Below are 144,179 nucleotides of genomic sequence, written 5' to 3' on the forward strand. Positions count from 1 at the left end.
GAAGGAGGTGGCTAAATTGGATATACATCAGTCAAGTCATTGCTCTCTTGGAATTTTTCTTCTCTACCTCATCAATGTCTTCAATGGTCTGGTCTTCAATAAACTCTACATTATGGCTTCTTACAAGATTCTTTTCAACTGGATCATAAAGCCTGTCATCCAACTCATCCTAACCATAGCCAATAAAAATGCACTGCCTTGTCTTCACATCCAACTTGGACCTCTCGTCCTTTGGAATATGAACAAATGCTTTGTATACAAAGACTCTCAAGTGACCATACAAGACATCTTTGTTCGACCAAACATGATCTGGAACATCATAATCTTAAGAAATTGTAGAACTCAGATTAATCACATGAGCCACAGTAAGTAGCGCTTCACCCCAAAAGACTTTAAGTAGCTTAGCTTTAGTAAGCATAAACCTAACCTTTCAAGCAGTGTTCTATTCATCCTTTCTGCCAAATCGTTCAACTGAGGTATTTTAGGAGGTATCTTTTCATGCCTAATACCTTGCTGCTTGCAATACTCATCAAATGGTCCACGATACTCACCACCATTATTAGTGTGAACACATTTAAGCTTTTTACCTGTTTGCCTCTCAACCAAAGTTTGGAATTGTTTGAACTTTTCTAAAGCTTGGTTTTTTGTTTTCAAAGCATAAGTCCAAAACTTTCTTGAATGATCATCAATAAAAGTAATAAATAAACAACTCTACTAAAATATTGTATCTTCAAAGGACCACAAATATCGAAATGCACCAATTTCAAGAAGTCTAATTTTTTTGAAGATTGATGCTTCTTGAAGGATAATTTTCTTTGTTTACCAGCCATGCAATGAGAACATTTCTCCAATTCTGTATTCTTCAAACCGGAAAGAACATCTTTTTGAACCAAACAATTAAGTCCTTTTTCACTAATATGACCAAGTCTTATGTGCCACAAACTACAAACTTCTTTATATTCAACCGCATTTACACTATCTTTTGTAATCATGGCATGCATCACATACAAACTTGAAGTACCTTTTTCTCGAGCTACCACTAAGTTGCGTTTAGTAAGCTTTCATTGTTCAAAGCCGAAAGTGTTTACAAAGCCTTCATTATCGAGCCTTTTAACTGAAACCGAATTCAAGCGAACATCTGGAGCGTGTCTAACATCTTTGAGTAGCAACTTCATTCCCATATTAGTCTCAAGACAAATATCTCTTACACCAATAACCTTGGTCAAGCCATTATTACCCATCTTAAGCACTCCAAAATGCTTAGAGTATAAGAAGTGAAGAACTCCTTCTTCGGTATAACATGTATTGAGGAGCCACTATCAATTATCCAGCTGAACTCATCATCAGAAACAAAATTGACCTTGTACTCATAATCAACAATGTCAACAATGAAAAGATCATCTGAAATAGCAGATACACGATCATTACTTCCATCATCTTTCCTTTCTTGCTTACCTTTGTTCTCCTTTTTCTAAAAAAAAATAATATATTTTTACATGGCCTATTTTATGACAGTAATGACACTCAACATTCTTGTATCTTGACTTGGATTTACTCTTGCTTTTACCTCTACCTTTTTAACTTTTATTCTGATTTCTCCTCCTATTTTCAGTGACTAGCATTTCAAAGAGTGACAAAGAATTCTGCGTCTTCCTTCTCATCTCTTCATTTAAAATGCCATGTTTAATAAGTTGCGTGCTCACTTTACCATTCGGAGTAGAATTAGTAAGAGAGATATGAAGTGTCTCCCAAAAATTTGGTAGAATATTTAGCAAACATAATCCTTGAACCTCATCTTCAAGTGATCTAATACTTATAATTCTTCCTTGTATCTCAAATTTATCAATATATTCAACAAGTACAATTTATTATTGCTAGACTTAGAAGCATACAAAGATTCAATTTGATTCCACAAAGCCCTAGCATGAGTCTCATTAGTAATGTGATTGTAAATATTATCATCCACTCATTTCTTAATAAAGTCACAAACTTGTTGGTGTTCAAACTCCCATTCTTCATCTGCTTTTGATTCTAGATTTTGTGTAGAAAATACGAATAGATGTAGATTTTTGACAAACAACAAATTCTTCATTTTTTCCTTCCATAGATGGTAGTTAGTTCCATTCAAGCTTATCATCCTAGTAGAATTATTTGCCTCCATCTTTCAAGTAAGTTATAACCAAATCCCCAAAACTGAACTTTGATACCAAATGATAGGAATAAAACACACAACTTTTTTACTTGCAAGAATCAAAGGAGCAATATACCCACTCACAACAAGTAATAACAGTAACACAATAATACCTAATAGCAGCGAGAAAATCACACAAACCACAAAAAAAGAGGTAAGCTAACACACCAAAATTTTTAACGTCGAAAACCTCCTCAATGTGAGAAGTAAAAACCACGAGTCACCATGAATAGAAAATAGCTTCACTATGATAAAAAATAGAGTACAAGAGAGTCATAAATTACTGTACAAAACATGCATACAACAAACCAAACAACCCAAGTACCAAAGCTTACAAAACAAGAACAAGAAGATGAAGATACCACAAAAAATAGAGCTTTTGTGCATGGCCAATACCTCCATCTATAAACACCAAACTAAAGACACTACTAGAAAACTAGTTATTACAGACAGATATTTCTGACGGATTTTATCCTACGAAAATACAGAAGGAATTTCAGAGAGATTTTTTGTCGGAAAATTAAAAAAATGAATTAGCATAAATTACAGACGGAAAAGAGAATCCGTCGATAATTCCGTCGGAAAAATTAATTTTTTTTCCATGGAAAATGGTTACAGACGGAAAATCCGTCTGTAATTAAATAGACAAAACGCTGCGTTTTATTAAATTATTACAGACGAAAAATCCGTCTGTAATTTAAATTTTCCGTCAAAAATATTGAGGTAACCCTAATTTTATCACCACCCATTCACACTCCATTCACACTCATCCCTCGAACGTTTCCAGCAGCCCTCATCCCTCAAACTCTTCTCCTCTGGTAGAAGGTGGTGTCGCCGCCGGCGGGACAGACCGTGGGTGCCCTCGTCATCTGGGGAAGCTCTACTTGGCCCTCTTCGCATCGTTCCTCCTCTTCTCACTATCGCACGAAGTTCTGAGTTGAGCTCGTGGCGTCGCCGTCGCGAAGGGTTCCTCCCCTCCTCGCCGTCCATTGTTTCTGATTCTCTGCTCCTCGCCGGTTTGTGATTTTGTGATTTAATCTCTGCTCCTCGCCCTCGTTGTTTCTGATTTTGTGATTTCATTTCCGATTTTGTGATTTAATCTCTGCTTCCTTTAATTCTCAAAGGTGCTTGATCTGCGATTTTGCCTCTTATTTCCATTTCTCTCTCTCTCTCTCTCTCTCTCTCTCTCTCTCTCTCTCTCGTTTTCTTAGTAGCCAAACAACTTGTTCTTGTTCTTATTCAGGTAGTAGTTGCTGCGTGTATTGGCTTTGATGTTTGTGCAAAGGAGTTGAAGATTGACCAGCCTTGAAGTTTGGTAAATGTGGTGATTCATATCTTCAAAATTTGCTTCAGGTGCCACTCTTCACAGTTTTTCAGTTTTTCAAACCTAATTTCTCTGTTTATTCTTTTGTTAATTGTTATAATTACTTTTTTTATTTTTTATTCATATTAATTTCTTGTATTGTTTGCTTGATGGAGTATATTTTCTTCTACGATGATAAGCTTTTTTTCTTTTTTTCAACTTTTTTATTTTCCGATTTGATTTGATTTATTTTGGGGTTGATGGATGATGCTGCTAATCACTTAACTTTGCTTGATTCATGCATCCAGCCATATCCAGTGAGGGAAAGGTTTTGATGTTGTCATGATAGGTTTTAGTGAATTACATCATAATTTGATTTTATTACTAGCTACTTGGGTTTGTGATCATCCAAGATTATCCCTCTCCAGGTGAAAGAATAACTTCCTCACAAATGAGATTAGGAGAAGACTCTTCCATTAAAATGACAGCTTTTGTTCCAAATTGATATATTAAAATGACAAATTTCAGCATGAAAGTTAAATGCACCAGAGAATTGGCCAATTAATTTTAGATGCAAAGTGACCTAATCTCCTAACCTCATTTTATTGTGTTTTTTAGTAAAGTGTAGATCTAAAACACTTTGATATCAGAAAATACGCATTCAAACTTAAAGCCTAATAGTTTATTTCTAACACAGGTTGGAGAAGGTGGCACCCAACTTTCTGGAGGACAGAAGCAGAGAATTGCTATAGCTGATTGGGAGTAGCAAAGGTGGTTGAGAACGACATGTTTGTTTTGATGAACAAAGAACAAACATGTATGCTCTCTATGCTCCCATCCTTTTCATTCTCTCCTTCCCCTTTGTTTAATTTTGATTATTGCTTGTTCCCTACTGCAATTAAAAGGAAGCTAAGCTAAGCTAAGCTAAAATACTGTAAGTAATGCTTTATAATCTCTTTTTGACACTTTTTTTGTTGGCATTATGCTTTATTTATTTATATTTTTTTTGCTGTTGTAAAGATTAATTTTTTATTCAGAAATTGAATACTGCTGTCTGTACTTCACTTATGGATACTGCTTTGGTGTGGAGTTGACTATTGATAACATCATAGCTGAGTACTTCTGTGACAGATTCAATCTCAAGCTGCACACTGCTGGGATCATTGCTGCCGGTTTCGGATTGGCGAATCTTTTCTCCAGGCCCGGTGGAGGGTTCATATCTGATGCAGTTTCAAAGAGGTTTGGAATGAGGGGTAGGCTCTGGGCCTTGTGGCTTTGCCAAACATTCGCTGGTGTCCTCTGCATAATTCTTGGGCTTGTTGGATCTTTGAGTGTTTCTGTTGTTGTTATGATCATATTCTCTGTGTTTGTTCAAGCTACTTGTGGCATGACCTTTGGAATTGTTCCTTTTGTCTCAAGATGGTTTGTGTTCTTCTTCTTCTTTTATTCTCTTTAGAGTTATCTTTAGTTCCATTGAATTGCTTTCCATTTTCTCCAGAGTGTTCTTTTAGTCAAGTTCAGACTCATTGACACAAAGAGGACAAAAATAGAAGTAAAAGAAAAAGTGGAATAGGATAGGTTCTTTTTTCTTTTTGGAAGTCATTGATCATCCTTACCTATGTACTTGGTTGAGACATTGAATTTGATTCTCTGGCATATAGTACATGGTTCATGCATCATATTTAGATTTGGAGAAATATTGAAGCCATTCATGATTTTTTATTCATAAATTAAAGCCACTCATAATTCTTGCTTCTTTTTTATTTGATGAAGTGCGTGCATCAACAATCAACATGCTTCTCAGTTCAATCTTTTGATTACAATATAGGGGGTTAAAATATTTTAAGTTGACTTTTTGAAGCCATTTCTTTTCTCTCTTAAATAATACTTGCTTTGGACATAACTTCTTAGGTGATTTTACATATAATTGAAGAAGTTGAGAATGTATGAAGCTGAAAATCAGATTTATTGATCTTTTTAATTAGGATTGTTTTTGAAAATCAGATTTTTCTGGCAACATAAGCTGAAACAAGAACACTCTTAGTGGCAGTAGTTGTTGTTAGTAATAAAAAAGTAGTAGTTGTTGTTAATAATAAAAAATGTTTAATGTTTGATTATTTATTTCATCTCGAGAATGCAGTGCACTATGTTGGGACTTTGGAAGATGGAACCATGTTTGATTCCAGTAGAGGGATAAAGATCAACCTATAAAGTTCACTCTTGGTCAAGGTATTTATTAAAGCAAGTACTGCTTGTTTTTTGATGCCTTGTTTTTCTTGAACAATCAATACATGACTACATAAATTTTTGACATTGATCTTTGAAACCCAGGGGTATGGATCTTTTTTATTGCGGGATTTGCCCTTTGATATTAAGGAAGAAGGACCTAGTGCACTTTTAAAGGTATGGGTTTTTTGCTTTCTTGGACACACCAGCTTGAGTGGTAACTTTTAGCATGGTCCAAATTCTCACCAAATTATGAACTGTACCTTAACTGCTCAGAGCAGGTTCAGAAAGCTATTGCCAAAATTGGTTTGCTGATCAGCCAAAATTGGTTTGCTGATCAGCCAAAATTGAATGCTATGAACTTGAACTTGAAATACTCATTGTTCAGTAGGTAGTTTAGAGCAAAGTTTTACAATAAAAGGAGATAATTAACAGAAGAGACATACTCACACTGTAGAGAGACCTGCTATTAAGAACATTAAACTCATCTTATTTTTACTTATTGCGGTTAAGGGTGCTTTATTTTTTTTTTGCAGCAAAGTGTTAAGAATGATCACTATTGACTATGCAACATATATTCTGGATTTTGTGGTGTGAGTTGAGATTTTGTTCACTATTGACTATGCAACATATATTCTGGATTTTGTGCATTATTTACATCATGGTGTTACATTCTCGATCCTTTATTGGTCAACATCTAATTATTTTAATTTTTTCAGGTACTATTATTTCAGCACATGAATGATCTGGTCTTAGAGAATATTTGTGACCGTGTGAGAAAAGCTGGGATGATGAAGAAGAAGCACTAGCAGAAAGAGCAAGTGAAGTGAATTTTGCAGATGAGATAAGTGGAATTAATACAGGACCTCCTTCACCAACTTCATCTATTAATTATTAGAGCAGTGAAAATTGTTCAAATAAGTTAGGAAATTGAATAGGAGTTGCTTGCAATATAGGTCTTTTAATTTACTAGTATGAGGAAAATCATTTAGAGCCTTTTGGATACTCATTAACAACTTTTAATTTATTCAATAGACTTTGTTGATGTATGTTTGTTACTTATTATTATAGTTGATGTATCAATACACTTTGTTTATATTTTGAATTATATTGACTTGCTTGTTTATAGTAGTTTTTTTTTAGTTTCATAATACGATGAATTTGTTTATTTTTTGAAATATTATAAATATTTGAATACAAATTAGATAAAAATTTGTATTAAATTTATATTTATTTTGTATGAAAACAAGTTTATTTTGTAATTGGAAAAATAAAAAAAATTCTATTATACTTTACAGACGGATTTTCTGTCTGTAATCAGAGTGTGGGATGATTTTCCAAAGTTCAAATTACAGACGGAAAATCTGTCAAAAAATCTGTCTGTAATTACAGACGGAAAATCCGTCGAAAAGTTCGTCGCCTTCGGGAAATAGATAGAGAATTTACAGAGGGAAAATCCGTCGGTAACTGGTAAAAATCCGTCTGTAATTTTCTGACGGAAAAAAATCCGTCGGTAAATAATTTCCGATGGGACTTTTACAGAGGGACAAAATCCGTCGGTAATTTCGTCGGTAACCAAAAATCCGTCTGTAATAAAGACTAAATCTGTCTGTAAATCTGTCTGTATTAATCCATTTTCTAGTTGTGAGATCTGAATGGTAAAAATGAAGAACCAGGTGTCTAAAACACATTATCCAAATTTGAGCTCAATCCAATGGTGAAAAAAATTGCAATGACCAATTTACAGAGACAGCTTTGTATATGTGCAAAAATAACTTTCTCTATTCTCTTCTCTTTAGTGTTTGGTCGTGTTTGGTGCATGAATTGGGAACTCGCACAGCTTAACCGGTAAGTGCACGGTGTCATCCAAGTAATACCTCAGGTGAGTGAGGGTCGATCCCACGAGGATTGTCGAACTGAACAAACAATGGTTGTCTGGTTGGACTTAATTAGGAGAACAGAAAAGGGGTTTTGATGGTTGAAATCGCAAAAAATAATAAATAAGCAATTAAAGAAAGCAAATAAGGGTTTGGTGTGAAAACAGTATGAGAAAATAGTTAAGGCTTCCGGAAATATTTATCTTTCCGGATTAAAAGTTCTTACCAACTATTTTAACAATGCATGATTCATTCTATGGCAAACTGCAAATGTCTAAATCCTAATCTCTTAGTGATTTAGCCTCCTCTAACCTTCATTAACTGCTACTCTCGTGGTCACTTAATTCCGATTAGAGGGTTAAGTTCAGAAAACTAGTTTAACGCCACAAAAACCCTAATTGCCCAAAGCTAATAGGATTTTATATCACAAATCCCAATCAGCTCGTGTAATAGAAATTTATGAGGAATTGTTTTCAAGCTGTAGTTTAAGCGAGATAACTTTCTCGAAAATCACAAGAACTCAAGTAGAAAAGGGTCATACTCTCGCTCCACCCAATTCATAAGATTAAGAATGAAAATAATCCTTAGAATCGAATCAAAATATTAATTAAAATAGAAGAATAATAGTTCTAATCCATAGAAATAAACAGAGCTCGTAACCTTAACCAAGAGGTTTAGTTGCTCATGACATATAGAGAAACTAAGGTTCTGAGAATGTGTGGAAGGAAGGAGATTCGAATACTGAAGATCTTTTCCCTTTTATCTTAACCTAGTTTAATACGAGAGTAAAATTAAAATAATAAATTCTAAAAATAAAAGACATTGTATGTAAATAAAAATTACAAAAAGAAAATAAAATAAAACTAATAAATGCTAAATCCACTTGAGAAGCCCAAATGAGTGTAATTCGGACTGGCTGCTGGCGTTTAGTGCCAGATTGGGTGTTAAACGCCCAAAGGAGAGCGGCCTAATGCATGCTGAGGTCCCTTGCTGGCGCTAAACGCCAGTTTAGCACCTAGAGGGTGCTGCAAGTTTTCTTCCTTTTTGCTCCAAACTTCGCCAAATTGTTCTGAATTTTACCTGAAATCATAAAAACACCAAAACAACTCAAAGTAGCATTTAAAGGGAATTTTTGCACTAAAATCAAGTAAAACTAAATAAAATCTAACATAAGAAGGAGGCCCAAAACCCAATATTTGATAACATTATTTAACAAACATACATATCATAATTACCTATCCCTCTTACAAACTTAATAAAGATAAAGGCGAGGGAAAAATAATAGCTAAGATAATACAAAAATAACGAATAAACAGAAAAAGGAATATAACTCTTCCGAAGCTTCATCGCCCATATCCTGAAAAGGAAGAACCTGTAGGGGAGTGAGAACGTCGTCCTCGCTTGCTCTCACTATAGAGTTACAGAAATTGCTATAACAAGATACGTAAAATAAAGATTATTCTTAGAGTACAGTGATCATTGCTCGTCTTATGAGTCTTTCCAAAACCTTGGGTACACATTCAAAATCCATAAAATCCCTTTTTGAAGACTTGGTAAATTTCTCAAATAATTTCAAACAAAACTTTTTCCCTTCTTGTAAAATCTGAAAAGTTTGTCCTAGACAGTATGAATGACCAACATATCCCAAACATAGGTTCAATTAAGTCTATGCTGTAAGAGTTTGATTTTTCATACTTTTCTAGACCACAACCATGAAAGTAGTTACCTACGCAGTATAAATGACCATCCCGTTCCAAGCATAGATTCATTAAGTCTATGCTGAACCGGTCAGATACTTTATACAAAACTAGAACTCAATATACCAATCACGGCCTCAAGCCCATCCAATCCAACACGGCCCCCGGCCCAAACGACTCAATCATCAACCAATTCATCACAAGCCAACCAATCAAACACAATCACAAATAATGTAGTTCAAACATAATCAATAGCAATTACAACAAATATAGCAGTTAGCAATTAACATAAGTATTCACATAGGCAAACCAATTACAATATGCACACCCAAATAATGTCACATAAATGCAAATGATGAATGTCTGCCCTACTGGCTATGATATCACATTGTCGGTTCAACTGCCAACCCGACACATCTCCATGGAGATGTTGCCCTTCGGATTCATGGTGTGGGAACCCCCGAGATATAGTGCTCGGATCACTATCCAGGGTTTTGCGCCTGTACGCTCTGATGATCCGAAGGGATGCGAGCGGGATCTATTGCCACCGACCTCATATCTAAGTGCAAGCAGGACAAACCACCGCCCTTACGCCGCCACCGCTACCTCGACAGGCAGGATCTAACCACAGCCCCTGCCGGGCGCATAGCGTCTCATAAGTCTCAATATAAAACAGTAGTCCAGTGGTTTTTTAGAAAAACATTTTCAATACCTCAATCAGGTTCAATATCTTACTTCAAAATCCTTCTTAGCCCATTTACTTTTAAATAACAACCGTATTCAATTCACATCATGCCAATAATCACTTTTCAAAACGGAGCCACTTTCCACGTCTTTCCAACACTTCCAAACAATCTCAAAACCATGCCAAATTCAAAATCATCTTTCGAAAGACTCAAAATCATTCATTTCTAAATCAGGATTTGGTCATAAAATTCCTCAGCGGAGTCTCAAGACTTCAGGGGAGAACACTACAAGAAAAATATCCTATGGCCACTTTTTTTTGCCAGGCTTTTGTGAGGGTAGCGATTGCATAGAGATTTGGCCACGTTTTTTCTTGCCACGCTTCAAAAACATGGCAAAAAAGGTCAACGACCACGCTTTTGGAAGAGTAGCAGTTGATTGGAGATATGGCCACGCTTTTTTTTGCCACGCTTCAAAAGCGTGGCCAAAAGTGGTCAATGGCCACGCTTTTGTGAGGGTAGCGATTGCATAGAGATTTGGCCACATTTTTTCTTGCCACGCTTCAAAAACATAGCGAAAAAGGTCAACGGCCACGCTTTTGGAAGGGTAGCAGTTGATTGGAGATATGACCATGCTTTTTTTGTGCCACGTTTTAAAAGCGTGGCTAAAAGTGGTCAACTGCCACGCTTTTGTGGGGTGGCGATTGCATAGAGATTTGGCCACGTTTTTGGAAGGGTTGCAGTTGGTTGGAATGGCCACGCTTCAAAAGCGTGGCCATAGAGGGAACGGGGGACTCTTTTGGCACTCTTTAAAGCGTGGCCAAAAGGTTTTGGGAAAATAAAACCCTAAGTTACCCCAAAGCAAGCTTTGATCTGAAAACCCTTTTGTCACTCTCTCACTCTCAGCTCTTACTAAGTTACCATCGTCACTCAGCTCTCGACTCCATGGCAACCCTGGAAGAGCTCAGATCCCCACCGTCACCAGCACCGTCCTCGCTGTGCCATTAGCCTCTCCTACGCCTCGTCTCCTCCTCGTCACTAGCGTCGTCCTCCTCGCCGATCTCCTCTGCATCGTCGCCAGTGTCGTCTTCTCTGCTCTCCTGCTCTGGCCATCTTCCTGCTCTGGCCACCATGCCCTAACCCTCAACATTGCGCTGGCCACCGTCTTCTTTGTCACCCCCTCCACCGCGCCTCCGCCTCGCATCTGCTACATCCCTCGTTCGTGCTCCTCCTCGCCGATCTCCTCTGCATCGTCGCCAGTGTCATCTTCTCTGCTCTCCTTCCTTGTGGTTTCACCTTACTTTTGTCATCGCCTTCCTGCTCTGGCCATCTTCTTGCTTTGGCCACCATGCCCTAACCCTCAACATTGCACTGGCCACCGTCTTCTTTGTCATCCCCTCCACCGCGCCTCCACCTCACATCTGCTGATCCCTCGTTCGTGTTTGCCTCACCATTTTTGCTTTGGTCGATTTTCCCTGCTGGTGCGTTCGTCTCTGCCATTCCCTGCCTCACTGTTTTTGCTTCGCTTGATTCTCTGCTGAGGGTTTGTACATGTTATTTTACTCTATTCAATTTCTCGTTTACAATTTCTCGCGAATTGGGATGGATTACTGTTTATGATGAATTTGATGCTTCGGATTAGGTTTGGAGTATTTAACTAATTTTAGGGTCACATTAAACTTGTACTGTATGTGTACTAAGAAAAATAGAAAATAGACTTTTCATGTTGAATAACTTTTTAGTATGCTAATTCAACATATGAATGGGATATATAATACTGCTGCAATATTTGCGACATTCAGGATACTTAAAATGATCAATTGATTATCATCATTGTAGAAGTCAATACCAAATGTCTTTTATTACACCATTTTAATTATTAATATCCCGTGAATTATTTTTTAGAAAGATTATGACTGTGAATAATCTTAACTTGTCCAGGTTGTAATATTTAGAGATGGGACATATCTGACCTTAAAAGAAGTTTTTGAGAGTTTGGACTAGACTGGGTTAAATCTTATTCCTAAAGCAGGATAATCTCATTCAAGGTAACTCTTTTTTATGCTATAGAAAGAAAAAGCTGCTCAATTATGCTAATATAAATATCTCTTCGAATTTCGTGTGAATTTCCTAGAAATTATTGATTGATTGATTTTTGGTGATGTTTTTCAGGTATAGAGAGGGAAATTGGAGCATTACAATTGGAAGTATGTGAAGCAGTTATTCATTGATCACTGATTATTTCTTGCTGAACTTTGGGATTATCTCTAATGTTTTTCTTTCTTACTGTTTTTAGGAAAAGAAGCTTCTTGCTGAGATAAAGAGAACTGCTAAGACGGGAAACGAGGTATGATCCACGTTTTCTCATAGGTTTCTTATGCATAATTACTTGAGAAGCTGTCACGTTGATCTAAATATGTTCGAATTGGCTTACTTTTGGTTCAAAACATCTTATATAGTGAAAGAGCCTTCTATCAAAAGTTTTGAAAGTATTAAAAATTGTTATTTCTCTCTAGTCTTTAGATAATCTGTTGTGCCAAACATGCTAATATATTCTTCTTTTCCTGTGCAATATTCAGGCTGCAAAAGTTCTTGCTTGACAGTTGGTAAGGCTTACGCAGCAGATTGCTAACCTTCAAGGTAGTCAAGCTCAGATAAGAGGCATAGCAACTCACACACAGGCAAAGAACAAGCATTCAGAATAAGGAAAAGTTGTATGGACAAGTAAATTTAACTAGTTCTTGAACAAGTAAGGACAATTATGCTATTATAATTGTTTTATTTTGGCAAATGAACTTAAATACTTAATACTGAGGCAAGTTGAATGTTTAAATATGATTGTTCCATCCAATAGTTTGTAACTAGGTTATGTTAGAGCTAGAAGAAGTTTAAAAGAATGACTATACTTTTAGTATTCAATAGCACAAGATTAAACAAATACATGGGACAACTTGATTTTTTTGTACAACTTTATAAAGAACAAGCATTCAGAATAGGGGACCTGCTACCTATATGGATTATTTTCATATTGTATGTGTACAATTTTATAGTAGTAACATGGCAATTAAATAAGGAAATATAGATTGGAGGGAACCCTACCTATAGTCTATAGGCAACTCTTACCACTACTACTCTATGTATTATGTTTTCTCATTTAATTTCAACTTCTCTTTTTGTATTTAGCACTTATTGCAATAAAGAGACCTAGTAGATCTAGAAATTGTGCTATGTTTAACTATATATAGCATGCTGATAACTCTGATTCCGATCTTCTACTATGGAGATCTAAGATCTGGTTGAACTTGACTGATTTTATTTAATGTGCATAGCTTGTGTGTTTATTTTTTGTTTTTCTTGTTGTCTTGAATGCTCACCGGCCTTATTGTCTGATCTAATTTTTCTTCTGATCTGGTTGCTGGACGGCCTTTTGTTTGATAGAGTATCATATTATGGTGTAGATCATATTTTTCTTGGCCTCTATTTTTCTTTGAAAACTGTAGCTCATATGTAATTTATGGTGTAGTTTGTGTAATACTGCAGTCTATTGTTTCCATGTTCTCACCAATAATTGATTGATCATGCTCTCACCAATATTTCTGTTTGATTAATCTGGTTTAGCTCATTCTGTTTAGCTTGTTTAGTTCAACTAATTTAGTTTAGTTGAATTAGGTGGTTAATTAGAGAATCTGGACTGTTATATGAACTGCAATGATTTCAGTTTGTGAAACTGGTTAAGTCATATGAATTCTGTTTGCTGCTTGCTTGAACCTGGGAAACAGCTATTTACAGCTGCTGTTTAATAAGTGTTGCTGCTTCGTCCCATGTGTTAGAGACCTAGTAGATCTAGAAATTGTGCTATGTTTAACTGTATATAGCATGCTGATAACTCTGATTCTGATCTTCTACTGTGGAGATCTAAGGTCTAGTTGAACTTGACTGATTTTATTTAATGTGCATAGCTTGTGTGTTTATTTTTCGTTTTTCTTGTTGTCTTGATTGTTCGCTGGCCTTATTGTCTGATCTAATTTTTCTTCTGATCTGGTTACTGGACGGCCTTTTGTTTGATAGAGTATCATATTATGGTGTAGCTCATATTTTTCTTGGCCCCTATTTTTCTTTGAAAACTGTAGCTCATATGTAATTTATGGTGTAGTTTGTGTAATACTACAGTCTATTGTTTCCATGCTCTCACCAATAATCGATTGATCATGCTCTCACCAATATTTCTGTTTGATTAATCTGGTTTAGCTCATTCTGTTTAGCTTGTTTAGTTCAACTAATTTAGTTTAGTTGAATTAAGTGGCTAATTAGAGAATCTGGACTGTTATATGAACTGCAATGATTTCAGTTTGTGGAACTGGTTAAGTCATATGAATTCTGTTTGCTGTTTGCTTGAACCTGGGAAACAACTATTTACTGCTGCTGTTTAATAAGTGTTGCTGTTTCGTGCCATGTGTTAGCAACTCGTTTCCTCGTTGCGATTCTTTGTGCTTATTATGCATTCATGCTCATTACATCTTTAATCATTGGCTGCTGCTGATTTCTCAATTTGCATTTCCTCTTCTGCTTACTAATTAACAAAGTAATGTTATTATGCTTTATGTTTTGCAGTAACAACCACTAACAACACTGAAGCTATTGAGAGAGAAGAAGAACAAGTTTGAAGAGGTTCTGCTGTTTCCGCTTTGCTCCTTCATCCCTGCTGGTGCATTCGTCTCTGCCATTCCCTACTCAGTCTTCTCTGCCATTAGTCACTGAGTCTGCAGTTTATTAGTTAGTTTCAAGGTGTACTGTAGTTTCTATGTTTTTAAGTTTTATAAGGTTCAGAGTGTGACGAAATTAAAAGGTGTGGAACCTGGACCATAGTAGTATTTTGATTGTTGGATATTCCAGTTCAAAAAGCTTGATGACCATTTCTATATATGCTATGAATACATTATGCATATGGTTTGTTGTTCTCACCACTGGCCAATAATTGGGAATTGCGACAACTAGATTATAACTCTTTTTTTCAAGCCTTTTATTTGCGTTTGAGTTCTAAAAAAAGCTTTAGATAAAAATGGTTATCCCTTCACTTTTTTGTCTAAGAAAAAACAGATTTAAAAAAATAATATTTTAAAATTGGAAATGCTATTAAATGGGTCATATCAGTTAAAATAAGCCTTATTTAAATTTGAATTTGCTTTTTACTTATTCAAAATTTGAATTTAAATTTGCTTTTTTAAAAGGGGGTCCTAATGCATTTTTCCATCAGCAATCAGTAGCTCCCAACACTTGCTTCCATTTTCCCTTTTTTATTCCTTCACATTCACATCAACCCACTTTATACTTTGCATTAACTAGCAAATTGTATTAAAGTTTAAGAAAATTGAAAACAAAATTATGGGTTAGGACTTAGGAGTATAGAAGTATAAATGGCATAGCATGATGAGTGGATTTTAGTAGTAGTAGAAAGAACAAATGTATTGGCCCATTTAAGGACATTCTACTCTCGTGCTATTTTTAATTAGCAGTTTGGGTTTCAATGTAGCTTATTTTTGTTCAGGCTTTCGATAGTTATCTATCCACTACTGCTGCCACTTCTTTGTTCTGCTGCTCTTGTGGTAATATAATAGTCTGCTACTGCTGAATACCTGTTCGCTGCCGCTGCTACCTCTCTAATTCTGCTTCTGCTGTGCTACCACTTTGCTGCTGTTGTGGAATGGATTAGGACAGTAACTAAGGTTGGTTTATGAAAATTTAAATACATCTATTAATTTGTTATTGATGTTATGCATGCAACTTAGTGCTTTCTTGAGGTACTCATCACTTTAGGCCCTTCTTTAAGCATTGCTAAAATTCAATTTTCTCTGTTATTTTATGTCTAATGCCTTCAAAGTATTTTGGAGGCATGCACAACATTGTCTCTTAGTTAATTAGGAAGTTAGATTTGCAGTTAGTGAGACTAATAGTAAGGACTTCAATTTAGAAACTTAGCTATCTACGTGAAATATATAGGTTTTCGATGGATATGTCGAAAGACTGGATGGATACACCATGTCATGAGAAAGAATATCAAGTTGGTGTAGAAAGATTTTTACACTTTGCTTTCTCATCAAAGAGAGTTCCTCAAGGGGAAGAAATTCAATGCCCTTGTGCAAAGTGTTGTAATATATTTTGGTTAAAGAGAGATGACATATATGATCATCTAATATGCCACGGTTTTGTAAAAGGTTATAGGTGGTGGTTTAATCATGGGGAATCACTTTTTGCTATGGATATTGACAGTGACATAGGCGGTGAATATAACTGCAACGATAACATTGATGAGTTGTTACGTGATAGATTTCGAGATAATACACAAGTTGACGGACAAAACATGGGGCCTAACGAATGTGCAAAGGAATTTTATAAATTGGTAGACGAGGTAAGCCAAGAACTATACCCCGGGTGTAAAGGATTCACAAGATTATCCTTTACCATTCGTCTTTACTTGTTAAAATGCTTGTATGGTTGGAGTAATGCGTCATTTACTTCTCTCTTGGAATTATTGAAAGAAGCAATGCCATATTTGAATATTCCTATTTCTTTTGATAAAACCAAGAATATGGTGAAGAACTTGGGTCTTGACTACCAAAAGATCGATGCATGTCGCAATGACTGCATGTTGTATCGGAATGGGTATGAGAATGACTCATCTTGTTATGTCTGTGGAACATCCCGTTATATTGAGCATCATGAAGAAGAAGATGATGTTACCTCATCTAGAAAGCCTCGCAAAGTTGCTGCAAAAACTCTAAAGCATGTCCCTTTAATTCCCAGACTTCAACGGCTTTTTATGTGCACAAGAACTGTTGAAGCTATGTCTTGGCATCACAATGAACGTGTTAAAGACGGGTCTTTAAGGCATGCTGCCGATGGTGAATCTTGGAAAGCATTTAACAATCGACATGAAGATTTTGAAAAGGAGCCTCGTAATGTGAGACTTGGGTTAGCAAGTGACGGATTCTATCCATTCCGAACTTTGAGCAGTACACACAGTACATGGCCTGTTGTTCTGATGGTGTATAATCTACCCCCTTGGATGAGCATGAAGCCTAATTATTTTATGTTATCTTTACTCATTCTTGGACCACAATCACCGGGAAATGACATTGATGTCTATCTTCAACCGTTGATTGAAGAATTAAAAGAATTATGGGAGTCAGGTGTCGAAACATATAATTCGAAAGAAAACAAAACATTCAACATGAGAGCATGCCTTTTGTGGACAATTAATGACTTCCTTGTGTATGCTATGTTATCTGGGTGGAGTAAAAAGGAAAAATTGGCTTGTCCATGTTGTAATGATGAGACTTCTTCTATCTATCTGAAACATAGTCACAAGACTGTTTATATGGATCACCGAAGGTTTTTACCCATGAATCAACCATGGAGGCATAATAAAAGATCTTTCAATGGAAAAACTGAACTCAGCTCTCCACCGCAGTTGTTAGAAGGTTCAACTGTATTTGATATATTGCAAGAGGTAGATAATTCTTTTGGGAAGAAGCAAAAGAGATCAAAGAATGGCATATCAAATTGGAAAAAACGGTCAATATTTTTTTATTTACCATATTGAAAGTCCAACATGTTTAGACACAACCTTGATGTCACGCACATAGAGAATAATATAGTTGATAACATAATTGAAACTCTTTTAGATATTCTCGGAAAGACGAAAGATCATGTAGATGCTCGTTTTGACCTTAAAGATATGGGTATCAGGAAAAAACTTCAACCAAAAGATATGAAGGATGGAAAAAAACTAAGTTAGCAAAGGCATGCTTTTCAATGACTCCAGCAGAGAAAACAATCTTTTGTAGTGTGTTGAAAGCGGCAAAATTACCAGACGGTAGCGCTTCCAATATTGCTCGATGTGTGCATGAAACAGAAAAGAAGATTTTTGGTTACAAGACCCATGATGCTCATTTCATGTTGCATTACTTGTTGCAAGTACCAATCAAGAGCATACTTCCAATATTTGTCACATTGTTTGTGCTAACCATTGATATTCTAATGTGTTGTGTTGCATAGCAAAAGTTTATTCTTCCCATAAGTTCAAAGCCGTGGGTAATACGGGGATTTTGTGGTGCATGGAAAAAATATAAGAGAGAAATAAAAAAAGAGCATTTCGTGAAGTACAACACAAAGAAAGAAATGATAAAGAACCGACCATTAGAGATTCCCGAGGTTCAATTTCGCAAACTAATTCGGTATTGGAGTCTTCCGGCCATCAAGGTAATATTGCCTTTTATTTCTTCCTATACCATCAAGCATACTATCATTGATTCTTCATGTTCCTAAACTTAGGTGTTTTGAAGAAATTTGATTCTTCATTGATTCTTTATATTTAGGCTATTTCTGCTAAGAATACTGAAAATAAGTTGAAAAAAACATGTCCTCACCGAATGGGGTCCACAAATTTTGGAATAGTGCGTAAGCAGCTGGTAATATAACTTATTCTTTGTGATTTCTCTTTTATATGTATTCATGGTGTAGTTGCCTAGTTAGTATGCTTCATGTAAACTTTTCTCTATGTACTCTAGCGCGACTCTAAAGAGAACAGTGAAGAACCATCAAGGGCTGAAGTTTTCATAGCAACTCGCACAAGTAAAAAAGGAAAAAAAATTGATGCTAAAACACAAGCCACAATTGTGAGTTGTTTGTATTTGTATTTTGGATATGTACATTATGAATTCTGATGTGATTTCTATCTAAATTGAGTTAATGCGACTTTGAACCTTATTGATTGTTGCTTTTTGATAGACTGAACTTCAGAAACCGCTTAGAAGCAGGAGAAAATGAAGAGGATGCTTTTGTAGGAGTGTTAGGAAAGGACCAACCAGGTCGAGTTCGTTGTTATGGGGCTTCGATTACAAGAAGCTCTCTTAAAAAAGATGAGGAGATTCGCCATATAAAAGTTGAATATAACACTAAGGTCTCATCATTAGAGAAGAAGATAGATGGTGTATGTGGTTTATTAAAGGTATTGGTGCACCAACTCAACCCTGGAATGAGCGATGAAGAGGTAGCAGCCTTAGTTCAAGCTGCCCAAGTTTCTCCTTTGGATACCTCAAGTAGCAAAGCAAGAAATGCTCCTCGCTCCTCCGAATCAACTCACATTCCACACAAAGATGATGTAGGTAAAATTATAATATTTTTATTAATAAAAATGTTGGAATATAACCAAGTACTTCAATTTTGTTTGTTGTTGCTGAATTCGAACTTGGAAGGTTCTAATATGATTTTGAATAACTATGACTGGTGGAAATAGTTAAGTTTGTTAGAACTTGGAAGGTTCAAACTAGTTGCCATTGTTGTTCGTTTTGCATCTTCTTTTTCACTTGTTTCACTTATTGATTCCTTCTATCTGAAAATTCTGAATGCACGATTCAAATTTCATAGTGTGTTGTGAAATGTTAGAGAGATATTAATGGTATTGGATGATATCATCATATTGTGTAGGCGCATGATCAAAATTAAATTGCTGCCAGAGACCTTATGCCACATTCACATCTTTATTTTGTTAAAAATAAGTAATATATGTTTCAGTTTTAGTTTGTTAGGTTTAGGCTTGGCTCAACAATAGAATATCAAACATTGGCTGAGGGAACATGAATGTTGTATCACGTTTTCATTGATGCTATAAATCAGATTTATTTATTGAACAATAAGTTGTTTGTTAATAAGTTTGATATCAAATTTAAAGGAGATTTTGAGAATCCTTGTGCAGATTAGTGGATATATGTAGCAAAATTAAATCTGATTGTTAGAATGCTTTTTATGTTACAAAAATTAAGTTTGATGTCAAATCTAATTGTTAGAAAAATTAGTGGGCTGAAGTTTACTGCATCATCCATTTTTCATTTGTAGTTGTTCATTTGTGTTTTTTATTTTGCAGGGCACATGTCAAAACAATTTAGCTTGCAATGATACATGAAGTTTTTATATCTTGGCATGAAGTACAAGAAACTTTGATTAGGAATTCTAATTCATGTATTAGGAATTCATGAGTAGTTATGACTTTCACTTTTGGTATTTTGTTAGTGTATGTTGTTATGTGATCACACACTTATTTTGGTGACAATTTTATGAAAGTTGGATTACTTGATTATTGGTCATTGACTAAATTATAAAATTATCTATGAATTCATGTAAGGTTTTATTTATGAAGATTAAAAAGGAATTAGGTTACTGACCATCTTTTTTGCCACGCTTTAAAAACGTGGCCATATGGACATATCTCTGTCAATTGCCACGCTTAGAAAGCGTGGCCGTATCTAAGCTTTTTCGCCACGCTTTTAAAGCGTTGCCAGATCTCCTCTATTACCACGCTTTTAAACGCGTGGCCATACCTCCCCTTTTGCCACGCTTTAAAAGCGTGGCCGTATCTCCTCTTGTTGCCACGCTTTTCAAGCGTGGCCATACCTCCTCTATTACCACGCTTTACAAGCGTGGCCATATCTGCTCTTTTTGCCACGCTTTAAAAGCGTGTCCATACCTCCCCTTTTGCCACGCTTTAAAAGCGTGGCCATATCTCGTCTACTGCCACGCTTGTAAAAGCGTGGCCAGATCTGCCCTATCGCCACGCTTTAACAGCGTGGCCATATCTCTACCTATCGCCACGCTTTAAAAGCGTGGCCATATTTCCCACCTACAGCCATGCTTTTACAAGTGGCAGTTTGTAAAAAAGCGTGGCAATAGGCTAAAAAAAGCGTGGCGATAGAGCAATCGCCACCCTTTCATAGGTCACCCTTTCAAAAGCGTGGCGGTAGCTCAAAAAGCATAGCGAAAAGCTATCACCATGCTTTTTTCAGCTTTTCGCCACGCTTTAAAAGCGTGGCAATAGACATGTTTTCTTGTAGTGGAATAACCTAATTCATTTCTTAAATTCATTGAAAACCTCCGAAACCTTAACTTCTTGATTTAAATAAATAAAATTGAATTTAAACCAAAATCAAGTCATGTGTCCAAATATTCTGAACCAATTTCAAAACCAACTTACTTAGACCAAAACCAAGTCATTTAAACTGAAAACCAATTTTAGTTTCATTCTTAAATCTGTTTCCAAAGGCTCGGGAATTGTATCAGTTTTACTAAGTCAAAGATTCTAGTTAATACTTCAAACATTTTCCAAAATGTAATAAAGTGAAATAGATTAATTGGAAACCAGGTTTCTTCTAAATCCATTAAAATCCCTACAAATCTGTTTACTTAAATCAAATTCCAAAACATAAAAATTTTCATATTTAAATTGATTTTTAAGGCATAATTCCTTTCTTAATAATTACGTCCAAAATATAACAATTTTCTTAATAAGGCAAGTTCAAACATAATTTATTTCTCAAACATTTAATTCAAAGCATAATTCATTATTTTCAAAATAACGTTCTAATCAAAATCTCAGATTTTATAGAAATTTTGGTAGTATCTCCCCTAAAACTTGGACTTTGCCACACTTTTCGGGTCCCAACCAAACCAATCCTCAACTCTGTTTACAAGGGATTCAAGGCCAAATCAATTTCCAATAAGAGAAATTCATACTTTAATTACAAAAATTTTCAATTCAAAACAACCAGAAACCTCCATTTTGAACAAAATCATACATTATTTCAATCAAACCAGCAATCATATTCATCCAATCTAAATCAGACAATTCATAAGACTCACATAATCACCAGAAATGTATTTCGCACATCATATCTATTTATAACAATTCCAATTTAAAATAAATTAGTTTGTATAAAAAGCCCCTACCTCGACACGTTGAAATCATAACACAAACTCGCTAACTGACTCCTTCGTATCGACCCGAATCGACTGCAATCAAAACCTCAGCTCCAAACCGCTTTCTCAGCAACCACAATAACTCTAATCGCAACATATAATAACCGAGATTAACTCTCATAACAACGAATGCTACAACACCTCAACGTATAGCAGAGCAGTAACTAGAGGGCTTTCAGATCGAGACGCTTACCGAACGAAGAAGGAACGGCTGAACCGAAACAGTGGCGATCTCTGAACCGGTTCGGCGGCAGCCCGGCAGCCACCTCAAGCGGCAGCAGTGACCCGGAATCTGGCAATGGTGTCTGAAACCCACATCAGAGATGATAAAGCTTCCGGAATCTTAAACGAATGAAAACCAAATTCAACACCCTTACCGGCAGAGTTTTCCAGATATGGCAGAAACAGCCAGAAGCTTCGGCGGTGGTCCCGGAAGTCACAGAACCACTCCCGGCAGTCAGAGTCACGGTGACGTAGCTCCCTTCTCTAGCAGCGACACCTATGGCGGCCTGAACCCTTTCCTGACGGCAGCAGTTCCGACGGAGGCAGCGCCGACAATGCGAACGGCGGCTGGGCACGGTGGTTGGACTCCCAACTCAGCCTCAGATCTCTCTCTCGTCTGCTCTGCTCCCGAACTCTCTCCTGGCAGAACCCCTACTGACGACGACGGCGAAATGGTGGCGGTCAGTGGCGCGACGGCGGCGACTGGACGCAGCTCCTCCAGCTCGCGTCTTCTTCTCTCCCAGTGTCGCTCAGTCTCGGCCTTCCTCCTCGACGCAACGCGACAGTGACTGGGCGTAGCTCGTGGATCCAACGGCGACGGCGAGGTAGAACAGCAATCCAGTAGCGGCAGCTCTCCGTCGCAGATCTTGGCTCGCGCTCGCCTCTTCTCTCTTCTCCTTGGTTGGCGACGACAGTGACAACTAATGGTGACGCGACGAGGCATGAACGAGGACCCCAAGGCTGGCGATGGTGGCAGCAGCACGGCTCATCCCTTCCCCTGATTGGAGCTCCATTCTATCTCCCTCAGATCTCCCTTCTCCTCTGTTAGCAACGGCGGCGACGGTGGCAGTGACACCCACCGTGCCGCCTTTCCTCCTCCTCCCTCACTCTGCTTCCGTGGAACCCTTCCCCTGCTTCCTCCTTCTTTCTTTCCTTCGTTCAGTTTACAGCTGCTACTGCTGTAGGGTTAGGTGCACTAGTGTTGTACTAGGTCAGGGGAACTGGGTAATCGGGTAGGGTTTTTAGGGGTTAGAGTTGTGTGTGTTGAGTTTTAGGATTAAGGTAAAATTAGGTACAAGGGTAATTTTGTAATTTCAAATAAAAGTAGGGATAATATAGAAATTGAAACCCAATTTAAATCCAACACTATTTGTATATAGAAAATACTATTTGCTCATCAATTTTACAAATTATTTTCAATAAATGTCCAAATCAAATAATTAGAAATAATATAATTAAATCCTTTATTTTCCCAAAACAGTAGTATCAATATTTTAAAATATTAATTATTTAGTCCAAATCATATAAAAATCCTTATTATTTCACAACTACCAACTTTACAATTTAAATATATAAAATAACTCAATAATTGTAAAATTAGATAAAATCTTAATTTAAATAGCCCAAACTCATTATTTTTAGATTTCTAGAACTTTAAGTTGTAAATAGAAAAATAATCCATAATTATAGAGTTTGGATGAAAACCTTAATTTATTTCAAATTCATTTAATCAAAACTACCTTTAATTACCTTCAATAAGATAATTTATGAAATTAAAACTGTAAATAAATATATGGTTTGAGATTAGTTTAAAATAGGACTTTTCAAAAGTCTTGGGTCTTACACCCTACATACAAAATGCCTGGGAAAGCAACATTGATAGTACCTTGCAAAATGACTTCTTCAATCAAAATCTTCAGTTAAATGGAAGACAACTTGAGCTTGGATACTCGAAAGACAATGGCATCGCTTGGCCCATATTTTTCACCACCATGTGTAACGCTGCATGGAGGAAACGAATTGATTTTCAACCAAGAAAACATCCCCTACACTAGTCTTTCCTACTCATCTCATAATCTAAAAAAAACATGAAGAGGTGCTATCCCTAACAGAGTCCAGTAAGAAAACGCTCACCTCCACAAGGGTGAGTACATCGGATGGGAACCTTCGGAGGTAGGCGGCTTCAAGCTCAACATGAATGACTCGTTCTTCTCTACCTCCTAGATTGATACTTACAATGGGTTAATTCGAGACTCCCAAGGTCGATTTGTAGCTGGCTTCTGGATGAATATTAGGAGTACTTCCATAGCTAAAGCAGAGTTTTGAGGTCTCTACACAGGCCTGAAGCTTGCGACGGAACTCAACATCTAAAGCTTGGTGATTGAAACTGACTTGCTGTGCGCACTGCAACTCCTCCATAACTACCCTACTCAACAACCTCCCTTGTTCGAGAGATTAGGGCTCTATTGGCCAAGCCCGAAAATAGGGCTACACATGGATTGGATAATATCTGCATATCCGCGGTAATTATCCGCATCCGATCCAAATTTTGCGGATATTATCCGATCCGCAGAGCCATCGAATTGGATCGGATTACAGATTTGGCAGTGATATCCGCAGATCCGATCCACAAATTCGCATATCCGCATGTCTCATATAAATAGTATAGTTGTTGAGTTGATGTTTTAGTAGGATGAATTACTGATTTAGTGTGTTGTTTTACCAAGTGTTGTATTATGAATTTTAGTGTGTTGTTTTATGAATTTTATCATATCTTGTTATTAATTTTTTATGTTATACTTCAACTTAGAATAATTAAACTTAGATCTTGTGTTATTATTTTTTTTTAATTCAAGATAACTTTTATTGATATATTTTAGGAGTAAATAAGGTTAAACAGGTTAAAAGATGTATTTTCTGGACATTTTTTTTGTAAAAACAACCAAACAGGGCTTTACAACATTTTTTTTGAATTATGCGGATATACCCGATATCCGATCCGTAAGTATGCGGACAGGGGCAGAGCTATGTAGTAGAAAAGGGGGGCAATGGCCCCCTAATTTTAATTTTTACATGTAAATTATATGTAAATTTCGGATTTGGATCCTCTAAAGTTTGAATTTCACTTTAGAGAGTAAAGTGTGCTCTCTCACCATTTATTTCATAAGTGGGACCAAAAATAAATATGAAAGAGAAACCAATTAAAGGTAGAAGATCACACTTTACTCTCTAAAGTAAAATTCAAACTTTAGAGGATCCAAATCCGTAAATTTCAATTTAACCCCCTTAAAATTTTATTTTAGTCTTATTTTATTGTGTAAATATTTGTAGTCCCCTCTAATATTTCATCTAGCTCCGCCCCTGTATGTGGATCGGATCGGATCCAGCCTGAAAAAATGCGGATATCATATCCGATCCAATCCGATGAGTACAGTGCGAATCGGATAAAATTATAAGTTATATCCGATCCGATCCGATCTGTGTACAGCCGTACCTAAAAAATTTTGGACAAGATATATCTTCATGGAAGAAAATTTCCTAACAGGTGCTCATGCTTTGGCGAAGCATGTCCAAGGAAGTCCTCATGACTTCCATTGTTATGACTAAGTTTTAGTAAGTGTTCATTGTCAGATAGAAGAAGAATGACTTTTTTTAGAACCATCCTTGTGTAGTTTTTTTTTTTTTTTTTTTTTTGTTCTTTTGGACATGTGGCCTTGTTCTCTCAAAAAAAGATATATCGAAGTGTTTTGAGATATTTTTTAAGATTAATGATATATGAATTTAGAATTTTTATTTAAAAAAATTGTAAAATTGTAAATGTAATAATAAAAAAAAATTTGGGATTTAATTCACATTAAAGTTGAAATTAATTTTTGATATAATTAATTAAAAAATAATAAAAAACTAATTATGTTAATTAAATTAAAAAATGATTCATATCCTTCTATCAATAAGAATATTATTAAGTATATATTTTTGTTTATTATTTATGATATTTTGGTTACGTTATTCGGCTAATCACACCTGCCAAAGGATTAAAAAGAAAACATCATGTTGGCAATTACCCTTGTAACCGCACCAAACGTAAATGTAATGCATTTGCCAGAGTAAATCAGCATGCATTTTATTACATGGAAACACACATGTTTATTACTTTTAGAAGCTTTAGCCCTTCACAAATTACAATTATTAGGTGCTAACAACTATATTACAAATTCAATTCAAACTCGGAACTTTATATAGATATCTCATTGTTTGTCCTTTACCCTGGCATCAGTCAACATTAGTAATGCCAATGGTACGTACATTTAAATATGTTTTTTTTGGACGCTTACATTTAATTTTTGAATGTAAACAAGCCTATGTTACTTTCGCCTAGTTTATTTATGGGCTTTAGGGGACCCTAAAGCCATTAACCCATGTACCCTCTTCTAACAGCAGGTAGAATAGTGACCCAAACAGAAAGAACGGCATGTAGGGCTTCGGCCCCGGATTTTTACCAAAAACAAAAAAAGAAACAACAGCATGTAGAATGACTGAATGACAGAAAATTAAAAAAAATAAAAAATAATAACAATCAAACAGAAAAACATAATGAATAAATAGCATGTATGGAAGGCAAAATGGAACGTCCAAAGTCAAGTGAAATTTTTGAAAATTTTTTAAAATATTTTAATATTTAATTTAAATTAATATTATGTTTAATATTTAAAGAAAAAGTCTAGAGAACCATTTAAGATATCAGCCAACTATAATATAGGCCGTAACAAAAACCCCAATAACACAAAAAAATATCCCATAATATTATTCAAAGATTAAAGATTCAAAAGATTAGTTATCATTAATTCCTTCTAAAAATATAAAGATTTGGTTGTTAGAATTTATTTCTAGATTATATTTGAATTCTTGTTTTGATTTAAATTTAAAAGTAGGAAATTAGCTCTCTTATCTTTTCAAGAGATAAGATTAGGAGTAATTTTGAATTTAAATTCCAGAACTTAAGTTATAAATAAGTGAATCTTGTTACAGATAGGGCATCACCCATCTATGGGACACTTCTCTCATCACTAGGATTAGTTTCTTCATGAGTCACTAAACCTCCTCCGCTAAAGGTTAGGAGCTCTATTTGATTTTATGTAAGTATTTTCTTTATTTCAATTCATGCTTCTTTACTTTTTTAAGATTAAGTTTTGTTCTTCATCAATAAGAGTTAAAACTATTGGAAAATATATCTGTCTTGGATTCTAATTTTATATTTGAAAAAATTAATTTTGGAATTAGTTTAGAACTCATCTTATAATCTTCACTTATCTAGATCTAGTTCAAATACGTGACATATAGTTCGGTTAGTGATAGTTCTTGAAGGTTGTGAGGCTTAAAATTGAAACCGTTCTTTAACTCTTCTCTCGATTAATTCACCAAGGGATTGACGATTAATTGGGTTTAGAGAAATTAAATCACCAAGAAATTGGAGTTTAGTTATAAATATTTTGTTGAGAAAAGATTTTTACATGAATTAAATAAGAAAGCAAAAGCATTGTTCTTCTAAGAATCAAAAATCTCCAAACCTTCAATATTCTCATCTATTGATTTCTGTCAACTTCAAGCATTCTACCATTTCTCTTCTTCTGTTTCTTCTTTTCTACAAGATCCACAATCCAAAATCTAAGGTTTGATCGATGTAATTAGATATTTAATTAGACGTTGCTTGCCTCAATCCGTTAATTTTCGTGGAAACGATATCTGTAAGAACCGAGCTTAATTACTCGTTTACCCAAATCAAGTTCCGAAAGTTAGAGTGAGAATTTGAGGATTTAACTGTGATTTTTGGACTCAGTGGGTCTTTTTGAATAAGAAAAAGTGTTTTCTGCGAAAACCGTGAAAAATCGCGAACCGACAGTTGAACCGGTTGAACCGATTCAAGTCTGTCCGGTGCTGCGTGACAAAAAGTGAAAACAGCCAAAAACCTTAGAAAAACATTAGAAATAGAAAACCGGACGTTAATTTAAAGGTTTATCTCGAGGTTGGGACAAACGGGCTAAAAGCACTAATGGGTTAGACCGGGCCCAAGTTGGGCCCATGCCCAACATATATAAGGGTCCATTAATGAACCCAATCACTCATAACACACTTAAACACACACACACATTGCTGAAGAGAAGAAGAAGAAGAGAGACACCATTGATACTATTTACCTTCTTCTTCTCAAGCTCATATCTTGAGCTACAGAGCTCCGATCGCCGCACCGTTTGCGGCTACGCGTTCCTTGTGAAGAGCTCTACAAAGCCGATACAAGAAAGTAGTGAGGTAACCACGAAATATTTTCTATTCTTCTCTCCAAAATTTCGAGTTCTAGGATTTGTGATTAAGTGAGATTTGTGATTTTTGGGTGTTTAGGTTCACTCTAATCCTTGCTTAGCATTGGGTTTTGACATCCAAATCTGTTAGACAAGGTAAGAGGTTTTGAACTCTTGTGAAATTTCGATTTTTGTTGAGCCCTAGGTTGATTTGTGATGGTTTATGCATATATAGTTTGATTATTGTGAGTTTGGAGCTTGTTGGTGATTGTTGGAAGCTTGGATTGTGTTGGAAAGCTTGTTGGTGATCATTTTGGTGCTCATTTTGGGTTAAAGACAGATTGGAAATCGGCCAAGGTATGGTTTCAGTTTCCTCTATGTAGTATATAATATTCATGGACACTTAGACTAGTGACCCATAGGATAGGTTTGGATTTAAATGGTTGTTGAATTATTGAATGATGATATGTGATGATTTATGATGAATTGATGATTGTTGAGTTTGATTATGATGATTGATAATGATATGATGAGGATTAATGATTTGTGAAGTGGAGAAGAGAATTGTGTTGATATATGTAATGTTAATGTTGATGATTTGGTGATGTAATTGGAAATAAGTTAATGAGGTTTGATTATAATGTGATATATTGAGGTTGAGGTTGAGAATGAGGAAAGGTGAAGGAAAATGTGGTAAGTTGGGTGTAATATGACATATAGTGTTGATTGTGGTGAGAATTGGAGTTGGAATGGTTTGGTATGGTTTTGGTTGTGTTTTACAAGAAATTGTGAGTTGTCGTAAATGTTGGTTTTTGGTGAACTTTGTCTAATCATAACTTTCGCATCGGTTTTTAAAATTGGTTGAAATTCATTTAGAATTAAAGTTCATTGAAAACCCTTTTAATTGATATAAAGTTTGCAAAATTTGGAATTTTGTAGAGGAAGTTATGATCATTTAAAGTTGGTGTTAAAAATCTGAAATTCTACAAAGTTGCAGAATTTTATGATTTCTGTTATGTGCGCACGCACAACCTTGCGAAATTTTATTCTGTGCGGACGCACAGACAAGGAAGGGCGTGCTGTTTGCAGCGTTAGCACAGCTTGTGTGCACGCGTACCAACAAGAAATTGCAACCTGTGCGTACGCACAGCCCTGTGCGCATGCACAAGTCGGGGAGGGTCGTCTGTTGGGGGCGATAGCACAGCTTGTGTGAGTAAACATACTTGTGAATTTTCATACCTGTGCATACGCACACCCCTGTGGGTACGCACACTTTTAAAATCTTCTTGGGCATGCGTACGCACACCCCTGTGCGGACGCACACGCTCTGTTTCTCAAATTTTACGTTGTTTTCAACTATTTTACCTTCCCAACAAGGTTATAAGCTTCTGTAACACCATTTTAGGACTCTTGGGCCTAGTTTTGGATATTTAAAACATGGGAAAGAATTTAAGTGTTATGGATGATATTATTTGGAAAACTTAGAAAACAGAGGCCTAGGTTTCTGGTGTACTGAGAATGGCTCGATGGTATGTGATGAATGGTTGATGTATGAGACGAAAATTGAGGAATAACTGAGTTCGAAACTGAATTGTGAATGGACAATGGTTGAAAGAGTCGTGGACTCTGAATGGGATGATGGATCCATGTTGTACTGAAACTGTTTTCTGAAAACCACTGCACTACTGTTTTATATTAAGATTATGAGACGCTATGCGCCTAGCGGGGACGGCGGTTGGATCCCGCCTGTCAAGGTAGCGGAGGCGGCGTAAGGGCGGTGGTTCGTCCCACTTGCGTTAAGATGTTAGGTCCGTGGCAAGAGTATCCTGCTCGCATCCCTTCAGATCTATAGAGCGTGCAGGCGCAAAATCTTGGACAGTGATCCAAGCACACTATATCTCGGGGGTTCCCATATGATGATTCCGAAGGGCGACATCTCCATGGAGATGTGTCAGATTGGCAGTTGAACCGACAATGTGATATCACAGCCAATAGGACAGGCATTCATCATGTGCATTTTCTATCTGTTTGTCTGCTTTGCCGACTTGTAATTGTATGCCTATTTGTATAACATGTCTAATTGCTACTTGAGTTACTTGCCTTATATGCTTCTACTTGTGATTTACTTGCATTACTATTAATTGTGCTTTCTACTGGGATTGAGGAGGTTCGGAAGGCGGTGGCGATGGGATCGCACGGAGGTTAGGTTAGTGAAGGCTGTGGGACAGCGGTGATTAGTTAGAATAGAAATCCCCTTAAGATAGAATACCCCGTTTAGTTATGTTAAGATTTACCTAAATATGCTTGTTTGTTTTAGAATGCTTTAAGTTTGAATTATTGTGATGGATATGGAGTCTAGGATTGCCTTTGGAGTCCCGGGATTTTATATCCTACATCACTGGGCATTGTTACCATACTGAGAATCTCCGGTTCTCATACCATATTTCTGTTCTGTTTTTCATATGCAGGTCGCAACCCACCTCAGTGAGTTGTTTGGTTGGTGACAAAAGCAGAGGATCCGGATACCTTTTGAATCTCTTTTGATTTACTTTGTATATGTCTCTCACTTTTGTATTTTGCTTTGCCTAGAGGCTTGTATTTGAGAGAACAAAATTTGTATAAGCTGTTTTTATTATTAGGTCTCTGTTTGTCTGTATATATGACTAGCCGGCTTAAACTCCGCGAGCTGTGGCTAGATCCTTATAATGTTATACTATGATATTTTGGTATACTGTATCTATTCCTTGTGCTTTAAGTTAGTAGCTTCGATAGTACGTTTTGCGCTTCGTAAATCCTGATTTTTGAGCTATATCCTTCATCAGACTTCTAGATTATATTAAATTCTTTCTATATATTATATGTATGAGCTTAGAACTGTCGTAATCTCTGATTAACCTTTGCTTTAAGACGTGAGGTAAAGCTTAGGTTAATTAGGGTGTCACATTTAGTGGTATCAGAGCGGTTCATCCTCATGAGCCTGAGGGATGGACCGATTGTGCTTCATTGCATACTCTGTGTCTTTTCTTTGATGCTATTATGTTATCTATTTGATATTGCATAGCATGCTTGTTTGTGAGTGCCTGTTTGGGATAATTGAAGCACTAGACTTTTGATATTGAGACTGGTCACCTTGATATCGAATGTTTGGTGTAGACAGGAACCCCACATGGCCACTCGCGGATGAGGTCGAGCACGTTCACGAGAAAGTAGGAATGAGCGACCGGCTGATAACCATGCCGAATTCATGGCGGCCATGGCAAACCTTGCGAACACTATGGAAGCTAATGTTGCTGCGACTCTGCAAGCTGTGCAGAGGTTAGGCCAACTGGCCGAAAACAGAAATGGAAACGGGAATGGCGAAGGGAATGCCCATGATAATACTGAGGGAAACGGCGACAACACGGGAGGCGTTCCGATGACTTTGGCAACCTTCCTCAAGGTTCATCCACCAACTTTCCGAGGATCAACCAATCCTACTGAAGTGGACAACTTGCGCATGCGGGCCACTTGCGCGTATATGACCCCTCTTCTTCTGCCACCCATGCGCACGCGTGGGCGACGCTCGCGCGTCCCTATCCTTTTCTCCTTATCCACGCGTGCGCGTGGATGGCACGCATGCGTCGATTTCGCGACGCAACTTCAAACCAGTGCGCCTTATTTCACTCTTTTTTTCATTCTTCCTCTTCCATTCTTCTTCTTCCTCACTTCTTCTTCACCCACTCCTACCACCTTATCTCCGTCCACTACCACCGGTGACCACCACTCCCACTGATCCCATACTTTTCTCTCTTTCTTCCATTTATTTTCTTCTCTCTTCACTTGTATTCTACACCACTTTCTCCCCCCCTCTCAAGGTATTCTTCACCTTTCTTTTTTTTCTTTTTTTTTCAATTTTTTTCTCTTTAGTTGCATTTCTTTGCATTTCTTCTTAGTTAGATTCTCATTCATGCATTCTTGTTTATTTCCTTGCTTCTTTTTTTTTTTATTTTCCATGGGTATTGAGGGTGGAGTTATCTCTTGCATTAATGGGTTAATTTGCTATGTTTGATTTCTTTGTGATATGTGGTGCTATATGATGATTGGTAATGCATTTTGGGGGTGTTACATTGCTACATTTCCTCCACTTGCTTATTGCTTAAAAGTTGCACACCAAGTGTTTGTTGAAAGGCACCTATGAGTTCTTGTTTCAAATTTGACATGATGCCTTCAACTTAGTGCCCTTTCTCATTCACGTGCTTGTCCCTATGTGTATTGAGCCTACTACTTCTCATATTTCCCATTCATATGCTCCTTCCTTATGACTTACTTCTTGTTATTGATGCTTGAGCATATGCTTCTCATGCCTTTTACTTGCATACTTATATCACTCTTGCATCACATGCTAGTGACATGCCCATTGTTTTCATTGTTGTCTTGCTTACATGTTACCGCTGTCATGTTTTCAAGACACTTATTCTTTTGTGGCTTTCTTTCTCACTTGCATGTTACTATTGATGTGTGTTTCTTTGAGTTTAATGTCGCCCCTTTTCCTCTCTTTTTCTAGGATGGTCATCAAAAAGGGTAAGGAAAAGGCACCGAAGAAACCATCTACCAAACGGGCACCTCAAAGATCCACCAACAAGGCGCACCAAGCACCAAAAGCTAAGCCCCTCCCTAAGAGGGCGAGGAGCACCATTAATGTTGATGAACAGGAGAAGGACAACCTTGCGAGGGATCCAACTAGGTTTTCCAACCGATATTGTGAGCTCATATAACCCATGATGGTTGATAGGAATAATCATTCTGAGCCCCTTCTTGCACCTCCGGAGCATGTTGTTCAGTTTGTCATAACCCACATCGAGCGGCACCAATGGGGTTTCTCATGAGAAGACCGCAGGAGGATAACCTTTCTTAAGTGGTGGAGTTTTACTCCAACTACCACCCATCTTCTCTCGCGTCAGTTTTTGTGCGTCGGAAGCAAGTCCCCGTCTCGGAGGAAGCTATTCAAGGAGTGCTTAAGACCTTGCCATTGGCAGATGGGATAGACGCTTACCAAGAGGTCTTGTCGCAGCATTGTGAATATGGTTTCGATTGCGATGCTATTCTCCGGGTCATAGCCGAACCGGAAGCATTTTAGACCCGAGAGAGAATGCGACCCCGGCCCAAGGGCATTAACGCACGTTTTCTCACTGTAGAGGCTCGGGCGTGGGCCCAAATCTTATCTCATTATGTGCTTCCAAGCACCCACGAGTCATCTATCACCGCAGAGCTAGCCCTACTAGTTTGGTACATACTTACAGAAAAGCTGGTCAACATCCCCCTCCTTATCCGACAAGCCTTAGGTCGTGTCCACGCCAAGGGTAACCTACCCTTTCCAGCCCTGGTGATGGAGTTAGTTGCTGCAGCTGGTGTTCCCCGGGAGGCTAAGGACCAGAAGACAATGATTCCGGTAGAGGGCAATGTCGTCCTAACCGGAAAATATCTCAAGCCTCTGGCGGAAACCGAGAACCTTGACATAGCTATTCCCGTGAGCATCCCCACCACTTCATCCGCACCACCAAGATCGTCCCACCAACTGCTTGAGGATCTCCATAAGAAGATGGACTGATATGAACGGCGAAACCAATGCCGATTTGCTTATGTGAAGAAGCTTTTGAGTTTTGCGACCCCACCTTTGGAGGAACCGGAGATCTCCACATCCACCTCGAACTTAAGTGACAATAGGATCCATGAAGGGGATAGTGGAAGTTCCGGACCCGATCGCCCCTTGCGCCTCACCAATAGCACGGAGGACCATGCTAATTCTTAAGTGTGGGGAGGTCAATCGACCGATCTCCGTAGGTAATGATCCGTGAGCATCTTTCCTATCTTTTCCTAGTGAATTTGCATCTAAATTGTTGAATTTAATAAAGAATTAATTATATTTTAGCCACTATGGATGCTATTTTGAGTTTTGTGCAATACTGTTTATTTTAGGTAGCATTCGGCTGGATTTGATGGAGTTTCTGCAGAGAAAGAGAAGAAACCAAGGAGATGACCAGCGAATACCGACGCGGACGCATGGCTCACGCAACCGCGCGGAATGGAGGAGATCGCAATGACGCGATCGCGTGCTTGACGCGAACGCGTGGACTGGAATTTGCACAAATGACGCGAACACGTGGACGACACGGACGCGTCACATGCGCCACGTGTAGAAAATGTAGAAAAACGCTGGGGGCGATTTCTGGGCCGTTTTGACCCAGTTTTTAGCCCAGAAATCACAGATTAGAAGCTACAGAATGGACAAATCAAGTGGTCCCCACCCATCAGTTGAAGACTTGTTAATTAATTCGAATTTAAATTCAAATCTTAAATTAGGAAAAGATATTATTTTAAGTTTAATTTTAAATATTAGATTTTAAATTTATTAGGATTAGTTATAAAAAGGGATCTAATGCCATCAGATTGGAACTCTGTACATTTTTACCTGAATCCTTATTTTCTCTTTTCCATGAGCAACTAAACCTCCACTGTTAAGGTTAGGAGCTCTGTCTATTTCTATGGATTAATTTTATTGCTTTTACTATTTTAATTTATGTATGTATTTATAATTTAAGAATTGTTTTCGCTCTTTATTTTATGAATTTGGGTGGAACGAAAGTATGACCCTCTTTCTATTTGAATTCTTGTAAAACTTGGAAAAGCTCTTTACCTGAACAACAGCTTGAAAACTATTTCTCCTAAATTTTAATTATCTGAATTTAATAGGATACGTGACATATAATCCTTTTACCTCTTGGATAATTAGAGTTTTTGTGGCATATAAACTAGAAATTGATTATCACCCTCTAATTGGAATTAATTGACCAAGGAATTGGCAGTTAATGAATTTTAGAGTAGACTAGGAAGGTCTAAGGAATTAGGGTCTAGTCACATACAGTTTGCCATAAATTAAATCATGCATAATTAAATTAGTTAGTAAGAAAAGTTAATCCGGAAAAATAGATAACTCTAAAACCTTAACTATCTTCTCCATATTTTTTCCAAAGTATTTACTTGCCTTTCTTCAATATTTTTTATATTGTTTAATGTCTTTTATATTGCATCTCAACACCAATTTTTGTTTGTCTAACTAAGCCTATCAAACACTATTGTTGCTTAGTCCATCAATCCTCGTGGGATCGACCCTTACTCACGTAAGGTATTACTTGGTACGACCCGGTGCACTTGCCGGTAAGTTAGTGGGTTATAAATACCGCACCAGGTAACACCCAAATAAACTTTGATTTTCTTTTGTTAATTAGGATAGATTGCATGAGTAGTTTTTTCTTTTTAGTTGTCTCTTGATTAGGACTACTCAGTAAGGGTAATAATTTGTTTTCCAAGAAACTGTGTTTTTAGGACACCCTACCAATTTGAAAAATTTTTGGTGTTAAGCTTGCTTGAAGAATGTATTTTGGAACACGGTTTTGAGCTAAGAACCCAAGCTTGTGAGACTTGAGCCTAATTGTATGGTTACATCATATAACCACTTATCTTCCTTCTTGTGTGCATTGTTCTCCTCCTATAATTGTGATCCTTGATTTGTTTGACTCTATATGTCCATTATTGTGTGTATGAATGCATGTATGTGATTGATGCCATCATTTTACTTAGCCACTTGCCCAAATAGCCTCACCTTACAACAACCTTTGTTAGCCAACTTTGAGCCTACGATTAACCCACTTATTCTTAATTTTAGCACATTACAAGCCTAAAGCGGAAAATCATAAATGTCCTTATTTGAATCTTTGATTGGCTTAGGCTAGTGTGTGTATATCATTCAAGTGTGGGGAACTTTGGGACATCGATTGAGGTAAGAGTATGTTTTTATTTTTGTTGAAAATATTGGGAATTGGGTACATACTCATGTGTTAATCAAATGTGTAAACCATATGCATTGATACCTTTGTATATAAGTACATCAAAAAGAAAAAAAAAAAAAGAGAAAAACAAAAAAGAAAAGAAAAATGAATGATAAAAGGAAAAGAAAAAAATTGATGAAAGAAAAGAAAAAGAAAAAGAAAGAAATAAAAAGGGGATAAAATTCCCCAAGCAAGGCTCAATAACAATCAATGCATATGTGTAGTAATCAAAAGATAATGCATGAGTATGTGAAAAAGTAGAGAATGGGTAGTTAGGTTAGCATTTAATTGTATGGGTTGTTATATAGGTTAGGTGGGAAGCTTAGGTTAAACAAAGATTCGAATTGTAGTCCACTTAACCATATATATAACCCTACCTTGACCCTAACCCCATTACAACCTAAGAAAAGACCTCATGATATATGTATGCATGCATAGATTAATTGTTGATTGTTAGAGGAAGAACAAATTGTGGAAACCATGAAGTAGAGGAGAATTGAGTGGTCAACCCTACACACCGAGCGAATAGAGTGCAAACACTTCCGGTGAGGATTCGAGGCTCAATTCCTTGTTCCCGGCTCTCACGAGCGTTCTTCATGCAAGTTAAGCGCACTTCACTTTGATGTTTGAATTGGTAGAGTTCATGTATTGTCTTATCATTTTGCCCTACGTGCTCTCATATGTTCTTGGAAGATTGATTTACTTTTGACCAAGTAGATAGTAGCATTCATTTTAGTTGCATTCATATAGGTGGATTACATCTCATAAATCCCATTCTTTTGTGATTATTTGGTCTTTTGCTTTCTTTTAGCATGATGACATGCTTGGTTTAAGTGTGGGGAGGTTGATAAACCCCATTTTTAGGGTTTATCTTGTATGGATTTTGGGGGGTTTTATCAATGTTCTTCCACACCTATTCATATAAAATGCCTGATTTTGTGTTTCTTTCCCAATTTTGCTTCATGGTTGAAAACTTGCTTCTTTTACATTAAATATGTTATATTTTAAATCCTCTTCTATTACCATTCGATGCCGTGATCTGTTTGTTAAGTGATTTCAGAGTTTATAGGGCAAGAATGACCTAGAAGAGAGGAAGGAAGCATGCATAAATGGAAAGAGCATGGAAAAAATGGAGCTTTATAGCTTGAGCAGCGACGCGTGGATGTGCGCTGCTAGGATCGGCGCAACGAAGCCGGCGCATTCGCATGTCTGGGCAAGAACCTCATGGATGCGTACGCGTGCCTTGCGCGTACGCGTGGATCGCAAAAATCCAAGGACGCGCACGCGTATGCGTTGATGCTCGCACGTGATTTTTAAAGTGAAAACGTGACTGGCGATTTCAGAAGAGTTCCAGACCCAGTTTTGAGCAGAACTCTGGTGGGAAAAGGCATAAAGGACCAAGGATTGAAGGGGATTCACACATTACACACCATTAGATATTTTTAGTTAGTTTTTGGAAGTTACATTCTAGAGAGAGAAGCTCTCACTTCTCTCTAGGTTTTTGCTTTCTCAATTTCAATTCCTCTTGGACCCATTGGTGAGATCTATTGTCAATTCAATTCTACATTACTTCAATTTGTAGATCTAATTCTTCTACTCTCAATTTAGTGTTCTTGTTGCTCAAGTTACTTTGGATCTTAGATTTGGATCTTGTTACTTTGATTTCTATTAATGCATTGAGGAATTTCATGTTCATTGATGTTAATTGTTTGATTGTTGTTAATTGCTTGAATTAGATGGCTTGAATTCAAATTCTCTTTCCAACTTCACAATGTCTTTTCACTATTGCGCTCACCAAATGTTTGAGAAAATGTCAACTTTAGCTATGGAGTAGACTTTTCACTCTTGGCTTGGGATTGAGTTATTGGAGACACTTGAATTGTCAATGTCCTTTGTTGATTATCAATTGGAAATTGCTAATTGATTTGCATGTCACTAAAGCTAGACTTCCCTAGGGTTTGACTAAGACTTGTGAACTCAAATTGATTATCTTTACTTGACTTTTCTTCATAGTTAAAGGTTGACTAAGTGGAGCAATGACCAATTGTTGTCACAATTGATGGAGACTATGATGATAGAACTTCCAATTCTCACCCCTAGTCAAGGCTTTTACATTGATTGATTGTCATTCACTTTTATTAGCTTGATTCCTTGTACTAAACTCTAAAACAACAAGAGAATACCTAACCAATGATGTGTATCTTAGGGCAACTCCTAGGGAGAACGACTCGGGACTAATACTCTCGGTTATTGATTTTGAATATACACATTTTCTAAGTTTGATATGGGATTGCTTGTTGGTTTAGACTATACTCACGATTGGATTTATTGATAAATTCTATACCGGCATAAAATCTCTCATCAGTTCCAGGCTATGGAGCGTGCTTTACAGGCGCAGCATGTTCCAAATAACCAATATGTTGAGTTTGCCGCTTATCAGCTGGCAGGAGAGGCTCAGCACTGGTGGCAGGCAGAGTGCCACTTGCTACAGCTCCAGAACACAGATGTTCCTTGGGATGTGTTTCAGACAGCCTTTTACAAGAAGTACTTCCCTGAGTCTGCAAGGGAAGCGAAAGAGATGGAACTGATGCAGCTGAAGCAAGGTTCCTTGTCGGTGGCAGATTACACCAACAAGTTTGAGGAGCTTTGTAGGTTCTCTAGGGTGTGTCAGGGTGCCCCGAAGACTTACGAGAGCTGGAAGTGCATCAAGTACCAGAGTGGTTTGAAGGATAGCATTATGGCTACTGTGGCTCCTATAGAGATCCGTGTCTTCTCCGACTTGGTGAACAAAGCAAGGGTGGTTGAGGAGTATGCCAAGACAGTGGCTGCGTCCAAGGAAACTCATGGAGGACAAGGGATGTGGCAAGTATTTCCACCCGAGAGGTCAAAGCTTCAAGAGAGGAGGATATGCGCCTCAAGGGCAAGGAGGCTTCAGAAGGAACACTCATGATCAGTTTTAGCGTGGCAAGGGAAGAGAAAATCAGAGTAAGAATTCTCCGGATTTAGCTTGTGATCGTTGTGGATGTTTTCATCCATATGACTCTTGCAAGATTAGTTTAGGTGGGTGCTTCAACTGTGGATTGCCTGGCCACATTGTGAGAGATTGCACTCGTGGGAGGAACCCAAGTGCGGGTCAGAGTCAGCATCAGCGTCGAGTTTTTGCTGTGAATGCCAAGGATGCTTCCAAGGCGGATCCTTTGATGAGAGGTATTTATTTAATTGGTGGTAAGACCTTAATTGCATTATATGATACTGGAGCATCACATTCGTTTATTTTGTTTGCTAAAGTTGAGAAACTAGGCTTGAAAGTGTCAGAGTTACCCTTTGATTTGCATGTACATATTCCGCATCAGACGGTCATGACTAGGTCAGGTTGTAGGCAAGTAGGATTCAAACTTGAGGGTAGAGACTTTGTGTATGATTTGATCTGTTTACCAATGGTTAGGTTGGAGATGATTTTGGAGTTTGATTGGTTTTCGAAGAATCGAGTTTTGTTGGATTGCTTTGAACGGACAATTCGGTTTATGCCGAAAGGAGAAAGTGGGGTAGTGATAGCTAAAGGTTACTACCTGAACTCTGTAATGATGCACTGTAGTGGGGAAGAGTGTCAGGGTTACATCTTGTTAACTGCTAATACTTCGGGGGATGCCCAGAACTTAGATCAGATTCCGGTAGTTAGAGTTTCTACCTCAAAGGGAGATTGAGTTTGCGATTGAATTGGTGCCGGGAGCCGGACCAGTGTCAATTACGCTTTATAGGATGGCTCCGATAGAGCTGGCCGAGTTAAAGACTCAGTTGGAGGAGCTTCTGAACAAGAGGTTCATTCGACTGAGTGTATCACTGTGGGAGCGCCAGTTTTATTGGTGAAGAGAAGGATGGAGGAATGCGACTGTGTGTGGATTACCGACAATTGAACAAAGTGACTGTGAAGAATAAGTACCCGCTGCCAAGGATAGATGACTTGATGGATCAACTGCAAGGAGCTGGAGCATTTTCTAAGATTGATTTGAGATCCAGTTACCATCAGATAAGGGTGAAAGAGGATGATATCCCTAAGACTGCGTTTAGGACGCACTATGGATACTATGAGTTTACGGTGATGTCCTTTGGGTTAATGAATGTACCTGTTGTTTTCATGGATTACATGAATAGAGTGTTTTGTTCCTTTTTGGATAAATTCGTGGTGGTTTTCATAGACGACATCTTGGTTTACTCTAAGACTGCGAAAGAGCATGAGGAACACTTGAGGATTGTGGTGCAAAACTTAAAGGAGCAGAAATTGTATGCTAAGTTGTCGAAGTGCGAGTTCTGGAAAGAGGAAGTAAAGTTTCTAGGTCATGTGGTGAGTAAAGGAGGAATAGCTGTAGATCTTTCTAAAGTAGAAGCGGTAATGGAATGGGAAAGACCGACGACGGTAACGGAAGTTAGGAGCTTCTTGGGCTTAGCCGGATATTACCGGAGATTCATTGAAGGATTTTCCTGGATTGCACTACCGATGACCAAGTTGACAAGGAAGGAAGAGCCATTTGTATGGACGACATAGTGTGAAGAGAGCTTTTAGACTCTGAAGCAGAAGTTAACTTCAGCACCTATTTTAATCTTTCCAGAACCGCATGAACCGTTTGAAGTGTATTGTGACGTTTCTTTGAAGGGTTTAGGTTGCGTGTTAATGCAACACCAAAATGTAGTAGCTTACGCATCGCGTCAGCTGAGACCACATGAGGTAAATTACCCAACTCATGACTTGGAATTAGCGGCAATTGTGTTTGCGTTGAAGATTTGGAAACACTACTGGTATGGAGTGAAGTTTAGCGTATTTTCTGATCATAAGAGTCTCAAGTACATCTTTGATCAGAAAGAGCTAAATATGCATCAGAGGAGGTGGATGGAGTTGCTAAAGGATTATGATTTTGAACTGAGTTACCATCCTAAAAAGGCGAATGTGGTAGCAGACACATTGAGTCGGAAGTCCTTGATAGTTGCTTGGATGAGAATTAAGGAGGAGGAGTTAGTAGATAAGTTTGTGGATCTTAAGCTGGATATTGGTGAAGTTGCCGGGAGAGCTTGTTTGAATCAGTTGTAGATTTCAAGTACGTTTAAGACGGAGATTGAAAAGGCTCAGCGAGATGAACAGAAGCTTCAGCAATTGTTCCAACCAGTTGGTGAGAAGGGACTTGGAGAATTCACCAAGGATGATGAGAGATTGTGGAGATATAAGGGGAGAATTTGCATACCGGATGTAGGGAGTTTGAGGCAAGACTTGTTGTCAGAGGCTCACAAAAGTGGGTTTTCTATTCATCTCGGAAGCACGAAGATGTATTATGACTTAAAGAAGATGCTCTGGTGGCCTGGGATGAAAGGTGATGTAGCTTCAACGGTATCCAAGTGCCTGACGTGTCAGAAAGTAAAGATAGAGCATCAGAAGCCGTCGGGAATGTTACAGCCACTTGAAATTCCTCAGTGGAAGTGGGAAGGAATCGCAATGGATTTTGTGACCGGTTTACCGAGGACTAGGTCGGGATTTGATGCGGTTTGGGTGATCGTGGATCGCTTAACCAAATCCGCTCATTTTCTGCCTATTCGAGTAAACTGCTCTATGGAGGAGTTAGAAAGGTTGTATATAAAGGAAATAGTAAGGTTGCATGGTGTGCCATCGAGCATAGTATCAGACCGTGATCCCCGATTCACATCAAGGTTTTGGGGAGCTTTCCAAAGAGCTTTCGGTATGAAGCTATGTCTCAGTACCGCATATCATCCGCAAACTGATGGACAGTCGGAAAGGACTATTCAGATGTTGGAAGATATGCTGAGAGCATGTGTATTGGATCAACCGGGAAGTTGGGATCGTTACATGCCATTGGTGGAGTTTGCGTACAACAACAGCTTTCATGCGAGCATTGGGATGGCTCCGTATGAAGCCTTGTATGGACGGAAGTGCCAATCTCCACTTTGTTGGTATGAATCTGGTGAAGCAAGTGTTCTGGGTCCCTATTTGGTAGCAGAGACTACTAAGAACATTAAGAAGATTCGTGCAAGGATGTTAACTACTCAGAGTCGACAGAAGAGTTATGCAGACCAGAGAAGGAAACCGTTAGAATTTGAAGTGGGAGAACATGTATTCTTGAGAGTTACTCCAACAACTGGGATCGGAAGGGCGATCAAAACCAAGAAGTTGAATCCGAGGTATATAGGACCGTTTGAGATCCTGAGGCGATTCGGGCCGGTGGCGTACCAAGTTGCTTTGCCACCTCATCTGTCTAACTTACATGATGTATTCCACGTGTCACAACTCTGTAAGTACACGTCGGATGCGGATCATGTGTTAGAGCTTGAGTCAGTCGAGTTGAGAGAGAACTTGACTTTCCAAGTAACGCCAGTGAGAATTGATGACACTAGTGTGAAGAAGCTACGAGGAAAGGAAGTTTCATTGGTTAAGGTTGCTTGGAAGCGAGCAGGAGTTGAAGAGCATACTTGGAAATTGGAGTCCGAGATGCGAAAGGATTATCCTGAGCTATTCTCAGGTAATTCAAATTTTGAGGGCAAAATTTCTTATTTGGTGGGGAGAAAGTAAGAACCAAGCTTAATTACTCGTTTAATTGAGTGATTAATATTGCCCAAATCAAGTTCCAAAAGTTAGAGTGAGAATTTGAGGATTTAATTGTATTTTTGGACTCAGTGGGTCTTTCCGAGTCAGAAAAAGTGTTTTCTGCAAAAAACTGCGAACCGGCAATTGAACCGGTTCAATTCTTCCCGGTGCTGCGTGAGAAAAAGTGAAAATAGCCAAAAACCTTAGAAAAACATTAGAAATGGAAAATTGGGCATTAATTTTAAAGGTTTGGCCCGAGGTTGGGCCAAACGTGCTAAAAACACTAACGGATTGGACCGGGCCCAAGTTGGGCCCATGCCCAACATATATAAGGGTCCATTAATGAATCCAATCACTCATAACACACTTAAACACACACACACATTGCTGAAGAGAAGAAGAAGAAGAGAGACACCATTGACACTATTCACCCTCTTCTTCTCAAGCTCATATCTTGAGCTACAGAGCTCCGATCGCCGCACCATTTACGGCTACGCGTTTCTTGTGAAGAGCTCTACAAAACTCATACAAGAAAGTATTAAGGTAATCACGAAATCTTTTTTATTCTTCTCTCCAAATTTTTGAGTTCTAGGGTTTGTGATTAAGTGAGATTTGTGATTTTTGGGTGTTTAGGTTCACTCTAATCCTTGCTTAGCATTGGGTTTTGACATCAAAATCTGTTAGACAAGGTAAGAGGTTTTGAACTCTTGTGAAATTTTGATTTATGTTGAGCCCTAGGTTGATTTGTGATGGTTTATGCATATATAGTTTGATTATTGTGAGTTTGGAGCTTGTTAGTGATTGTTGGAAGCTTTGATTGTGTTGGAAATCTTGTTGGTGATCATTTTGGTGCTTATTTTGGGTTAAAGACATATTGGGAATCGGCCAAGGTATGGTTTCAATTTTCTCTATGTAGTATATAATATTCATGGACACTTAGGCTAGTGACCCATAGGATAGGTTTGGATTTAAATGGTTGTTGAGTTGTTGAATGATGATATGTGATGATTTATGATGAATTGATGATTGTTGAGTTTGATTATGATAATTGATAATGATATGATGAGAATTAATGATTTGTGAAGTGGAGAAGAGAATTGTGTTGATATATGTAATGTTAATGTTGATGATTTGGTGATGTAATTGGAAATAAGTTAATAAGGTTTGATTATAATGTGATATATTGAGGTTGAGGTTGAGAATGAAGAAAGGTGAAGAAAAATGTGGTAAGTTTGGTGTAATATGACATATAGTGTTGATTGTGGTGAGAATTGGAGTTAGAATGGTTTGGTATGGTTTTGGTTGTGTTTTACAAGAAATTGTGGGTTTTGGTAAAAGTTGATTTTTGGTGAACTTTGTCTGATCATAACCTTTGTCTCAGTTTTCAAAATCGGTTGAAATTTATTTAGAATTAAAGTTCATTGAAAACCCTTTTAATTGATATAAAGTTTGCAAAATTTGGAATATTATAGAGGAAGTTATGATCATTCAAAGTTGGTGTTAAAAATCTGAAATTCTGCAAAGTTGCAGAATTTTATGATTTCTGGTATGTGCGCACGCACAGCCTTGTGCGCACGCACAACCCTGCAAAAATTTTATTCTGTGCGTACGCATAGGCAGGGAAGGGCGTGCTGTTTGCAGCGTTAGCACAGCTTGTGCGCGCGCGTACCAACGAAAAATTGCAACCTGTGCGCACGCGTACAAGTCGGGGAGGGTCGTCTGTTGGGGCGATAGCACACCTTGTGAGAGTGAACAGACTTGTGAATTTTTGTACCTGTGCGTACGCACACTTTTAAAATCTTCCTGGGCGTGTGCGCGCACACCTCTGTGCGCACGCACACGCCCTGTTTCTCAAATTTTACATTGTTTTCAACTATTTTACCTTCCCAACAAGGTTGTAAGCTTTTGTAACACCATTTTAGGACTCTTGGGCCTAGTTTTGGATATTTAAAACATGAAAAAGAATTTAAGTGTTTTAGATGATATTATTTGGAAAACTTAGAAAACGGAGGCCTAGGTTTCTGGTGTACTGAGGATGGCTTGATGGTATGTGATGAATGGTTGAAGTATGAGATGAAAATTGAGGAATAATTGAGTTTGGAACTGAATTGTGAATGGACAGTGGTTGAAAAGAGTCGAGGACTCTGAATGGGATGATGGATCCATGTTGTACTGAAAATGTTTTCTGAAAACCACTGCACTACTGTTTTATATTGAGATTATGAGACGCTATGCGCCCGGCAGGGACGACGGTTGGATCCCACCTGTCGAGGTAGCTGCGGCGGCGTAAGGGCGGTGGTTCGTCCTGCTTATGTTGAGATGTGAGGTCCGTGGCAAGAGTATCTCGCTCGTATCCCTTCGGATCTATAGAGCGTGCAGGCGCAAAATCCTGGACAGTGATCCGAGCACTATATCTCGAGGGTTCCCATATGATGATTCCGAAGGGCGACATCTCCATGGAGATGTGTCGGGTTGGCAGTTGAACCGACAATGTGATATCACAGCCAATAGGACAGGCATTCATCATGTGCATTTTCTATCTATTTGTCTGCTTTGCCGACTTGTAATTGTATGCCTATTTATATAATATGTTTAATTGCTACTTGAGTTACTTACTTTATATGCTTCTACTTGTGATTTACTTGCATTACTATTAATTGTGCTTTCTACTGGGATTGAGGAGGTTCGGAAGGCGGTGGCGATCGGATCGCACGGAGGTTAGGTTGGTGAAGGCTGTGGAATAGCGGTGTTTAGTTAGAATAGAAATCTCCTTAAGATAGAATACCCTGTTTAGTTATGTTAAGATTTACCTAAATATGCTTGTTTGTTTTAGAATGCTTTAAGTTTGAATTATTGTGATGGATATGGAGTCTAGGATTGCCTTTAGCGTCCCGGGGTCTTATATCCTATATCCCTGGGCACTGTTACCATACTGAGAACCTCCGGTTCTCATACCATATTTCTGTTGTGTTTTTCAGATGCAGGTCGCAATCCACCTTGGTGAGTTATTTGGTTGGTGACAGAAGCGGAGGATCCGGATACCTTTTGAGTCTCTTTTGATTTACTTTGTATATGTATCTCACTTTTGTATTTTGCTTTGCCTAGAGGCTTGTATTTGAGAGAACAAAATTTGTATAAGCTGTTTTTACTATCAAGTCTCTGTTTGTCTGTATATATGACTAGCCGGCTTAAACTCCGTGAGCCGTGGCTAGATCCTTATAATGTTATACTATGATATTTTGGTATGATGTATCTATTCCTTGTGCTTTAAGTTAGTAGCTTCGATAGTATGTTTTGCGCTTCGTAAATCCTGATTTTTGAGCTATATCCTTCATCGGGCTTCTAGATTATATTAAATTCTTTCTACATATTATATGTATGAGCTTAGAACTGTCGTAATCTCTGATTAACCTTTGCTTTACGGCGCGAGGTAAAGCTTAGGTTAATTAGGGTGTTACAGTATCTACAAACTGTGGTATTACTTGAACGATCCGGTATACTTGGCGGTATCCGTGAGCTTTAATTTTCGCTCATCAATGACGCTAATCCTAATTATTTAAAATCTTACTTTTTTTTTATTTTAAAATTTTATCTTTTAGTGATTTTAAAATGTTGTTCAAATTGGTCAGTACCCTAATTGATTACTTAGCAGGAATGATATTTAAAATATGTCAATTTTATTATTTTCTTAAAAAAAATTAGTGAAAAGTAATATATTATTTTTTTTTCTAATATTATCCTTGTATCTATACAATATAATCGCATCATCCCATAGTCTTTCTTCCTCATTCTTGATTCTTCTCCACCAACCTACCTCCATTTTTAGGTAAAAAAAAGTCAAAGAGGACCAATTCTATGTGCAGTTAAGCTGTCAATTTTTTAAAAAGTTCAAATTTAAAAATTTAAAAAACTAATTTTACGCTAAAAAAAATACATCCTCCCAACTCACGTCACCTTTCTTCTCCTTTCTCTCTGTGTCTCTCTTCTTCTTCTTCTACTTCTTTTTTTCCGCATCTCTCCCTCTATGCCGCTTCTCCCTCCACGTTTCTTTTTCTTCTTTTTCTCCAAACCACTTTTAAAAGTTTTTGTACAATAATTTTAAATATTTTTTTGTTACGTTTCAGGTATTTTTTTATTAAGTTTTAAATATTCTGTTTAGAATATTTTTGTATGTTTCTTTTTATTTAGTTTTAAATATTTCTTTTATTATATTTTAGATGTTTTTTTTTGTTTTTGGATGTTTCTTTTTTTAAATCAAGAAATATTTAAAAAATAAAAAATAACATTCATCAACAAGAAATGTTTCTTTTTTTGTTTTGGATGTTTCTTTCTTTTCGATGATTATGTGTGAAGAAAGACGAGCACGACGAAGAGGTTGACTACATTGAGAAAGGCGCACAGAAGAAGGGCAACGACGCAGTAGAGGAAAGTAAAACCATGATAAAGAGAAGCGAACACATGACTAAGAGAAACAAGGGCATGGTGGAGAGAAGTACACACACAGCGAAAGGAAGCGTATGCATAATGGAAGAAAGTGCTATGAATAGAAGGTTTTTTTGGAGGGGGAGGGGGGGAGAGAAAGATGTAGAAGAGGAAAGTAAAGTGATAAAGATTTCAGATGGTTTCTATTTTCTAACTGTGGTAGTAAAATTGACTTGTTGAAGAAAATTACATGTTATTTTTGAAGTAATAAGGATTTTTTTTTTTGTAATCCAACTAATAATTAATTGTAGTTGACTAGTATCCTAATTAATTACTTAACAGGATTGAAAAAAATAATATAGATATATTTTTTATGGCCAAAAATGTTTAAGGAAAAGGTAAATTTAAAATACAGTTTTAATAGAGAAATATTATATACATTATTTATATATTTATATATATTTTTTTTTATATATCTTTTATTAAAAGTGATTGATAACAAATAAAAATATGATCATTTATACAGAGAAAAAAAATATTGAAAAAATATATAAATAAATAAAAATATTATGTGTATAATGAAAATCAATTATCGAACTCATTTATCATATATTTATATATAAATATATGAACTATTTAATTTATTTATTGTGTTTTATATTTTTACGGGTGATCGATAAAAAAAAATATGTAAACATCATCTTCTTTTGGGTATGAAGAACATAATTAAATTAAGAAAAGTCAAGCGTGAGTTAACAAGGCACATTTTAAAACTAACAAGCAAAATGTTCAGATTAGTTAGTTGAGATTCTTGAAGGTGAGTCTATTTTTTAAAATATATATATATTACTTTTACATTAATTTTGGCTCCTACATGTTTAATTTTCATTTTCACTTTTAATTATGCATGCTCTCAAATTCAATCTCTTTTAAGATTGATTCAATTAGAACAATCTGAAACCATATTCTATGAACGGTGTTCTGTTTAAAATCATTTAAGATAGAATCACGAACCAACATAACAAAAATAACTGGAAATAAGAAACATTCATTTTCAAACACGATTTAACTTCCGAGAGAAATGCATGTTTGCTTTACACAACAAACTACATATAAAATAACAGAAATGCTAAAACTGTAAAAGCTAATTAAGGCTGAGAGTTCAATCTTGATTATTAATGAAAGCAGCGATGCGTTTAAGCAAGCTCTTAGCATTATCAGAATCAGGGTTGAAGATGTGAAAGTCATGATCCTCTCCTTCTGCCTCATATAACTCAGCTTTTCCTTTCCAAGCGCTGTTATTGACCAGAGTCTTATGGTAAAGCTTCCCTCTCTCTTTCAATATATCTCTCTCTGCAACAATCACAAGCACGTTGTTGCAAACCACGCTTTCAAAACCAGGAGCTTCCTCCACAAACGGGTTGATCAACGGGTCATCGTTCCCTTTCTCAGAAGGGCACACCAATTCCCACCACTTATCCACCATCTTCTTCCTCTCTGGATCAGTAGCTTCCACACCAATGGGTTCCTTCCCCCAGAAATAAGGATGGATCATGATGAGGCCGGGGATCTTGAAGAATTTCATGTTGCTGCTACCCGAAGAATGATGCAACTTTATAGCCATGAAGTGTGCGATGTTGGCACCTGCGCTATCACCTGCCAAGAACACGCGGTCAAAGTCAACGTTTTCCTTGAGCCATGTTTCGTGGCCTTCGAAAGAATGAGAAGCAGCCCATTGGATGGCATCCCAAGAATCATGGTAGGCGGCGGGAAGTGGGTGCTCCGGCGCCAGCCTGTAGTTGACGGAGAGGGCGACCACGTTGGCTTCAGAGACTAGGCGGTTGAGGGAGTTGTGGTAGAGAGGATCTGCGGGTGAAGAGATGCAGAAGGCTCCGCCATGGAAGTAGATGAGTAAAGGGAGCTTGGTGTGATTGTGATTAGTGTTGTTGGGACGGTAAAGCCTGGCAGTGACGGAGGTTTGTGGTTGGATGAGGATGTCTTTGGAGAGAACGTTGGTTTCGAGATCGAGGCCTGGAGGGGCTACTTGTGTGCCGGCGAGTCTCTCAACTGTACCGTCACTGTGGATTCTTAGGTAAGGGGGCACCTCCATTGAGATTTCAGGGTTGCTCGGTGAATCCATTTCGAATCAGAACAGAGAAAGCAAAAACCTTTTTTTCTGTTGTGTGGCCACTGTTGACTATCCTGTCCACCTACACCTTCTTTTTGCTCAGAATTGAGGGTAGCCTTTTTGATATATTTTTAATTAAATTGTATACGTATTTATAATTTAGCTATTATTTTTAAATGAAATAAATAAAACAATTTAACTAAGTATTCTTTAAAAATTGTACAATATTCATCATTTTATTATAATAATTAAAAAAATAAAATAAACACATTTAAATAGATTTAGTATTTTTTTAAAATTGAATACACATCTAAAATACAAACTAAATAAAACTAAAATTTAAAATTTCTGTTTCAATTTTATTATTTTTAATTATTATAAATTATTATTTAAATACACTTTCAAAAATATAAATTCAGTAAAATTGAAGATTTTAATTCGTCTGCGCCGCCATTTTCTTCGGCGCCGCTGCGTCATTCCTGGCGCATCCCTGGCGCTGTTCCTCTGCAACGCCATTGTCCGCCTCGCTCATCATTGGCATCGCCTTCCTCCTCGCCGTTCAGCCTCGCTTCGTCCTACTCCTCGTCAAGTTAGTCCTCATCAGCGTTGCTAATCCTTTTTCATCGAAAGTAGACCTTAGGTATTTTGGATGTGTTTAAGAAAAAGTGATTCATAGTTAATGTATCTGGGTAGTTATTCAATCACATTGATTTTGCATGCCATGTACAATATCCTAATTTGCATTGGAGAATGGTTTAGGTAGAAGAACAATTTAAAAATCACAAACCTCAAATTGTCAACACTTTTATATTTGTAATTACAGCCTGCAAGAGTTTAAATTTTTTGTTTATAATTTTAAATGTGTTTTAGAAATATTTTGTGTATCACTTTATAATTTTAGATGTATTACAATTATTTTTTAATATTTAAATTTAAATTTTAGATTTATAATTTTGGATGTGTTTAAAAAATATTTTTTGTATAAATTAATAACTTTAAATGTGTTACAATTGAAAAAGAAATTATAGCCACTATAAAAAAGAAGCGGAGAACGAGATAAAAAAAAAAGAAAGAAAATTTTATTAGAAAAAAAATATAAAAAAAATAATAATTATGAGGTGGGTGACAAATTAAAAAAATGTAATTTTTAAATTTTAAATTAATTTTAATTATAAATATATATCTAAAAAATAAAAATATATTTTAATTAAAAAATAATTAAATAATATTAAAAGCTAACTAAATACCGAAATTTTATCGTACAAGGAATATTTTCCTGAAAAAAAGAATGCACCGATAAAGATTGTGTTTGAAATTTGTGGCCTTTTGCTGCACATGTGCTATAAAATAAGCCCCGAGTCTTATCACGGGCAAAAGTCGTTGAGGCGTGAACTGGTAGTCTGATTGTAGATATGTAAATAAATAAGAGAGGAAAGGAAATTTTGGTAAGGGAAAAGACTAAGTGGAAGTAAGAATAAATAACTCAACATTATTTATTAGGGCTGATTTTTTTTAATATGATTTAGTGTTGTGAGTAATGCTTCGTTATGATTATTTGGGGGAAATTACACTGTTATGACGGCATTATTTTAAGAAATTTGGGAGGAAGAAATTGGTGGGACCGGTTTTAAAGAGAGAAAAGAGGGAATACAAATCGGTCCTACCGATTTGTGAAAGAGACACGAAGAACACAAATCGATCCCACCGATTTGTGTAAGATGGAGATACCAAATCAGACCCACCGATTTGTAGGAGTCCTATTTTATAACATAGTAATCGGTCCCATCGATTTCGGGCGTGAAAAATGTTTTTTTTAATACGACAGTGCACCAATCGAAGCGAGCGATTTGTGTGGAATGCGGTCGGTGGGTCCGATTTGCCGTAACTGCTTAAATAAAATGAAGAAAACATCACAGAAGCTTCATTTCTTCGTCTCTGGTCTCCGTCTAAGCTGATGTTCTTCCTCCTCTCCTTTTATTCTTCTCCGTCATTCTTTCCGTCATTCTTGTAGAAAAAATTTAAATGAGTGTGAAAATAGGCAAGTATGTATACTGATATGGATGATAGAGTTGTGTTGAAGATTTATTGTTATGGGCAGATTTTGTTGCAAACATATGAAGGAGTTCAATTTGTGTGTGAAAATCCAGTAGATGTTGTTATTCCGTTCACGTTGTTGTTTGAGGAATTAAAAGGGGTGATTTGTGAGAAGATAGATTCTCAAAGATCTAGGAGAGTATCCTGTATTTTGTACAGGTATCCTTTATCTGTGTTTGGTGGGTTCATTCAATTTCAGACCAAGTACGTGACGGATGAAGCGAGTATGCATGAAATGTTTTCAATGTATATGGAAAATTGCCACCGAATGTCTTATATCGAGTTGTATGTTGAGTTTGAGCAATCTGAAGCGGACCGTAACATTGTGTTAGAAGATTATAATAGTGAAAGCGAGGATAAATTTGAAAGTAACTATGAGATCGTTGGTCCAGGTGAACACGAAGATGAAGCTGGCGGCGACATGAATGCAGATGTGGCGGCAGTTGCAGATGCACTAGCAAACCCGTATCCGTTTCAGGAGTCTTCTTTCATGCGGTCGTTGGATTTGGAGGCTATGCACGCACCGGAGTTTCCGCAATATATGAATCCAAGTGCGTAAAGCTAGATAGCTGTATGAAACTCTTAAGTAGCAGATCATTATGTCAGATAAGTAATATATGTGATATGTGGATAGTCATTTGTGAGCATAGTATTTGGTTTTTTTATTAATTAATAATTCTTTGTTATGAGTTATATTTAGATGTTCTTTACGTAGATAGAATAGCGACAAAGAAGACTATTATGATCTTACATGGTAAAGTGTGTTTATTAATTGAGTTGTAATAAATGATTTATTGCTAAGTACACAATAAAGGATTTATTATTTTTGATGTATGCAGTGCTTCCTGTTGTGGCGGATGGTGAGTTCACAGTGGAGATGGAATTCAGTTCAAGGGAGGCAGTAATCAAGGCAATGAAAGATTATACCATCCGGAGAGGTGTAGACTATCGGGTATATGAGTCGGAACCGACGACATTCTATGCCAAATGTACAGAATATGGTAATGGTTGTGACTGGTTGATCAGGGTTACCAAAATGCAGAAGAAGTACTGTTGGGAGATAAGGAGGTACAACGGAAGTCACACGTGTACAAGGTCTACTTTTTCTCAAGATCATTCGAAGCTGGATTCGAAGACAGTTGCAGAAGCAATTAAGCCATTAGTAGAGGCTGACCCGTCTATAAAGGTAAAATCAGTAATTGCTGAAGTCCAGTCAAAGTTTAACTACACCATCAGTTATCGCAAGGCTTGGTTAGCAATTCAACAGGCAGTGGAATCAATTTTCGGAGGTTGGGAGGCATCATATGAAGCTTTGCCCATATGGTTTGAGGCCATGTGTCACAAGGAGCCATCAGCAGTGGTTCACTTCGAAACAATGCCTGCTTACTAGGAGGATGATTTGGTTCCTGATATACGTGTACTGCATAGAGTCTTCTGGAGTTATTACCCTTGTATAAGGGCCTTCAGGCACTGCAAGCCAGTGGTGCAGGTGGACGGAACTCATTTGTATGAAAAATACAAGGGTTGTTTATTGGTTGCAGTCTCACAAGATGGTAATAACAACATCGTGCCTATTGCATTCGCCATAGTGGAGGGAGAGACTTCTGACGCATGGTACTTTTTCCTGAGTAACTTGCGTCAACATGTGGTGACACGTGATGGTGTGAGACTCATCTCTGATCGACACGATTCTATTAGGTCAGCTATTGAGAGAAGTAATGGGGCTTGGTCTCCTCCTAGAGCGTTCCATATGTTTTGTATCCGAACGGACCGTCCATCTTCTTGCAGTCGACACGAGTTGCCCTACACAATGATCTATACAAGTGTGCCAGACATGCCGAACCCCAACTAAACTGTATGATATGATTAAAAGTTACGGAGTAAAGGTAAAAATTTCCAATGAACAGCTGAACTCGCCTTATCTCCAAACATAACTGTCCCAAATAACAACATTATGTGACACTTTACATACATCTGAATATGCTCAACATCATTCAACACTATACGATCTCTCAAACCCCTAAACCATGTTAATTTTATAAAGCTCCCTCTACATTCCGTCTTCCTCGGTGCAACTCCAAATTGGTGCAAGCACTCGGCTTCCAATGCCTCAAAACAACTCATGGTCGGTCCTGTTACTGGAAGACTATTTGTCGGCAGACCGAGAATCATCGCCATATCCTCCAAGGTCACGGCACACTCACCAACTGAAAAGTGAAACGTGTGAGTTTCAGGCCGCCATCTCTCAATCAGAGCATTAATCATTGCTGACTGACATGGAATAAATCCAATTTGTGAAACATAATAAAATCATGTCTCGCGTAAGTGTGACTCAACAATTTGATTGTATGAATCCGGCGGCTTTAAATGTTCACACAGCAACATCCTTAAACCCTACAATATCACGTTTCCACTATAAGTCACAGTATAATATAACTATATTCTCAAAAACACAATTATCGTTACATGACCATTATAACTAATTCCAGCATAATTGCATTTCAAACATACGCAGTAAATCTGTTATACAAAAAATCTTTCAATCATATTCAGTACCTTAAAACAGCATACTAATTTATTATTGTTATTATTACTCATAAAACAGCATATTATTATTATTATTATTATTATTATTATTATTATTATTATTATTATTATTATTCATAACACAGCATTACAATTTTCTAATCTAAGTTTAGTTACTACTAAGTTATTCTCTAAATTTTAATGAATTAAAATTCATTTATTATTGATCATAAATAAAATAATTTATTAAATTTTAATTATTAATCATAATAAATTATTAAACTCAATTACTACTACTAATAATAACTACAATCTACTTTAGGGGAGCATGTACAGGATCTGATTTCATTAGTTCATTAACTAAAAAAAATTATTTACAGCTTACCATATCATACATACATACATACATACATACATACATACATACATACATGATTAATTTCGATTTTAATTTCTATTTCTAACCACCTAATCATACATGCATACATACATACATACATACATACATACATGATTAATTTCAATTTTAATTTCTATTTCTAACTACCTAATAATAAAATCATTAGTACATATATGATTTAATTAATTTCTACTTAATGCTATTACAATATGTATTTCTAATTAAATTTAATATTTATTACTATTATTATTATTAAATCAGATTATTAAAAAATAAAAACTTACATAATTTGGATCTCTAAGATAATTAACAATGTGAAGCTCTAGTTGATTTACTTCTTTAATTTTTGGTCTTCTTGGCATTTTCTTTGAATTCTTTTCAAAATCTGTTGTGGTCCAACAATGGTGTGCAGCAAGGATATAATGGGATTGAGGTGGGGTTGAGGGTGTTGAAGAGAGGGAGACGAAAGTGAAAGAGAGTGAAAGGGATACGGTTGAGGGTGCTGAAGAGAGGGAAACTAAAGTGAAAGAGAGTGAAAGAGAGTGAAAGGGATAGGATGAAGGGATTCTTTTGTGGCAAGGGGGTCACGGGCAACCGAGGGAACTGCATGCGTCACGCGTGGCCAAGGAACGCAAATCGGTGCCACCGATTTGTGCACCCTCCGCGACCTAAAATCGATGCCTCCAATTTCCTTGCAACCAATCGGTGCCACCGATTTCTGCTATCCAGCCGTCACAAATCCGTTAAACACCAATAATCACCATATTGCTGCATAACTCCATCAACGGCGTCATATCTAAATTAAAAAACTCTATTTATTAGCTCTTACTCAATGTTAAAAACAATTTTTTTTTTTTGCGAAAAATCTTGTGTTAAAATTTAAAAGTATATTTTATTTATTTATTTAGTTATATTTAAAAAAAAATTAAAATTAAATTTTATAATTCATCATCTAATAATAAAAAATTATATCTTTACATAAAAATAAGGTGGAAATTCAGATGCAGTCGACTTCACATGAAGTTGATAGCTGAGAGTTGTTAAATGAAAATTTAGTCAAATCAATCAAACCATCTAACGGCCATCAACTATCAATTTTACCTGAAGTAGACTATATTTAAATTTTCACCTAAAAATAATTATAAAATCTTTATAATAGCATCATTTTATTTATTTTAAAAATTAAATTCACCAATGATCATTGCCAACTGCCCAACTCTCATAATGCGTGGTGTGGTGCGAAAGTCATACATCATTTGTTGTTTATGACTTTATTTAGAGGAAATTAAAGATCTTCGATAATAATCGGAAAATAAAAAGGTTAAGGAAAAGTATGACATGGAGATTTGACGCTCCATAATACGAGAGTTTATTCCACATGAATAATGTTGAACTGGTTGCCACTATCTCACATGCAGTTCCTTGAAATAAGATGAAAGAAACAAGTTTATTAAAATTCAGGGTTTAATTTCTTATTATTGCTTGTTCTTAATTTACGGGATAACCATGACTCAGAAGGTGACTTGGGCAATGGCGGAAGCAACACAGCTCTACGGCACAGACCAAAAGGCCATCCCTCACAGTGACAAAACTCCTGAATCACCGAACGCCTCCAGAATTTTGACACGTCAACAACGTCCTTCAAGCTTGAACAACGAGAAAGGCTTGTCTTCACTGAATAGAACGCTTCTCCACCACTCATCACAGAACTCCCACCACAGCACGAGAAACAGCTCTTAACAGAAAAGAATTCTTCACTTTGTTTATACTGTTCTTGATTATCATCCCCCTCCACCACCATCACCACCCTTTCTTGTGATGGTGCTGCCATTTCCTGAGTCATATACTTCAGTTCATTTGTTACAGGAGTGTACACCCAAGAAAAGCTGTGTCTCAACAACACGTTCGGCTTCTGCTTCTGTTTTTCCATGACTCCACTTATAATTGCTGACATAACCACCTGAAGAAGCAGAATATATGTTAATAAAGAGTTAAAAGAACAAGAACAACCATAATGGATGATTATATATGAGTTTAAAGATAAAGATTTAACGTACTTCGAGTTCCTCTTCGATGTCGCTCATTGGATACTCTTCTTCAAGGCTTACATTTGAAAGTCTTCCACCAAAAGTCTGGCAAAGAGAAAACAATTCCTTCAGAGTTTCTACCACACATTTGCATCTCTTGGATTGGTGTTGCTGATTTGATTGTTGCTCTTCATTGTAGAAGACACCCATGTTTGAAATTCATTCATCAATTCAGAGAGGAGAGAGAGTGATTTATATTTGTGGTGCTATACTGCTATATTGGATTTGTGGATTCACATTAGTGCTTGTGATAGAATTTGACATGATTTATTATTGATAGTGGCTTTGCAGCGTACAGAAAGCACTTAAAAGAAAAGGCTTTCCGCCCTTTAAGGTAAAGACAAAGTAAAAATGTGCTCAAGACATTTTAACTAATGACTCAATTTAGGAGTCAAATGTTTGTTTGACTTCAATAAGTACTATGGTTTGAGGAAATTTTGTGTGTACTTGGGATTAAACATGAGGTTACTAATAAGACCGTGACATGGGACACCTTTGTTTTTCGGCGTATTATGTTACCTGTTGTGAGCATAATAAATGCCTAAATGGCTTCAACGGGTAACCTTCAACTACTTCGTTTAATTGTATGTGATGTAAGTGGTGGTGTCTAGTCAGAGTAAACACTTTAAGTTAAAGTCATGGGGTTAATACGACGTGCCACCGAATAAATGCTGCTATCGAACAGATTTGCTTAGATTGGTTACCCTTCAATTAAAGTTATACATATTGAATAAACAAGAATAGAAATGGACAAGACACTGAAAACATGTAGCATTAGGAAATGTTAGCCTAAATAATCTCTTATCCTGAAGCTGATTAAACATAGCAGTTAGGATTTTACATGAAAGAACGAACCTTCTGTCAACAATTTAATTCATTGCAATTGAATGCACAAACAAAGGCTCTAGATGTTTCTCTAGACTTGAGGTACCAGATTAACATGTGATAACTACCCAATTCTGAAAAATTCTACGTTTATATTGTGCAAGTTTAAGCCACCTATTTGACTTTAACTACATACTTCCTAACAGAGTTTTCCACACAAAAAGTTAAACTCCAATGGATCAACAAAGCACATCTTGAAGGATGCATAGATGTAAATAGAAAAGGAAGTTAGGGTGGAGATCCTCATCAACATGCTCAACATGAACAAGCATTATGCTATTAATAGGATTCCAAATCCCATGGAGAACAATCAATTATGTTACTTATCAGAGATAGCTTACAACAAACAACTCCCTCTTCTGTAAAAGTCACATTTCCTCAGTGTTAATGCTATCAAATAACTTACAACAAACAATCTCCTTGTCGGTTAAAGTCACATTCCCTAACTGTAAACTTAAACCGACCATGGTGAAAAAATCTTTGGCACTGAGATGTCTTCCTTTTGACCAAAACCAAGTCCTAAATGACCATGGAAAAATGGTTTGCGACCCAGTTCATTTCGTTATAAAAAAGGCACATGTTCGGGAAAAGTAGAAGAATCCAGCGGTGCAGCAGAGGCTTTGCCTGAACTAGCTTTGTGGTCTTATAGTATACAAGGCAGCATCTGGTTGAAGATGCAACTATAGTGTTGGTCATGTGCTTCATACACTAACAATTCCAGAGACCCATGGAACAACCACTGGTGCTGATGGGTGTGAGTTCCGATACCATTCGGGATATTTATCCTTAAAATTCAATCGAGGTTTCTCAGCCTGAATTCAGAAAATTGAATAAAGTAAATTAGCCGGCCAAAGGAAAAACACATGAGCAAGTGGGAAAATTTTAGATCAGACAATATATGCTATTATGTAACCTTTTATCCCTCCAGACCTTGGAGAATACAATTATCTAAAGATATGCAAATATATAGGGGGGAGTCAAACTATTGAACCATGGGATATGACTTACATATTTAAGCCAGCATTCCTGATGTTTGTGTTGATATCTATCTGGTGAATGACACCCAAACTCAGATGGGCAATAAACCCAAATATTGCATTTCTTTTGACCTTCTTTGGCATGTTTCGCATGATCCAAGCAAGCTTGACAGCAATCAGCTGCACTAGCCTTGTGGTGGGTGAGACCCCATCTTACTGCATCACCATCATAATCTGTGTGAAGTTCAGCATGGCACTCAGGTGGAAGGGACCTGCCAGGAAGAACCTCCTCCTCTGCAGAGAATAATATATGCTTTTGAATACAAAGAATAAATAACTTAAAGAGGAAAAAGCTTACGGGAATACTTCTTCCAAACTCTATCACACAATGTATGCAGGGTTAAGTGATTCTGGGAAACCAGTATAGTATAGAGAGGAATGTTTTATATACATTCATTGCATACCACAGGGTACCGAGGGAAGATTAAAAGTCTACAATCAGAATAATAAAATATTGACTGGAGATATGGATAATACCAAACCCCTCTGCACCCTCAGGTTTGTCTTCATGTTCTGTATTAACAACTTGAACAGGTATCCAAAGGCCAATCTCTTCACAAATTGCAGCCCAATCAGACTCCAATGCTCTTGCTAGCATACCTAGGAGATGGAAATAAACACTTAAGCAAAAGGTATAAAAGATTTGTAAAAAATTCATTGCTTGTTTGAACGAACATGCTGCATTATTTCAAAGTATCACACAATCAACTTTTATAAACATAGCAGAAAATGTTCATACCAGCCTCTTCATGGGGAATGGCTGAGTTGGAAGTCCTACTCACAAGAGCCAACTTAGCCTCTCTCAGTTTTTCCATTCGCCAATTTTCAACTGCTTCTGTATTTTTTAAAACGTAATATCACCAAATCGAGCAAGAATGGACAGAATTAAGCGAGGTAAGCCAGTAAAATGTTTTCCAAATTCTTTGAACATATAACAAGATAAGACCACCAAAGTTTAGAATCTAAAATAACATGATAGCAATCCACAAAACAAGGGGAATTACACCACCTATGCTTGAGATAAAACTGCATCAAACTTCACTAGAATGGTTTTTCTGCTTGATTGGTTGAAGATTCAGTCAATGTCTGCACTTTTTACCAATCATAAGACCCGCTTACTTATTATTCCTTATTTTTAAAACCCATCTCTTAACCAGGCAAGACACATCTATAGGAACACCACGGTGGTGCAATGTTGTGGAAGTAATTAAGTGATTCTATGACACACACAGCATGGTAAACTACAAAGATTTTCTAAGGTTGTTGAAAGTGCATTTCCATTGCCCTTAAGCAACCTGAAAGTTGCCAAAAAAGAAAAATGGAAGTGGAAGACAGTGCAAAGGTACAGCTGTCTATCTTACAACTTATAAATGATGCGATTGATCAAGTTGCAGAGAAACTGCAAGAAAAATAGTGCAAATTGCAAAACATATTCTGTGGTGAACTTGATGCACTTGTAATTAATAGTTAAATGCAAACAATATAATACACAAATTGCACAACAATGTTCTATTTATTTTAATGAAAAATAGATTCTCAGAAGCACAAGTTACAAGCAAAAAACCTCGTTCCTTAGCAATATCTGTGCGAGTAGAGTTCAAGTTGGTTAGTCTCTGCAGTATCTCATCAATTATTCTCTGTTTCAAAGGCGGAGGCAATTCAACCGCCGCAGTTTCGGTTGAAAACTCCCCTTCTAAATCCTTCACCTATTAGCACAAACAGCATTTTAATAATATTCACTCCAGTTAACTTCTGAGGAAGTGCTTACCCTACCCAGAAATATTAATAATAAGTGCTTAGTTACTTCTTACCAATTTAATTAACTCCTCCGGTTTAAACTCCTTTCGTATTCGGATAGATTCCTCCATTTTCCGAATCTGATCTGGGTTATACAATACACCTGAACACAATAAAAAAATAAAGAAAGAAAAAAAAAATCAATACAGAAAACGCAGAGAGAGAAGCAACGAAGTGTTATAAAAAAGAGAGGATGATAAAGTGAAAAAGTTGAATCGGAGATTAATGTTAAATTGTTAATAGTTACTTACTATTGCGTGAAACGTTACCGGAGTAGATGTATAAAGAAGCGTAGAGAGTGCGAAGAGCGTAGAGTAGAAGTGCGATGTTGAAGAAGCATAGCAAGAGTGTGATTTTCTTGTAGGAACTGTTGCTTCTCGCCATCTTCCTCTTTTCTGTTTTATCCTCATTCCACCATTGCACGCTTCTTCTTTTATCTCTGCGGCGCCTTTAATATTTTTCAAAACTAGATATTTTGGCTCCGATTATAGATCGATGAAACTGAAACGAGCTCAAATATAATTTGACTTAGTGAAGAAAGTAACAATGTTGAAGTAGAGAATGATGATTGGATCGATTATAGCTTAGGCCTTAGCTGAGCTTACAGAAACGGACATCGAAGTGATCGAACCCGGTTTGTTTGTTTCTATCTTTTGTGTCTTCTTTGGACTGAGCTGGTTTTTTTCCTCCGCCACTGGGGATGGCGGCCGTGCTAAATTGCGCTTGCCAGTCAGGCTAACGTGCGCCCCCTTTTTTGAAACTGATTTTGTAGCGAGAAATTAGCCACGGTACGTTCGTTCGCTGCGATGTCAAGTTGTCAACACTCAACACTGGCCTGGGCAGTGGGCACTCATTACTCACACATGACACATTCACACACCATTTTTAAGGTGTTTAATGTAAGGTGTTGGAGAGTACAAAAGTTGTTGATCCAAAATAAATTCAAAAACGAAAAATAAAAGGAAAAGGAAAATATGATTGCAAAAGTTCGCTTTTTAATTTTAGTGTTGTAGTTCAATGATATTTTTTAATAGTGTAAGAATTTGATATATTTTTTTTATACACTTGAAATATTTTAATATTATTTTAACTCACTTCTAAGTCAACCAATCACAACTCACTCTACACCCCCAAAATCTCCAAGGCTGGTTCATTTGCTCTTTGTGGTCGAAATTTTTAAGAGAGAAAAAGAGAGAAAAGTTCTTAGTTCTAAATCTTCAAAGCTTTATTTCTACTGAACTAAAACTCAAATCAAAATTTCAATCCGACCAAAATGATCCTCTCTTCTTTCTCTACATGATCATATGACTTATCAAGGCTGGAATCAAAGTGAGTTGGCTGCACCATCTCCCTTTTGCTTTGGTTTCAAGGAAACATGCTTAAACATGTGTTTTCTTAATGTTCTTCCTTAAGAATCATGCTTAACTTGACTTGAGGGCCAAGAAACATTAATTTCCAGCAAGTCTAAGGTGAGAAATTCCTTCTTAACATGCTGAGTAAGATTTGGTTAGTTGAGGATTTTTGGATTTAAAGTTGTTCTTGATGTGATTTAGGAGGAAAAAGTGCTTAAGGACCACCTAAGGATATAACCGAATTTGGAGCAGCAAAACCAGATAGGGTTTGATGAATTTCATCTTGATTGATTGTGTTTGAGTTGTGTGATTATGATATGGTTTGGCTGTGCTTGAAATTGATGATTTATATGAGTGATTCTTGTTGAAAATTTGATGAAAATTTGATGAAATTTGATAAAATTCAAGTTATGAATTTGTGTTCTTGAGTGCAGCTGGAAACCGAAATCCTAGGCCCTAAATTGGGGTTCAATTTGTGTTAAAATCATGTGAAAAAGATGTGGTTTTAGTGGCTGGGAATTTATTTTGAATTATGGTAAAAATCGGTTGCTGAAAAGATTGAAAAACGGGTAAAAACAAAGAAAGAATCTGAAGAATTTACGAAGAACACGAAGAACACTTTGAGTGTGGTGAAAAACAATGAAGAACAGGCTTTTGATCTTAAAAAGGGAAGGAAGTAAAAGTTTTGGTGTTTGGGGGTTATTTTATAATTTCTGAAAGTTAGGATGGTTAAAGTAGAAATATTAAAAGTTACGGGTGGTAAAAAGTAAATTTTAAAGGTTAAAAGTTAAAGTGGGGTAATTTTCAAAAATTTAATGATAAAATAATAAATAATAATAAAATATTAAATAATAATATTTAATTAAAAATAATATTTTAATAAAAATAATAAAATAATACGGAAAAGACAGTTTTTCGTAAAAACTTTAGAAAGACAACTTTAAGCGCAGAATCTCATAATTACCTTCATAAAATACTTAGGGAGTGGTAATAACATGTTAGTGAGGCAAAGATAAAGGAAATATAAAAAGTTAAAGAAAAGGTAAAAACCAAAGAAAAGTCTGTAGAGTTTTAATGACAGAAAAACAGACAGAGATTAGTGAACGAACTAGGGCAACATAGTTAGTCCTTGAGTTGCGGCTAGGGTTACGTATTATATGAAAAGTTAAACTGTTTCAGTATAGACTTAATGAACCTATACTTGGGACAGGTTAACTACTCATACCAAAATTTACATAAGCTTTAAATGCATACATTAAGCAGAGAAGTTAGAGCAGAGTAGACAAAACACGTAGAACAGAGTAACCAGAGTAAAGTAAAGAGACAAAGAGAAAAAGAGTAACATAGATACAGAGAAAAGAGTAATTAGAGAGGAGTAAAGAGATATAGAAAACAGAGTAACCAGAGCAGAGTAAAGAGATACAGAAAAAAGAGAAATCAGAACAGAGTCAAGAGATATAAAGAGAAAAGTAACATAAGAAAGATATATATATATATATATATATATATATATATATATATATATATATATATATATATATATATATATATATTAGTTGCTTAATGTAACCCAGAGCTTCTGTAGGAAAACTAAGTTACCTACAACCATTTTTCGCTTCCCCAGAACAGAGAAGAGTATATATATAATTTCCTGCAGTAAGCAGAGGCTGTCTCAAATGAGCGGCTAGTATTATATGCGCATTTATTTAAGAATGGAAAATCGTATCTGGGAAATCGGGATTACTCGTGACCGGATAAATGTCAGGGTTGCGGGCAGCCAACCGACACATGAGCTCATGGCCTGCGCTAGGACTAGACATGCATCATTCTTGTCTGTGCATCATTCTCTGTTGCATTTCTTTCTGTGTGTGATCTATTTCTTTATGTTTATTTGCTTGTATGCTATTTCTGTGTTTTATTTTCTTGCATTCTTTTGTTTGTGTTCTGCTTTCTGTTTTTCCTATTTTCTCTATCTATCTTTATCTTCTGTTTACTGCTACGCTATATTCTATCATCGTCATCGAATAAATGAATGTAACCAATAACCCTGACTCTACTAAGAACTCCCCAATTCTTACCCCTTCTCTCCCTTCATCCTCTTCAGATGGAGACGGACGTGATATTCTATGAGTTCGAGGACCCTTACGTCTACGAGGATCCAATATATCACAGTTACTTCATTATGGGATTGGAGCCTCGTATTAGACGATATGCGTTACTAAATCGAGCTCTTCAACATCCTCTGTCTAGCTCGCATTTTGACCTCGATGCTCTTTATGACTTTTTCTTATCCTGGTTACACATAAATTTTTTTTTTCATTTCTAAAAAAATTAGCCGCAAAAGTTTATATCTTTTTCCATTTAACTTTTTAGTTATGTCAATACCAATTTAAAATTACGACTAGAAATTAAAAAAAAAACATGTAGGTTTCTTAAGTTCTTAATATACAAAATGTATTTGAAACCTACAAAACATAGTGAAACTTGAGTCTGCTAGTGTTTGGCGTATTATCTCTAATTCGAACAGTTGGTGGTTGAAACTTAAAAGGATGCACGAAGAAAATTGATAGTAATAGTGTTTTTTCTGTTGAATTTTATATTATTTGGAGTCGTATAATTCTTATTTAGGAGTGTGATTTTAGGGAGGCTATTTTTAAAATAAATTATTTAGACGATTTTTTGATAGTGCATAAAAGAAGTCTTGATGCTAGTTTAGAATGGAATTTGGTGACTAAGATTCACCGTACCATAAAATTAGAATTGAAAGGCAAAGATATTAATTGGGATAAATACTAGATTGGTACTTGAAAGATTTTGATACCGACAAAATGGTATTTGACTAATATTATTGATAAAATAATCTCTGAAAGATTTTAAAATTTGACAAGCGTATTCTCGAACTCGCCGGAACACATCTCTAAGCACGATGCTGACGTGGCCACCGTATTTTGGTGACCTGGCAAAATCCTCCCTCCCCCAACCCTAATTCCTCCCTCTCCAATGCACTCCCCCCTCTCCCTCCCCATCGTACTCCTCTCTCATCAACACACTCTCCAAAAATTAACAATAACAAAAATTTACAAGAATTTTAATAAACTTTTGAGCAGAACTACAAAAGAAAATAAACAGAATAACACAAACCAAGCTAAGGCTCAGCATAAGAGAAGAGTCACAGAAGTGGAAGTAAAATGGAACAGAACAACAATGCGCAATGCAACGCAAGGCAGAGAGCCAAAAATAAAAGATGAGAGAGTATATGTTGTTAGGGTTTGGTTTGTAACTCAGAATAAATCCAAAAATACAATAAAATTAGAATAAATCAAGAATTGAGGATTGAAAATCATAAACCAAAATTGGAACAAAATAAAAAACTAAAAACCCAAAATAAATGTTATATCTGAGATATCTCTATCAGAATTACTGAAATTTGTTGGTCAGAGATGGAGACCAGCAATGAGGATGCAAGATGGAGACAAAAGGAGGCGACGAATCGGCGAGGAGAAGGCGACCACACTGAAATTGTGACGAGGAGAAAGACACGAGACTAGAGTCAAGGACATGTAAGATGGGGGTTGATAATAGAAACTATAGATACTAAGTGAGAACTGAGAAAAGAGGTCAACGATGGAAAGATTTGGGATCAAGAAAGGTACCTGCAGAAGAAGAGAAGGAGAATGCGGCTGGGAAGTAATGGACTGAGGTAGGAGTGAAAGCTGCATTGGAGAGGGAGAGGGGGTTGCATTGGGAGAGAAAGGGGGAAGTGCGTTGGGAAAAGAGGGATTAGGATTGGGGAGGGAGTTTTGTCAGGTCACCAAAACATGGTGGTCACATCAGTATCGTATTTATTGGAGATGTGTTCCGACGAGTTTGGGGACACGCTTGTCAAATTTTAAAATTTTTTAGGGATTATTTTGTCAATAACAAAAGTCAGATACCATTTTATCAATGTTAGAATCTTTCGAATACCGATTTGATATTTACCTCAATATTAATTCAAAGAGCAACCAATTGTAGAACTGATTTTATGGCTATAATTATAGCCTCGAACACAAAATAATATGTGAAATGGCTTCATTTGTGAAGTGATCTTAACCATCTTATTAGTTTAGATATAAGTCCCACAAATTAATTTTGGCCTGAATTATTTCTTCTTTTTCTTTAGTCTTTTTTTTTCATTTTTAGTCCAAAAAAAAAAAACTTGACAAGATTATATCATTTTTAAAATAAAAAAGAAAATATGCTTATTTGATAATCAACTTTATTTAGTGATTTTACATTTTTATAGTGCTTTAGCATTATCAAGATATTACTTATATTGACCTTTTAGAGAATTATCTCGTACTAACATTAATATATAAACAAATAAATTGTTCTTATATTAATTTATAGGCTATATATCGGTTTGGAGGATAACATGAAAAATTAAACATATAAATATAAACAAATAAATTTTTGTGGTACTAGAATTTACCATGGTATATCTCGCTCTGTTGAAAAATGTGTCTATTATTTTGTAAAAAGAAAATTACTTTGACGGTGTTAATATTGGGAATACACACAAATTGCATTCCAACACTTAATTTAATATAGGATAAAATCTCACCTACAGTTATATTTATGTAAAATTAATGGTTAAAAATTATTAGATAATAATTTAGTCAAATATATTAAATCACTTAATAATTCTTAATTATTAGTTTCATACGAAGATAACAGTATATGAGTCTTGATCTTAATATATGTATTTAGAATAGAGATAATGACTAAATCAGTACCTGAAAGATTTGAACGTTGACATTTTGGTTTGGTACCTGATGCTGACTATTGTTATTGACAAAATGATACCTGAATGATTTAAAAAATTGCCAAATGTGTCCTCGTGTTTGTCGGACCACAGCTCCGACGAGGACGATGCTAAGCTGGACACCGGTTTTTGCTGACAAGATAGGTTTTATTTGAGTTGGAATTTGTAATTAAATAAGTTATTAGCCTAGCTGGAAATAAACCTAATTGAAATTGATTTTGCCCCAAATCAAATAAATTTGCCGTAAGCCCTAATTAGCAACCGCTGTTACTAGTTACTGACTTACTGTGACTTAGTGTTTCACTACGAGTAAAATTGAAAGGTCACGTAGAGAAGGAGAGGCGTTGCTCTGAAAGCTTGGCGCAAAGAAGAACGAAACGGCGTGAGAAACATTGTCGAATTCGGAGCTTTAAGTGTAAGGGTTTGCAAGTGGCATCATCGCGTCTCTATTCTTCACTAAGAACAACCCTTTGAAGAGGTAGGTTCTGCTTCATTCCATCGTTTCGTTTACGTTGCCTTCGTGGACCACCTTATGATCATTTTGATTGTTTTAGTAGTGGGCCATTTTTGTTGTTTTTTTCTGTGCTTGTAACAATGCAACTTCTTGTTTATTCATTGTATCTTCCCTCTACTGTTTTTTAGATGGATCATCTAGTTACATTTGTGTATATCATTACATAGATTTCTTGAAAAGGGGTGGAGACGGTAATGTGATATACGACGGAGGTTTAGTGTCTGAGATACACAGGGTGAATGTGGAGACATGCAATTTATTTTTTGTTAAGGGCTTATTTCTAGACTTGGGTTAACCTGGATATAATGAAGTGTATTGGCTAGAACCTGGTTTAGACTTAGCTAAGGGTCTTAGAGTGCTCAGGACAGATGCTGAAGTGATGAGGATGTGTGAGAGTGCGATGAAGAATGACAACACTGTCCATCTTTATTTTGATCACTCTATTGATGCCAACCTTGAAATTATTGACAAAGATGTGGTGTCTGATGGTAGCGGTTAAAGTGTGGTTGAAATCAATTCACCTGGTCAAACTAATGAGAGGGAGAATGAAGTTGTGAATGAGGCCACTAATGAGGTTAATGAGTTGAATAAGGCTTTGAGTGTTGTTGTTAACGAGTTGAACAAAGGTGAGAGTGGTGTTATGAATGAAGATGTGAATGATGGGGATGGGGATAAAGACACTAAATGAGCATCAGCTCCAGAGAAGGGTGTTAAGAAGGTTAGAAAGAGGCATCCAAGACCACCACCAAGTAGTTTATCCGAAGAAAGAAGAGCTGCTAAAACTGGACAACCTGAGGGTGATCCTCGAGAAGCTGAAAGAGTAAATGAATCCACACATGAGACTAATGCTGATGATGCTAATAATGCCAATGAAGGTGCTAATTTTGGAACTCCAATTGTGGATAACTTGAAGCCAGAGGAAGTAGTTATAGAAAATGCTGCAGGTAAATCTTTTGTTTCTGTTTTGTTAGAGCATATCTGAATAAACATTGCATCATTGCTTACCTATCTTAACTAATTTTGTAATAGATAATGTTACACAAACAAATGAGAGGACAAATACAAGGAGAAATCATCCACGACCTCAACCGTCTAGGTAGAGAATTGTACCTGAAGAAGATGATGAAGCACCAAGGGTAGAGGTGCCTAACCCGAATAGAGAAGATAGAGACAGTGGACCTGAGAATTATGTCCATCACAAGCTCACCATTGAGGCATACAATAGGACTTACCAGTTTCACATTAACAGTATACCAAGTCAAGAGTATTGGGAGCATCATGAAGGGTTGTCATGTCTGCCTCCTCCATACAAGAGGCCTATTGGCAGACCCCTCAAAGAAGAGAAAAAAGGACAGTACTGAGCAATGTTCCGGGAGCCAATACAATGCCAAGAGAAGATATGGACAGATAACATGTCAAACCTACAAGAGAGTCAGTCAAACAAAATCTTTAATTAATATGTATTTACAAAATATGATTGAACTATTTCTGTATTTGATGAATGCTGATTTATTTTATTCATGGTCTCTATGCAAGGCTGGACATAATAGTAAAACTTGCCCTAAGAGACCAACTGGAACAGCAGCTGAAGATCAAGACATTGATGAGGAAGAAGCTAGAGAGCAAGAAGTTAACTGAGAGAAAACCATGGAGGCTGCACATGCTGCACATGTTGCAGATGAGGAGGACCTCACTCAAAACTATCCACAAAGTCATCCTGATCAGGTAAACAATGCAAATTAGCCTACTTTGTTGTTCCCCATGTGTTGGATCTGAACCTATAAAAGTTTTTTTTTAACTAATGGCCAAATTGATCCAGAACACTGCCAACAATGAAAATACTACAACAGATACTGCACCTCCTAATGCAGACAACAAACCTGCAGTATCCACCTTGGTTAGACCAACAACTAGCTTAGAACCAGCACCTCCAGTAACCACAAGGCCAACAGGACCAACACCAATAAGGAGAGGCATACCTACTTTTGTAAGGGGCAACCCCGTTCTACCAAGAAAAAAAGGTAACACCACTCGAAGAGGACTGACAGCCACCTCAACAACACCTCCAACTCCCACACAAAATGCAACAGCTGCACCACCACCCCTTGCTCAACCTAGTGTTGTCAGGCCTGTTGCTGGGTCTAAATCTCAAATTCCAACCTCAACATCTAGTGCTGCAGTGCCATGTAGTGGGTCTGGGTCAATGCCACAAGGTCCAACAGTTAGGCCCACTCTTCAAGCCCAACCTTCAGCTCCATTTAGGCCACCAACTGTGACTAGAAAAACCATAACAGCAGCAAGTCTAGCCACACAGAGTAGGTTCACAGGTTTCATGCCCACCCCATCCTTGAAGAGGAAAAAGCTATATGGACCACCACCATCAAAACCATCCACAAATGACAAGAAGTGATACGAGAATCTTGGATTTCAGTTTGTTGTTAGTTCTATTTTGGACCTGAATTAGTTACTATGCACCTAAGTGCCATGATGGCATGTAAGTGCTAACCAATTTTTTTGTGGTTTGTTAGTGTCATTTTGGGTCTGTAGTAGTTATTATGAACATAAGTGTCATTATGGCATCTTAGTGCTATTCTAGTTTTTTGTGGCTTGCTAGTGTTATTTTGAGTTTGAAGTATGTTATTCTGAATAGTTATGGATTATAATTTCATGTTATGCTACTGGTATATAATTCAGCTTCTGTTGCTACATCTATTTTTAAATGCTTACCTATCTTCTATATAGCTTGCTCACATCACAACAACAACAACTCAGTCACAGAACAAGAATAACATAGCATCCATTAAATCATCTCAATTACAATGAGGATAATATTACAAAGGAATAACGTGTCATTGTTAAATTCTTAAACTGTCCATTGTCTACCTACTTAACCAAATAAAATATACTCAAAGCCAAATTTAACCCAATCAATATACAAATAAAAATCAGGAACAATTCAACCCTCTTCAGATGATCCTTCACGTCATTCACCACAGATAGCACCATCATCATCCTATCGATTTCCAGGCCATCCCTACACTCGACATTGATTCTGCTTTTCTTTTTTGGTTTTGATTTGCCCACCATGTTACTATTCTCTGAAGAAACTTCTCCTTCCACACATTACTCTTGTATTTTATCCAACCATTGAAAATACCCGCAACGCATTTGTTGTTCTAGCACGACACAAAAATTTCATGTTTCAGAGAATGATTGAAAATTAAAATTGAATAAGCAGAGACGACAAACTAAGGAGGGCTATTGCATTACTTCATCATACATCCATCAACATTCCAAGCTTACCTTCCACATAGGGCAGCATAGAAACCATCTATCAGGGTTGCTACTTGTCTTCGACTTCAACGAAACCACTAGAAAGGGACAAAAGCAACGACCGTCATAGGTTTTGCTCACAATAACTGAACCACCATCCACGTCGAAGGCTTGCATCGATGACTGCTTTCTCACGGTTGTAGCTTTTCCACGAGCCCTAGCTGTATGCATCTTCCAATTTTGGTTCCTGTACTACGCATGAACGAAGAGAGCAATTTTAGAGCTTAGGGCAAATCCATTTGATTTGGGGCAAAATCAATTTCAATTAGGTTTATTTTCAGCTAGGCTAATAACTTATTTAATTACAAATTCCAACTCAAATAAAACCTATCTTGTCAGCAAAAACCGATGTCCAGCTCAGCATTATCCTCGCTGGAGCTGTGGTCCGGCAAGCACGAGGACACGTTTGGCAATTTTTTAAATCATTCAAGTACCATTTTGTCAATAACAATAGTCAGGTACCAAAATGTCGCGTTTGAATCTTTCGGGTATTGATTTGGTCATTACTTTATTTAGAATATTACTATAATTTACAATTTAAAAAATTATTTTTTTTGGAGTTTACCCATATTTTTAGGGATAAGTACTATTTTTATCTTTATAGTTTGGGGTAAAAATTAAAATTATCCTTAATATTTTTTCATAATTATCCTTAATATTAAAATTATTTTTAAAATTATTCTTTGGACAAAATTACTCTAGTGACAATGTTATTTGGTGTTTTTCGACCCTAACTTTATCATCTACTACCATCACCCTTACTCCCATTAAGTATCTGCCATCCCATCTCTTAACTATCTGTACGAGATGTCTCTGATACGGGTTGAAGGGTGGATCGGGAACCTGTGGATCAGGGCTGAAGCCGGATCGCTTGACTGGAGCAATGGGGGGGGAGGTACCTGCAAAGACACTCTGACGCTCAAGTCAGAATGGATCTGAGAGGTATAATGTGTATGTGGAATGAATGAATACCTGGAGGGATTTGGGTCCTCAATTTATATGTGTTGGTGAGCATCTTATCTTATCTTATCTTATCTGGCTAAGATAAGGGAGATGTTTGAATTCGAAAGTCGGTTAGGAGTTCCAGAAGGCCGGTTTTGGGCCTTCCAGGAGAGAGAGGCGAGTTAGACCCGAGGTGCCGGGTTCGGGCCCAACCTCAGGTCCGGGATCCATGGGCTGGATCCGTAACAGTTGCCCCCGCAACGGGAGAGCGAGCAAGGTCGGTCTGTCGCTGGAATGTGTGGTGTTGACCGCGGGCTAGGTCTTTAGTTTTTCTCGGGCGTTCGTTCGGTTCTTTGGAGGGAGATCGGTGTCTCGGCCTCGGCTTGCTTTGAAGGCTCGTCTGTCCGTTTTGGTTTGACGTGACTCTTCCGAGTCCACTACGTCCGTTGCGTTCTTCGAGGCGTACTTTATTAGCTTCTTTTTTCGAGGGGGCATTTAATGTGAGGGGGCATTTTCTTCTTTTGCCCCTACGAGCCTAACTTTGCTTAGGGTTAATTGTGTCTTTTCGCCCCGTTCTTTTTGTAACCGTTTTGGCCTTTTACTTGAGTTCCCTCGTTTATTTTATTTTCTTTTTCGTTCTTTCTTCTGAAAAATCTCCTCTCTTCTCTGTGATACTGTTCTCTTGGTGTTTGCTTGCTGCTTCTGCTTCTCAAGCTTTTCCAAGATCATCTTCTGCATTACCAGGTTGGCAAGCTTCGCTTTTCTTCTTTTTGTTTTGTGGTACTCCTGTCGTTCTGTATTTGTCATGTATTGCTTTGTCATTTCCTTTGTATTTTGTTTTGTCTCTGCTTAGTGTAGATTAGAATTGCTTTTTGGTGTATGATAGTATTGCATGGTGGTAGATAGTTCTGTTGGGGTAGTGGGTTTTGTAAGGGAGGCGAGCGCCACCGTGTAATTGGTGGTGTATAGTGGTGTCTGTTTGGTTTCATCCACCGTTTTCTGCCGTGAGGTTTGGCTGACGGTGGTGCTCGTCACTATTTTAGGTATGGCTCGTCGAAGGACTGAGGGTGTGAGGGCTCCGTTGGCCCCAGCGGGGGGTGTCCCCGATCTTTTCTCTTGGGTTACTAGTGATGTATGGGGGACGCCGTCGCGGATGACGGAGGCGGACCTCCAGCGGCTCTGTGATCAATGAGCTGTTTGTGGGGGTGGCGACGCCGAACGCCACTACGAGCTTTCTCTCCCTGGGGTTGACGAGAGGGTTTGCTATACCAACCTTGATTCCCCGACTGTGCCGGATTGGATGTGGGCGTATGAGGCGATGTTTACCCGGCTCGGTGTTTGGCTCCCTTTTTCCCCGTTTGTTCAACAGTTATTAAGCCGGTGCTCCATGGCGCCGTCCCAGCTACATCCGAATAGCTGGGCGGCGATACGGTCTTTCGAGCTCGTTTGTGAGTTTTTGGAGCTTCCTGCCTCGGTAAATGTTTTTCTTTTTCTCTTCTTGTGTACCCTTCCGACCAAGGAGGGGAAGCACAAGAAGGGGTATGTGTCTTTTAGAGCTCAGCCTCATCGTCGGGTCTTCGGGTTGTATGAAGATTCTTTTCATGGTTTTAAGAGTGGATATTTTAAGGTTCGTCCCGCAAGGGGGCATCATCCTTTTTGGTTGACATTGGAGGGTGAGCGGCGGTTTCCCACCTATTGGAACTTTAAGGCGGGGCCGTCGGTTTTCACTCGGGTCACGCAAGAGTTCCTGACTTCGGAGGAAAGGGATGTCGCTCTTGTTCTGTGGCAGTTGTTTGGGGAGCATCCTCTTAATCCTCGGGATGTGATGGGTGATCCGGTTGCTTGTCGGTCATATGTTGGTGTATGTCTGTCCTTGTTTGTCCTTTTCCTGGTTTTTATGTTTGTTTTCCCGTTTTTGTAACTTGGGATTTTCATTTTCTTTCAGTTGAGATGGCTGGTGGTTTGACTTCCTTGGCATGGCTGAAGGCAGCGATGGGCCGGGAGGAGGGGTCGTCGTCTCCGGCTACTCCTGTTTCTAATCCCGTAGTGGAATCTCAGGCTGTTTCGCAGGAGGTGATTTCTTCGGGTGTGCGCGCCAACGCTCAGGTTTCTCTTGGTCCTGCGAATCCACCTGAAGTTGTCGTGGTGATGGCTGCTGAGGCTTCTCGGAAGAGAAAAAGGCCTCAGGAGCCGAGCAGCGAGACTTTCGAGGAAGAGGGTCTGGTGCCTAGTGTTATGGACCGTCGTTTCGATGCCCCGGGGTTCATTGATCAACACTTGATGCCTGGTACAGAGCCGTTTTTTGATGGCTGCGATGTTTCGTTCCAGGCCGAGTCGGTGTATCGTGCCCTCCTTCGGTCTGCCGTCGTTGTTCGGAAAGCTGAGCCCGTGATGGCTCAGGTTGGTTTGTTGGATAAGAAACTCTGCCATTCTCAGGCTGAGATGGTTAAGCTGAAGGAGAAGCTTGAGGCTGCCGAGGTTACGAGGGAGAAGGCAGTGAAGTCTTCTGAGGAAGCTGGGGCGGAGATTCTCCGACTTTCCGAGGTTGAGACTTCACTTCTTTCCCAATTGGCTGAGGAGTGGCAGCGGGCTTCTGATGCGGGTTCTCAAGCTGCCGTGCTTCTCGATGAGTCGGAAGCTCTGAAGGCCGAGGTTGCTGCCTTGAAGAGGGAGAAGACGGAGTTGCTGGCTGATGCTAAGGGTGCGATTGCGGCTACTGAGGAGACAATGAGGGCTCAGGCTTTAGTGCTGGCTCCGGGTATGGATGTGTCCGTGATGGGAGCTTTAAAGACTGTTCGTGATGGCCAGATTGTCGACCTCGAGTAGCTTTCTATCTTTGTTATTTGAATTTTATTTGGAACTATTTTTTGGATGGCCATGAGCCGTGTAATTGCTACTTCGTAATGTCGGACATCGTTTAATGACGTTTTTCGGCCGTTCAAGCCTCCTTTGTATATTCTGTTTTATGGTATTTTTTGGCCGTTCGGGCCTTTTTGGTATATTTCATTTTAAGCTATTCCGTTTGTGTTTTATTTGTTCCCTCGGACCGCCGTTTGGTCGGGTTTATCGTGGATATCCGTGTGTTGGGCCTGGGGGGTGATCGGTCCCCCAGTCGTGGCCATGTCTTTGTTCCGTATTTGGGACATTTAGAAAGATAGAAATAGCTTTTAATGGAATTTTATTGAAGGTTGGGCCTCGTTAAAACCCTCCGTCTTGGCGGGAAAGAGTACCCGGGATTGATACTTAAGCAAAAATTAAAATTTAAGAGTCGTAAAATGGGAAGATAGGTAAAGAAGAGACATAAGCAATAAAGAGAAAAGGGGTGACCTAGTTAGGTCGGCCTAAGTGTAGTATCGCCGTAAGTTGGCGGCGTTCCATGTCCTTGGGACTTCATTGCCGTTAAGCCGTTCGAGTTTATATGCTCCCTTTCTGATTACCGCCTTGATTCTATATGGTCCTTCCCAGTTGGGAGTGAGTTTCCCTTCTCCTGGGGTTGGGAGACCGATGTCGTTTCGTCGTAGGACGAGGTCGTCGGTTGCGAATTCTCGTCGGACGACGCCGTGGTTGTATCTTAAGCTGATTCTTTGCTTTAGGGCTAGCTCTTTGATATGAGCTATGCTTCTTTCTTCGTCAATGAGGTCTCGTTCTGCTTCCTCATCGTTACCCCCGACCGTTTTTCTGGGACTTGGGTCTCCGATCTCTACCGGGATGACCGCCTCCACACCGTATGTTAATCGGAAAGGTGTTTCTCCCGTGGTCGTTTGAGGTGTGGTTCGGTATGACCATAGGACCGATCCGAGTTCGTCGGCCCATAGTCCTTTGGCTTCGTCGAGTCGCTTCTTGAGTCCTTTGACGATTATTTTGTTCGCGGATTCCACCTGTCCGTTTGTTTGGGGGTGTTCTACCGAGCTGAAACGGTGAGATACGCGTAGCCCTGCTAAAAATTCTCTGAACTTTTTGTCAGCAAATTGGGTTCTGTTGTCCGAGATAACGATCTCGGGAATCCCGAATCGGGTGATGATCTGTCGCCAGAGGAATTTTCGGTATTGGGTTGCCGTTATAGAGGCCAGGGGTTCGGCTTCGATCCATTTGGTATAGTAGTCTATGGTGACGATGAGATACCTGAGTTGACCGGGTGCTGTGGGGAAGGGCCCGACGAGGTCGATCCCCCAAGTGCTGAATGGCCGTTCTGCCGATATGATGCTGAGCTGGTGAGGGGCGGCTTGGTGGATATTGGCGTGCCTTTGGCATTTGTCGCAGTTTTTGACTATTTGTATGGAATCCCGGATAATCGTGGGCCAGAAGTAACCTGCCCTGATGACTTTTTGGGCTAATGTTTTACCTCTGACGTGGTGGCCGCAGCAACCCTCGTGGATTTCGTGGAGTATGTACTCCGTGTCCCCGGGTTCAATGCATTTGAGCAGGGGTTGCGAGAATCCACGTTTGTATAGTTGTCCTGCGACAACGGTATAGTTGGCGGCTTCCCTTTTTATCCGTTTTCCCTCTTTGGGGTCCGGCGGCAGTGTTCCGTCGAGGAGGTACCATAGGATAGGATAGGTCCAAGATCCCTAGTTTGAGAATGTCAGATGAGCGTTGGTTGTCGTTGACACGGAGGGCGACTTAACGACTTCCTGAATTAGCGATTTGTTACCGTGTCCTGGTTTGGTACTGGCTAGTTTGGAGAGTAGGTCGGCCCTGGCGTTTCGTTCCCTAGGAACGTGTTGTATGGTAACGTGCTTGAATCCTTTTTTCAGTTTGTTTACCTTGGCGAGGTATTGTTGGAGTAGGGGATCTTGTGTCTGGTAGTCTCCGTTAATTTGGGAACTGACTACCTGTGAATCGGTGTTTACCTCTAGGACCTTTGCTCCGACTTCCCGGGCTAGGGCTAGGCCTGCCAAGAGGGCCTCATATTCTGCTTGGTTGTTCGATACTGGAAATTCGTATCGTACTGATTGTTCGATTACGACTCCGTTCTGACTTTCAAGAATGACTCCGGCACCTCCAGAGGTGACGTTCGATGAGCCGTCAACATGTAGTTTCCACGATTCGGGGGTGGAGTTTCCTGGGGTCATCTCGGCGATAAAGTCGGCCATGGCCTGTGCTTTGATTACGTACCGGGGTTCGAACTTGATTTAGAATTGAGATAGTTCGATGGACCACGCTAGCATTCTTCCCGCTAGGTCGGGTTTTTGTAGTACTTGTTTGACCGCCTGGTCAGTTCGGACCGTCACGGGGTGGGCCTGGAAGTATTGTCGCAGGCGCCGGGAAGCCGTGAGGAGTGCGAAAGCTAATTTTTCTAGACGTGAGTAGCGAGTTTCCGCTTCTTGCAAGACTTTGCTTATGAAGTAGATAGGTTCTTGTTCCTTTCTCTTGCTTTCGCGGATGAGTGCTGCTGCGAGTGCCTCTTCCGTTATGGAGAGGTACAGGTAGAGTGTTTCCCCTGTCTGGGGTTTGGCGAGGATTGGTGATTCCGCTAGGACTCTCTTGAAATGTTGGAATGCTTCTTCACATTCCGTCTCGGATTTGAAAGGGGCTCCTTTTTTCATCAGTTTGAAGAAAGGGATCGCTTTTTGAGCCGATGTCCCGAGAAAGCGTGATAACGCCGTCAATCGGCCGGTGAGCTTTTGGATGTCTTTGAGGTTTTTTGGGCTCGTCATCTCGAAGACGGAGCGACATTTCTCTGGGTTTGCTTCAACTCCGCGTTGCGTGATCATAAAGTCGAGGAACTTCCCTGCCTCCATCCCGAAGGCACATTTTGCCGGGTTGAGTCGCATTTGGTGCTTTCGTAGGGTGTTCATTATGACCTTGAGGTCGTCGGTGAGTTGTTTGTCGGATTCAGTCTTAGCGAGCATGTCGTCTATGTAGACTTCTAGTTTTCTTCCGGACATGTTTTGAAATATCTTGTTGACAAGTCTTTGATAGGTGGCTCCCGCGTTTTTCAGGCCGAAGGGCATCACTGTGTAGCAGTATGTCCCGTTTGGGGTGATGAACGCTGTTTTTTCTTCGTCTGGTCGGTGCATCGGAATCTGGTTGTAGCCAGAATATGCGTCCATGAAGCTGAGATATCGGTGGCCGGATGCGACATCTACTAATCCGTCGATGTTTGGTAGGGAAAAGGCGTCCTTCGGGCATGCTTTGTTGAGGTCCGTGTAGTCGACGCACATTCGCCATTTCCTGTTAGATTTTTTCACTAGCACGACGTTGGCTAGCCAGGTCGTGTAGGGGAGTTCCCTGATGAAGTTGGCTTCGAGTAGGGCTTTGACTTGCTTTTTGACCTCGGCGGCTCGGTCTGGTGACATTTTTCGTCTTCTTTGTGCTACTGGTTTAGCTTTGGGGTCCACGGCTAGCCGGTGGGACACTAGGTCGGGGTTTATTCCCGGCATGTCGGCTGGTGTAAATGCGAACAAGTCTCTATTTTGTTTCAGGAGTTGGGAGAGTTCTTCTTTAAGATCATATGGGAGGTTCCTATTAATGAAGGTGTATTCCTCTTTGGTTGGCCCTATTTGTAGCTTTTCCATGTCTCCTTCTGGCTCTGGCCTGGGTTGGCCGTCTTGTCGAGCGTCCAGATCGGCCAGGAATACCTCGGCCGCGTCTCGGGATTTCTTTCTTAGAGCTAGGCTGGTGTTGTCGCATTCGGCTGCGACCTCTCGGTCCCCGTGGATGGTACCGACAGAGCCGTCGTCGGTTCTAAACTTCATGAGGAGGTATTTGGTAAAGATGACTGCGGAGAAGTCATTGATTGTTTTTCTTCCGAGAATCACGTTATAGGCTTTGGAGTCTTTTAGGACTACGAATTCAGATAGGATTGTCTTCTTCTGGTTGCTCGTTCCTATGGTGATGGGAAGGGTGATTGAGCCATCTGGTTTGAGAAAGTTGTCTCCAAGTCCCGTGACACCGTTGCGGTGTGTTTGGAGGTTGTCGTTGTGGAGCCCGAGTTTATCGAAGGCTCCTCGGAAGAGGATGTTCGAGTCTGTCCCGGTGTCCACCAGTATCCTTCGTACTAGTCCTGTTCCGATTCTAGCCGAGATGACAAAAGGGGCATCTTCGGCCGAGGTGCCGTGCTGGCAATCCTCTGGTAAGAAGGTTATCGTGTTGTCGGCTGTAGTGGTTGGAGTTTGGTTTCTGACAGCCATTACTTTGAGATCTTTTTTCATTGTTAGTTTTGACTTGCTCGATACGTCCTTGCCTGTGATGACGTTTACTATTATGGTCGGGTCTTCCTCTGGGCTTTCCCTGGGGGGTTGCTTTTGAGTTCTCGGGTTACGCCCTTCTCTTTCCGGTGACCTGTCTCTTTCCGCACGTCTTGGTTCTCTGATGATTTTGGCAAATTCTGGGAGTTTTCCGTCTCGTATGGCTTGTTCGAGGGCGTCTTTAAGGTCGAAACAATCTTGTGTTTTGTGACCGTAACCTCGGTGGTAGTCGCAGTAGAGGGTTTTGTTGCCTCCCGTCCTTTCTTTGAGTTGTCGGGCTTTTGGAATCATGCCTCGGTCCGCGATCTGGTGGTATATCTCGGTAATTGGTGCTGTCATGGGGTGTAATTAGAGAATTTACCGATTCTTGGTGGTCGGTTTGTGTTTGTCAGTTTGGGGTGGTCCCTTTGATTTTCCTTAGGTGGTGGGTTATGTCGGGGTGCCGAGTTGCCGTGTTGGGCGTTGCTGTGTTGCCGTTTATTGACGGCGACGACTTGGCTGACTTCCTCGTCATTGATATAATCTTTGGCGACGTTCTGGATCTCGTGCATGGTCCATACTGGTTTGGTGGTGAGGTGTTTGCGAAAGTCTTCGTTCATGAGCCCGTTGGTTAGGCAGAGGCTTGCGACGGAATCCGTGAGTCCGTCGACTGTTAAGCATTTGTCGTTGAAGCGGTCGAGGTATTTCCTTGTGGATTCTTCTTATTTTTGTGTGACCCCTAGTAGGCTGATGGGGTGTTTGGCTTTAGTGATTCTGGTCGTGAACTGGGCCATGAACTTTCGCGTTATGTCGTGAAAATTGGCTATGGATCCGTTTGGGAGGGCGTTGAACCATTTGATTGCCGGTCCAGCTAGGGTTACCGGAAAGGCCCTGCATCGGACCGCGTCGGCTGCTCCTTCTAAGTTCATTCTGGCCTCAAAGGCCGTTAGATGTTCCTGGGGATCTTTGGTTCCGTCGTACTTCATGTCGGTGGGTTGTCGAAACCTTTAGGGAGTTTTGCTCTTAAAATCTTCTCTGTGAAAGATGTGGCTCCCATTATTGTGTGGTCGTTTCTTGTGCGCTTGGTATCTCGGTGTCGCCAATCTTCGTCCGAGTCGTGCTGACGGCTCAGATCGCGGAAAGTGCTGCGGTTGTGCCTTTTGTTGTGTCGCTGTTCTGGCGATTTCTCTCGTCCGTGGTTGCGTGAGGTGCTGCGGCCGTTTCTTCTGTCGTGTCGCCGAGTTGGCGACCTGCCGTGGCAAGATTTTGATCGAAAAGTTGCATGGCTTCCGTGTTCGTTGTTGTGTTTTTTTTTATTGGTCAATTTGCCTTCGAGCTCCTGGACCCGGAGGCAGAGATCCTGGATGATCTGTGCCGCTTTGTCCCTAACTTTCTCAGGATGTCGTTGTTCCGTGACGACGTGGTCGTTCGTGTGGTGGATAGTACTTGCTATTCTTGCTTAGTTCGTGACCTCCTGGTGTTCTGGGGTTGGATGAAACGGTTGGGAGTCATCCTGGCTTGAGGGGGTTTCCTCCAGAACGTCCCCCATTCGGCTCGGCTGGCGCAAGGTTTCTCACAGATGGCGCCAATGTACGAGATGTCTCTGATACGGGTTGAAGGGTGGATCGGGAACCTGCGGATCAGGGCTGAAGCCGGATCGCTTGATTGGAGCAATGGGGGGAGGTACCTGCAAAGACACTCCGACGCTCAAGTCAGAATGGATCTGAGAGGTATAATGTGTATGTGGAATGAATGAATACCTGGAGGGATTTGGGTCCTCAATTTATAGGTGTTGGTGAGCATCTTATCTTATCTTATCTTATCTGGCTAAGATAAGGGAGATGTTTGAATTCGAAAGTCGGTTAGGAGTTTCAGAGGGCCAGTTTTGGGCCTTCTAGGAGAGAGAGGCGAGTCGGACCTGAGGTGCCGGGTTTGAGCCCAACCTCGGGTCCGGAATCCATGGGCTGGATCCGTAACACTATCCATTTCATTTATTATCATTGCAACCTAATCTTTTAAATTTAACAACAACAATAATAATAAATTCATATTTTTATAAAAGAAAAAAATAAAAAATAAAATAGATAGAATCGACTCCATGAGAGAGGAGAAGAAAAAGAAGAAATAAGAAGAAAAAAAAGAAGGACGAAGAAAAAGGAAAAATTAGGCAATGATAATGAAAAAATTTGTCGTCATTATTATTGGTTGAGTAGTCAGAAAAAAAGTTTGAAAAGTGGGAAAGAAGAGTTCTGTTTTTTCTCTATTTCTACTATTACTACTGTCAAAACTATCGCTATTAACCATTGTCGAAAAAAAGAATAAGCTATCTTTTTTTCTTTTCATCTCTCTCTTTACTAAAGAGGAAAAGGAAGAGAGAAGGGTTAGAGATAGATGAATATTGATAGAGATGAAAATGACGTTAAGGTTAAAAAGATAAATGTATAATCAATGAAATGAGAGTAAAACAATTTAAAATTTATTTATTTTAATAAAAATATAATTTTAAAAATAATTTTAATGTTAAGAATGATTTTGAAATAAAAGAATTAATAACGAGTTTAATTTTCACCCCAAACCATCAAAATTAAAATAGTACTCCGATGTTCTTATAATTATTTTACCATTGTTTAAATGAAGTAATTAGTATATAATTCATTTGTTGGATGCTGACTTTAATAATGGAATGACCATTTATATGTGGCTTAGTGTTAGTTTGAATTTATTTTTTTGAGTGAAAAAAAATAAATTTGTTTAAAAGTAAAATATTTTTGTTTAATTTAAACCTATTTAGATATATTTTTTAAAAATGTTTTATTAAAAAATAAATTATTTTTTTAAGTTAATAATATCTTATTTTAAAAAAATAGAAGTAAAAGATATTTTTAATACTTAATTTTTTTCAAAATCTATCCAAATATAAAATAGTTTTTATCTATTAATTTAAAAAAAATAAATATTTTTTCAAAAGCCAATTATTTAAATTGACTTTTATTCTTTAGGTATAAGTCTGAATTTTTATAAATAGACTACAAATATTTTAAAGAGTTAAGTACCATTTTGGTCCTTGAAATTGGTGAGTTATACTGATTTAGTTTCTAACTTCTCATCAATTGCTACAATTCGGTCTCTCAGATTTAAAAAAAGTACACTAATGTAGTTTCTCGTGTATTTTCCGTCGTCAGAGTTTAACATTGTTAGTGATGTGGCTCAAGACTTGCCACACTAGACATATTAAAATAACGTCATTTGAGAGTTTGAATAATTAGTATTATTCAAAAGGAAGGGGGTGTAACGTTTTAGTATTGTTCAAAAACCTCAAATAACGTCGTTTTAATATGTTCAGCGTGACAAGGTTTGAGCCATGTCACTAACAGCGTTGAGTTCCGATGACAAAAAATATATCACGGACTAAATTGATGCATTTTTTTTAAATCTATGAGACTAAAATATAGCAATTAAAAAGTTAAAGACTAAATTAGTGCAATATATCACTAACGGCGTTGAGTTTCAATGCGAAAAATATATCAAACATTACATTAGTGCATTTTTTTAAATTTAAGAGACTAAAATATAGTAATTAAAAAGTCAATAACTAAGTCAATGCAACTCATTAATTTTAGAAATTAAAATGGAGCTTAACTCGTATTTTATATTTTGCTGAAATTTATTAAACTATTTTGATTCTAAAACCCTAATTACTTGGTTTTTCCTGTTGTATTAGCCAACAAAAATCAAAGTGCGGTCCAAATACTACAAGAATTGAACCATCTCATGTATGATGTATCCACAAGTTAACATGAACAAAATTATTAAATAACCACAAAATAGTGAAAATACCAATGCAAGTAGGTCATACTCTACCAAATAATAATGAACGTGATGATGTTTTAGACACAAGGTATAGAATATGCTAAGTGTATAACTTTGCCTTAATATATGGAACTCTGAACAGAAAATCTTAATGTAATTGTGTCCTTTTTTCTTTGAGGGTAGATGGTTAGGATTAGTATCCATTCATTTGGATGTGTTCATACTTGATAGGATACACAAATTTGAGATGAAAGTCGATAGTTGGCTTGGCTATAGTAGAGCGATCATGTAACAGTTATTTATTAGGTTTTTTTAACAGGCTACTATTTATACAAAAATATTTTTATATAATTATGATAATTGAGTTATTAGATAATTCGATAGGTTTATTTTAAATATTTAACATAATATATATTGATATTTTAGTTATTATTTTTTCATAAAAATATTTTCATGTGACTAACTATTTCACTAACATATTCCTAAATTACAAATTATTTTTTTATATGTATCTAGAATTTAAATTCTTAATGTATTTGTTAAATAGTTATTAAAATAAAAAACTTAAAAAGATTTACTAATCATATTTCTAAAACACATATATTAACTAAATTTATTTATTTATTATTATTATAATAATATCTCGTAGTTAGCCTCTTAATTAACTTGATTGTTGTCATCATGGCCATTTTTATATTACGATTTCTTGATGAGATTGATGTTGCTATCTACTATCTACTAATAAGAAATGAAAAAGTTGAATCATTATTTTAATAAACAGATATTGGCCCGTTTGAAAATTCTAAAAGTAATTTTTTTTTACTTTTGACTTATGAAAAGTAGTAGTATTAATATTTGGTGTAATTTTTAAAATTAAATTGCAACTTTTTAGGAAGCTATTTAGGAGTTTATAGAAAAGTTAAAAAAAATGACTTCTCTCATAATACTTTTATTTTTCATCATATTTCTCTAAAATAAGTACTTTTAAAATTAAAAATTCAAACACAAAATAATTTATTTATAAATTATTTTTAACAAAGTCATTTATTATTTAAATTATTTTATTAAAAAGAGCTTAATTAAGTTAGTTACCCAAACTGACTAAAATCCTGAATTCCAGATATTAATGTTGCTTTACGCCAATTATTATCAATTAATAATTAATTAATAAAGGCTAAAACCTTCCGTGGAAAAGGTTCCAATCGAATGGACCTAGTTTGGTTGAGGATAAGGACAATAGATGCCACTCGATGCTATCGTTAACATCTTGATGCACATCATCTGCTTTACTCAGATCACGAAAACAAATATGACGACAAAATTAAGAAAATTATATATGTATATATAATAAAAAAAGGTTATTTTTCTTTTATATTAATTATTATAAAATAATTAGAAAATAAATATCATAAAAATTATTATAAATTATATAGAATAAAAGTTCTGTATCTCATAGGAGTAAAAAAAATGGAATATTTCAAAAATAATAAAAAAAAGGTTTAAAACAGAACAACCAGTATTTGCTACGGAGGTTTTGTCTGACTTTATGTATCGATCCCAAGTTTCATCACCACGAGTTGTGATCATCATCAGGATTCAGGACACACCCATCAAGAGGGGACTAAAAAACCAACCAAAAAACAAGGAAAAGAAAAGGGGATTAAAAAAGAAGAAAAAAGAAAGTGATAGTCAAAAACAAAATAATATGATAGGATTATTGACTTTTTCGGTGAAAGAATTTGTCATATATCACTGTAAAATTTATTTAAAAGAATAATAATATCATTTTATACATAATTTTTTGACGTTGTATGTTTGTATGGTGGTGCTTAGTTGAGACTAAGGGGTCATGGTCCCAAACTTTTGTTAAAAAAATTAGTAGTATTTTTTTAAAAAATAAAAAATAGTTCAGTTGGCTTAAATACTTTATTATGACTTAAAATACTAAAGTTTAATTTTTATCTCTATTCAATAAGTAATACTCCTTCTACTTTTGAGTTCAAATATAAAAAATTAGGTATTTTTTATTTATGTAATTTGATATTATTTTATATTTTACTGTTTATTTAATTTAATTTTTTATATGATAAAAAATATTAGAATATTCAATAAGTATTGATATTATTATATTTGTATAAATTGATAAAAAAATTCAATAAATATTATAAATTTTAATATTTGTTCTTCTAACTTTTTTTTTACATATTTTTCAGGATATATATTCAAATTTTTATATAAAATAATCGTGAAAAACTAAAGAATTGATGCAATTTTTTAAGAAGAAGGCTAATATTCAAAAAGGAAAATATATAACTTTTATAATATCAACACTTGTAGATAGTTCTTCTATTTTAATAAATCATGAAGAAAGTGAGATACAACCTTCAAAAGATTAAAGAGTTGCATCTGATGAGTTTGACCTTAATTTTTTGGAACGAGATCTTGAAAAACGGCTTTAAATTTGGCAATATCACCCAAATCAGAGAAATGAGGTTAGACAAATTTATCTTCAATAAGATTCATATCAAAAGCATCTTGACAATTATCTTCTATCTGGTCCCCAAAATTTTGTTTCAAGATACACTATTGTTTGTATGAATTAATAAAAAAGTAATATTATTAAAATAAGAGTGATTATATTCATTTTGAATTTATTATTATTATAGAGAATATTTTTTTAGTATATTTCTCGACTTATTACATATTGTAGACTTTGATAATGGATGCTGAAAGATGTAAAAAAAATGTATTATGATTAACTAGCTGTTATGAGACGAAATTTCAATCTAAGCTATTCTACTCGTTGAAATATTTATGGCCAGTTTAAAAATTATCTACGTTACTATGATAAGTTGATAATGCCAAGCATCCAAAAACGCATAGTTGCATCTGTCAATATCGAACCCATTTTAATAATTTCTCATTTATAATTGAAAATAGTTAAATAATAATGTAATTAAATATATTATATTATTTAATAATTTTTAATTATTAATTTTATATAAAAATAATTACATGTAAATGTTCACCTTATATAATTTACGTCTGATTAATAAAATTATTCAAATTCTAAACACCCTCCTCTAAAAAGAACTCCAAACTTCTCGTTTTTAACAACTTCTAACGGTTGAATTATATAATACACCCTACTATCTATAATATGAATTTATATTTACAGTAAACCAAAATTAATTTAAACTCAATTATATATATTCAATTAAAAAGTTAATTTTTTTGTTGAAATATTCACCAATTTTTTAAATATTATTTTAAATCTCAAATTTTAAATTTTAAAATTTAAATTTTAAATTTTAAAATTTAAAATTTAAATTTTAATATTTTAAAAAATTAAATTTTTTTATAATTAAAAAAATTTAACTAATATTAAGTAATTAAAAATTATTATTTTATTCGTAAAAAAAAAAATTGGATGGAGCCTATAAATAACCAATAAAAAATGGACAGGAAGGGTAACAGCGTTCGGGGAAGCAATCTGTGAAGGCGGAGCGCGAGTTGAGCTCGCTGAGACGCACCAAAACATCTCTCTCTCTCTCTCTCTCTCTCTCTCTCTCTCTCTCTCTCTGAATTTTGTAAAAACTCACCCGTGACACAGAGAATCGCAGAAAGCGACCGGTACTTATACTAAGACAAACTCTCATATTGAGTCTACTTTCTCTCCCTTGTATTTAAGTGTGAAGTTTTGTGATTTGTATTTCTGTGGCAAAAGTAGAAGAAGGAGGAGACGGGAAATGTGGGGATTTGGTGGCAGATGTTACTGGGGAAAGAAGGTAGCTGGCGACAAAGCAGATGGGATTGTTGTGGTGTTCGCATGGATGTCCAGCGATGACAAGCACTTAGACAAATATGTTGACCTCTATTCCTCTCTCCGATGGAATTCCCTCATCTGCCATTCTCAATTCCTCAATATGTCAGTTCTCCCTCTATCCTCATCTTCAATTCAATTCAATTCCCCTCTATATCATCAACTGTTTGATATAAGGTCTTCAATTCAAATCTATCTGTACTCTGTTTACCTATTTTCAGTTCAATTTTGAGTAGTGATTAGTGATAGTTATGAGGTACTACAACCCTTAAGGCGCTATTGTCTATTTGGGCTTAACTATTACAGATCCAACAACAAGATACATATTTATATCACAAGAGGAATGGGTCGTTACTCATTCCCGACTAAGCATTGATCCAAGATAAGAAAATTTACTTGTATAATTTTCAGTTTCATTCGAAGCCTGTGGTCACTGATGTGTACATTCTAGACCAAGATAATCCATCTTTTGTTTGCTGAAGGAACCATCCCCTGTTGTTTTATGAAGTGTAATCAGTAGTGGTTCCCCTGTCTTAGGATTCTCAGATAGACACACAATCTATTGTTTCTTGGTTAGCTCGAACTGTTAGAGTGTGAAGCCATAGTTTTATCCATATTTCTCAAGGTTGCCTTTAGCATCTAACCTTGCCTTGAATGGATCAATATGGTTGTCATGGCCGAAAAATGTGCCATTAGGTTAAATTTTTATCTCGATGATTTCTTTAGGAATAGAATTTCCATCCATTTTTTTTTTTTTATAAATTGCTATTTTCTAGCAGTAAAACAATTATTGTTGATTGTAAAAAGCCAAAAAGTCAAAGTTGAAAGTTTTCATTTTAGGTTTTACCTTTGGTTGGGTAATGATGTTTGGATTGATGATGTTACAACCAAGTGATTAATTTCAAATGTCAAACCTCTTATTCAAGGGGTTTATTTGGAGAATACTTTGGGTTCTTTGCATATCTCAATGTATTCTGGATGATGATTGAGACCCTGCTATTATTTGCAGGTTCTTTCCTGAGAAAGCCACAGCTCTTGCTGTTGATATTCTTAATGAACTTGTTGAGGTAAGTTTAGCTCTACTCTATTTTGTAGGTCTTTCAACCATGCATTAAGTCAATCAAAATTTTGCCCTATAAGTTCAAGCTTACAAATACTGTTTTTTAAGTTTTTATGCATCAATATGCAGGTGCTGAAAATTAGGCCTTGCCCCCTTGTGTTTGCATCATTTTCGGGTGGTTCAAAAGCTTGCATGCTCAAGATTCTTCAGGTACTCTGTTTTACGCGATGACTTTTCATTTTATTTATTTGTTTATGTTTCTTTTCATGCTATAAAACCTCTAGTCTAACATTTGACGACTCTATATTACTTCGATCCAGATAATCAATGGGACTTCTGAAGCACATAATATGGTATGTTTTCTTCCGGCAGCACTTTAGTGGAAGATTTAGTTTATGTTTTATAATTAGTTTACTCATCAGGTCCCACAATTTCTCAAATTCTTAGTGTGTCGTGGGAAATGAGATAAGTTCAGTCCCTAGCTTGCTACTCTATATTCCATAATTTAAGTGATCCTATTTTGTTTCTATAATATGATCATGTGTATATTTGGTGCTGATATTTTGTTATTGCAACTTTTCTGTTCACTGATAGTCTTATTCATGTGCTCACTGCTCTAAACTATTTTCTTGGTACAGGATGACTATCGGCTTGTTAAGGATTGTATATCTGGTTACATTTATGATTCCAGTCCGGTTGATTTTACCAGTGATTTGGGTGTTCGATTTCTTCTACAACCAACTGTTTTGAAAGTTTCCCATCCACCAAGATTTGCTTTGTGGGTTGCAAATAGCATAGCATCTGGTCTTGATTCTCTTTTCCTTAGCAGATTTGAAGCGCAGCGTGCAGAGTATTGGCGTACTCTATACTCAACCACTGTAAGTAAATGACAATACATGATTTATTGATATCTAATCATCAGCACCACCTCCCCCTTCTCCCATCTTTTCTCCTTTTTAAGTTATCTGCTTACGTAATATTATTGTGCAGAGTATGAAGGTCCCGTATCTCATTTTGTGTTCAGAAAATGATGATCTTGCTCCAGTTCAAGTTATTTCAAATTTTTCTGATAAACTTAAATACTTTGGAGGAGATGTCAAATTGTTAAAATGGAGTAATTCTCCTCATGTAGGTCAGTATCTTGATCAATTATACTTAATAGCAGATGGATGAGATAATAGATAATTCTTCAAGACAAACCGTTTCCTAATTCAATTATGAAGATCCTATTATGACCATGTAATTCTAAGATATACTAGCATATATCTAATCTTTATGATAATTTTCCTTGTCCATATGACTGTATGAGTATTCAGTGTGGAATATCTGTGTGATTAACTATAATTGCTTGCCTTCTCCATGCTACATTTGTCTTGTTCAATCTATTTCAGATGAATGTTTATTTATTATATATTAGCATTTTACATAAAATTAATGATTACTAGCATAGGCATGCAACTTGCATATCCTTTTCTTTCCCTGGCCTGTATTATGTTATCTAAGAAAATGGTATTAGTTTATGGAAAATGTAAAGTCTTGCCAATGAAGGAGAGCCTCGGAGCAACGGTTGAGTTGTCTCCGTGTGACCTCAAGGTCACGGGTTTAAGAAGTGGAAGCAGCCATTGATGTAATTATTAGGTTAGGCTGTGTACATTCCACTATTGTTTTTAATAGTCTTGGCAATGAACGGTTGTCTGCCTCCTTTCCCATAAGCTCTGCATTTAGATCCCAACTCAAGTTTGTATGCTAGTCTGATCAAATATTGCATGATTCCAAGCACTTGAGTCTGCAACGATGCAAATCATGAATAGGAATGATTTTTAGTTGCTTTACGTCCTGCCTAAAACTGAAATGAACATTATACCAGAGGTAAATGTATTGAACTTCACTATATTTTTCTCACAGGTCATTATCGGCATCATCCAGTGGATTACAAGGCTGCTATTTCTGAGATCCTTGGCAAGGCAGTTGCAATTTACCGTCGCAAAAATCAACGAACTGAAGATGAGGTCCTAGGCATAGAGGGAACTAGAGATGAGACCACAGATCCATTCTCTGAATTGAGGAAAGCAGCAGTGACCTCAACTAGTTTTCAGGGTTTTGCTGTTTCTCCAAGTGACAATCTGTCACCTGTTTCAATGGAGTACTACGATGGTAAAGATGTGGGCTCCATACCTGATGAACGCAAGGAAGGTTTTATTCATCTGCCAAGCCATGCAAGCATCAATGCGCATGGTGTTCTTGGCCAAATACTGTTTGATGTTTGTGTTCCAAGGAACGTTGACGATTGGGATATCAGGTCAAATTCCAAGAATGCAGTGTTACATGGTACAAGAAGGCATGCTCCATTTAATCCTATAAAATGTATTCGGCGCTCAAGATTGTAAGACTTGTGTGACAAAAGTTTCAGGTGAACTCTTGCAATCTTTGGAGGCATAAGGACTAATAAGCTCCTTCTTATGCTTCTTTAAGCACCAAGGAGTAGGCAATGTAAGCCTTGTTTAATATGGTAAATTGTACAGCTACCTCATCGGAGAAAAAACTATTATGGTTTTGACTGAGATCACTGTAACAAGAATAAAGAGGATGTTGTAAATGTAATGTAATAATATCCTTGTATTACGTGTAGAGATTCTGTTCGTACTGAAGAAACTTGTGCAAATAACTGCTCTAGAATTAGATACGCAGTGATCGCCAGATAAGTATATAGGCATAGAGTATTAGAGTTCACTATCTACCTCATTCCTTCATTCAAACTCAGAACAAGATAAGGATGTTTTACTCTTCGTAGATAGACTTCTGTTAGGTACACATTACACAATATATCTTAATACACATTATAAAATATTTTAATAATAATTTCCATTTTTAAAATAGCAAATGAACTACCGAATTTTTTATGCAAGAATTTTCTCTATTGTGATTTCTATCTTTCTTTTCCCTCTCAGTAGGTTTGATTTCATTCTTTTGAATTAAAATTTGAAGAAAATATACACTTTTGACTATTTGTTCAGAAAACAAAGCGTATCTTTACAATTTTAGAACTTTTATGAGTGGGGCTTGTTGATGTATCAGTGGTTCACAGATATGCTTAGACTAATTAATAAGATGGTTGGAGGTCAGTTTAAAAATTTTGAATTATGTTTTTGGATAAATGGTCAGGGATCAAAAATTACATTTACTTTAAATTTTGAAGTATGTTAAAATTTGTGCTAAGAATTAGAATTCACTCAAGAGTTGAATTCTTTTTTTTTTTTTTTTTTTGATGCAGTTAGCCCTTCAGATTCTGATGCAAATTCACATATATTTTGTGACTGAAATATTAAATTGTCAAATCTCTTGCTTTTTGGCTCCAACAGAGGCTTGTTGTGACTACTCTTGATATGTGTGTGCCTCCTCTTTATGTTCTTGCTCTATCGTTTCAATATATATTTCGGTGACACTTTATTTACTCGCTCAAAGCTTAACGCGCTCAGAGAGTGACAATACAATATCCCTCTTGACTCGAATAATAAGCACTGCCATTTAACTTCAGCTGCTACTTTATCGTATGTAACTGTAAACTTGTTGAATGTTGAGTTAGAAACTTATTCTACAACTTCATATACTATATAGCCTAAAGCGGAGTGCGTTGATCTTGTGATGCAATTCACCTTTTTTCTGAATTGTGCTTAGACTTTCCTAAACTTCTGGTGAGTATACACCTGTTAAAATGAGCTTCTATTGAGAATTTTGTTGTACACGGTATGACGGTATGAAAATCTGCAGTATCTGATTCTCTCTCTCTCTCTACTCTCTACTTCCTAGGCAATTATCGTACTGTTTGACAAATTGGATATGTGAGTTGTTCCGCATAATGAACTTGTTAAAAAAATCATGCATGCTCTCGCTCCTTTGTGTGCTTCTCATCTCGACCCAGAAGTGGTGATCAAAATAAACTGAAATCCATAAATGACGATCTTCGAAAAGTTATGCAAAAATGCCTAAATCAGAACTAAAATACACTGAAGAACATGCAATTTACACCTCTACTTCACAGGCAAAACACATAATGAAATTAACAGCATCACTTAAATCCTAATAAAAATAACATTACTTGAAAACCACTTGTTGTCTCCAATACCATACTTCATCAGAAAATCATTCCAATTCCTATCAAATGATTCTTTTGTAAGAGAGTTCCAAACAACATGACTCATCGTGTGTTCGATTTTTTCATGTCGCTTGTAGCCATTTGATTTACTTGGAATCTTATTCATGATGTGCCAAATACACCACCTGTAAATTGTTGTAGGCATACAAGTCTCAATAGTTCTTTGCATCGATGCGCATTGATCGGTAAGAATGCCTTTCGGAGCCCTTCCTCCCATGCGACGAAGCCAATATTCAAATAATCATTTGAATGATTGAATATCCTCGTTTTTTTTATCAAAGCACATCCCATAAGTGTTGACTGACCATGATGATTCACCTCGACAAAAGAACAAAAAATCAAATTATAGCTGAATACCACGACACAGAAACAACATCGTTAATCCACCAAAATAATATCTCTTTACACCGAAAATGGTACCAAATACACATAAACCAAAACAACATATTATCTATTTGTATTGTAAGTGGTATCGAATGAAATAACATCTCTAAAATACTCACAGGCAGCCTTACTTCTTGCGTCAGTCCAAAAAACAATCTTATTTGACTGATCAACCTCAAGTTCAAGCCTGAAAAAGAAATTTTGATTATTCTCTTTCATTCTTAACAAATATTTCCTAAATTCTTTTGCATCCTCTAGTTTTGAAATATTCTGCAGTTCTCTCGTGATGTAATTTTTCACATCTTTTTCAATAAAACTTAACCCACAATGACCCTCTGCTGTTGTGACAAATGATTGTTATATTTTGCTTGGCCTGATTCCAGCTTCCTTGTTATTCTCTATTATACTTCGTACGGACATACTTAGTTTCCTGTACTATTTAAGCATCTCTGCTTGATTTGCACAACAGGGATGTGAATGATGCAGCACAACCTTCGAAATGATCCAAATACCAATGTGCTTCAATATGTGTATATAAATTTTTGCAGGACAATTTAATCCAACTGAGGAATTTGTCTTCTCAATTGGAGATATTTTCGATTTCCATTTTCCCTCTCTGCTACATGTAATCAATTGGTTTTTAATTTCATTTTCCTTCTTATTTAGCGTCGAACTCTTGTAGAAAAATCTGTAACTTTTGAATAATCTTTGTAAAATTTTGCAGCATCTTTAAGCGTGTTAAAAGTCATCCCAACCTTCGGAACAAGGTGCTCATCAACATCGCACAGAAACTGCAAAATATACCGAAAATAGTGCACAATACACCATATTATCTAGATTCATAACTCATCATCAAACATAATAAAATCATATTCAGAACTCATCATCAAACAGAAACTAAAACAATTCAACTATAAAATCATAAACTACAAACAAACTACATTATCTAGATTCAAACCGCACCTTACTACTTGATTTGATTCAAAACAATAATACAATTCACCCTCGTTCAATTGAAAAGTTTGAACCTGTAAATACACCGAAAAGTCCCCATAATACACCAAAATAGTTCTGATATACACTGAAATGAAAAATATAATAGATTCATCAGAACTCCTAAAATACATTCAATTCAAACCATCTACAATGAACAACAATTTTCACAAGCAATTACACAACATTATTCACCTACAGAATCATAAACTACTTACGAAAATATTAACTACAATTGAACCACACATCAGCCACTTCATTAGATTCAAAACAATAATAGACTTTCCTCTAGTTTAATTGACAGTCTGAACTTGAATCATTCATTCATTTCAAAAACGAATGTAGATAACGAAGGAAATTGAGAAAAGCAAAGAAAAAGAACGCAGAGAAACGAAGGAAGAAAAATGCAGAGAACGTAGGGATGGAAGATCAAAGACGCTGATGAAATTTGAAAAAGAAAACAAAATCCTTTTGAAAAAGGCAGTTATATATTCGCGTGTTTGATTGAAAAATTAGTTAGATTAATGGCGCGTGAGATGAATTAGGTTTAAAAAAATGACTTGTATGTGAAAAATATTTGTAAAAAAATTCTTATTTACAATTAATAAAATAACTTTACCGATGATAAAATTATAATAAAAAAAATTAATTTATATAAAAGTTATTCTAAATTAACGAATTGAATTTTATTTTATTAATATATTATAGTCATTTTAAATTATAAACTTAAATTTTAAATAAAAGTAAATTCTTTTTTAAAAAAATAATTTTTTTCGTATTAAATGATTTCTAAACAAACTCTTAATAAAATCCATAATGTTGTAAAATAAAAAAATAAGAAAGAGAAAATAAATATAAAATAAAGAAGTATAAATAGAAGAATCTAATGTTAAAGTTTACCAATATTATTATCTAACTATAATAGAAGTAATTCATATATATTTACTAATATTATATATGTTATAGCTTATACTCACATAGAGATAAAGAAAGAGAGAGAGTTTATATATATATATATATATATATATATATATATATATATATATATATATAAAAGAAAATAGTATTTCGTTGTTGTTGGGTGTGTTGTCTCAAATGTTCGCTTTCTCTTTTATATACAAAAAAAATTCTTTTCCGTTGTAAAATAAATAAACAAAAAAGATATAATATAAAATAAAGAAGTATAAATAGAAGAGTGGATGGAGTATTGATATTTACTAATATTATAATATTAATAAAGATGACTAATATATATATATATATATATGAAAGATACAAATTTATTTGTTGCATATGAAAAAGAGAGAGAGATTAGTATTTCATATATTGACAATATAAAGAGAGAGAGAATTGTTGTTATTATTGGTTGTGTGTTCTGTCTCAACTACGCTATCCTATTTATATACATATAAGGGGTCACCTTTTTTAAACTTAATTAATTGTAATCTCTCTTGATATCCTGACCAACATTGAGAAATGGGCATCTATCTCATACTTATCATAACACTCCCTCTTGGATGAACATTTAGGATTATACCTCGTTAAAATCTTACTAAAGGAAAACCTAATGAAAAAAACTTTAGTGAAGGAAAAAGAGTACAATATCTTTTGTAATGGGGACTGCCTCATTAAAAACCTTGTCAAGAAAAACCCAATGGAAAAAAAACCTGACCAAGGAAAAAAGAGTACAGTCTTCCTCTCTTGTTGACATCATTTAACATCTTGAAATTGGCGCGTCCCAATCTGATGTACCAATTTTTCAAAGGAGGATTTTAGAAGTGACTTTGTATATAAGTTTGCCAAATTATCACTTGAGTGGATCTGTTGGACATCAATTCTTCCTTGATTTTAAAGATCATGAGTGAAGAAGAATTTGGAAAAAATATGCTTTGTTCTATCACCTTTAATGTATCTACCCTTAAGTTGAGTAATGGATGTTGTATTATCCTCAAATAGGACAGTTGGAGTTATCTTATGATCAATCAATCCACATGATGACAGAATATATTGGATCAAACTCTTGAGCTAAAAATACTCGCGACTTGCTTCATGTATCGCTAGTATTTCAGCATGATTAGAGGATGTTGCTACAATCGTCTGTTTCGCGGACCTCCATAATATAGCTGTACCACCATATGTAAACAGGTATCCTATTTGAGATCTCTTTTTGTGTAGATCAGACAGGTATCCCGGATCTGCATAGCCAACTAATTATGACTTGGATCCATATGGATAAAACAATCCCATATCTACCGTTCCATGAAGATATCGAAAGATTCATTTGATTTTATTCCAATGTCTTCTGGTTGGAGAGGAACTATACCTTGCTAATAAATTCAAAGCAAATGATATATCAGGTCGTGTATTATTAGCAAGATACATTAGCGCTCCAATGGCACTAAGATATGGTACTTCAGGACTAAGGATATCTTCATTTTCTTTTTTAGGACGTAATTGATCATTTTCTACATCCAAAGACCTTACGATCATTGGGGTACTTAATGGATGTGACTTATCCATATAAAATCTCTTCAAGATCTTTTCTGTGTATGTTGTTTGATGAATAAAGATCCTATTTTTTGTATGTTCGATCTGCAGGCCAAGACAAAATTTAGTCTTTCCAAGATCTTTAATCTCAAACTCTTCTTTTAGAGTTTTTATAATTGTTAGAATCTCTTCAGGAGTTCTAATGATATTTAAATCATCAACGTACACATCAATTATAATGAATCCAGATGCAGATTTCTTTATGAAAATACATGGGCAGATATCATCATTCATAAATCTATTTTTGGCAAAATACTCAGTAAGACAATTATACCACATTCGTCCAGATTGGTATAGACCATAAAAAGATCTTTGCAATTTGATTGAGTATAACCCCTGTGAATTTTTATTGGATGATTTAGATATCTTTAATTCTTTAGGGACTTTCATATAGATATCACGATCTAATGATCCGTATAAGTAGGCAGTTACCACACCCGTTAAATGCATATGTAGTTTATGATATGCAGATAAACTGACCAAATAATGCAATATTATTGTATCCACTATAGGGAAATAGGTTTCTTCATAATCTATACCGGGCCTTTGTGAAAAATCTTGTGCCACAAGTCGAGTTTTGTAGCATACAACTTCATTTTTCTCATTTTGTTTTCTCACAAATACCCATCTGTATCCAATGGATTTTACATCTTCTGGTGTACAGACTACAAGTCCAAAGACTTCATGTTTTGCAAGTGAGTCTAATTCAGCCTTCATAACTTCTTCCCATTTTAGTCAATCATTCCTTTGTCGACATTCTTCGACTATTCTGGCTCAAGATCCTTACTTTCATGCATGATATTTAATGCCACATTATATACAAATATTTCATTGATAATTGTTTTATTTTAGTCTCATTTTTCTCCTGTAAAGACATAATTTATCGAGATCTCGTCATTTTCACAATTTTTAGGTACCTGAACGTCTTCTAGCGTCAAAATTATATCCGAATTTTGGACAACTGCAGGTATCTTTACATGTCTTTTTCAACAGGAATAGTATTTACCTCTTTTTCTTTTTCGAGGATTATTGTCTTTGGAACCGACAGGTCTACCACGCTTCTGGCGTAAATTTATTTTAGTGGCCACTTGTCCAACTGGAACATCTATGTGAATTGGGACATTTTTAGCTGGTATATAGGATTTGGTTATCCTTTTCGGATAGAAAATGCATCGAGCAATTCGTTTGCTATTCTTTGCAAATGTATAATCTTTTGAACTTGTAGTTCACATTACCCTGATTGAGGATCTAAATGCATCAAGGATGATGCATTCCAATTAAGTTCATTCTCAAGAAGCTTATTCTCTCCCCCTAATGTTGAAAATTTTGATTCATCAAAATGACAATTCGCAAATCGGACTTTAAATACATCTCCAATTTGTATCTCAAGATACCTCACTATAGAGGAAGAATCATATCGAACATATATCTCCAATTTTCTTTGAGATCCCATTTTGGTGCAAAAAGATGGTGCAATTGGAACATATATCTCACACCCAAATATTCTTAAATGGGAAACACTTGGCTACTGGCCAAAAGTTAATTGCATAAGAGAGAACTGATAGTAACTTGTTGGCCTCACACGAATAAGTGGTGCAGCATGTAAAATAGCATGCCCCCAAACCGAGGTTGGAAGATTTGTTCTCATAAGTAAGGGTCTAGCAATTAATTGAAAGTGTTTAATAAGTGATTCTGCTAACCCATTTTGTGTGTGAACATGAGCTACTGGATTTTCAACACTTATTCCATTAGCCATATAATAAGCATCAAAGGCTTGGAAAGTAAATTCACCAGCATTATCAAGACGGGTTGCTTTGATTGAATTTTCTGGAAACTGTACTTTTAATCAAATAATTTGAGCAAGTAATCTCGCAAACGCTAGGTTGCGAGAAGACAATAAGCACACATGTGACCATATTTAAGATGTGTCTATTAGGACCATAAAATATCTAAAAGATCTACATGGTAGATGAATAGGTCCACATATATCGCCTTGAATCCTTTCTAGGAATTCAGGGGACTAAAATCCAATCTTTACTAGTGATGGCCTTAAAATTAGTTTTCCTTGAGAACATGTAGCACAACAAAATTAACTAGATTTAAAAATCTTCTGGTTCTCTAGTGAATGTCCATAGAAGTTTTCAATAATTCTCCGCATCCTGGTTGTTCCGGATGACCTAATCGATCATGCCAAGTGATGGTAATTAGTGGCTAAGAGAAGGGTGGGTTGAATCTTAGCCCCTTTTTGCTGAATATTAATTTCTGCCTTTTCAAAGAAACTTCAGGAGATATTTCTGCTTTTGTCTCCTAACAAGTTAAGAGAAATTTTCTTTTTGTCTCGTAACGGGTTAGGAGATATTTTTTTCTCTAACGCAACAGAAACAGAATAGGAGTAGAAGAGAAAGAGAGAATCACATCCAGATATATTCTGGTTCAACTGTTAAGTGTAATGCAACCTACATCCAGTCTCCATCACAACAGTGACGGAATTTCACTATAATCATCAGATTACATACACCAATTCTTCCCTAGGATCTACCCAATCCTATTTGGGACAAATCCATATTCTATCCCTAAATTTGAACTTGACTTGGACTCCTACCAATCTTTCAACCATAAAGTACTAACCCAACTTGCAAGAGAATCTCCACAGAATCATGAAACACAACATACACATGTACAAAGAAACTCTGAGACATTTATGCCTTTTTCTCTAGTATTAATCACAGCCTTTTTCCTCTCACTGGCTTTTTCTTATAAACTTCACCATGAGACCTAGACAGACAACGCTAAGAAAAAGAAAACAAAATGAACATCTTTGAAGGCGAAGAACTCAGGAAGCTTGGGTAACTGTGAGAACTCTGTGCTTTACACTTTCTCTCCTTGATCTCAACCCTTGGCCATTCACCCTTATTGTAGAAGGGGAAGCTTTCAAGGTTGAGACCGGTTCAACCAAGCCAGCAACAGCTTCTCCAACAAACAGCAGTGGTTCGGATAGAGAGAAGAGAGAGGGAAAACTGAAACAAAACCAACATGCATGTACCTCTCTCAATCCTTCTCATCAAGTTCCTTCACTCTGAGCCCTTGATCTTGACTTTGGCTCCAAGAAAGAACTTTGACCCTTGATGAACTTCTGATCCTTGACAACTCCACACTTTCTATTTTTGCTTCTTCTTATCCGTAGCTTCAGAGGCTAGCTTCCTTCTCTGATAAAAAAAAATGGAAGTGAACTCTTGCAACTGAGATATTCCTCTCTGACAGAAGCGGATCCTTTCTTTTCTTGGTATGGAAGATCTTGAGCCTCTTCTTTAAAATCTTGCCTTCAATAGCAAAGATCTAGCCATGCCTTGCTTCGGATCTTCTTTTTTCAAAATCCATCATCAACCTAGCCTTTTCTTCTTCCATAGCTTCACTATTACTTTCTCTAATAATTTCTACTTGCTTCTTTTCCCTGTTTGAAGTGACCGAATGGAAAGAGAGAGAGGAGAGAGAAGAGGCAAAACTTTCAATGCACAATTAAATGATATTGAATTGTGAGTTTCAGTTACCTATGCATGCATTTAACCAAATTGTAATTTGAGTCCCACTAACTAATGCATGCATTCAATTGAATTAAAATTTGAATTCCACTATCTAAAGAAAGTGGGTAACCGAGCCACTTCTCTTTCTATTCGGACCAAGACTTTGTTGGATTACAAAGAAGAATTGTCTTGGGTTGTGCACCAGTTTCTTGGCTCAATTTGTTTAACCATTTGATTCAAAATGGATTTGCATAAGGCTGGTCATTGTTGATCCAATTTGGGCTTCATTAATTTCTGACCCAATGCAAAATCTGTACACTAAACAAAATTCATCAACCAAACAATTGGAAGCAAATATTGAAATAATAATTTTTTAATTAATATTTTTAATAATGTTTGATCATCATAATAATTCAAGTTTTCTAAACTCAACACCAAGTTATGAATTCATTTGGGCTAGTAAATTTTTAGTTTACAATGGCATGTGATTTAATTGCATTAATTTTGGTATAATATAACCTAGATAAAAGTGAGGGTAACTTTTCTAATATAATCTTTTTATTTGAATCATGAGTTGTGATATATAAGTACTCATGATTTTTTTATTCATTGTTTCAATATGATATCCATTTCGGTGAATATCTTTAAAGCTCAATAAGTTTCTTAGAGACTTAATAAACAATAATGCATTATTTATTATGAATTTTGTTCCTCCGGAAAACAAAATTATAGCTCTTACGGAACCTTCTATCAAATTGTCTGAGCCAATAATAATATTAGCATATTCTTCTTTTGGCACAAGATGAGTAAAATATATATTACTTTTGAGAATGGTGTGCGAACTTGTACTATCCGCAAGGCAAACATCTTCACTATATGTCTTTGCCATTTTCTTTAAAGACAAATAATAATAGTAAAATGAGTAGAAGTATAAGCATAGTAAAATTATTTTTTTGATTATTTTTCTAAAAAATACTGTACATAGTATCATATACTAAAAATTTTATTATTATTTTAGGACTTGGCACATTAAATAATCTTGAAATTCATAAACATAAATATTTTATAAAATATTATTTATATACATTCAAATGTATAGAAAATAAAACTTAACAAGAAGTTTATTATTTATTTACATGAATACTTAACAATTTCACGTATTAAACTATTTCATCATTGATCAAATGACCAATATTTCCTTCAAGATTCTCAAAGAAATCAAATATTTCATAATGAGTGGTATAATTTTCAGCATCGTTTGAAATAAAATTCGTCTCCTTTCCATTATCGTCTTTTTTCAAAGATACTTGATAAAGATTGACTAGGTGCCTTGGGTTACGACAGGTACAAGACCAATGACCCTTTCCACCACAACGAAAATATTTATCCTCTGTTGATTTATTTTACCCATTATTTCTTTCTTTATCCCACTTCTAGTGAGATCCTTTCTTGTGACCATAATTTTTCTTCCTTCCATAATTTTTCTTGTTACCAAACCTTGTCATTTACCTCTTTTAGGATAATGATTTGTCGCATTTGCTCCAGGAAATGGGGCAGCGCCAACTGTGCGCGCTTCATGATTTTTTAAGAGCAACTCATTGTTGCGTTCAGCAACAAGAAGGCAAGAAATTAGTTCAGAATATTTTTTAAATTCTTTTTCTCGATGCTGCTGCTGCAGGAGCATATTTGAGGTATGGAAGGTCAAGAAAGTTTTCTCTAACATATTATTATCAGTTATCTTTTTTTTCACATAATTTCATTCGTGAGGTGATTCAAAACATTACTGAATTATATTCATTTATAGATTTAAAATCCTGTAGACGCAAGTGCATCCATTCATATCAGGCTTGAGGAAGTATCAATGTCCTTTGATGATTATACCTTTTTTCAAGGTCTTTCCACAGATCTGCAGGATCTTTTAGTGTGAGATATTCATTTGTCAATCTTTCGTCAAGATGACGACGAAGGAAGATCATGGCTTTAGCTTTATTCTTTTGAGATGCATTATTTTCAGCCTTAATGGTATCTCCAAGATCCATTGAATATAGATGGATTTCAGCATTTAGTATCCATGATAAATAGTTATTTTCAGATATATCAAGAGCATTAAATTTAAGATAAGAGAGTTTCGACATAATGAATTTTTTTTTTGCCAAAGATAGGAGACTCGAACCCGCAACCTCTTAATTGAGTATGGGGAGGCTATGCCATTTGAGCTATTACTCATTGGCTAAAAAATTTGGAAAGATATGTGACTCGAACCCGCAACCTCTTAATTGATTATGGGGAGTCTATGCCATTTGAGCTATAACTCATTGGCAAAAATTTGAAAAGATAGGAGACTCGAACCCGCAACCTCTTAATTGAGTATGAGGAGTCTATGCCATTTGAGCTATTACCCATTGGCACAAAAATTTGGAAGATAGGAGACTCGAACCTGCAACCTCTTAATTGAGTATGAGGAGTCTATGCCATTTGAGCTATTACCCATTGGCACAAAAATTTAGAAGATAGGAGACTCGAACCCGCAACCTCTTAATTGAGTATGGGGAGTCTATGCCATTTGAGTTATAACGCATTGGCTTAAAAATTTGGAAGATAGGAGACTCGAACCCGCAACCTCTTAATTGAGTATGGGGAGTCTATGCCATTTGAGTTATAACTCATTGCGGGTTCGAGTTTTCTATCTTTCCAAATTTTTACCAATGAGTTATAGCTCAAATGGCATAGACTCCCCATACTCAATTAAGAGGTCGCGGGTTCGAGTCACATATCTTTCCAAATTTTTAGCCAATGAATAATAGCTCAAATGGCACAGACTCCCCATACTCAATTAGTACAGATAACTTATTGTAAAATAAATAAATAAAAAAAAATATAATATAAAATAAAAAATATAAATAGAATAATAGAGTATTGATATTCACTAATATTATAATCTTAATAAAAATGACTAATATATATAAAAGATACGAATTTATTTGTTATATATATAAAAGAGAAAGAGATTAGTATTTCATATATTGACAATATAAAGAGAGAAAGAATTATTGTTATTATTGTTTTATATATATATATATATATATAAGGGGTCTATTTTTTTAAACTTAATTAATTATAATTTTTTTTGATATCTTGAACAACATTAAAAAATAGACATCTGTCTCATATTTATCACAACACTTTTAACCATTATTATTTTTTTTTTTTGGTGACAACCATTATTAAATTTATTCTCTCTTAATATCTTTAACCTTTAATATTGTAAAATATGAAATGGGAATTTATCATCCTTATCACAACACGTATAAGATTAATTAACTTAGGATTGAATTGAAGTCAACAAAAACCAATGAATGTTGACTTGGTGGTGGAGCCACAGAGAAACTTGAAAATTGAAATCGAAACGGAAACAGAATGAAGAAGATACTGGTGACAGGCGCATCTGGTTACCTCGGCGGGAGGCTCTGTTCTGCCCTCCTTCGACAAGGTTACTCCGTTAGGGTCCTCGTTAGGCCTACCAGCGACCTCTCCGCAATTCCCACACCTTCCGAAACTTTCTACGGCGACATCACCGACTACGCGTCCCTCCTCCCCGCATTCGCCGGTTGCTCCGTTGTCTTCCACGTCGCCGCTCTCGTCGAGCCCTGGCTTCCCGATCCCTCCAAATTCTTCTCCGTAAGCTTCAAGATTCCTTTCTCGTGTAATTCAGTTAGTTTTGTTCAATCCTTAACTGATTTCCCCCTTTCTTTTCTTTTGATCATTGCGTTAGGTTAACGTTGGAGGATTGAAGAATGTTTTAAGGGCGTTGAAGGAGACCAAGACAGTGGAGAAACTCATATATACGTCGTCGTTTTTCGCTCTTGGACCCACTGATGGAGCCATTGCCGATGAGAATCAGGTATAATAAGGAGTTTCATTGTGTTATGGAATCGTTCTTGTTCAAGATTAGGCGTTTGATTTCATTTCAGGATGTGTGACTAGTACTACTAATTGGAACTAGAAATTGCAGGTGCATCATGAGAAATTTTTCTGCACGGAATATGAGAAATCAAAGCTTGCAGCGGACAAGATTGCGAAGGAAGCTGCATCAGAGGGTGCACCAATGGTCCTCCTTTATCCAGGGGTAATCTACGGTCCTGGCAAGGTCACGGCAGGGAATGTTCTTGCACGAATGGTATTGTTACTGTTTCTTCACTCCAGTTATCTTTCTTGTGTTGATCTATCGTAGGATATAAAGGTGCATGTTATGGTAAAATTGAGGAAAAATGATGAAGAGACGAAAATCCTCTTTGATAGATGGTTGGTTGGGATATAAATTGTTTAAATTATGATACAGTTATACATGTTCATTTAGCTTAGAATTATAAATTTGCATTTGATCAGATAATAGAACGCTTTAATTGGAGACTACCTGGTTACATAGGCAAGGGAAACGATGGATTTTCGTTCAGCCATGTTGATGATGTTGTTGAAGGGCACATTGCGGCAATGGAAAAAGGAAAACCTGGGAGTAGATACCTACTAACGGGTGAGAATGCATCATTCAAACATGTTTTTGATCTGGCTGCTGCCATAACAGATACTAGGAAGCCAATACTTAGCATCCCTTTGTGGATGATTGAAGCATATGGCTGGCTCATGGTTTTGTTCTCTAGGATCACTGGAAAGCATCCCCTCATCAGTCCACCCGTAAGTTCTCTAGATTTAGCACTTGTTGAATGTGCTATAAGATTGTTATCGTAATGTAATGTAAGCTTTAATCTTTCTGATTTATGTTTTTACGTTCTTAATATTATCTCTGGGTTTTAATCTTTGGACCAGACTGTGCATGTTTTAAGACACAAGTGGGAGTATTCGTGCGCGAAAGCTGAGGAGGAGCTAGACTATAGGCCTAGAAGCCTGAAAGAAGGACTTGCTGAGGTGCTACTCTGGTTGAAGAATGAGTGCTTTATAACATATTAGTCACAACATTCCATGGCTCTCTACAGATTCAGTTGATAAATTTTAATGGCTAAATGAATAACAATGGGTACTTTTTATAGAGGAAAAAGACATTAACCAAAAAAAAAAGAAGGAATAAAAAATCCGGTGTGAAATAATTTTATTTTATTTTTGGGAATTTCTACGGTGCTGAGAAAAAATAAACATGGATGCTGTCCTTGTGTGTCAACTTGGGACAACGCATCTGCTGGTGAGCTCTGCTGCCTGGGTCAGGCTCTATGTTATGGCTGTCTAGGAGTTCTGTTTTCGTTCTTTGCAGTAAGATTAATTAGATATAATTATGTTGTTAATTATTGGGGCACGAAATTGTGATCTTAGGCAACGGCGCCAAAAACTCTGTACGCACGTCTTAATAAATCGTTTTTCATTCACAACTTCGATACAACTAACCAGCAAGTGCACTGGGTCGTCCAAGTAATAAACCTTACGTGAGTAAGGGTCGATCCCACGGAGATTGTCGGCTTGAAGCAAGCTATGGTCACCTTGTAAATCTCAGTCAGGCGGATATCAAATAGTTATGGAGTTTTCGAATAAACAGAAAATAAAGATAGAAATACTTATGTATATCATTGGTGAGAATTTCAGATAAAGGTATAGAGATGCTTTCGTTCCTCTGAACTTCTGCTTTCCTGCTGTCTTCATCCAATCAATCCTACTCCTTTCCATGGCTGGCTTTATGTAAGGACATCACCGTTGTCAATGGTTACTTTTCATCCTCTCTGGAAAATGGTCCGATGCGCTGTCACTGCATGGCTAATCATCTGGAGGCATCACCGTGGTCAATGGCTGCATCCTATCCTCTTGTGAAAATGGTCCAAATGCTCTGTCACAGCACGGCTAATCATCTGAGGTTCTCGATCATACTGGAATAGGATTCACCCTCCTTTTGCGTCTGTCACTACGCCCAGCACTCGCTAGTTTGAAGTTCGTCACAGTTATTCAATCCCAGAGTCCTACTCGGAATACCACAGACAAGATTTAGACTTTTCGGACTCCCATGAATGCCGCCATCAATCTAGCTTATACCACGAAGATTCTGATTAAGAGATCCAAGAGATACTCATTCAATCTAAGGTAGAACAGAAGTGGTTGTCAGGCACGCGTTCATAGGGAATGATGATGATTGTCACGTTCATCACATTCATGTTGAAGTGCGAATGAATATCTTAGAAGCGGGATAAGTTGAATTGAATAGAAAAACAGTAGTACTTTGCACAGCAGAGCTCCACACCTTAATCTATGGAGTGCAGAAACTCTACCGTTGAAAAATACATAAGTGAATATAGGGTAAGCATGGCCGAGTGGCCAGCCTCCCATGGAGGTCTAGAGATCTCAAAATGATCAAAAGATGTCTAATACGATAGTAAAAAGTCCTATTTATACTAAACTAGTTACTAGGGTTTACAGAAGTAAGTAATTGATGCATAAATCCACTTCCGGGGCCCACTTGGTGTGTGCTTGGGCTGAGCTTGAATGTTACACGTGCAGCAATAATTTTTTTGTGCAACCTAGGCTAGGGGCATGCCGGTCAGACATTATCACATCCGGACCTTACTAAGACGATAGGCGAGGACCTTGAATCAATCAAGCAATGACTTTCTTCGAGAAAGAAGAGGGTTTACATCAGTAGCTTCATTTTCAACCTCAACTCTATCACGGCCAGGCGCTAGGAAGTCTAACCATCTCCTCCGGTAGCGAGTTTCGGTAAGTTCAGTAAGTGAAGTGACGAGCGAAGGTGTACAAAGTCTATGACTCACGAATTTTGTGTTCTATATTGAGGATCGTCGAAATGAGCAAGGATAGTATTTCTACGAAAAATACCATTCACAGGTATTTCAATCATTGAATTGGGTCCATGAATCTAAGAAATAGCGAGCTTAAGCTGTTGTCCATCTAGGCTTGTAAGCCGGAATTAGTCACTTCAACACCGGTTATACGGGTATCCAAAAATACGAACGAGATGGATGTTTGTTGTCCCAACCATTCTTGTTAGTTCCGGCCTGTTCCAAGTGCTTTCCTTTCCAGCATTCCTTCCTCGCCGATCTTGAATTCCTTATCCTAAGGCTGTCACTCTGAACCTCATACACTATTGTATGAGTCACGGAGCTCTTTCTGGAGTTGAACGCCAGTTTGTAACGTATTTCTGGCGTTCAACTCTGGCTTGTAACGTGTTTCTGGCGTTTAACTCCAGACAACAGCGTAGAACTGGCGTTCAACGCCTTTTTACATTGTCTAAACTCGGTCAAAGTATGGACTATTATATATTGCTGGAAAGCCCTAGATGTCTACTTTCCAACGCAATTAGAAGCGCACTATTTTGAGTTCTGTAGCTCCAGAAAATCCACTTTGAGTGCAGGGAGGTCAGAATCCAACAAGATCAGCAGTCCTTCTTCTACCTCTGAATCTGATTTTTGCTCAAGTCTCTCAATTTTAGTCAGAAAATACCTGAAATCACAGAAAAACACACAAACTCATAGTAAAGTCCAGAAATGTGAATTTAAGATAAAAACTAATGAAAACATCCCTAAAAGTAACTAGATTCTACTAAAAACATACTAAAAATAATGCCAAAAAGCGTATAAATTATCCGCTCATCACAACACCAAACTTAAATTGTTGCTTGTCCCCAAGCAACTGAAAATCAAATAGGATAAAAAGAAGAAAATATACTATAAATTCCAAACTATCAATGAAACATAGCTCCAATCAGATGAGCGGGACTTGTAGCTTTTTGCCTCTTGAATAGTTTTGGCATCTCACTTTATCCATTGTGGTTCAGAATGATTGGCATCTATAGGAACTTAGAGTTCAGATAGTGTTATTGATTCTCCTAGTTCAGTATGATGATTCTTGAACACAACTACTTTATGAGTCTTGGCCGTGGCCCTAAGCACTTTGTTTTCCAGTATTACCACCGGATACATAAATGCCACAAACACATAATTGGGTGAACCTTTTCAGATTGTGACTCAGCTTTGCTAAAGTCCCCAATTAGAGGTGTCTAGGGTTCTTAAGCACACTCTTCTTTTGCTTTGGACCTTGACTTTAATTGCTCAGTCTCAAGTTTTCACTTGACACCTTCACGCCACAAGCACATGGTTAGGGACAGCTTGGTTTAGCCGCTTAGGCCAAGATTTTATTCCTTTAGGCCCTCCTATCCACTGATGCTCAAAGCATTGGGATCCTTTTTATTACCCTTGCCTTTTGGTTTTAAGGGTTATTGGCTTTTTGCTCTTGCCTCTTGGTTTTAAGAGCTTTTGGCTTTTTCTGCTTGCTTTTTCTCTTTTTTTTTTTCGCTATTTTTTCTGTAAGCTTTGTTCTTTGCTGCTTTTTCTTGCTTCAAGAATCATTTTTATGATTTTTCAGATTATCAAATAACATGTCTCCTTGTCATCATTCTTTCAAGAGCCAACATATTTAACATTTATAAACAGCAACTTCAAAAGACATATGCACTGTTCAAGCATTCATTCAGAAAACAAGAAGCATTGTCACCACATCAATATAATTAAACTAAGTTCAAGGATAAATTCGAAACTCATGTACTTCTTGTTCTTTTGAATTAAAACATTTTTCATTTAAGAGAGGTGATGGATTCATAGGACATTCATAACTTTAAGACAAAGTCACTAAATACTAATGATCATGTAATAAGACACAAACATGGATAAGCACTTAATCATAAAGAAAACGAAAAACAGAGAATTTAAGAACAAGGAATGAGTCCACCTTAGTGATGGTGGCGTTTTCTTCTTGAGGAACCAATGATGTCCTTAAGCTCTTCTATGTCTCTTCCTTGCCTTTGTGGCTTGATCCCTAGTGATTTTTGGTATTTCTATCCTCAGTTGCTTCCAATAATTGTGTGGAGGAAAATGTATCCCCTGAGGTATTTCAGGGATCTCTTGATTTGCAGCCACATATTCTACCACTGAGCTATAGACCCTTGAGATGAATCTTTTCATCTCCCATGACTTGGAGGTGGAAGCTTTTGTTTTCCCTTTTCTCTTCTCTCTCTCTCTTTTTTTTTTTTTTGAGGTTTCTCTGGCCTTAGGTGCCATCAATAGTTATGGAAAAGCAAAATAAGCAATGCTTTTACCACACCAAACTTAGAATGTTGCTCGCCCTCGAGCAAAAGAAGAAAGAATAGATGAAGAAGAAGATGTGGGAAAAAAAACTAGGATTATGAGGAGGGAAGGTGGGGATCCTGTGGGGTCCACAGATCCTGAGATGATCCTGTGAGGTCCACAGATCTTGAGGTGTCAAGGATTTACATCCCTGCACCAATTAGGCATGTAAAATGCCTTTGCATGCAATTCTGGCGTTTAAACGCCGGATTGATGCTTGTTCTGGGCATTCAGCGCCCAGATATAGCATATTTCTAGCGTTGAACGCCAGCCAGATGCTTGTTTCTGGCGTTCAGCGCCAGCTTTCCTCACTGTGCATTTCTGGCGTCTGAACGCCAGGATGCTGCTTGTTTCTGGCATTCAACGCCAGAAACATGCTCTGTTCTGGCGTTGAACGCCAGACAGATGCTCCTTACTGGCGTTTAAACGCTAGTAAGATCCTCCTCCAGGGTGTGATTTTTCTTCTGCTGTTTTTGATTCTGTTTCTGATTTTTCTATTTATTTTGTGACTCCACATGATCATGAACCTAATAAAACATGAAATAACAATAAAAATAAATTTAAATTAGATAAATAAAAATTGGGTTGCCTCCCAACAAGCGCTTCTTTAATGTCAATAGCTTGACAGTGGGCTCTCATGGAGCCTCACAGATGTTCAGAGCATTGTTGAGACTCCCAACACCAAACTTAGAGTTTGACTGTGGGGGCTCTGGTTGACTCTATTTTGAGAGAAGCTTACTGTGCCTCTTTTCCATGTTTACAGAAGGATGTCCTTGAGTTGTAAACACAAGGGAGTTCTCATTCAATTGAAGGACTAATTCACCTCTGTCAACATCAATCACAGCTCTTGCTGTGGCTAGGAAGGGTCTTCCAAGGATGATGGATTCATCCTCATCCTTCCCAGTATCCAGGATTATGAAATCAGCAGGGATGTAAAGGCCTTCAACCTTTACTAACACGTCCTCTACTTGTTCATAAGCCTCTTTTCTTGAATTGTCTGTCATCTCTAATGAGATTTTAGCAGCTTGCACCCCAAAGATTCTCAGTTTCTCTATTACAGAGAGGGGCATAAGGTTTATCCCTGAACCAAGGTCACACAGAGCCTTTTCAAAGATCATGGTGCCTATGGTACAAGTTATTAGGAACTTTCCAGGATCCTGTTTCTTCTGAGGCAATGTCAGTTGATCCAGATCACTTAGTTCATTGGTGAACAAGGGAAGTTCATCTTCTCAAGTCTCAATACCAAATAATTTGGCATTCAGCTTCATGATTGCACCAAGGTACTTGGTAACTTGCTCCTTAGTAACATCCTCATTCTCTTCAGAAGAGGAATACTCATCAGAGCTCAAGAATGGCATAAGGAGGTTCAATGGAATCTCTATGGTCTCTAGATGAGTCTCAGACTCTTTTGGTTCCTCAGAGGGAAGCTCCTTATTGATCACTGGACGTCCCAGGAGGTCTTCCTCCTTGGCATTCACGTCCTCCTCCTCTTTTGTGGTTTCGGCCATGATGGTCATTTCAATGGCCTTGCACTCTCCTTTTGGATTTTCTTCTGTATTGCTTGGGAGAGTACTATGAGGGATTTCAGTGACTCTTTTACTCAGCTGGCCCACTTGTGCTTCCAAATTTCTAATGGAGGATCTTGTTTCATTCATGAAACTCACAGTGGCCTTAGATAGATCAGAGACTAAGTTTGCTAAATTAGAAGTATTTTGTTCAGAGTTCTCTGTCTGTTGCTGAGTGGATGATGGAAAAGGCTTGCTATTGCTAAACCTGTTTCTTTCACCATTATTAAAGCCTTGTTGAGGCTTTTATTGATCCTTCCATGAGAGATTTGGGTGATTTCTCCATGAGGGATTATAGGTGTTTCCATATGGTTCACCTATGTAATTCACCTCTGCTATTGCAGGGTTTTCAGGATCATAAGCTTCTTCTTCAGAAGATGCTTCTTGAGTATTGTTGGATGCAGCTTGCATTTCATTCAGACTCTGAGAAATCATATTGACTTGCTGAGTCAATATTTTATTCCGAGCCAATATGGCATTCAGAGTATCAATTTCAAGAACTCCCTTCTTCTGAGGCGTCCCATTACTCACAGGATTCCTCTCAGAAGTGTACATGAACTGGTTATTAGCGACCATGTCAATGAGTTCTTGAGCTTCTGCAGGCGTTTTCTTTAGGTGAATGGATCCACCTGCAGAAGTATCCAATGACATCTTAGCTAATTCAGACAGACCATCATAGAATATATCCAGGATGGTCCATTCTAAAAGCATGTCAGAATGACACTTTTTGGTCAGTTGCTTGTATCTCTCCCAAGCTTCATAGAGGGATTCACCTTCTTTCTGTCTGAAGCTTTGAACATCCACTCTAAGCTTGCTCAGCTTTTGAGGAGGAAAGAACTTGGCTAAGAAAGCCGTGACCAGCTTATCCTAAGAGTTCAGGCTATCTTTGGGTTGAGAGTCCAACCATACTCTAGCTCTGTCTCTTACAGCAAAAGGGAAAAGCATGAGCCTGTAGACTTCAGGATCTACTCCATTAGTCTTAACAGTATCACAGATCTGCAAAAATTCAGTTAAGAACTGAAAAGGATCTTCAGATGAAAGTCCATGGAACTTGCAGTTCTGCTGCATTAGAGAAACTAATTGAGGTTTCAGCTCAAAATTGTTTGCTCCAATGGTAGGGATGGAGATGCTTCTTCCATGTAAATTGGAATTAGGTGCAGTAAAGTCACCAAGCATTCTCCTTGTATTATTATTATTTTCGGCTGCCAACTCCTCTTCCTGTTCAAAAATTTCTGAAAGGTGCTTGCTGGATTGTTGTAATTTAGCTTCTCTTAGTTTCCTCTTTAGAGTCCTTTCAGGTTCTGGATCTGCTTCAACAAGAATATTCTTGTCCTTGCTCCTGCTCATATGAAAAAGAGGGACAGAAAAATAATAATAATAGGGATCCTTTTTGCCCAAGTATAGAGGTTCCCTTATGTGAGTAGAAGAAAAGAAGAAGAGAAAATCTGAACTCAGAGAGAGAGAGAGAGAGAGAGAGTTCGGATTTTTTTGTGAGTGAGGAAGAGATGTTAATAATTAAATAAATAGAAGGAGATGAGAGAGAGAGAGAATTTTCAAAAATTATTTTTTTGAAAAAGAGTTAGTGATTTTCGAAAATTATTTTTGAAAAAGGTTAGTAATTTTCGAAAATTAAAATCAAAAATTAAAATAATTAGTTAATTAAAAAGAATTTTTGAAAAAGAGGGAGATATTTTCGAAAATTAGAGAGAGAGAGAGTTAGTTAGGTAGTTTTGAAAAAGATAAGAAACAAACAAAAAGTTAGTTAGTTAGTTGAAACAAATTTTGAAAATCAATTTTTGAAAAGATAAGAAGATAAGAAGTTAGAAAAGATATTTTAAAGTCAAATTTTTGAAAAAGATAAGATAAGAAGATATTTTTGAAAAGATATGATTGAAATTAGTTTTGAGAAAGAATTGATTTTTAAAATCATAATTAATGACTTGATTAACAAGAAATCACAAAATATGATTCTAGAACTTAAAGTTTGAATCTTTCTTAACAAGTAAGTAACAAACTTGAAATTTTTGAATCAAAACATTAATTAATGATGTTATTTTCGAAAATTATGTGATAAAGATAAAAAAAAGATTTTTGAAAAATATTTTTAAAATTTTCGAAAATAACTAAGAAAAATAAAAAATATTTGATTTTTGAAAAAGATTTTGAAAAAGATAAAATTTTTAAATTAAAAATTTGATTTGACTCATAAGAAACAACTAAATTTTAAAAAGTTTTGAAAAAGTCAAATCTAATTTTTGAAATTTTAAGAGAGAAAAAGGAAAAGATATTTTTTTATTTTTGAATTTTTAATGATGAGAGAGAAAAACATGAAAATGATGCAATGCATGAAGATTTTGGATCAAAACAATGAATGCATGCAAGAATGCTATGAATGTCAAGATGAACACCAAGAACACTTTGAAGATCATGATGAACATCAAGAACATATTTTTAAAAATTTTATATGCAAAGAAAACATGCAAGACACCAAACTTAGAAATCTTTAATTCTTAGACACTAAGAATGCAAAAATACATATGAAAAACAAGAAAAGACACAAAACAAGAAAACATCAAGATCAAACAAGAAGACTTACCAAGAACAACTTTAAGATCATGAAGAACACCATGAATGCATGATTTTTTTCGAAAAATGCAAGATGAACATGCAATTGACACCAAACTTAAAATTTGACTCATGACTCAAACAAGAAACATGAAATATTTTTTATTTTTATGATTTTTTTTAATTTTTTTTGGTATTTTTCGAAAATTATTTGAAAAAGAAAAATAAGGATTTTAAAATTTTTAATATGAATTCCAGGAATCTTGCTTTTTAGTCTAAAGCTCCAATCTGAGGGTTAGACATGGCTTAATAGCCAGTCAAGCTTTAGAAGATATTTATACTTTCCATGTATAGAGCAACTAAGTGTGTGAGAATTAACAAGCTCTTGTGATGATAAGTTGAAATCCCAGTCCAAAAGATTAGACATGGCTTACAGCCAGCTAGGATTCAACAAATCATCATGAAACACTAGAATTCATTCTTAAAAATTCTGAAGAAAAATATATTTTTGAAAAGAATTTTTATATATTTTTTTTTCAAAAATAAAGGAGAGATTTTTTTGAAATATTTTTGAAAAATTTTTGAAAATAAAACAAAAAGAAAATTACCTAATCTGAGCAACAAGATGAACCGTCAGTTGTCCAAACTCGAACAATCCCTGGCAACGGCGCCAAAAACTTGGTGCACAAAATTGTGATCTCAGGCAACGGCGCCAAAAATTCTGTACGCACGTCTTAATAAATCGTTTTTCATTCACAACTTCGATACAACTAACCAGCAAGTGCACTGGGTCGTCCAAGTAATAAACCTTACGTGAGTAAGGGTCGATCCCACGGAGATTGTCGGCTTGAAGCAAGCTATGGTCACCTTGTAAATCTCAGTCAGGCGGATATCAAATAGTTATGGAGTTTTTGAATAAACAGAAAATAAAGATAGAAATACTTATGTATATCATTGGTGAGAATTTCAGATAAAGGTATAGAGATGCTTTCGTCCCTCTGAACTTCTGCTTTCCTGCTGTCTTCATCCAATCAATCCTACTCCTTTCCATGGCTGGCTTTATGTAAGGACATCACCGTTGTCAATGGCTACTTTTCATCCTCTCTGAAAAATGGTCCGATGCGCTGTCACTGTATGGCTAATCGTCTGGAGGCATCACCGTGCAACGTCACCAGCAACCGTGGCAACGCGACCTGCCTCCGTTGCGACGCCCCCAGCCAACGTTGCAAAGCGCCCTGCCTCCGTTGCAACGTCACCAGCATCCGTTGCAACGCTCCCAGCCAACGTTGCAACGCGCCCTGCCTCCGTTGCAACGTCACCAGCATCCGTTGCAACGTCACCAGCATCCGTTGCAACGCGCCCTGCCTCCGTTGCAACGTCACCAGCAACCGTGGCAACGCGACCTGCCTCCGTTGCAACGCCCCTAGCCAACGTTGCAACGCGCCCATCCTCCGTTGCAACGTCACCAGCCAATGGCTGCATTCTATCCTCTTGTGAAAATGGTCCAAATGCTCTGTCACAGCACGACTAATCATCTGAGGTTCTCGATCATACTGGAATAGGATTCACCCTCCTTTTGCGTCTGTCACTACGCCCAGCACTCGCGAGTTTGAAGTTCGTCACAGTCATTCAATCCCAGAGTCCTACTCGGAATACCACATACAAGATTTAGACTTTCCGGACTCTCATGAATGCCGCCATCAATCTAGCTTATACCACGAAGATTCTGATTAAGAGATCTAAGAGATACTCATTCAATCTAAGGTAGAACAGAAGTAGTTGTCAGGCACGCGTTCATAGGGAATAATGATGATTGTCACGTTCATCACATTCATGTTGAAGTGCGAATGAATATCTTAGAAGCGGGATAAGTTGAATTGAATAGAAAAATAGTAGTACTTTGCATTAATTCATGAGGAACAGCAGAGCTCCACACCTTAATCTATGGAGTGCAGAAACTCTACCGTTGAAAAATACATAAGTGAATATAGCGTAAGCATGGCCGAGTGGCCAGCCTCCCATGGAGGTCTAGAGATCTCAAAATGATCAAAAGATGTCTAATACAATAGTAAAAAGTCCTATTTATACTAAACTAGTTACTAGGGTTTACAGAAGTAAGTAATTGATGCATAAATCCACTTCCGGGGCCCACTTGGTGTGTGCTTGGGCTGAGCTTGAATGTTACACATGCAGAGGCTCTTTCTGGAGTTGAACGCCAGTTTGTAACGTATTTCTGCCGTTCAACTCTGGCTTGTAACGTGTTTCTGACGTTTAACTCCAGACAGCAGCGTAGAACTGGCGTTCAATGCCCTTTTACGTTGTCTAAACTCGGCAAAAGTATAGACTATTATATATTGCTGGAAAGCCCTGGATGTCTACTTTTCAACGCAATTGGAAGCACACCATTTTGAGTTCTGTAGCACCAGAAAATCTACTTTGAGTGCAGGGAGGTCAGAATCCAACAGCATCAGCAGTCCTTCTTCTACCTCTGAATCTGATTTTTGCTCAAGTCCCTCAATTTCAGTCAGAAAATACCTGAAATCACAGAAAAACACACAAACTCATAGTAAAGTCCAGAAATGTGAATTTAACATAAAAACTAATGAAAATATCCCTAAAAGTAACTAGATTCTACTAAAAACATACTAAAAACAATGCCAAAAAATGTATAAATTATCCGCTCATCAATTATTAAACAGTTATGCTACACATACAAGTTTTTTTGGTTTATAAGTTTTACAAGTTAGGTCAAGTCTAACAAAAACTACTCTCATCCAAGTAAAGTGTGTTAAACACGTGCGTTACTCAACCGTTTCCAAAGAGCGCTACTCACCATTATGAACGACTCTGCTTCCTCCTCAATCAAAATCACAATCGTCGAGATTCAAGGCACATTTGAAAACTCTGAATAAACTTTCAAACTCCTCACCAACGGTCAACGAAATCAACAAGCAAACATCAAAATCTCCATAAAAAAACACCAAAAAGAAAGAAGAAACATTATTCAAGGTACTTTTTCACTAATGTTCTAGGTTTCTTAGATTTCTCTTTCTGATTTCGAAGGCGAAGCATTATATTGTTGTATTTCTCTTTTATTAAGTAGATTCATTATATGTTCTTGGTTTAAAGTAGATATTACCTTTATGGTGAAACTGTTCAAGTCGGTTATATTGTTTTCCTACTTTTAGTGAATGGTTTAACGTATTTTTCCATTTGTTTTTGTACATGTTTGCATGTTTGGAAGTGAGTTTGTATACATATAAACTTTGTATTGTATTTCAAGTGAATTCATATTTGGGTATATATAGTCGATTTTTTGGTGTATATCAATCGAATTCGAATGTGACTGGTGCTTCTAGTGACATTTTGAACTTAAATATCATTTTGAACTCATATAATGTCATGTAATAATAAAAAAAATACAAGTGTATGTGTTTGGTATATATTTTAAGAGTATTCAAGTGTAACTGGTATTGTTGTACTTGTGCTTGAGCTTGTAGTGTCATTGTATGCATGTTTGGTTGACTTGAATATCATTTTGAACTCATATAATGTCGTGTAATCGAAAAAATAATAAATGTATATGTGACTGGATTTGGGTGTATGTAGTTGGTATTTGAGTGTATCGCAGTTATTTGGGTGTATGTGACTGTAATTTGGCTGGTATTTTTATCTATTAACAATATTTTTTATTTCTTACAGTAAAAATGACAAGTAAGAGCCAAGGTGGAAAAACAATACAATGTAAGCACACACATACACTAAACCCTAAACCCTAAACCCTAATATAAAAATTTTTTTTCTTAGAACACACACACACATAGATATATATATATATATATATATATATATATATATATATATATATATATATATATATCTTAAAACAAGTCAATTTTTTCTAGTATAAATATAGCTTATTTGAATGACTCTTATTTTGCTTTGTTTACAGCAAACAGAGGATTTGAGATGCTCCACGCGACTATTGAATGAAAAGTTTCAAAAAATGAGCGAGCCAAAGAAGCCCATTGTTCAGAAACTAGGATTTGGTGTTCTGATGCACATCCCACCGATGAATGTGCCACACAAACTGTTGAAGGAGTTTGCTAATTCTTTTAATTTGGACAAAAACAAATTGGACACAAGGCACGGTTCGTTGAAAATTAAACCAAAAAAATAGGAGTTGCCCTTGGCCTCAATGCATCAGGTAATTCATTACATAAAACCTCTATACTTGCATTCTTTGTAATATATTATTTCTAATATATTATTCTGATCTCATGTAATCAAGAAATAAATTTAGGTGTATATGGCTGGTATTTGGGTGTATTTCAAGTGATTTGGAGTGTAATTGGTTTTTTTTTTTTATAGGAGACCTATTTCCCAAAAAAGTGAGTTTTAAAGAACTTTTTAAGGAGACAAAGAGATTTTTAGAAGGTTCCAGGGGAAAACATTAAAGAATCTGACCGATCAGATGATGGATATCGGTGTTGATAACGATCAAGATCGCCTAATGTTCAAGAGGATTTTCATTCTCTATATTTAAATGGAGTTCTTCTTGCCAACTACCATAAACAAAGTATCTCTTGTCCACTTGATTCAAATTTTTCAACTGGACAACATAACGGAGTGCAACTGGGGCAGTCATGTCTTCAATTTCATCATCAAAGGCATAACCAATCACCGTTTGAAAAAGAAAAAATCGATTGATAGCTGCCTCTATGCCTTGATGATAGTAAATTTTCATCTAACAAAACACAGACAAGAAAGGAGAAGCAATCCCTGGATTGCCCCAGGTTAGCCATTGGAATAGGGAGCTAATGGTTGCGAGGATTAGAGCAGAAATTGATGGTCATATGGTAATCTAATTTGGGTGTATTTTATTTATGTAGATGGTGTAAACTAACGTTTCAACTGTTTTGGGGAATCGTCAAGAGTAGAAGTGAAAAAGAAATTGAAGAAAATGAAAGAAAAAAGAAAAGAAAGAAAAAAAAAGAAAAAGACAAAGAAGATAAGTTCATCCGAGAGTGATTCATAGGAGTGTGAATTTGTTTTTTCCTCTAAATTTGAACAAGACTCAGAGAAACCAACAAAAAAACGAAACAACCCACCAGGACAGCTAAATAGTAAGTAATATTTTTTGGTGTATTTTGTCATTTTTAGGCATTTTTTGCTAATGATTGTTTGCTCTCCAGAATGGTATCCAGAAAAATGAAACAGATTGTTGAGGATTCCTCTTCAGAACGTGAAAGTGAATCCGATGATGAGTAAGATTCTGAAATTGTCATTGTATTACTTTCTTTTCTGTTTATTATCAAAATTTGATGTATTAACAGAGTATTTCTCATTTAATTTTAGAAGTGAAGAATCGTCACCAATAATAAAAAAAAATCAAAGAAAAAATTCAGACTCCATCCAAAAAGTATGCATCGTTTTTGGGAGTATTTTATTATCAGTTTTGTTGTGTTTGTCTGATTCATACTTTTTTTTATTTCCAAGACGCAATCCAAAAAAAGAAAGCACATTGTTGAGGATTCGTCTTCTTAAGAAAAAATAGAATTCTATGATGTGTAAGATACGTTGTACAGCTATCTTACCCTTTATCATCAAAATTTTATTTGTTAACATGTTCTTTTGCATGTACTATGAGAACTGATGTAAGAACTGAAGAAATAGAAGAATTCTTCAGAGAATCAAAACAGAAAAAAAACCAATGAAAAGGCTGCACAACGGTATGTTGAATTTGGGTGTATATTGCTGATTTTAAGGTGTTTTTGTTGCTAATAATTGTTTCTGCTTTCCCAAGATGAAGGAAGTTGGGTTTCCATCGACGGAAGGTTACTATGATTCATCCGAAACGTAAGATCCTTTATTTGATAGAATTTCGAGATCCTGATTTAATTAAATAGTATTTTACTGAATGATGTTTATTCTATGCTTAGAATGCCGGAGGTGAACTTAGGAAGCGAAAATGATCATGTGTTTCAAACACAAACGGATCAAAGCAGCGTAAACAAACCAACGAATAGCATGTAATTTCTGTTTTTAATACCATTTGCTAAATTTTGCTAGATTCTTTTGTTACCATTTGCTTCTAATGCTGTATATATTTTTTTTTTTGAAAAAGAAAAGCCCTTTAATATTTTATTCAAGAAACAAAAAGCAGAAAAAAAAGAAAAATCTGCAACTACATAAGTTCTCAAAAACAGAGCCTGTGTTTCTTTTCAATGTTTCAGGTGTATTTTGACATTATTTTCATGGATTTTAGGTTGGGTCTGGAAGAAGAATTTGTCAGTGACCCAACTCAACAGAAGATGATCATTGTTCGGATAGAGACACATTCACAATTTGAACCGCTTAATATGTGAGTTTTACAACTAAATTTTAACCTTCTAATCATCTATTTTAACGGAGTTTTTTAACTTTTTATTTGTTTTTTTTAGAGTTTCGATTCAAGTATCCATGCCTCCGTCGCAGACAACAGCAGCAAGCCCTATGCAAATTGAACCATCCCCCCCCCCAAAGTCTCCGAGCAAGAAAATTAACGAAGAAACAATTAAGCGGTAAGGAATAATATTCGGGTGTATTTGGTTATTATTTGAGTGTATTTTTTCTTATTTTGGTATATCACATCTGAATTGAGGTGAAATTAGTTTTTTTATAATTTAAATCATTTTCTCTAACCTTGCAACACTCCACAACCCCACCAACCTTCTGAAAGCACACCCACAATGCTACCAGCTCCTTCTAAAATGTAAGTTATATACAGTATAACTCTCTTTCGATATCATTCGTCTATTCTTATTTTTATAGTATCTTATATGTCAACACGCAGTAATACACCCGCTGAAGCCACTGCTGCATTGATGATAATCGCCAACACATCATCCTATGTACCAAAACAATTTTCGACGCCATCATTCAGCCTTGGTTTCACTGATTCAAGTCAGGAAGAAACGCAGACTCGGGAGGGGGGGAGCAGGATCTGAGAAGTGAAAAGTCTTGAGACACCAATACTAATTGAAGAATTAGAAGACCTGGTGGAGCGAATTACAAACACTGGGGTTGCGGCAGCATTAAATTTCGCAAAGGATAAAAGTTCACCGCTCGAAAAGCAGTCTGCCGACCAAATTTTTTAAAAGTTTGAAACTCCTGCAAGGAGGAAGGAATTGTCGGCCGACATGAAAGAAAAGTGCTACCTTTGGACCACACATATAAAGACCTATGAGGATGGAGGTACTAATGAGTATGAGGCAGTGTGCATCTTCAATGCCCAACAACCATTGCAATTGTCAAAAATTCACTTCGCGTCTTTAAAAACTAGTACATATATCGAAGCTGAGGTAATATTAGAATAAGATTAATGATTTTATTATGAGCTGTGACTGCAATGTTGATTGATGTAATTAATTTGGATTTTTTGTTTTTCTAGATTGTGGTATGGTGTATTGAACTCAATAGTAGGGAGAGATAGTAAATTTGTTTTTCAAATCTTCTAATATTTTGTTTGTTCAGAATCAGACACATAGCAGTGACAATCTAGAAAAATAAAAAATCTAAATTAATCACATCAATCAACATTGCAGTCACAGCTCATAATAAAATCATTGATCTTATTCTAATATTACCTCAGCTTTAATATATGTACTAGCTTTTAGAGACGCGAAGTGGATTTTTGACAATTGCAATGGTTGTTGGGCATTGAGGATGCACACTGGTTCATACTCATTAGTACCTCCATCTTCATAGATCTTTACATGTGTAGCCCAAAGGTAGCACTTTTCTTTCATGTTGGCCGACAATTCCTTCCTCCTTGCAGGAGTTTCAAACTTTTCAAAAATTTGGTCGGCAGGCTACTTTTCGAGCAGGGGACTTTTATCCTCTGCGAAATTTAATGCTGCCGCAACCCTAGTGTTTGCAATTTGATCCACCAGCTCCTCTAGTTCTTCAATTAGCATTGGTGTCTCAGGACTTTTTCCCTTCTCAGATTCTGGTCGCACCTCCTGAGTCAGCATTTTTTGATGGCGTTGAAAATTGTTTTGGTACATAGGATGTTGTGTTGGCAATCATCATCAATGTAGTAGTGGCTTCAGGGGGTGGATTATTGCGTGTTGACATATAAGATACTATAAGAATAAGAATAGATGAATGTTATCGAAAGAGAGTTATACTGTGTAGAACTTACATTTTAGAAGGAGTTGGTGGCACTGTGAGTATGCTTTCAGTAGGTTGCTGGGGTTGTGGAGTGCTGCAGGATTAGAGAAAAGGATTTAAATTATAAAAAAAACTAATTTCACCTCAATTCAAATGAGATACACCAAAATAAGAAAAAAATACACCCAAATAATAACAAAATACACCCGAATATTGTTCCTTACCCCTTAATTGTTTTTTCGCTAATTTTCTTGCTCAGAGACTTTGGGGGGATGGTTCAATTTGCATAGGGCTTGCTGCTGTTGTCTGCGGCGGAGGCATGCATACTTGAATCGAAACTCTAAAAAAGAAACAAATAAAAAGTTAAAAAACTCCGTTAAAATAGATGATTAGAAGATTAAAATTTAGTTGTAAAACTCACATATCAAGTGGTTCAGATTGAGAATGTGTCTCCATTCGAACAATGATCATCTTCTGTTGAGCTGGGTCAATGATTGATTCTTCTTCCAGACCCAACCAGAAATCCACCAAAATAATGTCAAAATATACCTGAAGCATTGAAAAGAAACACATGCTCTATTTTTTGAGAACATAGTTGCAGATTTTTCTTTTTTTTTTTTTTGCTGCCTTTTTTTCTTGAATAAAACATTAAAGGATTTTTTTCTAAAAAATATATAGACAAAATTAGAAGCAGATGGTAACAAAAGAAGTTAGCAAATGGTATTAGAAACAGAAATTACATGCTATTCGTGGGTTTGTTTACGCTGCTTTGATCCATTTGTGTTTGAAACATAGGATCATTTTTGCTTCTTAAGTTCACCTCCGGCATTCTAAGCATAGAATAAACATCATTCAGTAAAAATACTATTTAATTAAATCAGGATCTCGAAATTCTATCAAATAAAGGATCTTACGTTTCGGATGAATCATAGTGACCTTCCGTCGATGGGAACCCAGCTTCCTTCATCTTGGAAAAGCAGAAACAATTATTAGCAACAAAAAACACCTTAAAATCAGCAATATACACCCAAATTCAACATACCGCTGTGCAGCCTTTTCAATTATTTTTTTTCTTTTTTGATTCTCTGAAGAATTCTTCTATTTCTTCAGTTCTTACATTAGTTCTCATAGTACATGCAAAAGAACATGTTAACAAATAAAATTTTGATGATAAAGGGTAAGATAGGTTTACAACGTATCTTACACATCATAGAATTCAATTTTTCTTAAGAAGACGAATCCTCAACAATGTGCTTTCTTTTTTTGGATTGCGTCCTGGAAATAAAAAAATGTATGAATCAGACAAACACAACAAAACTGATAATAAAATACTCCCAAAAGCAATGCATACTTTTTGGATGGAGTCTGAATTTTTTCTTTGATTTTTGTTTTATTATTGGTGACGATTCTTCACTTCTAAAATTAAATGAGAAATACTCTGTTAATACATCAAATTTTGATAATAAACAGAAAAGAAAGCAATGCAATGAAAATTTCAGAATCTTACTCATCATTGGATTCACTTTCACTTTCTGAAGAGGAATCCTCCACAATCTGTTTCATTTTTTTGGATACCATTCTGGAAAACAAACAATCATTAGCAAAAAATACTATAAAAATGACAAAATACACCCAAAAATATTACTTACTTTTTAGCTGTTCTGGTGGATTATTTTCTTGTTTTTGTTGGTTCCTCTGAGTCTTGTTCAGACTCAGACTTAGAGAAAAAAACAAATTTACTCTTTGATGAATCACCCTCGGATGAACTTTCCTTTTTCTTTTTTGTCTTTTTCTTTTTTCTTTCTTTTGTTTCTCTTTCATTTTTTTTAATTTCTTTTTCACTTTTGCCTTCTTGACGATGCCCTGAAATAGTTGAAACATTAGTTTACACCATCTACATAAATAAAATACACCTAAATTAGAGAAAGTATTCTGTTCAGTTACCATATTACCATCAATTTCTACTCTGATCCTCGCAACCAGTAGCTCCCTATTCCAATGGCTAACCCAGGGTAGTCCAAGAATTGCTTCTCCTTTCTTGTCTGTGTATTTTGTTAGATGAAAATATACTATCATCAAGGCATAGAGGCAGCCATCAATCGACTTTTTTCTTTTTCAAACGGTAATTGGCTATGCCTTTGATGATGAAATTGAGGACATGGCTGTCCCAGTTGCACTCCGTTATGTTGTCCAGTTGAAAAATTGTAGCCAGGTAGATAGGAGATACTTTGTTTATGGTAGTTGGCAAGAAGAACGCCATTTGAATATAGAGGATAAAAATCCTCTTGAACATTAGGCAATCTTGATCATTGTCAACACCGATATCCATCATCTGATCGGTTAGATTCTTTAATATTTTTTTCTAGAACTTCCTAAAATCTCTTTGTTCTCCTCAGAAAGTTCTTTAAAACTCACTTTTTCGAAAAATAGGTCTCCTATAAAAAAGAAAACTATTTACACTCCAAATCACTTGAAATACACCCAAATATCAACCATATACACCTAAATTTATTTCTTGATTACATGAGGTCAGAATAATATAATAGAAAGAATAGATTGTAGAGAATGCAAGTATAGAGATTTTCTGTAATCAGTTACCTGATGCATTGAGGCTAAGGGCAGCTCCTATTTTTTTGGGTTTAATTTTCAACGAACCGTGTCTTGTGTTCAATTTGTTTTTGTCCAAATTAAAGGAATTAGCCAACTCCTTCAACAGTTTATGTGGCACATTCATCGGCGGGATGTGCACCAGACCACCAAATCCTAGTTCCTGAACAATAGTCTTCTTTGCTTCGCTCATTTTTTCAAACTTTTCATTCAATAGTCGCGTGGAGCATCTCAAATCCTTTGTTTACTGTAAACAAAGCAAAATGAGAGTCATTTGAATAAGCTATATTTATACTAAAAAAAATTGACTTGGTCTAAGATATATATATGTGCTTACATTGTATTTTTTTTTTCACCTTAGCTCTTTCTTGTCATTTTTACCGTAAGGAATAAGAAATATTGTTAATAGATAAAAATACCAGCCAAATCTCAGCCACATACACCCAAATACCAGCAACATACACCAAAATAACTGCCAGATACACCCAAATACCAGCTATATAAACCAAAATCCAGTCACATACACATTTATTATTTTTTCGATTACACGACATTATATGAGTTCAAAAGGATATTCAAGTCAACCAAGCATGCATATAATGACACTACAAGCTCAAGCACAAGTACAACAGTACCAGTTACATTTGAATACTATTGATATATATACCAAACACATACACCTGTATTTTTTTTTGGATTACATGACATTATATGAGTTCATAATGATATTTAAGTTCAAAATGTCACTAGGAGCACCAGTCACATTTGAATTCGATTGATATACACAAAAAAATCGGCCATATACACCCAAATATGAGTTCACTTGAAATACAGTACAAAATTTATATGTATACAAACTCACTTCCAAACATGCAAACATACACAAAAACAGATAAAAAAATACGTTAAACCATTCACTAAAAGTACGTAAAATAGTATAACCGACTTGAACAGTTTCACCAGAATCGTAATATCTATTTTAAACCAAGAACTTATAATGAATCTACTTAATAAAAGATAAATACGGGATATAATATTTCACCTTTGAAATCAGAAAGAGAAATCTAAAAAACCTAGAACATTAGTGAAACAGTACTTTAAATAATGTTTCTTCTTTCTTTTTGGTGTTTTTTAACGGAGATTTTGATGTTTTTTTGTTGATTTCGTCGACCGGTAGCGCGGAGTTTGAAAGTTTCTTCAGAGTTTTCGAATGTGCCTTGAATCTCGGCAGTTGTGATTTTGATCGAGGAAGAAGAAGAAGAGTCATAATAGTGAGTAGCGCGCTTTGGAAACGGTTGAATAACGCGCGTGTTTAACACGCTTGAGTTGGGTGAGAGTAATTTTTGTTGGGTTTAACCCAACTTATAAAATTGTAAGCCAAAAAAGACTTGTATGTATAGTATAACTGTAATATTTATCTAAAAGGATATATATAGATGGGTCTTGTGTGTGTCGGTTTCAGTTTTGATCTTTGTTTATATACTTCTTGGTGGCTTGAGACTCTGGGTATTTTTTTTAGTTCTGATTTCTTCTACTGGGATATGGCCAGAGTATCATCATGAGATTCCAATTTTTATTTTGGTTCCTGCTATATCATAAGTGCCGCTAATTTCCCCTCTTTTTTATATCAGGTTCAGAGGTTCTCTTGTGGTTGAAGTCCATCTTGGGGGTCGGTTTTGGTGCATTGTTAGGAACATTTAAGTAGGCTAGCTGACGTGTGATGTCTTAATTTCTGTTTGTATTTAGTAAAATACTATTATCCTCTCGGGGTCTACATGTGAACCCTCCTCCTTCTGCATATGATGGAGTTCCCTGAACATGAGCACGAGGCTTAATTGTACAATACATAATGGTTAATCATTTGATCTCTATATTCTTTGAAGAAAAAGAAGGTTCGGATCAAGTATGAGCAGGAGCATGATAAATTGCGTTCTATGTTGACTTTTTAAAGAAACACAGTAGGCCAAGGTCCTTGCAGAATGATGAGCATAAACCCCGGTGGCACATGGGGGCCATGGGCCAACACGTCAGGATCATGTGTTTTCCAATCCAAATCTTAGTATACTACAACTTTGGCAGATGTAATCATTAGTGAATTAATGTGTCTTTGACGAGATCACCCCCCTTGTAGTAATGCTGTGGTGGGCTTACGCGTATTTGAATTCATTATGAGATGGCAATGCTAAGCTTGTTTAGGACATGAGGGGTGTTTACAGCTTGCAAAAAGTAGAGCAACGCTTTGGTAGTTACCAGTTAGAGAATTTAGCATTTACTTTTAGTCACTAAACCGAAACTCTCATCATCATGAGCCATCAAAAGTTACTCATCATTATTTATATAGTTGATAATTGATGTGAATCATTCTCCGCTTCCTAATCATGCATTACCGAATCTTTTCACACGGACTTTGTTAGCAAAGGATTCGATAATCCAACAGCGTTGCACTATTAAATCATCCTAATAAAAAAATATATTTTTAAATTTTTTAATAATTATTAAATAATTTTTATTTAATTTTAATTATATATAAATTTTTATATTATTTAATTATAAAATTTGCAACAAAAAATTGCTCAACCGAAAAAAAAATTACTTTTAAGATCCAACAATGATATGAAAAGAGAGTACAAAAGATCTTTAATAATAAAGATGTTGATCGTAATATTGATAAAGATGAGTATTTGTTCATTATAACTATGAATTTATGATGATGTTTCATTAGTTAGTAACCATATTCTTTTTCATCATAATTTTTGGGTTCTTAGCCCAAGTAGTTAGATTTAACATAGCATTTTGGTATTGATTGTTCATTTTAGGTTCTACTTTATAATATTTATGTAAATTGGAGTGAATGTTGATAAAATAGAAGAAAATAAAGAGAGAAGTTTTTTTATTTTAAAAATAGAAGAGAGGTTTGTAAAAATAAAGGAGTTATATTCAAAAAAAGAAGGCTAAACATGGAGATTCACGGTGTAATATATAGTGCAGTAATTAATTTAATCGATTGTATTACACTTTTAATCAATTAAATAAGAAAAAAAATTTATATTTTTATGCAAAATTTAATGGTGTTATACCTCCAATCCATTGAATTCGAAAAAACCCATATTCTAGGCGCAGTTCAATCGATTATGTTACTCCCAATCGATTGAATAAAAAAATTTTATATTTTAGTGCGCAATTCAATCAATACTTCCAATCGATTTTTTTGACACCACTCATTTCTTACCAATTGATTGGTGTCAAATAAATCAATTGAATTAACAACAAACATGATTTCCCTAATTTTTACGGATGTAACGGATTAAAAAAAATTCGTTGATTCACATTACCAAAATATTTTATAGAGGTCACGATTAATGGAAGATCTATTTCATTGTTGTTTTTAATCGTTAATAAACATAAATGATGAATAATAAAATAATAATTTATAAAATAAAAGATAAATTTTATAATTAAATAATATATGAATGATTAATTTGTAATTAAAACTAAATAAAAACTATTTCACCATTATTAAAAAATTTAGAAAATATATTTTGTTACTGAAATGATTTAATAGTCCAAACATTATGATACTGTCAAATTTTTTACTGATTTTGTTTCATAATGAGAGTTACAATCATCTCTCTAATCCCTATTAGTTTGAAACTCTTGGGTCGGCAATATTTAGTATTTTTGGTTATTATTTTGATTAGTATAAATATTAAACTATTTTTAATAAATAAATTTTATTATGTAAATTTTAAAAAATATAGATATAAACTGTATTAATTTATGCGTATAAATTTTGATATATATATATATATATTATATTTTTTGTATATAAAATTTTTATAAATATAAGTATAAATTATTGTTGATTAAATATTGATAAAAAATAATAATATTTACTGATCACGATATAATATTGCTCTTATTAGTTTTCTATATATATATATGTTGTCACACATCAGCAACTTTTTTTTTATTCGGTGTAAGTAAGATTTTTTTTAATGAACAAAAAACATAAACATTTTAGGTTGTAAAATAATTTTTAATTATTTTAAAAAATGCTAGAAATACAATATTTTTATTAAAATATAAAGCAAATGCAAAAAAAAAATTAATTACTTAATATTTTTCTTAAAGCAAACGTGGCTCACTTATAAAATTATTTATTTTGTCGTATAATTAAATTATGTGTTTATAAAACTTTGAATGATATGTTTAAGCCTAGCAATGTCATTGATATCTGATTAAATATTTATTAAATAATTGTACATTGTCAACACAATACCAACTATTAAATTTAAAGAATTAAAATATTATTAAAATAATAACTAAATATTATTGGGTTAAAAGTTAATTATTTGTGTGATTTGTTTTGTTTAGTATACAAAAAATAATTTAATTACACCACGCCCAAAAGAAATGAACATAAGCTCAAAAATGGTTCAGCTTAAACAAAGTACTCATAATATTTCTCTTAATCCAAAGTTTGAGTGGCTGAACTATAAAAAAGAAGGGAAGGAAGCAAACTAGTCTAGATCCAAACACAAACCCAAATGGTAATCCACATCCAAACCCATTCATTCACTTATATGGTAACTAAGTGATTTAAGTTTCATTTCATTTGAACAAATCACTTCACACCACCGAAACTAAATTCTCCCTTCTTTCTCTTCCAACCGCACGTGATTTCTCAGAAGAAAAGAAAGAAAAAAAAAAAAAAAAAGCTCAATGCTAGGGCAAAATCAAGAGACCAAAAGTGGGTTACCAATTCAATCAAAGAAGAAGAAAGTCAAAGAGGTTAAGGGTAAAAGCAAACATTACTTTCGAAGCATTTAGAGACGTATTTTCGGATTTGTGCTTCATTGAAGCTCGACAAAGAAATCATCTCTTTGCATGTATAGAAGTAGAAAGTTAAAAATGTTGAAGATGATGAAGTTCTGCTATGAATCGATGCTCAAGAATTTGACTTGGAGCCAAAGCAAGAATGAAGGATTCAGATTCTACAAGTAAAATGAAAAAGGTTGAAAGAGAAGATTGAAGGTATAGTTGCATGTTTGATTCGATCACTGCTTCTACCCTCTCTCTCCTCTATCACGCCGCTGCAGCTTCTTATTTTTGGGAGAAGAAGACCAACAAAGTGCTGAAGTATGTTTCAAGCCCTTGAAGCTTCACTCCTCTATTAAAGGGGTGAACGGTCAAGGATTGGGGTAAGGAGTGAAAGCACAATGTTTGAATTCTCATAGCTCATTGAACTGTTTATTCTTCTCCTTTATGGTTTTCATTGAGTATCTCATTTTCTCTGTAAAATTCGGTCAAACCGTAATTAATTAAATAATAAATTAAATAGGAGCGAATATGGTTATAAAATTTAGCAATCGAAATTTTATAATTTAAATATGATATTTGGACTCAGTGAATTTTTCTGAGTCGAAAAACATAGTTTTCTGAATAAAAATGCGCACTGAAAATTTGACCGGCAGTACCGGCTGCGATCTGTCAGGTACTGTGATTGAGAAAATTAATTAGAAGTGAATAATTTTAAGAAATAAGAATTTATAATTTGGGAAGATAGAAATATTTAAAATACAATCTAAAACTCTAATCTTAAAGGTTTTAGCCCAAAATTGGGCCAACGGACTAAACCAAATGAACCAGACCCAAGTGGGCCCAAGACCCAACATATATAAATATTAGTTATGAGCATTTCATCTCATTTACCCTAAAGAAAGGGTGTGGGGCGGATAGAGTGAAGAGAGAAAGAAAACCTAACTTTCCAAAATTCAAATTACCATAACTTTCTCTCCGGAACTCCGATTGACGAGTCGTTTGCGGTCACGCGTCGCTCTTCTCATGCTCTACAATTCTATCTAAGTTTTGTGGTGAGTATTCCACTATCCTCTGTCCAGTTTTTGTTTTTCCCCTTAAATTCAAGTTTGGTTTTGGGTGTTGAGTAATTTTATGATTTTGGTTGTTTAGGAGTGCTCTAGTATGTGCCATTGGTGAGTTCCATCAACCAATTTCGTAGGTTAAGGTAACAAACCCACTAACCCTTGTGATGTATCAATTTCATGAATCCTAGGTTGATTATAAGTGTAAAAATTGATTATGTTAGAGTATTGGGTGATTTTGGTACACAATTGGAAGATTGATATTGCTTGTGGGGCCTTGGTGAGGCTTGGAGCTAAGGGTTGGTGGAGACTTCTAAGAAGAAACTCAATTATTTTGGCTACAAGAGGTATGGTTTAAGTTTCATTTAAGTACCGTGTGGTGTGATGAGAATTCCTAGGCTAGATGCCCCTAAGATTAAGTTTGGATTGTGTAAATAGTTGATATGGTATTTTGTTTGAACTTGATTTATTTGATTGAGATTGGTCAAAATGGTGGTTGGTGGATTATGAATTTAATGAGAATGTTGAAAATATGAGTTGAGGAGGCTTGAGGTTGATTTTGGTAAGTTTTGGTTGGTTTTGAAAAGGTTTGAAATTGGTTTGTGTTGAAAATTTAGGTTTTGTTGGTTTTTATATTTGTTGTGATTTTGGTCTAATTTGATGGAGCATAACTTGGTCTCTGGATCTCCGATTTGTATCAAACTTGTTTAGAAATAAAATTGGATATGAGATGTTTATGCCGTTCGAAGAACAGGTGGAAAATGATTTAAAACGAAAAAGTTATGCCCGTCGGAAGTTTGGGGTTTGCAAATGTAATCCTGCAGCTTTTTAAACTTAGTAAATTTTTTGGTAAAACGTACTCCGACGCGCACGCATAACCGACGCGCACGCATCATTCACAATTTTTACTCTCCCACGCGTGCGCCTGGCTGACGCGTACGCGTCGATGTATAGATACAAGTGCGTGGTATAAATTCCAGAGAGTTGTGATGGTAGCGTGCCGGTTTTGTGCGAGGAGCACAAAACGCATCCACGCGTATGTGTAGTTGACGAGCACGCGTCACCCTACCTCTCTACTTTCCCCGCATGCGCATGGGCGACGCTTACGTGTCACCCGCTTTTCTCTGCTTCCCACGCGTGCACGTGGGCGACGCGCAAGCGTGACCCAGTCTCCAGCAAAAATTTATTTGAGTTTTTACGGCCGAATTTCAGACTTCTAAGCCTCCATTTCCATCCTTTAAGTCCTAAATTTGTATAGTATGCCTAGTCCTGAGAAGAGGCTAGGAAATGTGATAACTTGTTGATGAAGAAAGGCTTGGAGTAATGAATTGTGATTGAGGAAGTGCAGAAATGATGGGTTAAAAATGAATGTGACGGGTGACCCTGGGTAGTAGGCAGCCGGGTATGAGATGGGGAAGAAGAATTATGATAAATGAGTTTAATTATGGAGTTTTGAATGAATGTATGTCTGTGATACCTGGGTAATGATGATTGGATTTTTTACGGTTTAGAGTTTCACTAATGAAGTCTCGTTGTAAAGTATAGTTTCTAAACCAACAATAATCCTTTCATACAAAAATTTGTTTGTCACAAGTACAAACCCCTAAAATCTATAAACCGAAGTATTGGAACCTCGGGTCGTTCTCCCTGGGAATTGCAATGAAGCGTCTTGTTATTGGTTATGAGGTATGTTTGGGGTTTTTGGGATAAGAAACAAGGAAAATAAACTAACAACTAACAAGCTCTTGGCAAAGTTATGAGAACTAGAAGTCCTATCCCAGTTATCCTCCTCAATTGTGACCACAAATTGTCCATTGCTACCACTTAGTTAACCTCTAACCATGGAGGAAAGTCAAGTGGATGAATCAACTTGATTCCACAAGTCCTAGCCAACTCCCAAGGGAAAGACTAGCTTTAGTGGTATCCAAATCAATTAGCAACTTCTAATTACCAATCAACAAAGGAATTAGATAACTCAAGCGTCACTAATTACTCCACCTAGGCCAAGAGGAACAAAATCTACACTAAATAGATCTTTAGAAATAAATTGGGTGAGAATGGTAGTGTTGTTAGAAACAAAGCTAGATTAGTAGCTCAAGGGTGTGACTAAGAGGAAGGCATTGACTTTGATGAGTCATTTGCTTCGGTTGCAAGAATGGAAGCAATAAGATTATTGCTTGCTTATACAGCCCACAAAGGGTTTAACCTTTTCCAAATGGATGTTAAATGTGCCTTTTTTAATGAGTTTATTGATAGAGAAGTATACGTATCTCAACCCCCCAATTTTAAAAATAAATATTTTCCAAACCATGTTTTTAAACTCTCTAAAGCACTTTATGGTTTGAGACAAGCTCCAAGAGCTTGGTATGAAATACTTAGCTCTTTCTTGTTGAAAAATAATTTTTAAAGGGGAACTACGGACACAACTCTTTTCATTAAAGAATCTAATGATCATTTCAAAATTGTTCAAATTTATGTGGATAATATTGTGTTTGGATCGGCAAATGAAGCCTTGTGTGATGAGTTTGAAATATTAATGACTAGTGAGTTTGATATGAGTATGATGGGAGAACTCACATTCTTCCTAGGACTTCAAATCAAACAAACTACTAATAGAATTTTTGTGCACTGGTGCACGAATTGTGAATCACACTTTTCACAACTAGTACCACTAACCAGCAAGTGCACTGGGTCGTCCAAGTAATACCTTACGTGAGTAAGAGTCGAATCCCACAGAGATTGTTGGTTTGAAGCAAGCTATGGTTATCTTGTAAATCTCAGTTAGGAGGTCAATTATGATTATCAGTTGACTTGCAAATGAACAAGGGAACATAAAATAAATACTTGGTATGCAGTAATGGAGAATGTGTTGGAGTTTTGGAGATGCTTTGTCTTCAGAATCTCTTCTTTCCTCTGTCCTCTGATTCATGCACGCACGTCCTCCTATGGCAAGCTGTGTGTAGGTGGATCACCATTGTCAATGGCTACCATCCATCCTTCCAGTGAAAAGGGTCCAGGCGCTGTCACCGCACGGCTAATCATCTGCAGGTTCTCAGTCGTACCGGAATAGAATTTACTATCCTTTTGCGTCTGTGACAAACCCTATTTTGACGGTTTATCTTGTATTGATTTTAAGGGATTTTATCACCTTTTACCCACATGTATTCAATGAAATAGCATGGTTTTGTGATTGTCTCCTTATTTGTACCTAGATGTGAAAACATGCTTTTAGACCCTTAATTTGATGGTTTTTCATTCACCTTTGATTCCATAAGATGCCTTGATATATTTGTTAGTGATTTCAGATTGAAAAGGCTAGGAATGGATCAAAGGAGTGAAGAGGAAAGCATACAAAGTGGAGAAATCATGAAAAGTCAAAGAAGTTGAACTCGCCCAAGGACGCGCGCGCGCACCTGGCGCTTGCGCGCACCTACGAATCACCCCATGGACGCGTACGCGTGCTGTGCGCGTACGCGTCGGTGCTGGTTTATGATTTTTTAATGAAAACGTGACCAACGAATTCTCAAGGGTTGTGGGGCCCAATCCCAACCAACTTTGGCGCCAAAGATGCTATTTAAAGCCAAGGATTGAAGAGCAAGGGGGATTCCAAACATACACACTCATTAGGATTAGTGAGAGTTAGTTTCTAGAGAGAGAAGCTCTCTCTTCTCTCTAGGATTAGGATTAGGATTAGGTTTAGTTTTTAGATCTAGGTTTTGATCTTTGCTTTCTTCTACTTCTATCTTCTCAATTCCTTGTTGTTACATTCATTCTTCTTTCACCCTTTTGTTGTAATTTCCTTTATGTTGTTCTTGCATTTTGTTGTAGATCTACTTTTGTTCCTTCCTTTCTCTTTCAATTCAATTCAAGGTAAATCATAATAATTGTGTTCATTTGATTTGTTGTTGTTTAATTCCTTGCAAATTGAGTAGTGTAGATTTACTTTTCTTGCAATTTTACTATGCTTTCCTTTTATGCCTTCCAAGTGTTTGATGAAATGCTTGGTTGGATTTTAGAGTAGAGTTTTATGTTCTTGGCTTGGAAAGGTAACTTAGGAACTCTTGAGTTACTAATGTCCAAGTAATTGATGATTGGGATCCATTAACTCTAGTTCTCACTAATTGAATTAGTGGAGAGTTAGGACTTATGGAGTAGGATTGATATAGCTTATTTGACTTTCCTTTACTACTAGTTAGAGGATGATTTAATGAGATTAATCCTTGCCAATTCTCATATTGTGGTTAGTGATTAGGATAGAGATCCTTGACCACCAACCCTTGCCAAGACCTTTTTAGCCATTAGTTTACTTTCTTGCCATTTATCTTTCATGCTTCATATCAAAACCCCAAATATAACTCACAACCGATAACAAGACACTTCATTACAATTCCTAGGGAGAACGACCCGAGGTTTGAATACTTCGGTTTATAAATTTTAGGGGTTTGTTTTAGTGACAAACAACTTTTTGTATGAAAGGATTAGTGATTGGTTTAGAAACTATACTTGCAACGAGATTTCATTTGTGAAATTCTAAACCATCAAAAATCTAATCATCAAAATGGCGCCGTTGCCGGGGAATTGCAATGGTGTTATGTTATTGGTTATTGTACATATGTGAATAGTGTGAATATCTTGCTTTTTGCTTTATTTGCTAGTTGTAGAATTTTATTTCTCTTATTTTCCATTATCTTTTGATTTTTGTTTTCTCTTTCCATTATGAATTCTCATTTTGGCTATGAGTGTGATTACAACTATGTTGTAGGTGATGAGGACTATAATGGAGATGTGTATCAAGGATGGGACAATCAAAGGTGGGAAGAGCCATATGCTTATGATCAATCCTCATGGCAACAACCCCCACCAATGCACTATGAAGAAGAGCCATTCTATGATGCATATCAATCCAATGATTATGGTGAATCACCTTGTGATTTCCAAGAACCACCACTATATGCCTATGAGTCATATCCTCAACATGACCCTCAACCACACTCACAAGCCTATTTTCAACAAACACCTCCATATGACCATGATCCTTACCCACCATACCAACCTCCTTTTGAACCATATGAGCCATACATGGAACCACAATTCCAAGATTACTACTCCCAAGAACCACCTCAATACACACCACCACCTTACCAAGAAGAACCACCTTCCTATAATGAACCCTTTCTCCAAGACAATGAACCCTCTTATCCACCCCAATCCTCAATGGATGAAACCCTCGGTGTTCTTCTTCAAGGACAAGAGGAGATGACAAGGGATGTGCAACAATTCATGACCGCCTTGGATGAGGTGGTAAACCGGTTAGCATCCCAATGCTTGAACTCTCAAGGAACTCCCATGGCTACATGTGGGGAATCAAATGAAGAGCATAACATAAAAGAGAGATTGGTGGGAAATGAGGGAAGTTGCTTTGTATTGGAACAATTGGAGGAAGCTATGATTATTGAAGAAAGGGAAGAATTGGTTGAAGACTTAGGAGATGCGGAGCCTCCATGGGAATCTAGAATTGAAGAAAACCCCTCCAAGATGATTGAAATTGATGCTAGGAAGGAAAGTGCACACCTTCCAAGACATATTCCATATGAAGATTTGGATGGGATAGAGCAAGAAGTGAGTTCCCTTGGTGATGAAGATCAAGCATCAAACCTTAGTGGTGAAGAATCCTTTGAGCATGAAGAACCTTCTCCCAACAAGATGGAAAGCAATGTGGAGGTAAATTTTTCTTACCCTCCCATTTATGACTTGAATAGGAGAAAAGGTTTATATAAAATTGTTGAACAAAGGATTATAATTGAGAAGTCTTGTGAAGAGGTGGAAATCCTTAGAAAAAGGAGGATGGGAATTGAATACGCTTTATCAAAACTCTTGGAGTTGTCTTTGCCTAGGTTGCCATCTACTCCTTCATTTGAGTGGGTGAAATTTATTTCTATTAGCTTTATTATCCCACTTGAATATGGTTTGCTTGAAACGGATGGCCAACTTAGGGAGCTTTGTGGGATGAAGCGTAAACGAAAAAGGTTTTGTGGTTGGCGTTGCAAATCAAGGCTCATTATGGTTGATGCATCAAACATGAGATATAAAGGTTGGAGTAGTGCTCAAATAGATGGGTCTAGGAGGATTGTTGGCCACTATATAGAGAATTCACCTTACTCACCACCCGGATGGACTAATAATGATGATCAACCTCAAGACGGGTGTGAAAACAAAGTGTGGGATCCCGGATTACAAGAAGAGGATCAACTTTGGGAGCCCCAAGCTTGTGAAGAACTCCATCAAGACTTGGCTCAATCCATGAAGAATCTTGGGGCACAATGGAGAACCAAGCATTGGTGGGAGTTCCAAGATGAATACAAGCACAAGCCACCTTGATGAGGAGCTCCCCATAAGTCCAACTTAAGGACAATAAACAAAAGTGCTAGGTGGGAGACAACCCACCATGGTAAAATCCTTTCATTTTCTCTTTTGTACATATTGATAGAATTAGTTTAATTTCATGTTTTGTTTAGATAGTTGAGTTTAATTGGTAGTTTAGTATGTTAAATAAGGTTTTAGGGTGTTTTGGTAGATGCTTGGAGGTTTGGAATGCTTGGATTGGTGCAAAAACATAGAAAATTTTTTTTGAAAAACAGAACACCATCCACGCGTACGCGTACATGGCGCGTACGCGCACTTCCAGCATTTTCGACCATCCACGTGCGCGCGCCATGCGTGCGTACGCGTGGATTGAGAAGTTCCAACCTCCATACATTTTCCAGAGAGTTGTGCCTGCGCCGCGCCAACGTTGTGCCTCTGGCACAAACCCCACTTGCGCACACGCGCACATGACGCGTACGCGCCACTCTCGAAATAAGCCAACGACGCGCGCGCGTCATGCGTGCGTACGCGTGGATACCCTTTCTCCCATCCACTTCTTTTCTTCTCCTCTTTCTATTTCTTTCCTTCTCCTTTCTTCTTCCCTCCTCCTACCCCTCATCCAACACTTCCAAACACCATTGACAACCATTTATTTTAGTAAACAAATCAGTTAGTTAGTTAGTTGATTAGTTAGTTTTAGTTTAGTTTTCATTTTATTTTCTCTCTTTTCATCATAAGTGTTGGAGTATTGACTTTGTTTACTATACATTGCTATATCCCTTATTGCCTAAATGCTATTTTAGCATGAATGTTTTTAGATAATCTTTGTTGGATTCTATGATTGAGGTTATATTTTGTTACTTGGTTTTGAGTTCTTCATGCTTACTTTTTGAAAAAAATACCAAGTGATGAGAATTGTCTTCGAGCTTATAACTCTTTTGAATTGCATGTTGTAGCTAGCCATCATGTGATTTGGATCCTTTTTCTTTGATTAGGCAATCTCTTGATGGATAATGTTGAGCATTTACCTTAATGCATTGTATTTCATGATTATATCCATCCATATGTTTGACTTGAATGCTTTCATGCTTCTCTAATGCTTGTCTTACCTTACAAGCTTACTTAAAGCATCTCAAGCACACTAGGATAAGTGAAGTGCATGCTTCTTTTGTGACATAGCTTTTATGCTAATGTGTATTCTAAACCGCGCAATTTAGAATTCACACACCTAATATTTCTTAATGTCACACTAATTCACTCACCTCATTCTAGTGATTTACCTCATTCCAACAATGTATGCTTCCTTGCTTTTATATCTTCTCATCTTATGGTGTTGTATTTTTGTTTTTCATAACGAATGCACCACAAGCAACCATGGAAGCGGAAGAAAGAACACATAGCAATCCGGAGAGTCGCTGTACCCCCCTTGCTCATCTTTGAGTGCACCGAGGACGGTGCAAACTTTTAAGTGTGGGGAGGTCGTCCGACCGGTCGGCGATTTTGGGTGACAAATTTCTAATCCCAACATTTTTGCATTTCATTTTAGGATTTTAGGATTTTTACTTGTATTTTCTTATTTTTGCATATGTATACACAATAAGCTTAGTCAACATAATGAAATTTTTCAAGGATTTCTATCTATAGGGCATCTCAATTGATTTGAGTAAAAATTTTTCATAGAACTTGCTTGAATTATATATTGTGGATCATGTTTTTGAGCTAAGAACATAAGCTTGTGAGACTTGAGCCTAATGATGTGGTTACATCTTATAACCACTTATTTTTCCTTCTTGTGTGCATTATTCTCCTTCTATGATTGTAATCTTTGATTTGTTTGATTCTTTATGTCCATTATTTTGTGTATTCATGCATTTATGTGATTGAGGCCATCATCTCATTTAGCTCACTTACCCAAATAGCCTACCTTTTATCTTCCATTGTTAGCCAAATTTGAGCCTACGATTAACCCACTTGTTCTTAATTTAGCACATTACAAGCCTTAAAGCGAAAAACAATAAATGTCCTTATTTGGATCTTTGATTAGCTTAGGCTAGAGTGTGTGTATCATTCAAGTGTGGAAACCTTGGGACATTGGGTGAATAAAAGGGTAGTTTTGTATTATTATTATAAATATTGGGAATTGGGTACATGCTCATGTATTGATTAAATGTATAGACCTTATGCATTGGTACTCTTGTATATAGTTTGAAAGAAAGAAAAAATGAGAAAAACAAAAAAAAATATATGAAAAGTATAGAAAAAAATGGAAAAAGAAAGAAAACGAAAAAAGAAATAAATAAAAAGGGGACAAAATGCCCCAAGGTGAAGCTCAATAAGATCAATGCATATGAGTTGTGAAATGAAAAGAAAATGCATGAGTATGTGAAAAAGTGAAAAATGGGTAGCTAGATTAGAACTTAATTGTATAGGATGTCATAGGTTAGGTGGAAAGTTTAAGCTTATCAAAGATTCAAATTTCAAGCTCACTTGACCAAATATGCATCCTACCTTGACCCTAGCCCCATTACAACCAATGAAAAGACCTCATGATACTTGTATGCATGCATGAAATATATGTTGATTGTTAGAAGAAGAACAAATCTTAGAAAGCATGATTAGGGGAGAATTGAGAGAATCGACCCTAAACACTTGAGCGAATAGAGTGCAAACACTACCGGTGAGGGTTTGATGCTCAATTACATGTTTTCACCTATGATCATTCTTCATGAAAGTTTGTAAAAATATTTAATAACTCAATTCAATTGTGGATTAGACTTGCTAGTCCTTAGCCCTTGTGCATATATGTTTCTTGGGAATTGATTTATTTTGACCAAGCACTTGCATTCATTTAGATAGTTGCATATAGGTAGATTGCATTTAGTTAGTTTCCATTGAATAAATGCCATACCCTTACTTCATTCTTGGTTTAAGCATGAGGACATGCTTGGTTTAAGTGTGGGGAGGTTGACAAACCCTATTTTGACGGTTTATCTTGTATTGATTTTAAGGGATTTTATCACCTTTTACCCACATGTATTCAATGAAATAGCATGGTTTTGTGATTGTCTCCTTATTTGTACCTAGATGTGAAAACATGCTTTTAGACCCTTAATTTGATGGTTTTTCATTCACCTTTGATTCCATAAGATGCCTTGATATATTTGTTAGTGATTTCAGATTGAAAAGGCTAGGAATGGATCAAAGGAGTGAAGAGGAAAGCATACAAAGTGGAGAAATCATGAAAAGTCAAAGAAGTTGAACTCGCCCAAGGACGCGCGCGCGCACCTGGCGCTTGCGCGCACCTGCGAATCACCCCATGGACGCGTACGCGTGCTGTGCGCGTACGCGTCGGTGCTGGTTTATGATTTTTTAATGAAAACTTGACCAACGAATTCTCAAGGGTTGTGGGGCCCAATCCCAACCAACTTTGGCGCCAAAGATGCTATTTAAAGCCAAGGATTGAAGAGCAAGGGGGATTCCAAACATACACACTCATTAGGATTAGTGAGAGTTAGTTTCTAGAGAGAGAAGCTCTCTCTTCTCTCTAGGATTAGGATTAGGATTAGGTTTAGTTTTTAGATCTAGGTTTTGATCTTTGCTTTCTTCTACTTCTATCTTCTCAATTCCTTGTTGTTACATTCATTCTTCTTTCACCCTTTTGTTGTAATTTCCTTTATGTTGTTCTTGCATTTTGTTGTAGATCTACTTTTGTTCCTTCCTTTCTCTTTCAATTCAATTCAAGGTAAATCATAATAATTGTGTTCATTTGATTTGTTGTTGTTTAATTCCTTGCAAATTGAGTAGTATAGATTTACTTTTCTTGCAATTTTACTATGCTTTCCTTTTATGCCTTCCAAGTGTTTGATGAAATGCTTGGTTGGATTTTAGAGTAGAGTTTTATGTTCTTGGCTTGGAAAGGTAACTTAGGAACTCTTGAGTTACTAATGTCCAAGTAATTGATGATTGGGATCCATTAACTCTAGTTCTCACTAATTGAATTAGTGGAGAGTTAGGACTTATGGAGTAGGATTGATATAGCTTATTTGACTTTCCTTTACTACTAGTTAGAGGATGATTTAATGAGATTAATCCTTGCCAATTCTCATATTGTGGTTAGTGATTAGGATAGAGATCCTTGACCACCAACCCTTGCCAAGACCTTTTTAGCCATTAGTTTACTTTCTTGCCATTTATCTTTCATGCTTCATATCAAAACCCCAAATATAACTCACAACCGATAACAAGACACTTCATTACAATTCCTAGGGAGAACGACCCGAGGTTTGAATACTTCGGTTTATAAATTTTAGGGGTTTGTTTTAGTGACAAACAACTTTTTGTATGAAAGGATTAGTGATTGGTTTAGAAACTATACTTGCAACGAGATTTCATTTGTGAAATTCTAAACCATCAAAAATCTAATCATCAGTCTGTCACTACGCCCAGCACTCGCGAGTTTGAAGTTCGTCACAGCCATCCAATCCCAGAATCCTAATCGGAATACCACAGACAAGGTTTAGACTTTCCGGATTCTCATGAATGACGCCATCAATCTAGCTTATACCACGGAGATCCTGATTAGGGAATCTAAGAGATATTCATTCAATCTGCTGTAGAACGGAGGTGGTTGTCAGACACACGTTCATGGATTGAGGAAGGTGATGAGTGTCACTGATAATCACCTTCTCCATAGTTAGGCGCGAATGGATATCTTAGATAGGAACACGCATGTTTGAATGGAAAACAGAAATACTTGCATTAATTCATCGAGACACAGCAGAGCTCCTCACCCCCAACAATAGAGTTTAGAGACTCATGCCATCAAAGAGTATAAAGTTTTGATCTAAAATGTCATGAGATACAAAATAAGTCTCTAAAAGTTGTTTAAATACTCAACTAGTAACCTAGGTTTACAGAAAATGAGTAAACTATGATAGATAGTACAGAAATCCACTTCTGGGGCCCACTTGGTGTGTGCTGGGGCTGAGACTAAAGCTTCTCAGGTGCATAAGGCTGTTTTGGGTGTTCAACGCCAGCTTTGGATCCTTTTCTGGCGTTGAACTCCAACTTGCAACTTGTTTCTGGCGCTGGACGCCAGAATTGGGCAGAGAGCTGGCATTGAACGCCAGTTTACGTCGTCTATTCTTGAGCAAAGTATGGACTATTATATATTGCTGGAAAACCCTGGATGTCTACTTTCCAACGCAATTGGAATCACGCCATTGGGAGTTCTGTAGATCCAGAAAATCCATTTTGAGTGCAGGGAGGTCAGAATTCAACAGCATCAGCAGTTCTTTTTCAGCCTGAATCAGATTTTTGCTCAGCTCCCTCAATTTCAGCCAGAAAATACCTGAAATTACAGAAAAATACACAAACTCATAGTAAAGTCCAGAAATATGAATTTTGCCTAGAAACTAATGAAAATAAACTAAAAACTAACTAAAACATACTAAAATCTATATGAAATTAACCCCAAAAAGCGTATAAAATATCCGCTCATCACAACACCAAACTTAAACTGTTGCTTGTCCTCAAGCAACTAGACAAATAAAATAGAAGACTAATAGGTTGAGAAGCAATAATATCTCAGAGTTTTTGAGTGAAGCTCAGATTCTAATTAGATGAGCGGGACTAGTAGCTTTTTGCTTCCGAACAGTTTTGGCATCTCACTTTATCCATTGAAGCTCAGAGTGATTGGCATCTATAGGAACTTAGAATTCAGATAGTGTTATTGATTCTCCTATTTCAGTATGATGATTCGTGAACACAGCTATTTTATGAGTCTTGGCCGTGGCCCTAAGCACTTTGTTTTCCAGTGTTACTACCGGATACATAAATGCCACAGACACATAATTGGGTGAACCTTTTAGATTGTGACTCAGCTTTGCTAAAGTCCCCAATTAGAGGTGTCCAGAGTTCTTAAGCACACTCTTCTTTTTTTCTTTGGACCTTGACTTTAACCGCTCAGTCTCAAGTTTTCACTTGATACCTTCACGCCACAAGCACAAGGTTAGGGACAGCTTGGTTTAGCCGCTTAGGCCAGGATTTTATTCCCTTAGACCCTCCTATCCACTGATGCTCAAAGCCTTGGGATCCTTTCTATTACCCTTGCCTTTTGGTTTTAAGAGCTTTGCCTTTTTCTGCTTGCTTTCTCTTTCTTTCTCTCTTTTTTTTTTCTTCTGCAAGCTTTGTTCTTTGCTGCTTTTTCTTGCTTCAAGAATCATTTTTATAATTTTTCAGATTATCAATAACATGTCTCATGTTCATCATTCTTTCAAGAGCCAACATATTTAACAGTCTTAAATAATAAATTCAAAAGACATATGCACTGTTCAAGCATTCATTCAGAAGACAGAAAGCATTGCCACCACATGTTACTAATTAGAATTTTTCTTATTAAAAACTCGAATTTTATTGCCTCTTATTCAAAAGATCTACTATTTTATTCATGTTTGCTGATGATGAGAAAAATAGACTATAACTTAATTGGAGGTAAAATCAAAATAGACACTAATTACTACTATATGACTCCTAAGGTAAACTCTTATAACGACAACTATCACAGAGTTAAAGAAGAAATTGGAATTTAACAACCTTTGTTCTGGGAAGTGGATGTTCCTCGGATCTGTGGGGTGCTTGGTCCTTCAAGAGATAACTTCTGGCGCTTCAATTCCCTCAAGTCACGCCCTTGCTCTTCCTGTTCTTTAATCAAATAGCAAAGAATTTGACTTTGTTCCTTCTGTTCCTTTATTATTTGTTCCATAGCTTCTTGCATCTTGGTAACTGATGTTTCAAGATACTCCTAATATTCAGATTGAGGGATTTCTGGGAGAAATTCCTGTGTTTTCTTCTTGATGGGGTCATCCTGTGCTTGTTGTTTTTCCATTGATGCTTTGGTGATTAGTTTCTCAATTGAGATATACTCAGTTATTCCCATCCTTACTCCAGCGTCCTTGCAAAGCAGAGAAATCAAGCTTAGGTAAGCCAACCTGGCCTCTTTAGAATTTTTATTAGCAATTTTGTAGAATTCAGTTGAAATCAGTTGATGAACTTCCACTTCTCTTCCCATCATGATGCAATGGATCATTACTGCTCTTTTAACAGTGACTTCAGAACGGTTGCTGGTGGGCAGCAGAGAATGCCCAATGAAGTCCAGTCATCCTCTGGCGACTGGTTTGAGATCTTCTCTTTTGAGTTGATTTGGGACACCCTTCGTGCTGGTGGTCCACCTGGCTCCAGGGATACATATATCCTCTAGAATCTTATCTAGGCTCTTGTCTGTTCTCATCATTCTCCTGTTGAAAGAGTCTGGATCATCTTTCAGCTGAGGTAGCTTTAAGATCTCCCTGATCTTGTCAGGGTTGGTATGAACAATCTTTCCTCTGACCACGGTCCGATATTCATAGAAAGCAGTTCCAGATAGTTTTTGCTTGTCTGTCTGCCACATGTTGGCATAGAACTCCTGAACCATATTCCTTCCCACTTTCGTCTCAGGATTAGCTAGGACCTCCCAGTTCCTGATTCGAATTTGCTCCTGGATCTCCGGATATTCGTCTTCTTTTAGATCGAATCTAACTTCCGGGATCACTGATCTTAGACCCATTATTTTGTAATAATGGTCTGAATGTTCTTTAGATAAGAACTTCCCTTGATTCCAAAGTGGTTTTGGAACGCTCTCTTTCTTGCCTCTTGAAGTGGGTTGTTTTCCCTTAGGAGCCATGATCTTAGTGATCACGGATAAACACACCAAACTTAGAGGTTTGCTTGTCCTCAAGCAAAAGAAAAGAAAGGAGAGGGATGGAAGGAGAGCTGGGTGCAATTGTTGATGGAGGGGGGGAGGCCGAACCCATATTTAAAGGGAGGGGGGTGGGTTCGAAAATTTAGAAAAGATATGATAAAAAGGATTGATTTGGAAAAGATAAGATAGAAGATATGATAAGAGAGGATATAGTTTAAAATTGAAAAGATATGAAAAATTTTTGAAAAAGATAAATCTAGATTTTGAAAAAGATAATGTGGAGATTTGAAAAAGATTTTGATGAGTTAAAAAGATTTTTTTGAAAAAGAGTTGAATTGGATTGAAAAAGAGGATTTGTGCTTATGGATTAAGATACATTTGATATTTTTAAAGTAGGATTTTTAGAAATTAGGGATTTTAGAAATCAGGGTTCTTAACATGTTTATGCAAAAAATCATGAATTGAGAACATGGAATTTAAAATTAAAATAAAAAATATGAAAAAAATGAAATTACCTCCTCCCCACCATCCTGGCGTTTGAACGCCCAAATGCTGCTCTCCTGGGCGTTCAACGCCCAGTTGTTGCCCTTTTCTGGCGTTGAACGCCAGATAGCTATTCTTACTGGCGTTCAGCACCCACTAGATGCCTCTTTTGGGCGCTGAACGCCCAAAACAGGCTCTTACTGGTGTTTTCTTGCCAGTGAGCTCTTTTTCTCTGTTTTGTGTGCAGATTCCTTCTGTAACCCTGTGAACTTATGCAATTGATTCTTTACCTTATTATCGATGAACTTTATATAAACAAATAAAAATAAAAATAGGGCAAAATGCTTAGAGGATTGATGCCCCATGGCTGGGTTGCCTCCCAGCAAGCGCTTCTTTATTGTCTTTAGCTGGACCTTGCTGAGCTTTTAGTCTAGCTTCAGCCTTGAGCACTCTTGCTCAACATTGCCTTCAAGATAGTGCTTGATTCTCTTTCCATTGACAATGAACTTCTTATCAGAATCAATATCTTGAAGCTCCACATAACCATATGGTGATACACTTGTAATCACATATGGTCCCCTCCACCGGGACTTCAGTTTCCCGGGGAATAGCCTGAGCCTAGAGTTGAACAACAGAACCTTTTGTCCTGGTTCAAAGATTCTAGATGACAGCTTTCTATCATGCCACTTTTTTTATTTTTCTTTATAAAGCTTGGCATTTTCGAAAGCAGTGAATCTGAATTCCTCTAGCTCATTTAGCTGGAGCAATCTTTTTTCTCCAGCTAATTTGGCATCAAAGTTCAGGAATCTGGTTGCCCAGTAGGCTTTATGTTCCAGTTCCACGGGCAGGTGACATGCCTTACCATAGACCAGTTGGTATGGAGAGGTCCCTATAGGAGTCTTGAATGCTGTTCTGTATGCCCACAGAGCATCATCCAAGCTTCTTGCCCAATCCTTTCTACGGGTATTTACAGTCCGTTCTAGGATTCTTTTTAGCTCTCTGTTAGAGACTTCAGCTTGTCCATTAGTCTGTGGATGATATGGAGTCGCCACCTTGTGGCGAATCCCATACTGGACCATGGCAGAGTAAAGCTGTTTGTTGCAGAAGTGAGTGCCCCCATCACTGATTAGTACTCTAGGGACCCCAAACCTGCTGAAGATATATTTCTGGAGGAACTTTAGCACTGTTTTAGTATCATTGGTGGGTGTGGCAATGGCCTCAACCCATTTTGATACATAGTCAACTGCCACCAGAATATAAGTGTTTGAGAATGATGGTGGGAAAGGTCCCATGAAGTCAATTCCCCATATGTCAAACAACTCAATCTCCAAGATTCCTTGTTGAGGCATGGCGTAACCATGAGGCAGATTACCAGCTC

General features: G+C 36.7%; 8 protein-coding genes, 1 long non-coding RNA gene and 1 other non-coding gene across 13 annotated transcripts; 5 read left to right on the top strand and 5 right to left on the bottom strand.

The window, feature by feature from the left end:
- The first annotated feature begins 2,960 nt into the window (after positions 1-2,960).
- Positions 2,961-5,417, top strand: LOC112767116 (uncharacterized). The gene is made up of 4 exons (XR_011875611.1): positions 2,961-3,207; positions 3,435-3,544; positions 4,192-4,311; positions 4,626-5,417. It is a non-coding gene; the product is annotated as an uncharacterized lncRNA (long non-coding RNA).
- Positions 5,418-38,323: 32,906 nt separating this feature from the next.
- Positions 38,324-42,723, top strand: LOC140180704 (uncharacterized). Its single transcript, XM_072221983.1, has 7 exons — positions 38,324-38,815; positions 39,000-39,620; positions 39,708-39,783; positions 40,146-40,477; positions 41,051-41,309; positions 41,922-42,470; positions 42,626-42,723. Exons 1-7 carry the CDS (start codon positions 38,324-38,326, stop codon positions 42,721-42,723), a joined length of 2,427 nt encoding a protein of 808 aa, XP_072078084.1.
- A 5,199-nt stretch (positions 42,724-47,922) lies between these two features.
- On the bottom strand, positions 47,923-49,296 carry LOC112766645 (probable carboxylesterase 2). The gene has a single exon (XM_025812542.3). It carries the CDS (start codon positions 49,095-49,097, stop codon positions 48,120-48,122), a length of 978 nt encoding a protein of 325 aa, XP_025668327.1. The 5' UTR covers positions 49,098-49,296; the 3' UTR covers positions 47,923-48,119.
- Positions 49,297-53,045: 3,749 nt separating this feature from the next.
- Positions 53,046-53,444, bottom strand: LOC112763742 (protein MAIN-LIKE 2-like). The gene has a single exon (XM_025809337.1). It carries the CDS (start codon positions 53,442-53,444, stop codon positions 53,046-53,048), a length of 399 nt encoding a protein of 132 aa, XP_025665122.1.
- Positions 53,445-55,450: 2,006 nt separating this feature from the next.
- LOC112765021 (uncharacterized) lies at positions 55,451-56,678 on the bottom strand. The gene is made up of 2 exons (XM_025810877.3): positions 56,163-56,678; positions 55,451-56,065 (listed from the first exon to the last, which is right to left on the bottom strand). The coding sequence occupies exons 1-2, from the start codon at positions 56,340-56,342 to the stop codon at positions 55,556-55,558; spliced, it is 690 nt and encodes a 229-aa protein (XP_025666662.1). The 5' UTR covers positions 56,343-56,678; the 3' UTR covers positions 55,451-55,555.
- A 660-nt stretch (positions 56,679-57,338) lies between these two features.
- LOC112765019 (uncharacterized) lies at positions 57,339-60,893 on the bottom strand. 2 transcript variants are annotated; one of them, XM_025810873.3, is made up of 8 exons: positions 60,517-60,893; positions 60,163-60,412; positions 59,926-60,014; positions 59,679-59,820; positions 58,854-58,949; positions 58,592-58,714; positions 58,086-58,348; positions 57,339-57,889 (listed from the first exon to the last, which is right to left on the bottom strand). In XM_025810873.3, the coding sequence occupies exons 2-8, from the start codon at positions 60,293-60,295 to the stop codon at positions 57,779-57,781; spliced, it is 957 nt and encodes a 318-aa protein (XP_025666658.1). In that variant the 5' UTR covers positions 60,296-60,412; positions 60,517-60,893; the 3' UTR covers positions 57,339-57,778. The 2 variants fall into 2 exon arrangements, with proteins under 2 accessions (XP_025666658.1, XP_025666659.1); XM_025810874.3 differs by having other exon boundaries at positions 60,527-60,885.
- Positions 60,894-75,424: 14,531 nt separating this feature from the next.
- Positions 75,425-75,949, bottom strand: LOC140180705 (uncharacterized). Its single transcript, XM_072221985.1, has one exon. It carries the CDS (start codon positions 75,947-75,949, stop codon positions 75,425-75,427), a length of 525 nt encoding a protein of 174 aa, XP_072078086.1.
- A 9,349-nt stretch (positions 75,950-85,298) lies between these two features.
- Positions 85,299-89,346, top strand: LOC112764494 (uncharacterized). Of its 2 annotated transcripts, none has more exons than XM_025810137.3 (8): positions 85,299-85,468; positions 85,563-85,763; positions 86,668-86,725; positions 86,848-86,928; positions 87,039-87,071; positions 87,357-87,596; positions 87,709-87,850; positions 88,624-89,346. In XM_025810137.3, the coding sequence occupies exons 2-8, from the start codon at positions 85,585-85,587 to the stop codon at positions 89,103-89,105; spliced, it is 1,215 nt and encodes a 404-aa protein (XP_025665922.1). In that variant the 5' UTR covers positions 85,299-85,468; positions 85,563-85,584; the 3' UTR covers positions 89,106-89,346. The 2 variants fall into 2 exon arrangements, with proteins under 2 accessions (XP_025665922.1, XP_025665920.1); XM_025810135.3 differs by having other exon boundaries at positions 85,303-85,468; positions 85,566-85,763.
- A 12,261-nt stretch (positions 89,347-101,607) lies between these two features.
- On the top strand, positions 101,608-103,694 carry LOC112766223 (uncharacterized). Of its 2 annotated transcripts, none has more exons than XM_025812117.3 (5): positions 101,608-101,994; positions 102,089-102,217; positions 102,329-102,493; positions 102,703-103,008; positions 103,141-103,694. In XM_025812117.3, exons 1-5 carry the CDS (start codon positions 101,734-101,736, stop codon positions 103,279-103,281), a joined length of 1,002 nt encoding a protein of 333 aa, XP_025667902.1. In that variant the 5' UTR covers positions 101,608-101,733; the 3' UTR covers positions 103,282-103,694. The 2 variants fall into 2 exon arrangements, with proteins under 2 accessions (XP_025667902.1, XP_025667901.1); XM_025812116.2 differs by having other exon boundaries at positions 101,637-101,994; positions 102,320-102,493.
- Positions 103,695-109,718: 6,024 nt separating this feature from the next.
- Positions 109,719-109,822, top strand: LOC112768872 (small nucleolar RNA R71). Its single transcript, XR_003186252.1, has one exon. It is a non-coding gene; the product is annotated as a small nucleolar RNA R71 (small nucleolar RNA).
- The last annotated feature ends 34,357 nt before the right edge of the window (positions 109,823-144,179 follow it).

Source organism: Arachis hypogaea, chromosome 17 (assembly GCF_003086295.3).
Source record: "Arachis hypogaea cultivar Tifrunner chromosome 17, arahy.Tifrunner.gnm2.J5K5, whole genome shotgun sequence".
NCBI lineage: Eukaryota > Viridiplantae > Streptophyta > Magnoliopsida > Fabales > Fabaceae > Arachis > Arachis hypogaea.

Coding starts and splice junctions, on each gene's coding strand:
- LOC112765019 (XM_025810873.3), bottom strand. CDS start 60,295: ATGGCGAGAAGCAACAGTTCCTACAAGAAAATCACACTCTTGCTATGC. Junction 59,821..59,925: donor CGGAGGAGTTAATTAAATTG/GTAAGAAGTAAC, acceptor TTGTGCTAATAG/GTGAAGGATTTAGAAGGGGA. Junction 58,950..59,678: donor AGATATTGCTAAGGAACGAG/GTTTTTTGCTTG, acceptor TAAAAAATACAG/AAGCAGTTGAAAATTGGCGA.
- LOC140180704 (XM_072221983.1), top strand. CDS start 38,324: ATGGAGCGTGCTTTACAGGCGCAGCATGTTCCAAATAACCAATATGTT. Junction 39,784..40,145: donor AGAGGTTCATTCGACTGAGT/GTATCACTGTGG, acceptor TGGTTTTCATAG/ACGACATCTTGGTTTACTCT. Junction 41,310..41,921: donor CTGGTGGCCTGGGATGAAAG/GTGATGTAGCTT, acceptor AATCTGGTGAAG/CAAGTGTTCTGGGTCCCTAT.
- LOC112765021 (XM_025810877.3), bottom strand. CDS start 56,342: ATGGGTGTCTTCTACAATGAAGAGCAACAATCAAATCAGCAACACCAA. Junction 56,066..56,162: donor ACATCGAAGAGGAACTCGAA/GTACGTTAAATC, acceptor CTGCTTCTTCAG/GTGGTTATGTCAGCAATTAT.
- LOC112763742 (XM_025809337.1), bottom strand. CDS start 53,444: ATGATTAATGCTCTGATTGAGAGATGGCGGCCTGAAACTCACACGTTT.
- LOC112766223 (XM_025812116.2), top strand. CDS start 101,734: ATGAAGAAGATACTGGTGACAGGCGCATCTGGTTACCTCGGCGGGAGG. Junction 102,218..102,319: donor CCATTGCCGATGAGAATCAG/GTATAATAAGGA, acceptor AATTGGAACTAG/AAATTGCAGGTGCATCATGA. Junction 102,494..102,702: donor GGAATGTTCTTGCACGAATG/GTATTGTTACTG, acceptor GCATTTGATCAG/ATAATAGAACGCTTTAATTG.
- LOC112766645 (XM_025812542.3), bottom strand. CDS start 49,097: ATGGATTCACCGAGCAACCCTGAAATCTCAATGGAGGTGCCCCCTTAC.
- LOC140180705 (XM_072221985.1), bottom strand. CDS start 75,949: ATGGCCGACTTTATCGCCGAGATGACCCCAGGAAACTCCACCCCCGAA.
- LOC112764494 (XM_025810137.3), top strand. CDS start 85,585: ATGTGGGGATTTGGTGGCAGATGTTACTGGGGAAAGAAGGTAGCTGGC. Junction 87,072..87,356: donor CTTCTGAAGCACATAATATG/GTATGTTTTCTT, acceptor TTCTTGGTACAG/GATGACTATCGGCTTGTTAA. Junction 87,597..87,708: donor GTACTCTATACTCAACCACT/GTAAGTAAATGA, acceptor ATTATTGTGCAG/AGTATGAAGGTCCCGTATCT.